The 119,154-nt window shown below is 38.2% G+C and overlaps 2 protein-coding genes across 9 annotated transcripts; both read left to right on the plus strand.

The window, feature by feature from the left end:
- The first annotated feature begins 22,850 nt into the window (after positions 1-22,850).
- Positions 22,851-104,045, plus strand: LOC107814475 (mitogen-activated protein kinase 9-like). Of its 8 annotated transcripts, none has more exons than XM_075247020.1 (13): positions 22,983-23,119; positions 24,037-24,190; positions 24,511-24,572; positions 25,543-25,951; positions 26,045-26,172; positions 26,457-26,516; positions 27,330-27,479; positions 27,561-27,716; positions 27,806-27,943; positions 28,034-28,107; positions 98,472-98,573; positions 103,129-103,372; positions 103,726-104,045. In XM_075247020.1, the coding sequence occupies exons 3-13, from the start codon at positions 24,570-24,572 to the stop codon at positions 103,795-103,797; spliced, it is 1,536 nt and encodes a 511-aa protein (XP_075103121.1). In that variant the 5' UTR covers positions 22,983-23,119; positions 24,037-24,190; positions 24,511-24,569; the 3' UTR covers positions 103,798-104,045.
- Positions 94,319-98,453, plus strand: LOC107774619 (mitogen-activated protein kinase 15-like). Its single transcript, XM_075248172.1, is given in 6 exon segments — positions 94,319-94,384; positions 95,340-95,748; positions 95,842-95,969; positions 96,167-96,226; positions 96,722-96,776; positions 96,779-98,453. Coding segments are annotated over 6 exon segments (1,038 nt in total). The 5' UTR covers positions 94,319-94,381; the 3' UTR covers positions 97,162-98,453.
- Positions 104,046-119,154: the final 15,109 nt, after the last annotated feature.

Raw genomic sequence — 119,154 nt, forward strand, 5'->3', positions numbered from 1 at the left:
TTGCCAGACTCCAGATCGAGCGACCAATCAAGATCGAGATCGGGAACAAGATCGAGCTCGAAGACTCAGAGACCGATCGAGATCGAGACCAAGACCAAGATCGAGCTCTAAGACTCAAAAATCGATCAAGATCGAGATCATCCGAGATCGAGGTCGGCTGGGATCAAGATCGAGCCAAGGGCCGCATTTGGGGAGAGAATATCGGCAAAAATCAAGGAAAAGCTAATTAGTTAATCTATCATGGAATCCCCACTATGTATTTTTAAATTATACCCAAAATAGGATTTCCCCACTATATTAAGAGTGGTTATCATTTGTAAGAGACACATTGATTGATACACACATTCATTCTGATATATACAGAAAATAGAGCAAATACTATCCTTTCTCGACTTTTGGTATTTAGTCATATTGTTTCTTCTACCAATCGTTCTTCACTCAAATTGGAGGTGATTAAACTTGAAGGCTTAGGCTAACTAGTTCATTCGGTTTGCATTCATCTCTTTTATAACTAATTTCAATGCACATTTATTTATCTTTCCCAATTTGTACCAATTTATACCACGTATTCTTAGAACTGCGTATAAATTCAACTCTATCCGTTTTTCGGGTAAACTGTTTGGCGCCCACTATAGGGCTAAGGATAATAGTGGTTATTTGATACAAATCTTTGTAATAACGCACTATTTTACACTTGCTCTTGGAAGTGTCTTTGATTTCAGGCTAAAATGACGAACTCTCAGTTAATGGCCCTACCTATAGACAACGAATCTGGCCATCAAGATGAGAATAACAACGTGACGCCCGGGGATGAAAGGCCACCCGTTGAACCCATTGGAACTTGGGTCGTAGATCTAATTGACGATAATTCGCACGTGGCCATCTAAACAAACCAACATTTCGACCCCGAAAACAGTATTCATGGTGGAACTCGATTTGCAGTTCGAAATACCCAAAATGTTGGACAAGACGGGGTAGTCTGCATATGATTTTCGAAATTTTGCAAGATCAACAGGTAGCGATAGCTCAGTTGTAGAGCCAAACCTAGGCACCAAGCAGGCCAGAGCTCGGTCCACCCCGAGAAGTCACCCATATAACGGGGCCAGCTATGGTAAGGTCAAAATTATAAAGATGCTCGAGGAACTCACAAAACAGATAGATTCAGGAGAAAAGAGGATTGAAGCAAATGACAAGAAAATAGAAACTTATAACTCCAGGGTTGATCAGATCCTGGGAGAATCACCAATATTGAAGGGTTTGGATTCCAAACAATTCGTACAAAAGACTTTTCCCCCGAGCGCAGCTCCCAAACCGATCCCCAAGAAGTTCTGCATGCTCGAGATCCCTAAATACAATGGGACGACTGATCCCAACGAGCATGTTACCTCATACACATATGCTACGAGATCGAATCCGTATTATTGAAGAACTTCGGGGAAACCCTGTCAAAGGGAGCAATGACATGGTATCATAATTTACCACCTAACTCTATCGATTCTTTTGCAATGCTTGTAGATTCTTTTTTAAAAGCACACGCCGGAGCCATAAAGGTCGAGACCAGGAAGTCGGACCTTTTCAAGGTAAGGCAAAATGATAACGAGACGCTAAGAGAGTTCGTATCACGCTTCCAAATGGAACGAATGGATCTACCACCGGTCACGGATGATTGGGCCATTCAGGCTTTCACCCAAGGATTAAACGAACGAAGCTTAATGGCTTCACAGCAGTTGAAGCAGAACATGATTGAGTACTCGACTGTTACCTAGGCCGATGTACATAATCGATATCAATCGAAGATTAGGGTCAAAGACGACAAGTTGGGAGCCCCTTCTGGGTCCGTTATGAAAATGGACATCAACCGAGAACCAAGGCCGAACAGGGACCGATACAAGCCATATAATAGAGATCGTAGGGGCAGCGAATCACGACGCAACTCCGTACGAGGTGAAAGGAGAAGTGATCTAGGCCAAGGGTCTCGAGGGCTGATGAACAAGAACAGTTTTGATAGGCATACCGGGCCTAAGGAAGCACCGCGATTATCAAAGTATAACTTCAATATTGATGCATCTCCCATCGTATTGGCTATCAGACACATCAAAGATAATAAATGGCCTCAGCCTCTGCAGACCGATCCAACCCAGATAAATCCTAATCAAATGTGCAAGTATCATGGTACCCATGGCCACCGAACAGAAAATTGCAGGCAGTTGAGAGAAGAGGTAGCCCGATTGTTCAATGAAGGACACCTTAGAGAATTTGTAAGTGATCGTGCAGAGAATCACTTCAAAAACAGGGAGCTCAATAGACAAAACGAACAAGAAGAGCAGCAACACATTATTCACATGATTATCAGAGGGATCGATTTTCCCCAAGGGCTAGTATTTAAACGCACTAAAGTGTCAATTATAAGGGAAAAGCGATCTCGGGCTCATGATTACATACCAAAAGGAACCTTGTCCTTTAATGATGAAGACGCAGAAGGAATCATCCAGCCCCATAACGATGCACTGGTAATATTTGTCCTTATGAATAAAACTCAAGTTAAGCGTGTGGTAATTGATCCAGCTAGTTCGGCCAACATCATTCGAATGAGGGTCATAGAGCAACTTGGTCTACAGGACCAGGTCGTGCCCGTAACCCTGGTACTAAATGGATTCAACATGGCATGTGAAAATTAGCGCTTGCTTTAAAAGCGCCTCTAGGAAACTAAAACCATATTTTTAGTATCATCCGATATGTGTTGTAACAACTTATCATCTTCGAAATATTTTACACAAACCCGAGCTCTCGGGTCGATTTGCCAAATGGACCATAGAAATTAGTGGGTACGATGTTAAGTATCTACCCCGAACCGCCATCAAATCTCAAATCTTAGCGGGCTTCGTGGTTGACTTTACGCCAGCCTTCGTACTCGAGATTGAAAAAGAACTACTAATAAAATTAGCTACATCTTCGGGAGTCTGGACCCTCTTTACGTACGGCGCATCGAACGCGAAGGGGTTCGGACTAGGCATCGTACTAAAATCACCCACAGGTAATATAGTTAGACAGTCTATCAGAACTACTAAATTAACTAACAATGAGGCCGAGTATGGTGCCATGATTGCATGTTTCGAACTAGCTAGAATATTGGGAGCAAAGGTCATAGAGGCTAAGTGTGATTCCCTCCTCGTGGTAAACCAAGTTAACGGGACTTTTGAAGCCCAAGAATACCAAATGAAGAGGTACTTGGATAAACTACAAGCGACTCTACATCAATTTAAGGAATGAGCCTTGCAGCATGTACCTCGAGAACAGAACAACGAGGCCGGCTCTCTCGCAAACTTAGGTTCATTGGTCGAAGACAACAAAATCAACTCGGGGACTGTCGCACAACTCATGAGATCGGTAATCGAAGAAGGTCATGCCGAGATAAACTCCACAAGTTTAACCTAGGACTGGAGAAACAAATACATAGAGTACTTAAAGAACGACAAGCTTCCATCAGATCTAAAGAAGTCGAGAGCTCTGCGCATAAAGGCAGCACGATTCACATTATCCGAAGACGGAATGCTGTTTAGAAGGATGTTCGATGGAGCATTGGCAATATGTTTGGGACCGGAAGACACCGACTACATCCTACGGGAAATTCACAAGGGCACTTGTGGAAATCATTCCGGTGCTGATTTGCTGGTCCACAAAGTGATCAGAGCAGGGTATTATTGGACTGATATGGGCAAGGATGCAAGGGAGTTCATTCGAAAATGCGACAAATGCCAAAGGCATGCGCCCATGATTCACAAACCCAGGGAACTACTCCACTCGGTCCTATCCCCACGGCCCTTCATGAAATGAGGAATGGACATCGTTGGCCCTCTTCCATCGGCCCCAGGTAAGGTTCAGTTTATTTTATTTATGATCGATTATTTCTCTAAATGGGTTGAAGCACAAGCCTTTGAGGATCTCAAGATCAAAAGAATCCTATCAACATATTATCAGCTCAGCGGGAACGGACAAGCCGAATCGACCAACAAAACCATCATCCAAAATTTAAAGAAAAGACTAACCGACACAAAAGAAAAATGGAGAGAAATATTGCCCGAGGTCCTATGGGCATATCGTACAATATCGAAATCCAGTACCGGAGCCACAACGTTCTCATTGGTTTATGGCGCCGAAGCTCTAATCCCGATCGAGATCGGAGAACCTAGCATCAGGTTTCGATATAAAACAGATGAGTCGAACAATGAGACCATGAATACGAGCCTAGAATTATTGGACGAAATACGTGAAGCCGCTCTCGTCCGATTGGCGACCCAAAAACACAGAATCGAAAGGTACTATAATCGAAGAACCAATCTTCGACATTTTAACATCGGGGACTTGGTACTGAGAAAAGTCACCCTCAACACCCGAAATCCGAATGAAGGGAAACTGGGTCCGAACTAGGAAAGACCGTATCGGGTTCTCGTAATCGTTGGAAAAGGATCTTACAAGCTCGGCATGATAAACGACAAACAACTACCAAGCAATTGGAACGTATCACACCTAAAACGATACTACTGCTAAGGTATGGCACCACCCATTTTTATTTAAATTTCAAAACTAACACTTGCAGGTGTTCGGCGAGAAACAACGATGGATTCTTCAACACGAAGCCCTTACGTCTGAAAGCACGCATTGCACTCTTTTTCCCTTAGACCAGTTTTGTTCCAAATGGATTTTCCGGTAAGGTTTTTAATGAGGAAACCATTGATCGTGCTAACTTAGAACAATTCAGCAGTATCCGAGGCTTCTTTACAATCAACCCTGAATACTGGGGGTATTTCCCTCGAAATATCAACTTCGATGCGAGGAAGTTTCTTCATGGCCATAAGGTCTCGATAGAAAAAATTTGTAAGGGCCTAAAAATTAAACGAACCATGCCCGTGTAGTTTACTCGAGCCTTGACACAAAACATGTACGCATGTATAATGATTTATAAAGAGAAGTAGTCTTCTTTACCAATATCTCGTACCTTGGAAAAGCTTTTCTACTTTGTATTCTCAATCTATTATGTAAACAGGCTTAAGGGCCGACCATGACCAGAGTTCGAATGATTACCCCCACAATCAGGGACTGTCGCCCGAAAAATAAACGAGTCTGAATTATATAGACTCCGAGATCATAAGACCTTTTAGGCAACCTTCGATTTTATAGGCCACAACCACTCCACTCGGGGATTGACATTTCGAGCAAGCTCGAAGTAAAAAGGGAAAATAAGCCCAGGAGGCAAATCCCGAACTAAAGAGGCTACAACCAAAATAACACGGATCGAAGACGTTCGAATTCCGTAATGAAACAGGCCTTCGAAATCTTTCATAAACCAGTTAAAAAGGCTGCCCCCGGTAAAATCATAAAAGGCTCTGATAATATCAAGCCTCAAAAACTCTAATGAGTACAAAACTATTCGAACTCTCGAACAATTCCCTATTTTATGCTAAGGCATTACAAGTTTGCAAATAAAAGCCGAAAAGGGGACAAAGCCATAAAAAATCTTTCTATAAAAGCCTAAATGATGTTTTTGCTTTGAGTTCGAGGGATCATCCTCGCTCAACTAGAAAACCTAAAGGTTACCTTACTTCAAGTTCGAGCAAGCACTCACTCAATCGCAAAGACCTAAAGGCTACACTAGTTCGGTTTCAATCAAAATGGTCTGAACCTCGAACCTTAAAATATAACTTCATAATTTTATACGGCAAAAAGGAAGAAAGTTTTATATATGTGTCAAAAATCATTTACAAGGGCAGCATGGCCCGATCAAATTTCTCTACAAAAATACCAAAACGGTCTTGAAAGAAACACAAAAAATACTAAAGGACTGAGTCCTCTTCGGGAGCAACATCTTCGCCCTCGAGGCCTCCTTCGTTTTCAGATCCGCTCATACTCCCAGTATCATCATCATCAGGAAAGGCCAACACTCTGGCTTCAGCTTCAAGCTCCTTAGCATTCTTGATTTTGGCTGTAAGATCGAAGACACGAGCATGTATCTTCTCTAGAGTCTCCTTCCGAGTCTGGCATTTAACATGCTCGGCAACCCAGTTTGCTCGAGCCTAAGCAGCCTCAGCAACCTCTTTTGCTTGAATCTGAGCAGCTTCAGCGTTGGACTGGTAGACGGCCACCATTGCATCAGCATTAGCCGTGGCTATCTCGACCTCCGATTTGGCCGTTGCAAGTTCTGTGGCCAGTCTTTCTCGATCAGAAGTTGCTGAGCACAACCGAGACTGGAACTCCTCGATTTTCTCAGCTTGCACCAAGGCCTTCTCTTTCAAACTTCGGAGTTGGGTCTCAACCGAGGCCAGTTGAGCTCAGGCGGCCTCCTTTTCTGAGGCAAGGTGGTCTATGTTCTTTTTCCACTCCTCGACCTCAATTTTCATTGCGTCCACTTCAACGCGAAGCTGCCTGATAACATCAAGCTTTTGCTGGACCTGTGAGATCGAACTGTTAGCCATCTCTCCCGAGTCAGTGTCATTAACTTCAAAGATTCTTTTTACCTGCTCAGACAAATCAGCTTGTTCTTTCTGAGCTACTTCTAGCTCAGCCCGAAGTCCTTTTGCTTCTCCTTCTCTCTGCTCACTGAGAAGCTTGAAGGCATCTATCTCCTCAGTAAGCCCTCAGATTTCGGCTTCGTACAGGCTCAGCTCCCCTCGGGATCGGAGAAATTCCTCGTGATGAAGCACATATGTCTACAAAAATAGAAAGAAGAAACTATACAAGGAAAGAAAAATACAAGTATGAAAATTGACAAAGAGAAAATGAACTTATTCGATTCGGGGCCTATTGAGGTTCGTTGAAAAGACAACAAACTCCCACCTCGCTCGAGCTCTTCTTCGGAGCTTCCAAGTCACTCAGACCGGTTATATCTTCTACCCCCAACAAAATAACCACGGAAAGGATCTTCCTCTCCATAGGCTCCCTCCCTATGACAAGTCTTCATGGCATGAGCATCACGTATCATCAACTGAGAAAATGAAAAAAATGAGGGGAATCCCCGATCTCTATTGCCCCAATTAGGTTTTTTGGGACCCCGCCTCTGTCTTAACGAGCCCCAAGCTCAGTTTCTGCATAGGCATCCACCACCTCTTCGATTGTCCCTTTCCCCCGAGGTAAAGTATCTTCGATTCTCCTCGGCCCGGGAACTTGGGCCGGAGTCTCCTCCTCGACCTCATCGAATCTGGACGGAGAAGTATCAGTCCCCACTAGACCCAAAGTTTTAAGAATATCGGTGCCAGCTCGTGCACCGGCCACCAGCCCAGAACCACCTTCTTTTTATTCATCTTCTTCATCCCTTAGCCTTTGGACTGACTCCATAGTCAGTGGGATTATGATCCCCTTGGGTTTACGGGCCGCTCTCTTCCTGGGTTTTTGACCCTCGGAGTTCGAGGCCCTCTTTCTCTTAATCACCATCGCCAGTTTCGAAATAGGTGGTAAAGCTTATTTGTCAACGTATAAGGGCCTCATAGCCGCATACTTTTTGAGACCTACAAAAGGAGAAAATAAATAAGCTCATACTTGAACATATGCAAATCAGTAAGCCAAGAATAATGCTTACCATGAGTACGAACCTCCCACCGGCCCTTTGACAAATCGCGCTACGTGCGCTCGGCATATGTTGATGTCGAAAGCAGGCTCCTAACCCAGTTCTCGAGGTGGTGAACCGTGCCCGACATCCAAGCAATGACTGCATTGAGAAAAACACTGATAAGAAAATATGAAGAAATAAAAATAACAAAAACTAAAAACGGGATCATACTTACGCTTCAGCCGGGATTAGGTCCGAGGTCTTCACCTGAACAAACTGGCCCATCCAACCCTGATCTTTGTCTTCATCTATACTCGAGGTGAACGCCTTGGTATCCCGGCGTTGAAGCTTTATCACCCACCTCGGTAGAGTCGAGGGCTATATAATCTTATGAGGTGGTCGAGGGTGAAGGGAAGCCCGTCGATTTTTCTCACAAAGAAACGAAGCAATATCACGATCCTTTAGAAAGAAGGGTGAATTTGGCCGAGGGTCACCTAGTATTTCTTGCAAATATCGATGATGACCGGATCGAGGGGCCCAGCATAAAAGGATAAGTGTAAACACTCAGGTACCCTTCCACGTGGGTAGTGATCGCTTCATCCGGTGCCGGTATCACAACCTCTTTGTTTTCCCAATTGCAATCCTTCTTCACCAGATCAAGAAGACTTTTGGCTATCGAGCATATATATCTCGATACCAGCTTGCATCGACCAACAATTGATGAGGGATTCTCGACCTTAAAATCGGAATCAATAACACCACCCTCCCCGGGAATAAGTTCTTCAAGGCGTGGCTCTTCACCACTGGTTTCTCGCTAGCCGATCGAGACGAGAAAGCAACCTTTTTATGTGGAACGATTTTAGATATTTTTCCCATTTAGTTTTTGAGAATAAAGGAGAATGAAGATTGAAGTATTTGGTCTTTTAAGAAGAACAAGCAAAGAAATTTGAAAACCTGGAAATATGGAGCTTTGGAGAAGGAAAAAAACTATGAAGATAGGAATGAGAAAGATTTGAAAGTTTGGAATGATAAAAAAAGGAGCTATTTATTGGTTTCACGACGATGGTTCAAAATTGGTAGTGGCCGACCATCGATTGACGCGCATTTAATGCCTTGGTAACTGGACCGATGAGACGTTTGTCGCATACATCACAATCGGGCTCATCGCTGACATCATCATCCACCAAGTCCGACTTCGGTAATTCATATTGTTTCTTATCATCTTTGTTCCAAGGAACGAGGGGACTATCTGTATACGGTCAAAATTGAATTTTTCATTCGTATATCTAATCGAGATTGGAACGTGGTGGTACGATGATTATCATTATGATATCGAGCCATGGTGAGAAGTATATGTTCCCAAGCTCGAGATCGATCGACCGATCAAGATCGAGATCGGGAACAAGATCGAGCTCGAAGACTCAGAGACCGATCGAGTTGATTTTGACATTACTAGGAGGCTGTAAATAATGGCACATCAACAACATCTTCCCTTTTCTTTTCTATGGTAAAAATCTTTTTAAATTTAAAATTATGTAATAAAGGTATATGTTTACCCGAAAAACGGATAGAGTTGAATTTATACGCAGTTCTAAGGATACGTGGTATAAATTGGTACAAATTAGAATATGTATTAAAATTAGTTATAAAAGAGATAAATGCAAACCGAATGAACTAGTTAGCCTAAGCCTTCAAGTTTAATCACCTCCAAATTGAGTGAAGAACGATTGGTAAAAGAAAAAATATGACTAAATACCAAAAGCCGAAAAAGAATAATATTTTCTCTATTTTCTATATATATATATATATATCAGAATGAATGTGTGTATCAATCAATGTGTCTCTTACAAATGATAACCACTCTTAATATAGTGAGGGGATCTTATTTTGGGTATAATTTAAAGATACATAGTGGGTATCCCATGATAGATTAATTAATTAGCTTTTCCTTGATTTCCACCGAGATTCTGTCCCCAAATGCGGCTATAACGACTTTTTTGTCCCTTGGCTCGATCTTGATCCTGGCCGACCTCGATCTAGGAAGATCTCGATCTGATCGGTTTCTGATTCTTAGAGATCGATCTTGGTCCTGGTCTCGATCTCGATCTCGTTCTCGATTGGTCTCTGAGTCTTCGAGCTCGATCTTGTTCCCAATCTCGATCTTGATCGGTCGCTCAATCTCGAGCCTGTCAATATATACTTCTCACCATGTCTCGATATCATAATGATAATCCTCGGACCACCATGTTCCAATCTGGATTAGATATACGAAGGGAAAATTCGATTTTGACCATATACATATAGTCCCCTCGTTCCTTGGAAATAAGATAACGAGAAACGATACGAATTACCGAAGTCGAACTTGGTGGATGATGCTGTCAGCGACAAGCCCAATTGTGACGTATGCGACAAACGTCCAATCGGTCCAGTTACCAAGGCATTTAATGTGCGTCAGTCGATGGTCGGCCACTACCAGTTTTGAACCTTCGTCGTGAAACCAATAAATAGCTCCTTTCTTCATCATTCCAAACTTTCAAATCTTTCTCATTCCTATCTTCATAGTTTTTTGCCTTCTCCAAAGCTCCCTATTTCCAGGTTTTAAAATTTCTTTGCTTGTTTTTCTTTAAATACCAAATACTTCAATCTCCATTCTCCTTTATTCTCATAAAATAAATGTCAAAAATATCCAAAACCGTTCCGCAGAAAGAGGTTGCTTCCTCGTCTCGGCCGATCGGCGAAAAACCAGTGGTGGAGCCATGCCTTGAAGAACTTATTCTCGGTGTGTGTGTTATTGATTCCGATTTTAAGGTTGACAAACCCTCATCAGTTGTTGGTGGATGCGAGCCGGTATCGAGATATATATGCTTGATACCCAAAAGTCTTCTTGATCTAGTGAGGAAGGATTACAATTGGGAAAACAAAGAGGTTGTGATATCGGCACCGGAAAAAGCGATCACTACCCACTTGGAAGGGTACATGAGTGTTTACACTTATACTTTAACGCTGGGCCCCCTCGATCTGGTCATCGTCAATTTTTGCAAGAAATATCAGGTGACCCTCAACCAAATTCACCGTTCTTTCTGGAGGATCGTGATACTACTCCATTTCTTTGTGAGCAAAATCAACAGGCTTCCCTTCACCCTCTACCACCTCGTAAGATTATATAGCCCTCGACTCTACCGAGGTAGGTGATAAAGCTTCAACGCCGGGCTACCAAAGCGTTCACCTCGAGTATAGGTCAAGACAAAGATCGGGGTTGGATTGGCTGGTTTGTTCGGGAGAAGACCTCGGACCTAATCCCGACTGAGAGTATGCCATTCCCTGAGAAATACAATATGAAGCGTAAGTATGATCCCGTTTTTAGTTTTTGTTGTTTTTACTTCTTCATCTTTTCTTATCAGTATTTTTCTTGATCCCGCTGTAGCTTGGATGTCGGGCGCGGTTCCCCACCTCGAGAACTGGGTCAGGAGCCTGGTTTCGACATCAACATGCACCGAGCGCGTGTGGCATGATTTGTCAAAGGGACGGTGGTAGGCTCATACTCATAGTAATCCTTCTTCTTGGCTTATCGATTTGCCTATAGTTCAAGTATGAGTTTATTTATTTTCTCCTTTTGTAGGTCTTGGAAAGGATGCGGCTATAAGATCCTTGTCCGGTGACGAAGAAGCTTTACCGCCTATCTCGAAATCGGCGATGGTGATTAAGAGAAAGAGGGCCTCGAACTCCGAGGGTCAAAAACCCAGGAAGAGAGTGGCCTGTAAACCCAAGGGGATCATGATCCCATTGACTATGGACTCAGTCCAAAGACTAAGGGATGAAAAAGAAGAAAACAAAAAAGGTGGTTCTGGGCTGGTGGCCCGTGCATGAGTTGGCATCGATATTCACAAAACTTCGGGTCCGATGGGGACTGATACTGCTCCATCCAGGCTCGATGAGGTCGAGGAGGAGACTCCGACCCAAGTTCCCGGGCCGAGGAGAATCAAAGATGTTTTACATCGGGGCGAAGGGACCGTCGAATAGGCGGTGGATGCCTATGTAGAAACCGAGACTGAGGCTCTTCAAGACGGTGGCGGTGTCCCAAAAAACCTAATTGGGGCAATAGAGATCGGGAAAACCCATTTGGGACAAAACCAGTCTAAGGGGAAAAAGTGCAACGCGTGCTTTCAGACCTAAGGGCTTCGTGTTGAAGAATCCATCGATGTTTCTGGTCGAATACCTGCAAGGGTTAGTTTTGAAATATAAATAAAAATGGGTGGTGCCATACCTTAGAAGTAGTATTGTTTTAGGTGCGATACATTCCAATTACTTGGTAGTTGTTTGCCGTTTATCATGCCGAGCTTGTAGGATCCTTTTCCGATGATTTCGAGAACCTGATATGGTCTTTCCTAGTTCGGGCACAGTTTCCCTTTATTCGGATTTCGGGTGTTGAGGGTGAATTTTCTCAGTACCAAGTCCACGATGTTAAAATATTGAAGATTGGTTCTTCGATTGTAGTACCTTTCAATTCGCTATTTTTGGGCCACCAATCGGACGAGAGCGGCTTCGCATCTTTCGTCCAACATTTCTAGGCTCGTATTCATGGTCTCGTTATTTGACTCCTCTATTGCATATCGAAACCTGATGATAGGTTCTCCGACCTCGACCGAGATCAGAGCTTCGACGCCATAAACCAAAGTTAACGGTGTTGCTCCGGTACTGAATTTTGATATTGTACGCTATGCCCATAGGACCTCGGGCAGTATTTCTCTCCATTTTCCTTTGGCATCGGTTAGTATTTTCTTTAAATTTTGGATGACGGTTTTGTTGTTCGATTCGGCTTGTACGTTCCCGCTGGGATGATAAGGTGTTGATAGGATTCTTTTGATCTTGTGATCCTCGAGAAAATTAGTTACCTTGCTGCCGATGAATTATTTTCCATGATCACATACGATATCTGAGGGCATCCCGAATCGACAAATGATGTGGTCCCAAATGAAGTCTATGACTTCCTTTTTTCTGACTTTCTAGAAGGCCTGTGCTTCAACCCATTTAGATAAATAATCAGTCATAAACAAAATAAACTGAACCTTACTTGGGCCCTATGGAAGAGGGCCAACGATGTCCATTCCCCATTTCATGAAGGGCCATGGGGATAGGACCGAGAGGAGTAGTTCCCCGGGTTGGTGAATCATGGGAGCATGCCTTTGGCATTTGTCGCATTTTCGAACGAACTCCCTTGCATCCTTGCCCATATCGGTCCAATAATACCCTTCTCTGATCACTTTGTGGACCAATGAATCGGCACCAGAATGATTTCTACAAGTGCCCTTATGAATTTCCCGTAGGATGTAGTTGGTTTCTCCCAATCCCAAACATATTGCCAATGGTCCATCGAACATCCTTCTAAACAGCGTTCCGTTTTCGGATAATGTGAACCGTGCTGCCTTTGTGCGCAGAGCTCTCGACTCATTTGGATCTGATGGAAGCTTTCCGTTCTTTAAGTACTCTATATATTTGTTTTTCCAGTCCCAAGTTAAACTTGTTGAGTTTATCTCGACATGACCTTCTTCGATTACCGATCTCATGAGTTGTATGACAGTCCCCGAGTTAATTTCGTTATCTTCGACCGATGAACCTAAGTTTGTGAAAGCGTCGGCCTCGCTGTTTTGTTCTCGAGGTACATGCTGCAAGGCCCACTCCTTAAATCGATGTAGAGTTGCTTGTAGTTTATCCAAGCACCTCTATATTCGGTCTTCTCTGACTTCAAAAGTCTCGTTAACTTAGTTTACCACGAGGAGGGAATCACACTTAGCCTCTCTGACCTTCGCTCCCAAGCTTCTATCTAGTTCGAGATCTGCAATCAAGGCCTCATACTTGGTCTCATTGTTAGTTAATTTAGTAGTTCTGATAGACTGTCTAACTATATTACATGTGGGTGATTTTAGTACGATGCCTAGTACGGACCCCTTCGCGTTCGAAGCGCCATCCGTAAAGAGGGTCCAGACTCCCGAAGATGTACCTAATTTTATTAATATTTCTTTTTCCATATTGGGTACAAAGGCCGGCGTAAAGTCAGCCACGAAGTCCGCTAAGATTTGATATTTGATGGCGGTTCGGGGTAAATACTTTACATCGTACCCAATGATTTCTTTGGCCCATTTGGCCAATCGATCCGAAAGCTCGGGTTTGTGTAAAATATTTCAAAGAGGATAAGTTGTTACAACACATATCAGATGACATTGAAAATATGGTTTTAGTTTTCTAGAGGCGCTTTTAAAGCAAGCGCTAATTTTTCTAAGTGTGGATATTTAGTTTCGGCCTTACCTAAGGTCCGACTGACATAATAAATAGGGAATTGCGTACCTTGTTCTTCTCGGACCAGGACTCCACTTACTTCTATCTCCGAGACAACTAAGTACAGATAAAGCTATTCGTTCTCTTTCGGGATATGAAGCCACGGCAGGCTCGATAAATACCGCTTTAGTTCCTCCAAGGCCTGCTGGCATTCCGGAGTACATGCAAAGTTACTCTTCTTCTTAAGTAGTGAGAAAAATCAGTGGCTCCTATCTGAGGATCTCGAAATGAATCGCCCTAGGGAGGCTATCCGTCTCGTTACCCTCTGCACGACCTTTACATTATCCACTACCGTGATATCCTCTATATCTTTGATTTTATCGGGGTTGATCTCGATTCCCCGATTGGACACTATGAAACCAAGAAACTTGCCCGAGCCAACCTCGAATGCATATCTTTCGGGGTTGAGATTCATATTGTACTTCTTCAGTATATCGAAAGTTTCCTGCAAATGCTTTAAATGGTCCTTTGCTTGCAGAGACTTAACTAACATGTCATCAATATAAACTTGCATTGATTTTCCTATTTGTTCTTCGAACATTTGGTTTACTAAGCGTTGATAAGTTATACCAACATATTTTAGACCGAAAGGCATTACGTTATAACAATATGTACCATACTTAGTGATAAACGAGGTCTTTTCCTGATCCTCCGGGTTCATCTATATCTGATTGTACCCTAAGTAGGCATTGAGAAAACTGAGAGTCTCGTGGCCAGCCGTGGCATCTATCATGCGATCGATATTAGGCAAAGGAAAATAATCCTTGGGGCATGCTTTATTTAGGTCTTTATAATCTATGTACATTCTAAGTTTGTTTCCTTTTTTATGGACTACCACCAGGTTTTCTAACTATTCGGGGTATTTTACTTCTCGAATGGATCCTATTTTGAGAAGTTTGGTTACCTCGTCCTTGATAAAGGCATATTTGACTTCGGACTGGGGCCTTCTTTTTTGCTTCACCAGATTGAATTTCGGATCTAAGCTTAGTCTATGGGTGGTGATTCCCGGTGTTATCCCTGTCATATCAATATGGGACCAAGAAAAACAGTCCATGTTAGCTATAAGAAATTGAATAAGCTTTTTTCTGAGCTCGAGACTTAACCCCGTGCCCAGGTATACCTTTTGTTCGGGCTGATGTTTAATTAATGTGATTTGTTTCAGTTCTTCGACCGTTGACTTGGTAGCGTCGGAATCATCGGGGACCACAAAAGATCGAGGGATCCCATTATCATCATCTTCGTCAGTCTTCCGCTTCTCTATTTGGGTCGAGGCCGACGTTTGTGATTGCTATTTGGTATCCTCTTTTTCCTTCGATTTTGATCCCTTTGTCGATGAGAGTGATGATATCAGAATCACCTCATCGACGACAAACATTTCCTTTGCGGATGGATGCTCTCCGTAGATTGTTTTGATTCCCTCTGGTGTTGGGAATTTTAGAACCTGGTGAAGGGTCGAGGGTACCGCTTTCATGTTGTGGATCCACGGACTCCCGAACAGGGCGTTATAACTCATGTCGCCCTCGATCACGTGGAACTTCATTTCTTGGATGGTCCCGAACACGTTAATTGGCAGAATTATCTCGCCCTTAGTAGTTTCACATGCCATATTGAATCTGTTTAGTACCAGGGTTGCAGGCCCGACCTGGTCCTGTAGACCGAGTTGCTCTATGACCCTTATTCGAATGATGTTGGCCAAACTACCTGGATCAATTAACACACGCTTAACTTGAGTTTTATTTATAAGGACAGATATTACCAGTGCATCGTTATGAGGCTGCATGATTCCTTCTGCGTCTTCATCATTAAAGGACAAGGTTCCTTTTGGTATGTAATCCTGAACCCGAGATCGCTTTTCCCTTATAATCGACACCTTAGTATGTTTAAACACTGTCCCTTGGGGAACATCGATCCCTCTAATAATTATGTGAATGATGTGTTGCATCTCTTCTTGCTCGTTTTGTCTATTGAGCTCCATGTTTTTGAAGTGATTCGTGGACCGATCACTTAAAAATTCTCGAAGGTGTCCTTCATTGAACAACCAGGCTACATCTTCTCTCAACTGCCTGCAATCTTCCATTCTGTTGCTATGGGTACCATGATACTTGCACATTTGATTGGTATTTCTCTAGGCTGGATCGGTCTGCAGAGGCCGAGGCCATTTAGTATCTTTGTTGCGTCCGATAGCCAATACGATGGCGGATGCATCAATGTTGAAGTTATACTCTAATAATCGCAGTGCTTCCTTAGGCCTGGTATGCCTGTCAAAACCATTCTTGTTCATCAGCCCTCGAGACCCTTGGCCTCGATCATTTCTCCTTTCACCTCGTACGAAGTTGTGTCCTGGTTTGTTGCCCCTACAATCTCCATTATACGACCTATATCGATACATGTTTCTGCCTCGGTTCTCGGTCGATGACCCTTTTCATAACGGACCCAGAAGGGATTCCCAACTGGTCATCTTCGACCCTAATCTTCGATTGATATCGATTATGTACATCGGCCCAGGTAACAACCGGGTACTCAATCAAGTTCTGCTTCAACTGCTGTGAAGACATTGAGCTTCGTTCGTTTAGTCCTTGGGTGAAAGCCTGAACGGCCCAATCGTCCGTGACTGGTGGTATATCCATTTGTTCCATTTGAAAATGTGATACGAACTCTCTTAGCATCTCGTTATCGTTTTGCCTTACCTTGAAAAGGTCCGACTTCCTGGTCTCGACCTTTATGGCTCCGGCGTGTGATTTTACAAAAGAATCTGCAAGCATTGCAAAAGAATCGACAGAGTTAGGTGGTAAATTATGATACCAATCATTGCTCCCTTTGACAAGGTTTCCCCCAATTTCTTCAATAATACGGATTCGATCTCGTCGTCCTCTAGATTGTTCCCTTTAATGGCACATGTGTATGAGGTGATATGCTCGTTGGGATATGTCGTCCCATTGTATTTAGGGATTTCGGGCATCCGGAACTTCTTGAGGATCGATTTGGGAGCTACGCTCGGGAGGAAAGGTTTTTGTACGAATGTTTTGGAATCCAAACACTTCAATATTGGTGGTGCACCCGGGATCTGATCAACCCTGGAGTTATAAGTTTCTACCTTTTTATCTTTTGCTTCAATTCTCTTTTCTCCTGACTCTATCCATTTTTGTCAGTTCCTCGAGCATCTTTATAATTTCGGGGTTAGTCCCCGATTTTTGTTCATTTGACCTTACCACAGCTGGCCCCATTTGTGGGTGACTTCTCGGGGTGGACCGAGCTCTAGCCTGCTTGGTGCCTGGGTTTGGCTCTGCAACTGAGCTATCGCTACTTGTTGAGCTTGCAACATTTCGAAAATCTTACGTAGACTGACCCTGTCTTGTCCAACATTTTGGGTATTTCGAATTGCAGATCGAGTTCCACCATGAATGCTGTTTTCGGGGTCGGAATGTTGGTTTGCTTCGATGGACACATGCGAATTAACATCAATTGGATCTACGCCCCGTGTTCCAATGGGTTCAACGGGTCTCCTTTCATCCCCAGGCGTCACGTTGTTATTCTCATCTCGATGGCCAGATTCGTTGTCCATAGGTAGGGCCATTAACTGAGAGTTCGGCATTTTAGTCTGAAATCAAAGACACTTCCAAGAGCAAGTGTAAAATATTGTGTTATTACAGAGATTTTTATCAAATAATCACTATTATCCTTAGCCCCACAGTGGGCGCCAAACTGTTTACCCGAAAAATAGATAGAGTTGAATTTATACGTAGTTCTAAGGATACGTGGTATAAATTGGGAAAGATAAATAAATGTGTATTGAAATTAGTTATAAAAGAGATGAATGCAAACCGAATGAACTAGTTAGCCTAAGCCTACAAGTTTGATCACCTCCAAATTGAGTGAAGAACGATTGGTAGAAGAAACAATATGACTAAATACCAAAAGTCGAAAAAGGATAGTATTTGCTCTATTTTCTGTATATATCAAAATGAATGTGTGTATCAATCAATGTGTCTCTTACAAATGATAACCACTCTTAATATAGTGGGGGAATCCTATTTTGGGTATAATTTAAAAATACATAGTGGGGATTCCATGATAGATTAATTAATTAGCTTTTCCTTGATTTTCACCGAGATTCTCTCCCAAAATGCGGCTATAACGACATTTTTGTCCCTTCGCTCGATCTTGATCTCGACCGACCTCGATCTCGACCGACCTCGATCTCGATCTTGATCGGTTACTGAGTCTTAGAGCTCGATCTTGGTCCTGTTCTTGATCTCGCTCTCGATCGGTCTCTGAGTCTTCGAGCTCGATCTTGTTCCCGATCTCGATCTTGATCGGTCGCTCGATCTCGAGCCTGGCAACATATACTTCTCACCATGTATCGATATCATAATGATAATCCTCGGACCACCACGCTCCAATCTCGATTAGATATACGAAGGGCAAATTCGATTTTGACCGTATACAACTATATTTATACTTAATTGAGTTTATTTTATGTTCAGGTAGGTACTTTGGAGATGAAATTGGAAGCAAAATAAATATTTTAAAGTGTATTTTCTACACTACAATAATTAGCTCATGAGTATCTAATGATTAAAAAATTATGGCATAATGATGAGATGAAACAAAACAAAAATAAGGAAAGAAAGGTGAAAGATAAAATAAATAAAGTGTGGATTGATTACCTGGACGAGCAAAACGTGAAGCAGCACATTGAATCAAATGTTGGAAAGCAAGGGTTAGCGGCAAACTTACTGTTTTTGCGCCAGGGCCAGCGCCTCGGGCTGGCCTGGACCCTGCGTGATAGGGACTTGTCCTATTTCGTCCGGGCTTGATTATTTCGGTCCTACACATCCACAATTTGTATAAAAGGGATCCTAAACCTATTTTGGAGAGAGAATGCTTTTGAGAGTAACTTTTGATAAGGGGAGAGCATAGAGCCACCGTGGAGATCGGGTTTCATCTTTTCTTCCACCAAATTTTGTAATTTTTATATTTCTTTGTATGATCTATTGTTTTGCTACCATGTCAATGTGGAGCTAAACTTCATGTTCTAGGGTTGTGGTTCTTTCATGACTATTGTTATTTGGATATTGATTTTGCTTTCTTGATTTATCATATTGGTTTATTTATTCAATCTTGCGCTTAATTATTTAATTGCTTGATCACCAATTGAATACTATCTACAAATCTAGAGTTGAAACCGAGAGTGAGAATTCTAGATTGCACATAGGATTGAGTAGAGCAAATTCTTGACCCTGGGCATCGGAGAACGGATTTGCGGTTAGAATAGACATATACCTAATTATCTTGCTTGGTTGATGTACATGAATTATAAATGCGTTTTTGTCGGTTCTAATTCCATAGACATATAGGCGTTAGGTTAGCTTGAATAGGCGAGTAAGAACTCGACAGATTCTTTATTTTAATTAGTTAGAATCAAATGCTTCTCGGGTTTAATTCTTGTTTAGATAATTGGGATAACTTAATTTAGTTAATAGTTGATAACAAGTTATCGTGGGTTCGACACTCTATCTTATCACTTTATTACTTGACGACCGTGTATACTTGCGTGTGCGTTTGATCGCAACAACTTGTCAAAACAAATAGTATCAAAGACAAGGGTGGAGATAGCGTTTATAGTGGTGGTTCGGCCGACCCCAATAATGTGTTTGTCTTAAAAAAATTATTTGATATGTTCAGTTATTAATTTAAAAATCAATAACTTAAAAGAGATAAAATTTCAAACTCTAAACCTTCAAATTATAACTCCGCAAATTATTCAAACGTAGTTGTCAAAAAACAAATACGATTAAAAATCCAAAAAGGTCTGAATATTGGAGGGCCCTTACGTTTCTCCACATCTTATAGCCAGAAAAAAAAAATGCAAGTAATAATTAATTAACCATATATCCATGGCTGCCATCACTTTGGACTTTTTCTCTACTCTCCACAATTCAGGGAGCTGAAAGAAGCCAATCCTAGCTAGATTGGAACTTGACAGATCTAGCTATCCTAAAAATTAGTCAGTCCTTTTTTCCAATTGCGCAAAAAGCAAATAAAATCAGTAATTCTCTTTTATATTTTTTTTGTAATTTGACACTTAAAATCACTTTTTAAAAAACTTGATCAAACAAAAATTATTGTTCAAAAGTGCTTTTCAAATTGATTAGTCAAAACACAAACTGCTTTTCTCCAAAAGTAATTTTTAAAAAAATACTTCTCAAAATAAACTGATTTTTTCAGCTTGACCAAAAAGACTATTAGTCGGCTGTATAGTATCTCTTCATCTCTCACGACTTAAATCAAATTTAGTTTATTGTGTTCTTTTTCTTGTGACAATCAATCCCAGTGTACTTTTATTTTTCTTCTTCAAAAGGGTTTGTACACTATCGTAAACAATGATTATTGTCATATTAAATACATTATCGGTCTAAGTTTTAATAGAATCCCTATTTACCTGATTAGGTATTTGTATGTTAATTGTAGGGATAAATATGAAATTTGAGAAACCACTAAAGAAAATAGATAGATATATTTTATAAGGACGATCTCACCTGGATTGCGAGATGCATAATTTATTGATATATTGATTGCATTTGTTCTATTTCATCCATCCTTTTTTTTTTAGATCTATCTTGAACTTTTTGGAACCAAAAAACTTATTGAATAATATATTATGATAAATGAATGAAACGTAACCTAGCTCTTTACATTAATCATATGCAGTTTATAGTTGACCTTTAGTACATATAATATAATGTAACCTGAGGAGAAAATTTGCAAATAAAAGAAATAAGCGTTAAGGAATGTCTTAGCCGATAACGTTCAAATCAACAAGTCAAGATCAATATAAAATGTGGCTGTCAAAACCAACAATCTAAGAAAATAATCTAATAGCCTGTATGGCCAGCTTTTTCAAGATTAAAAGCATTTTTTTGTCCTTCAAATTTTTTAAAGTTGAAGTGTTTAAAAGAAAAAAAGTATCTTTGAGCATAAACAGATTTGGAGAAGTAGAAAAAAATAGTATCCCAAAATTTTTTTTTCTAAAAAGCACTTTTGAAAAAAATAATTTGAAGCACTTTTTAAAAGTTTGGTCAAACAGTAATTGATGCTCAAAAGCTTTCAAATTAATTAGCCAAAAACAAACCGAGGAGATAAATCACTTTTACTGATATTAAAATTTTGGTCAAACAGGCTATGTTGGTGGCACCTCACGTTTTCTCGCATATTAATAGTAATATTAACTAAAGCCAGAAAAATTGCAACTATTAACGGAATACATGGAGGTTGGCCAGACTTTTATTACTTTTTGATTAAAATTCATTTTTATAATCATCATTAGAGTTTGAGGTCAATCCTTTCCAGCAATGAATCTAAACCAAACAGGAGAACACGTCTTTTGTGGTTGGCTTAACGAATAACCAACAGTTGTTTGATTACTATATAGCTAATTAATTTTTATTCAACTATATAATATATTATCTAATCCATTGATAAGAGCTTGAAATGACGTGTTTCCACAATTTATAAGCTTGGACTGACGTGTTACAATAAAAGTTTGCAATTCGGACATTATAATTATAATTATAAGTATCAGTATTATTATTATTAGTAAAGGAGTATATACTTAGCTTATGAAATTTGAATTGTGAAATTCAACGTGATGAAAGTTGTAGAATTCAACAAGCAAATTTTCAACTAAAAATGTCGTCCTTGGCCGTACAAAAAACAAATCAGGGGACAACTTCGTGTCACTACTTTCAGGTGGGTGCGTAGAGCTTGGTTAATTAAATGTTCAACTTGATGATGCTTATTCATATAATTATTTATCTTTAAAAAAAAAAAATCTGCAAATTTGACTAATGTCAAAACTCAAAAGTCAAATCTGTAAAAACCAAGATTAAGTGAATGCATGCTTGATTGACCGTATTCTTTTGCCTAAGGGTCAGGTTAGCTAACCGGTTTAATCATACGTCAAATGAGTTTCTCGTTCATAATGTCCATAATTAAAGGTTTCGAATGCGAGGGTAAGTGCACAAACCACGAAGTGATATTTAGAGATTAGTCTGTACTTATTTTGTTTTAAAATTTTGAACTAAAAATCTTAACTTCAACACAATTCATGATATTATTATCCCGAAAAATAAACTTGAAACTGAAATTCAGAACACACCGGCTAATTCTTATATAATAGCCCTTCAGAATAGCTACCTTATATCATTTCTACGAATTCGGGTTCTAAAAATTAAAGACATTTTAATATAAAATACTTTATCCCTGGATAGATATATTCAATGCGAGTTCCAGTTAGTCGAACCACTAGCTTTTGAATATCCTCTCTATTTGGGTTTAGAGACTGGGTCCAAAGGTTGCTTCTAGCTTATCTGCTCATTGGTAAGTTGTTCAAATTGGCAATAGGTGGCTCAATCTTCTAGCTAGGATATATATTCAACTTTTAGTTCCAGTAGGTTCGACGTAACATGATCATACATTTAACTAAAGTTTGGATATAAATTTGGCGAAGACTTAATTTTTTATTTTAAAGTTATCTTGAAAATTAATTTTTAAAAGTTTAAGTTCTATTTAGACATATATTTTATTTGAAAAAAAGCTAATATTGTGTGTGTGAAAGAAATTTACCCGAAAACTGCCCAAAACCGGATTTGGGAACTTGAAAAATAATTTTAATTTTTTTAAAAAAATTGATCATATTCCACAAATAAACAATATTTAAAAAATAAATTGAGAAAAAATTACCCAAATCTATGACCAAACAAATAACTTAATGTATTCCACATGAATTCATATATCATTGTGTTATTATTTTTTATTACAACATACATATTTAGAAATTATATAAAAATTAATTTCCTTTTGTAGCTCAAAATATTAACAACAAAGTGCTTTAAAACATTTTTAAAAAAAAAGAAGTGATGTTTTAGATTGGTGAAACACCACAATGTGCTTCCGTATTACTGATAAGTTGACAATTACTGTAATACTGTCCAAATCAAATGAATATGTCAAACCAAAATCTACACTCCAATTGCTGCAGCAACCGACCAAGAAAAGTCAGAAAAAATGGAGTAAATTTGATCTATTTTACCCGAAAACATGGCATCCGAAAGAATAGGTAAAATGTTGTAATTCCCTTGGCTCTCATTACTTTTGCCACCTTTTCTTTGCTCTACTCTTACATATAAGTAAAGCTCTTTGCTGCTGAACTCATTCTCACAGCAAAGCTAGCCTCAGCTTGAAAAGGTCACTTCTTTCATATTCTCTCTAAATATTTCTCTCTTTCTCTGTATGTGTATTTGTACTTTTAGTTTCTGTGGCGGTGCAGACAAACTGACTCAAATAAAAAAGAGATAAGGCTCACTATTCAATGTTGGGAAATGGGTGAACTTGCTTATGCATTCAATTCGCAGACATACGTAGAGGCGGACCCAAAATTTTAATGGACGGACACCACTATTCTATTCAGCCAGTACCCTAAAGGCTTTTAGTATTCAGGGTGTCAAGTGTATTTAAATTAATCATTTTCAAGATAATATACTTAAAAACGTACAAGATTTCTATCGAAGTTTATGGGTTCCGCTGAAACACATAGGTTACACATAGGTCCGCCTCTGCACAAATATATTGATAGTGTCGCAATTTAAAGTCGGGTTCAGGATTTTAACTTGGCAGGTTCGACCTTTATGTTTTCGCCACTAGACATAAATTCAATTTATTCAACTAGTGGTTCAGTAGTGGTTTTTTTCAAATACATATCTATAATGCCGTGTAAAAGATACTAGTTTCAGTTGAACCCGTTAATTAGATAGGAAGAATTTGTCTAGTGGTAGTGCATGAACCTTAGGTTCCAAAGTTGTTAGTGCAACACTTAGACCACCACCCTCTATAGAGGCAATCTTCATTTTTGTAATTTAGTTTCAACGATGCATTGGATTCTACTCTATTTGCTTATTTATTTATTTGATGATGATGCCTTATTCTTGGCCATTTCGTAGCTTTGTTTCTTATCTTGAAACGCTTTGTTCTGAAATATTTTATTCATGTAAAGCCGTTTGTGGAAGATTGTGATATGGACAAAAGGCTGACATATCTAATTTTTGGCTCTTTTTTATTTGGATTTTTATATAGTAGTTTAATATGAACTGATATAAATATAGCAGAATTCAACTGGGGTTGCTTTTACCTGGTCATTTCTTTAGACGTGTACCTTTCATGGAGGTATAACTATAAAAGACTCCAAGAAAGTGTGGAGAGGAGGAGCCCTTTATTATCTAAGAGCTGTTTTCCCTTTGTCTTCACTGACCCTTTTCAGAGGTAGTAATTTCTTCCAATAATTCTGTTATATAGACTACTTGTTCTGTTCTTGAATGCATTTGAGTGAAATGTAAATATTCCTATGGTTTAATCTAACAAATAGGATGCGGTTTTATGTTGTGTTGATTGCGTGAGTTCACATGATCTAAATATGCCAGGGATTAGCTGGTTGAGTGTTCAAATTTTGGATCTTGGTATTTGGTTGTTAAAAAGATTACAAAGTTAGATGATAGAGATTTGTGTTCTTTTTGCAATGCTGTGGATTTTGAGGCTGTCTGCATTAAGTTGTCTTTTGTTTCTAACTTTTTGACACATTGTAGGTTTTGGATTGTGATTTAAACAGCCTGCATCTTAGATAGAAGTCTAAATTCTAAAAAAGATGGTAACTTTTCTTTTTTCTTTTCATTTTTTTTTGGTTGAGATATTTGAGATTTTGAATTGGAAGCTTGCTTTTCAATCTGGCTATTCATATTATCTTTCTTCCGAGCCCTGCTGGCTATTTCCGTATTTATTTGCTGTACTTGGCAAGAATATGTGCCATTAACCCTACTGCTAACCATCATTTTAGCAAAGACAATGTGAAACCAGTATCTGACGTTCAAATTTTCCAGGTTCTGTTTAATAGTGATATAATATGTGAAAGTTTTAGAGATTACTTCTCTGCATTCACTTTTGTAGACTGGCTGATTACTAATGAGTGAACTTTTTAAGGAAATGCGTCAGAAATGAAAAGTGGCACAAAAATTTGAAATTCACAGTATTCCAACCCCAAATTAGAATGATCCCAAATTTGAAATAATTCAGTCACTCTGATCGTCAAGTTTATTCACATGTGATGCGTTTTCTCTTATAGTTGGTCACCTGCACTCTAGTTGTGTCAGTTTCAGCTGCTGCTTTATGATTGCTCCTTTTTGTTTCTTAATAGTATTTTCTCATCTGTCTTACTATGAATGGTTGTATCAATTTCCATCATTAAGCTCCTGTCCTTAGTCCCATGACTACCTTATAACTCTGAAGCAAAAGCTGATTTACTTGAGTCAATATTATCTAGAGTGGTCCATCAGGTTTGCATCTGATTCGGTATCGTAGATGATTGTCAAATCCTCTTCCTATCCTTTTTCTGACACTTAAAGAGGATTATTCTCCAATTTCTTGAACACCTTCCACAAAATCAGTAATATTGGAAGATAATGTTTAGTGGAGATTCTTGATACTTTTTCAAATTTTGTGGTGATGATGGGGAGAGAAAAGATTTTAACTCTTTATTTATGTATAACATTGTACGCATCTTTCTTAGATTTTGCCTGTACGTTTAAAAAAAACAGTTCTGATAGTGTCTTTTAATTTCTCAGGCAATGCCTTTCAGGGAATTCTTCACTGAATATGGTGAAGCACATCAATATGAAATCCAAGAGGTTGTTGGCAAGGGGAGCTATGGTGTTGTTGCAGCAGCAGTTGATACTCATACAGGAGAGAAGGTAGCGATAAAGAAGATCGATAATGTTCTTGAGCATGTCTCTGAAGCCACCCGCATCCTTAGAGAAATAAAGCTCCTCCGGTTGCTTCGGCATCCAGATATTGTAGAAATAAAGCATATTCTGTTACCTCCATGTCCGAGAGAATTCAAGGATATATATGTTGTTTTCGAGTTGATGGAGTGTGACCTTCAGCATGTAATTAAGGCCAATGACAGTCTCACTCCTGAACATTATCAATTCTTTTTGTATCAGCTTCTTCGAGGTCTAAAGTTTATGCACACAGGTGGCGGTTCCTCATTGAACACATTCTAGTATTTTAGTTAGATTTCTCTTTTACATCTTTTATGACCTTTTTCCTCGTTTATTGATTCAACAGCAAACGTGTTTCATCGAGATTTAAAGCCAAAGAATATTCTAGCAAATGCAGATTGCAAGCTGAAAATTTGTGATTTTGGGCTTGCTCGGGCATCATTTGGAGAAACCCCGTCAGCTATTTTCTGGACGGTATGAAGCATTTCTCTACTTTAAAGTTTCTTGATCTATCTTAACCATAACAGCGGAGTCAAAAGGTCTCAATGCTATCATTAAATTGTCAAGTTATTACACCTGTGATGACAAGACCCTGATTCTGTTATGCTTTCAAGAACCTCATACTTCTCTTTTCTCTTCACAAAATTTTCGTAGTCTCTCTCTGTCTCTCTCTCTCTATATATATATCTATATATATATCACAACACAATTTTTGCTTTTATTCCAAGGAAAATTCTTAACTCCTTTGCTCTTTACAGGACTATGTGGCAACTCGTTGGTACCGCGCTCCAGAACTTTGCGGTTCTTTTTACTCAAAAGTAAGTATGACATTTATAGGTAACTTAAATGCTTATATAGTTTGTTTCTTATCCAGTACACTTCTCAAATGACTTTTTCATGTTAATAGTAGATATCTGTCTTCATGTGTTACTTAGCATGCGGAGTTTGACCGGGTCAATATTCTATTTTGTGATTCAGCGGTGGCACTTTAATTTCTTCAAGTTTTCTTATTCACTCTTATCTTGTTATTAGGAGGGAAAAAGAGCTGAACAGGAGCACTTTTGGGGCCTTGGTTGACATTTTTCACAAATTTTACGAACGGAAACTCTTATTTTTTGTGTGCTCTTTCCTTATCTGAATTCGGTTCTTTGCAATCTTCATCTCTGAGTGGTGTAATCATATGATAAATTGATTCTCGGTAGGTGATGACTGAAATCCTGCAAGTGAGGAGTTCTACCCTGAAGATGAGCCTATTCTTATCTCACATTTACCCAATGGTTTTTCTTAAATAATCCATAAGTATTTCATTAGAGTACCAAGTTGGCGTGGGAAAATGTACCAAATGAATGAGTCGCTTAGCAAAAGTCATCTATCAAATTTGTCCAACTATCTATATAATAAGAGCAAATCTCTTTCCAAATGAAACGAGTGAATATAAAAAGTTTCTTTTCATTCTTTCTGCATCCTTCTCACTATTGGATAATCTCATGCCTTAAGTTGCAGTGCTGCAATATTAAATTTTACTTTGGTGGGAAAAAAATTGTGTAAATCATTGGTCACTTATACTTACTTTATTATACTGTGATGTCTCATAATTTGGTATCAATTCTAAAACAAACTACTTATTGCAGTACACCCCAGCAGTTGATATCTGGAGTATAGGATGTATATTTGCAGAAATGCTTACAAAAAAACCATTATTTCCTGGGAAGAATGTGGTCCACCAATTGGATCTGATTACCGATTTGCTTGGTTCACCATCCACTGAAGCCATTTCAAGGGTTTGTCCTTCCCTTTCCTCAGTCAAAGTTAATAAACTAGTGATGTATAATGAATCTGATCTGTTTTCACGATATATGCAGATTAAAAATGACAAAGCAAGGAGATATTTAAGCAGCATGAAGAATAAATCCCCCATTCCTCTCTCTCAAAAATTCCCAGATATAGACCCACTAGCTCTAAGATTACTTGAGCGTTTGATTGCATTTGACCCCAAAGATCGCCCTTCTGCTGAAGAGGTAGGACTTAGTAGATTGTTGGACACTCATTGGAGCCTATGATGCAAGTTTTTATTTCTCTCATATTGTCCTATGTTAATCCCCTCTAGGCACTAGCACATCCATATTTCCTTGGTTTAGCAAACAAGGAGCACGAACCATCAGCTCGGCCTATTTCAAAATTTGAATTCGACTTTGAAAGAAAAAAACTGGCAAAAGAGGATATTAGAGAGCTCATCTACAGGGAGGTATGAGTTGGCAACCCATCTTATCTTTTCTTGACCTTCTTTTGTGCCTCCTCCTCCATCGTACTACAACATTGATTTTGCCCGTCACAGATTTTGGAGTACCACCCTCAGATGCTGCAGGAGTATCTTCATGGCACTGACAATACCAGCTTTTTGTATCCAAGGTACTGCCAACACTTCTCCTTATTTGTCCGTAGTCGTTGGTGGCTATGACCGAGAACTAGTTCTTTATAACGATTTAACTCATTGGTATGATCTTGTGAAATTGTCCATGTCTGCTTTTTGTTCACCTGCAAACAACAAACTAATTCCTTTGTTTTAGCACATATGTCTTAGTTATCATGCATTCAAAATAAAAATTTTCATCCATGTAATGCAATTGAAATTAGTACCATCGATACTGAATATAATTCAGTCCATGTGTTAACCTTTCATTTTGTTGAGTAACTATGTGGTACAAATACTTATGGCGTATTGAACCTACGTTTTGTGCATGTCTTATAAATTAATTGTTAGTATGTCATGCAGTAAATAATCAGATCTTCATCATGGTTCTACGGATGTAAAATTAGTGATGAGGCAGGCTAACTTGAGAAATCCTGCCTGCTTTTCTGACATAAGATGATATTGGCGTGACTTCACTAGCAATATTTAAGTCCTAAGGTATTCCATATGAGGAATAGGATAGATACATTAGTGAACATTAGACATTATTTCTGACGGACAAGTTTAAAAGTTCTTACCATTCAACTAAACAATATTGCTGTTGCACAGAAATAAACAGTGGATGGTCATGTAGCTATTAGCTTAAGAAATTGTGTTGAGAAGTGATCCTTTTCCCTATAGAACCAGTGGATTGCTTGTGGTTGCAACTATGGCCAGGGCTCATGCATGAAGCAGTGTTCTGTGTGCTCCATCTGGGTCAAAATGAGCTTCGAGAATAATTCCAAATTCTATCCCTAGTATTGACACATAAGCATCTTCTATCGGGCAGATTCAGTTACCATGCTTTGCTATGATCATTATCAAAAAGAATCTGCATTAAGTTGTATAACTATGTCTTAGCTTTTTATTCTGATAATGATGTCATTGAAGTAGTTATGCATTTTACTTGTTAGTCTGAAATATATAAGCTACACAATGCGCAACACTATGTGACTTTAATAACTATCCTATAATCTTACAAGTAATCATTTTGACTCAATCATCACATTCCTGATATGGGAGGATATATTATTTAGTTTTCTTTTCCTTTTTTTCCCGGAAGAGCTTCACCATTGAACCTGTTTAGGTTGACCAGAGAATTTCTAGTTTAGATGAATTTTAGGGACGACTAAGCAATTTTGTTCTGTCTGGATCAATATCATGATCCAACTTTTTCAACCCATAACAAGAACATAGGTAGGCTAATTATATCTTGAGTCTTCTATTATACTGCCCTTTACTTGGTCCGATTTGATAACGCTTAAATAAGTCTAAAGAAGCTTAAGTGACTCAATATACTTACCTTCAGAATCAGAATGATGGTAGCGTTTGCTTTGCTTTCGCCATTTTACTGAAGAGAGGTTCTCTAATAATTCTCATGATCTTTACTTCTGAAGTCTTCCCTGTTTCTGCTGCATGTATTTAGCATATTTTTTATGCTGTGCTAACATGATGTTCGATGTGCATATATATAGTGGGGTCGATTGCTTTAAGGAACAATTTGACCTACTTGAGGGGCACTATGACAAAGGTGGAAAAAATGTTCTCCATCCAAGGCGATATGCCTCCTTGCCTAGGTTAGTTGACCCTGATATTAAGGATTTCATACTTAAGAGCTTATTAGTAGTGTCTGATAAAGTGTGCTTACTCAAATAGCCTCATTAAATTTTTTCTACAGAGAGCGGGTCTATGTTTCAATAGACGAGGAAACTGATCACGATAGTGAATTTGAAAGGCATGTTGAAGCAACTGTTGCTCATAGATGCCTTCCAAGCCCCCCAAAGTCACACGAGCTTAACAAAGCTGACACTAGTAATGAAAATGTAGAGCTTAGTACAACAAGCAACACTGCACACTGCTTGCTAAGAAGTGCTAGCATTAGCTTTTCCAAGTGTGTTGGGGCAATTTGGGAGGACAGTGAGGTAAATTCCTTCTCATATATAGCATGTTAATCTTGCGGAAACAACAGACTCATAAAAAAAAGCACTTCTCTAGATATGGAATAAGGAAACTCAGTTTATCACATGGTTTCTATGTATTTGTCTATATGAATCATTCTCAAACACAACATGATAAAACGCTCTTCCTCTGCCCTTGTTGTTCCCTTCTTCTCCTTTATTGGGCAGGATGAGCAAATAAAATACATTAATCGACGAATGTATTGTTGGTTTGATATTTGTCACTAATTCTTAGCCGATAAACTGCAATTAGATGATTGATGGTGAGCATGATAATGGTGCTCTATAATTTACTGTATTACCTGCACTTCCCCTCAGGATACAACTTTCAAACGGTATGATAATGGGATTAGTAGATCGTCCAAGGAGCCAGCAGCATTGTTTGCTTGACTTCTTATTCTGGATGGATGAGCTGGTGCTAGATAGATTTCTGGTAAGTGACACTTGCTAGAATGTAACTGTAGGTGTTCTATTATTCAATGTATTAGAAACAATCGACAGTTTGGCTATCAAGATCAGCCCATTTCTTCTGTATGACGTTCTAGGCGTCGTCCTTTAGCCCTCTGCTAGTTTTATATGCTTTGACAGCATCTTCAAATGCCTGAGCAACTGTTATTGATGTATATATAGTCCACTCCATTTTATTTTCCGAAAAATTGTAGTTGTTCTTTGTCTTCTCTTTTTCTTAGAGAGAGGTGAAGTTGTGTAAGTCTTGCATCCTCTATGCAGAACTTGGCACCTATTATTCAAGATTTTAATTTTTCATGATTTTACATGAAGATTTGGATTTGAGCAAGTGTCTTTTTCTTTTTTGAGATTCATTGCTTACTTCTATCTTTCCTTTGCAAATGTCTCAATAATGCTCCTTACTACAGTAGAGAAATTTCTATTGCAAATTAAAGAACCTTAAACATCACAGGCAGAGGCGGACCCAGAATCTTTACGCGACGGGGCACAATATTCTGCTCAACCATCACATGTAGTGCCCCCTAAAGGCTTTTAATGTTTAGGATGCCAAGTGCTTTAAATTTACCATTGTATATACATATACAAGATTTCTGCCGAAGCTTATGGGGTCCGGTGACCTTTCACTATAACACATAGGTCCGCCTCTGATTACCAGATTCTAACACTTAAAAACTTGAGTCTCGTTAAAAGAGATAACTGTCAGCTTTGCGAACTGCATTAATTTTGCGTACTCGCGGATTTGCCTTTGCAGATATGTTTTCTTCCTTTGATATTTGGCATTTGAGGTAAGGATAGTCTACGACCATATAAAGAAATGTAACAACTTATTTAGTTAACTAATGTGAGATATTCTATCATTTGTGAAAGCTTTGAACACGTCTTGCATTGTTTATATTATGTTAGGTACACGTATATGAGGTGTCTTAGGTCAATTGAATTTAAACTTTAGCATATTATTTTTAATTAGGGCGAACCTTTTAATGATCAAACAACATATAATTATAGTTAACATCTTAAAAGATGCTAGCTTAAATAGTAATAGCTACCCGATTGAACAAAGGATTTTCAGTACTATGCATTTTATGCATTTCAATGTGCTAAATACCAAAGAGAAATCAATAATTTTAGTTGTACAATTTCTACCTGACTACACCCCCAAGATGAAAATGCATATAGTAAACCAATTTGCGTGTATTAGCCAAAAAAAAAAAAAAAAAAAAAAATTTGCGTACAATTTTTTTAAATAGTGAACTATGTGATGTTCAATAAAATATAGCCATCTTCAAATTGCACAATATTGTGGTTCGATCATCACATGCATTATCTGAGAAAAAGGAATCCAAATTATGATAAATCTTTATTTTTTTCGATCAACTTTAAAATGCGAGATACATACTAACTCTTTTAAACCACTCTTTAATTGTGTTAAAACTATTAATTACTAACCGACTCTAGAAACTATGCTAGCGACAGAACTGGAGTACCAATACTTATTTAGTCTCTTTACAAATCAGAATTATTTTCCACAGTTTGGAAAAAAAAGAACATAGTAAAGGTTGATCAGAAACGGGAAAAGAAAAGGTCAATTAGAATATACCATAAGTTGAGGGGCTGATGTGTACCGAATATAAGTTTGTAACTGAATCTGTTAGGTAGTTAGCTGTGTTAGTGGTAGTATAAATAGTTGGTTTAGATATTTTTGTAATTAAGCTCACACAATGTACATCCTGTCTCTCGATAACGGAATCTCTCTTCCTCTACATTCTTTCTAGTCAAACCATAGTTCATTTGCTTTTTTATTTTTATTTTTATTATGTTGTAAATTAGATAGAAAACTTGCGGAAGAGTAATAATGGGGAGAAATTCAAAAATAGACGGATTAAGTGGTAATTGAAAAATAATCACAATTTAGAAAATAATTAAAAATTAGCCACTTTTCATGTAAAAATAAATCTGAACGAAAATGCTGTTCAAAATCCGGAAAATATTCCAGCATAATATACTGGAGTTCCAGTATAATATACTGGTCTAACATAATATGCTGGAAGTTCATACACAAGTACTCCAATCTCCAGTATATGCTGGAACTTTCCGTGTGTTGGAGTTCCAGCATAATATGCTGGAAGTTCATACACATGTGCACCAATCTCCAGTATATTATGTTGGAACTTTTCGTGTTGTAGCAAAATAGTGACTATTTTTCAATGACTTTGCAAACGCTGACTATTTTTCAATTACCAGTGCAAAAACTGGCTAACCGGTCCTATTTTCACGTAATAATGCTAATAGAAAAATGAACCCAAACCGTTAAGGTACAAGTGGGAGGTGATCCCCTTCTGTTGAAGTTTTTTGGGATCTATCATCTATACTAGCCATTTGGATTCAACATTTACTTTTCTTAGTCATTATATATAAATTATGAATTGATTGTACACGATTATACATATATTATACATGAATTATACATATGTTATACATCCGTCCGTTATTTTTAATTTAAGCGATTAATTGCGGCTATTTGAGTTAATTTTCTATTTTTTAAAACATCTCCTCATTCAAGGCTTGAAGAACAAAGTCAAGCCCAATATGAAATGAACGAAATGTCCGTGCTTTTAACTGAGTGAAGTACACAAATAGCCCTTAAAGTAAATGGTCTTAAAAATTTTTCCCGCTTATCCCATGGATAAAATTTCAAGTTTAATAAGTGTTTCCCCTTGCTTGCCCCATGGACAACACTTTTAAGTTTTTACCTTGAAATTCTGCACATGGGGCAAGTGAGGGTCAAAAGTTAAAAACTACCCCAAAAAGGGTCATATTTCTGTGATTTTTTGTTTTTACGCAGCCCCATCTAGACCCTATTGGGCCTAATTAACAACAACAAATCCAGTATAATCCCACATAGTAGGGCCTGTGGAGGATAGTGTGTATGCAACCTTACTTTGTGGAGATAGAGAGACTGTTTCCACTAGACACATGTTGGGCTTAATTAATGTTTAATAAAGCGTAGAAATGACACCAAGTAGCCACTTTACAGGACTGAATATAAAAATTAGCCGGTGCGTCCTGGATTTTAATTTTTCATTTCAAATTTTCAGGACAAAATTCTAAATTGTCATGAAATTAAGATTTTTAGTTTAAAAATTCAAGACGAAATAAATACGGGCTAATCTCTAAATAGCATCTATAAGAATGACTATATGTGCATTTGCCCCTAATAAAGCAACCACAATTCTGAATTTGGGCTTCAGCCCACCAATTCTAGCCATATAACCCTGCTTCATAGATTACACAACACATGGGAGTGGGACATTTTAGGGGTTTTGGCATGGTATAACAAGATACCCATGTAATTGACAGAAAATAGTCTTAGTTATAGATATTGGCATCAAATAGCCAATAAATATATATCACAATAATAATATGCATATCACAATTTTTGTTTTTCTTCTTTGTCTATATCAACATGTATATTAAAATTTTATTTTCATTCTTTGTATATAAATAATATTATTCTTTGTATATCGATAATATAAAATTATATATATAATTATTGCTGCCTTTATATCAATGTATATCACAATAAAAATATTGTATTATTTGTATATCACAGTGTATAGCACATCAGACATGTGTATACCAAAATAGATATCATAAGTTTATTTTTCTTCTTTGTGTATATCAAAAATTAATTTTCTTTGTATACCAAAATATTATTTAATCTCGCAATTATATTTATTATTTTTATATTTTAGAACTTGCTTAAACATGCTATATCAAAAACAAATCTCTTTCTGATCAATAATTAATAATTATATTATTTGTATATCACAGTGTATAACATAATAATAATGTGTATATCAAAATAAATTATTAAAATTTTATTTTCCTATTAAAATTTTATTTTCCTTCTTTGTATAACACATTTCAGATTGAAAACTCAAGTTCAAGACGACTCCACATGTGTATCCCCTATTATAACTCGTGTATATCTCTATGTACATCAGTGGTATCTCATGTATATTATGTGTGTCTGTGTATATCCATGAAAATTTGGGTTATATATACGATATACAATGTGATATACACGGGCGTCCAAAAAGGAATTGTGTTGTATACACGATATACAAACTGATATACACAGGCATCCTTAAATACTTGTGTGAGATATACACTGATGTACACGATATACAACGTGATATACACATGTCGCAGTTAAATTTTTAGGTCTGATTTCTTTACCTGAAAACCAGTCTAAATCACTTATAATCTTGCTCAAATTTTGTATATAGCCTTGTTTAGGCATTTTCAACCAATTTCAATCACACCCACTCATTCAATCCAAACAAAAAAAGGAAGAGAGAAGAAAAACGAAGTTGAAATATATTTTTTCTCTTAGTTTTTGCTAATCTTGCTCAAATTTTGTATATAGCCTCATTTAGAAATTTTTAACTAATTTCAATCACACCCACTCATTCAATCCAACCAAAAAAAGAAGAGAGAAGAAAAACAAAGTTGAAATATATTTTTTCTCTCTTAGTTTTTGCTTCTGATTTTTTCTGATGTGAGATCAACCTTACTTTTTCATCCCACTGATTTTTTTTGCATAATTTGCAAGAATTTTGCTAAACTATGAGAGAAAAGAGAAGAGATAGAAGAAGAAATACAAGGAGAGAAAATGGATGGGAAGCCAAAATAAGCGTGTAATTTTTTTTTGAGAGAGAATATAAAAGAAAGTAATTTTTTTTAAAGATTTGGCTATATAATGCCAATTGTTTAGGGCTATCTTTGCCAAACCTAATATAAGGCTAAAAAATTGTCAAATTCTGTTATGTTTTGTTATAGGATGCCAATGTCAATTAGTCCATCAAACGTGAATGGTCATGATTTTTGCAGTCGTGTGGATTTTCTCTTCATATACATTTTAATATACTAGTCTTAAGGTACGCGCTTTGCGCGTGTATTTATATCATTGAATATATACTTTAAAAAATGAATATAAATATTATTAACTAATAGCTTGACTTATAAAATTAAAATTAAAGAAAAATGCAAGTTCTTGAAAATGATGACGGGTGATCCCATTTTGTTAGTTCAATAAAGGAAGGAATCTTGTCAATAGAAATCCTCATATACCTTATGATTTCTAAGAATTTCAATGGGAGTATCTTACGAAAATTATTGTTATTTCTATAACCTAATACTGAAAACAAACAAACAACATAAAATACTTTTATTAACGAAGATAACTCAAATAATTTGTGTCACACTTCCTTTTTTTTCGAGGGATAGAGAATTTTTTTAATTAAAGTAACATTATTCGAAATGAGATTGTTTATTTAATTCAGAGTCGTCCCTTGGAATAATTTATGGTGTCCCAAATCACCGGATTATCTTAAAATCTAAAATCGAGGAAATTGACTCTTATTTATGGTCTGTGAACACAGAAGACCGGATAAGAAATTCTGTTAACCCGGGAGAAAGTTTGAGGCACTCCCAAATTCCGTGGTTTTAGCACGGTCGCTTAACTGTTAATAATTGGCCTAATTATCTAATTTAATACATATTTGAAACTTTCAGCCGAAAAAAAACTAGACCGCGACCAAAAACCTCCAAACAGCAACCTCGACCTCGAACCGGAACTTATTTGGTGCAGTGAACCAGGGTCGTGATGGCTTCAGATCTACTGTCAACTCCACTTTGAATTCAAATCTCTCGAAAAGCAGCGAACAAGGGAATTAAGGGAGATCGAAGTGAGCTTAATGGACAAAATTTGTTGTTAGAGCCAATTAGCCAAAAGTGTGGCTGAAAACTATGCAGAAGCGAGAGCAAGGGAAGCTAAAGATTGGATGTCACTCTATTTCCAAGCAATTTACGAGTATTGGTACTAAACCCTTCAAGATTTATATCATTGCATACTTCAATCCAATTTTTGGAAGATGGAAATATACCCACATACATAAAGACCCTTCGTTTTTGACTCTTTTCCTTCCCCTCTGTTTGTGCTCGTCCCCCTTTTGTTAGGTGGTCCGGCTGATCTCTTTCTCTTAGGAGATTCAAGGTGGTGTGTCAGCTGATTTTGGTGAAGAAGGGGTGGGGTGCTGCCCTTCTAGAGTCTTAGAGATTAGGGATTTCGTGTGTTATATTGGGGTTTATATTTGGGGCGTTGGCATTAATAGTGGCCGTTGGATTGAAATGGATGAATGGCCAAAATTGAATTACTAAGGGAGATGGGTCAGATGGGTAAGAAAAAGGTTTGGGTTAAAAGGAATAGGGAAGAATGAATCTTTGTCTTGCTGGGCCATCAAAATCCGAAAATGAGTTCTCAATTGGCCCAAATTCAATTCTTACTCGTTGAACAAAAATAAAAATAAAAATACTAATACTACCAAAATATACTAATTAATACAAAACTATTTTTTGGTATTTTTAAATAATAATAAAAATAATATCTTTCTAAAAATAACTAATACCTGAATTAAACAGAAAAAAATGAAGCTATTTTTTGTGTTTTTAATTTCATATCTTAAAACTAAAATTGCAGATAAAAATATCTATAAACTCAAATAAATATTAAAAATACTACGAATACTAACGATAATTCTAATGTGCGGGTCAAAAATTACGTGCTTACAGCTGTCCATCTTTGCTTGGAAACACGAAGTGTTTTTTTGAGCAAAGAATCGAATAAGCAACGTAATTGACTTCTAACCCGACACTTATTCAAAAGAAAAGAAAAATGGACAAAAGATTGTGACCGGGCCCTGGTATCTGAGCTGCCTACATATCCTTGGCTATAAAGGAATCATGCCACGTGTAGTTCATAGTAGAGTGATGGAATAATGAGTTTGAGAGTCGAGTGAGGTTCCGTCACGGCTCCGGTCCGTGGTCCTGTTATTACATCAAGATCAAAATCTAAAGGAACTAAACAAGTCTATCAGCTATGAGTGCCAAGATTCCTATCTATAAGTCTTCCGAAGCTTGATCTTGAGTCTTGAATGGTTCTTCATGCAGATTTTTGATTTGAACCTTGATGCTTGCTAGTTGCAGGTGCTAGTCCATTCTTCTACAGCTTTTTCTGATCAAAACGGGAATTGCAATGCTCGCGACTTCAGTCATGTCTTAAGCAGTTTACATCTTTTCATCCGCTTTTGCATTTTGGATTCCTTCTTTTTCTTTCTTTTCTTTCTAGATTGTGACTTCTTCTTTTGGTCATCTCGAACCCTATGACTCGAGGTAAAACCTGCCCAGACACCAAAACAAACAAACGAACGAATTTTTTCTGCCCCAATTTGCACTAGAAAAATTTCGTGAGTTATTGTAACAAAATTCTAAACTACTTATTTATTGAAAGTAATAAAAGGTCGGGAATGGTGAACCCCCAAAAGATCATGATGATTTTTTTTTGTTTTTTTATTTTATTTTTTTGGATGGTGTTTCTTTATTGTCAAAAAGATGTCTCAACTAAGGATTGGTGCACCTTATGTTGGGAAAATGTGGCCAGGGAAGGGTATACCCTATATTGACAAAGATATCAGGGAGTGATGTACCATGCATTTAAGATCAAATCAACTAGGGAGTGGATACCCTATATTGGAAAGGAGACTAGGGAGTAGAGACCCTATGTCTACAATAAAATTAACTAGGGAGTGGAGACCCTATGTTGGAAAAGAGACTAGGGAGTGGTGACCCTATGTCTAAAATAAAAATTAACTAGGGAGTGGAGACCCTATGTTGAAAAAGGAGATTAGGGAATTGTGTACCTTATGCTAAAACGAACCCAGAAGGATTTTTTGTTAGAGAAAAATCAATTTTATTTTTTTTGTTGAGAAAATCATTCTTTTAAACAAATTGCCCCAACGCTTATTTTCTAAGGGCATGAACAAATGACCTTTTTTTTTAAAAAAAAAATCTAGACTTTTTAAAAAAAAATTATCCTAGGAGAAAATTCATCAGACTAGGTCTTTCACTATTTCATCCTTATTATTTTAAGTTTCTATTATTACTAATTTGATTCTTAATTCTAATTTTAACTAATTTTGTTCACCGCTAATACTCTTTTTATGGAGATAAAATTTATGTATCCTAAGATTTTTGTTAACTTGAAAACTAATTTACTTATATGATGAATTAAAAAATACTTAAATTGAATTCTTTCGATAATTAGTAATTCAAAGACTTAATTATTTGTTTTTAATATTGTTTTTTATTCATTCAAGTTCTTCATATAGTAGCTCATTCATAGTTTTAAATATTTAATTATAGCTATTAATTTTATCCAATAAAAAATTTGCATTTTTGAAGAGTAAAAAATTAATCTAATATTGCACATTTAGATTTTTGAGTTGATAGATCTTTTATATTATTAAATATCTTTTTAGTAATTTATCTTTTTATTGATCAGTGTACTTTTCAAATACTATACAAAAACAATATTTAGAAAGCTAGAATTTAATTATAATTAAAATTTCAAAAGTAGATATAACGTGTATTCTCATTGAATAACATGAGAAATTAGAAAATAAAATCCACTCAAATTCATTTACTTCTCTAGTGTTATACCGTTAGCTTTGATTAGGTTTTCATGCTTAGTCCTAATGAAACATACATAAAATAATGTTCTAGAATATTATCTATAATTACAAATTTGCTTAAAGTGGCGGTAGTGAATGATGTGAGAGTAAGGTCATGTCCTCGGGTGGGGCTGGGGGTGTGGTCCAGGGGTGGGAAGGGGGGGGGAGGGGGTAAGGAAGCCTCTAAGTTGAGAGTTGGATCTTGGAACATTGGGACGTTGACGGGGAAGTCTATAGAGTTAGTTAATATTCTTCTTCAGAAGAAGATCAACATAGCGTGTGTTCAGGAGACTAGATGAAAGGGTACTAGGGCACGAGATGTAGACGGGTTTAAACTATGGTACTCAGGAAGCACTGGGGGTAAGAGTGGGGTAGGTATTTTAGTTGACAGGGACCTCAGAGAGCTCGTGGTCGAGGTTAGTAGGGTAAATGATAGGTTAATGAGTATTAAGCTTGTAGTTGGTGGGTTTACTGTAAACGTGATTAGTGCATACGCTCCTCAGGTAGGTTTGGACCAGGAGGTCAAGAAGCGATTCTGGGAGGATTTGGACGGGATGGTACGTAGTATCCAGCACACAGAGAAGCTGTTCATTGACGGAGATTTCAATGGCCATATTGGGGCTAGTGCTAGGGGTTATGATGATGTGCATGGCGGGTTCGGTTTTGGGGATAGGAATGAGGAAGGTAATTCACTGTTGGATTTTGCTAGAGCTTTTGATTTGGTTATAGCTAACTCGAGTTTTACAAAGAGGGAAGAGCACCTGGTCACTTTCCGGAATTCAATGGGCAAGACTCAGATTGATTATCTTCTCGGCAGGAAATGCAATAAAGGTCTGTGCACTGATTGCAAGGTCATCCCAAGTGAGTACCTCACGACTCTACATAGGCTCCTAGTTATGGATCTGGAGATCAAGAGGAGTAGGAAGAAGAGGGCGGTGTACAAGCAACCTAAGATCAAGTGGGGTAACTTGACCAAGGACAAAGCTCAGGAGTTAGGGGAGAAGTTGCTGGCTATGAAGGCCTGGATGAGTAGGGGGGACGCATCTAGTATGTGGTTCATGATTGCGAATTGCATTAGGGTTGCTGCTAGAGAGGTCTTAGGAGTCACGAAGGGCTCTCCCAGGAGTCATAGAGGAGACTGGTGGTGGAATGGAGAGGTCCAAGGTAAAGTGAAAACTAAGAAAGCTGCTTATTTGAAGCTAGTAGAGAGTGCAAATGAGGAGGAAAAGAGGTCTTATCGGGAGTGTTACAGAAAGGCAAAGAAAGAGGCAAAGTTAGCAGTTACGACGGCTAAAAATGCGGCGTTTGCTCGTTTGTACGAGGAGCTCGGGGGCAAAGGCGGGGACAAGAAGTTGTACCGGTTTGCCAAGGTGAGGGAGAGAAAGGCCCGTGACTTAGACTAAGTCAAGTGCATCAAGGATGAGGATGGCAAAGTATTGATGGATGAGGCACTTATTAGGAGAAGATGGCAGACATACTTCCATAAACTGTTGAATGAGGAGGGGGGTAAATGCATTGTGCTGGGTGAGTTGGAGCACTCCGAGAGCTGGCAGGATATTGGGTACTGTAGGCAGATTACGGTAGAGGAGGTGGAAGGGGCGATGCGTAAGATGTGCAGGGGCAGACCGACGGGGTCAGACGAAATCCCGGTGGAATTCTGGAAGAGCGCGGGGCAAGCAAGTTTAGAGTGGCTCACTGGGCTGTTTAATGTTATTTTTAAGACGAAGAAGATGCCCGAAGAATGGAGGTGGAGCACGATGGTTCCACTTTACAAGAACAAGGGTGATATCCAAAATTATAACAATTATAGGGGTATCAAGCTGTTGAGTCACACTATGAAGGTTTGGGAGAGGGTGGTGGAGGCCAGGGTGAGGAGGTGTGTGTCTATTTCCGAGAATCAGTTTGGATTCATGCCGGGGCGTTCGACTACAGAAGCGATTCATCTGGTTAGGAGATTAGTGGAGCAGTATAGGGAGAGGAAGAAGGACTTGCATATGGTATTTATTGACCATGAGAAAGCGTACGATAAAGTCCTGAGGGAGGTCTTGTGGAGGTGTTTGGAGGCTAGTGGCATTCCGGTAGCATACATTTGGGTGATTAAGGATATGTATGATGATGCTAAGACTCGGGTGAGGACTGTGGGTGGGGACTCAGAACATTTTCCTGTGGTGATGGGGTTGCACCAAGGATCGGCTCTTAGCCCGTTTTTATTTGCCTTAGCGATGGATGTACTGTCGCGACACCTCCAAGAGGAGGTGCCTTGGTGCATGCTATTTACCGATGATATAGTGTTGATTGACAAGACGCGAAACGGAGTTAACGCGAGGTTGGAGGTTTGGAGACAGACCTTGGAGTCTAAAGGTTTCAAATTGAGTAGAACCAAAACAGAATACTTGGAGTGCAAATTCTGTGACGGGACCCATGAAGCAGACGTAGAGGTAAAGCTTGATGCTCAAGTTATCCCCAAGATAGCGAGTTTTAAGTATCTCGGGTCTATTATCCAAGGTAACAGGGAGATTGACGAAGATGTCACACATCGTATCGAAGCGGGATGGATGAAGTGGAGGCTCGCTTCCGATATTTTATGTGATAAGAACATGTCGCTAAGACTTAAGGGCAAGTTTTATAGAGTGGTCGTTCGACCGGTTATGCTGTATGGAGCTGAGTGTTGGCCAGTCAAGAACACCCACGTCCAGAAGATGAAAGTAGCAGAGATGAGGATGTTGAGATGGATGTGTGGACGTACCAGGAGAGATAAGATTAAGAATAAAGTTATTCGAGACAGAGTGGGAGTAGCCTCCGTGGAGGACAAGATGCGGGAGTAGAGGTTGAGATGGTTCAGACATGTTAAGAGAAGAAGCATTGATGCCCCTGTTAGGAGGTGTGAGAGATTGGCCATAGCGAGTTTGAGAAGAGGTCGAGGTAGGCCTAAGAAGTACCGGGGAGAGGTGATTAGACAGGACATGGCGCTGCTTCAGCTTACTGAGGACATGACCCTTGATAGGAGGGTGTGGAGGTCGAGGATTAAGGTAGAAGGTTAGTGGGTAGTTTTTAGTTGCTCACTGATAGTCTTAGTAGCACGCTTGTCCCTTCATATTCTTAGATTTTTATTACGTTATGTAGTTTTGTTCGCCTCAGGTATTGTATCTCTTGTTGCTAGTATTTGGTACTACTTATCCTTTATATCTTCCTTTTTCTTTTCTCTTCTCCATTTCTTCCTTTCTTGTTATCCACTTCTTCTTATTACCCTTCCTGATCCGAGGGTCTATTGAAAACAACCTCTTTACCTTTTAGGTAGGGGTAAGGTCTGCGTACAGACTATCCTCCCCAGACCCCACCTGGTGGGAACATACTTGGTTTGTTGTTGTTGTTGTTGTACAAATTTGCTTAAACATTTTTTGCACTAATTGTAATTAAAGAATATTAATTGTTTGAGCTTTTTTTTTCTTACTTTGGTAAAAATAAATATAGATAGAAAAATTATTGGAAAGTACTTTGAATATTTTTATACTAAAATTAGGACATAAAAATGATACTTTTCATTGGCCAACAACAATCTACTACCTATTCTAAGCCGAGGAAATGTTTTGTTTAGTTTTTTTCATGCTTATAGCATACGTTAGGCCTCATCACATAGAAGTTTAAACAAGGAATATTTAATATATATAATTTTAGTTGATTTGGAACTCCTAAATATTAGGGAAATAATGCACACAATTTAGTTGATTTAGAATTCCTAAATATTTGCAAAATAATAAAAATACTATTTTGTCTAATGTGAAATCTAATCTTAAAGGGTAAAAAATGCGAATAACATTTCGCTAAGAACCTTCGTGCTTTTAATATAGTACTAGTATCTATGAACGTGCTTTGCACGTTATTCTTAGACAATCATCACAAACAACGATATTATGTAATATTATTTGTAATTCCATTAAATGTATTTTATGAGGTACAAAAATGTTATTAGATCACATCCACTTAATACCTCTTTAAACGTGATGTCTTGGTATATTTCTTTATTCTTCTTACCCATTTGGAAAAATATGTCATGACAAATAATTTAACATTAGGATTGATCGATCATATAATTTATTGAATGTCATTATAAATATAAATATATTGAAAATATTTACTAAATATAATTTTAAAACTACCCGTCATTTTTTGGCTTGAGAAGTTAAGTTTTGACGAGAAAGGCACGTGTGATAACTTATTGGTCCATCAAGTTCCACATAAATTATAAAGGAAAAGAATTATACTCATCAAAGATGAGATCTCATAATTTTCCGTTCTCATTATAAATGATTATATAACAACGATCTAGTTGCTCGTACTATTCCTCTCATCTTCTCTTAGTTAGGTACCAAGAACACAACTTTATATTTAATTTTTTTATATGTGTATCGCTATTTTATTATAATGGTAGCAACTGAGATTTTTTTTTTAATTTAGTTTCTTTTATATGAGTGATTCACATAATTAAAAATCAAGTGTAATTATATTGAGAGATTAATGAATTTAAATCCCACATAAATTGGGAAAGAATAACTGGACGAAGCATATTGTCATCCAAGAAGAAGGCTATTGTACGAAGCATTTGTTGTCCAAGAAAAAGTAGACAAAAAACTCTCGATAGAAAGAGAGAATTTTTACTTTTTTTTATTTCTTGGTGTTTTCTTTTGGTTTGTATATTGTATTGTGTAAAATATCAGAGAGGAGGGTAAAATATTGTATTGTTGGTGCGAGAGGATGAATCCATAATCAATTAGGATAGGAGTATTTCACCTTCACACTTTTTCCTTTTTGCTCTGTATGTGCAATTTAAATCGGAAAAGAATTTCAGCGTTAGGTGATTTACAATTATATCCTTAAATTAAACATATATTTAAGGTTATAAAAGTCAATCAATGTTCGGGGATATTTTAGTCGTTCGACATTTAGCTTAAAGATTTGCTTTTATATATATATATATATATATATATATATATATATATATATATATATATATATATATATATATATAAACATTTTAGAATTCCCAGCATGAATGATCCTGGTAACAATATCCGTTCTTTCTACGTCGGCCTTGCATCATCTTGACACATGCCAAGATTTGACTTGCCCACATGGTGAGCTCATTTTTCACCAATTCAAAAGGTCCAAGAATTGTAATTATAATTTTATTAAAGATGAAATGTTTTAACGAAGGGTAAAAAGTCAATACTGTTTTATGAAATTGAAAACCAAGACGTATTGATTAATAATTAGATTTTCATGTGTCAATGATCTAACTGAACAAATGAATAGTCAATAACGAATTTCAACAAGAATGGCAGTCTCTCTAACAAACAGTGTCCTAAATCAAGTAGGTAATGTATAAAAACTAAGCATGTACATATATAACTGCTCCTAGTTATCAGTATCAAATTAGGATTACTTCTTTTTTTCTTTGGGGATCAGATCGTGGGATTTGCAGATGGGCTCTTTGTAATGACTCAACTGATCATTTTAACTTTTAGAACCTCGTTCCTTAAAATAAAACTTTACGTATGTGCTTTTAATGATTTATGACTTACGGGGATGGTTGGTTCGGGATTTGAAAGTGTTTGGGTTGAAACCGGAACACTTGGTTCCTTAAGTTGGCCTTAAAGTGCTAAGTTTGACTTCGGTCAACATTTTGAGAAAACGACCCCGGAATAGAATTTTGACGATTCCAACAGCTCCGTATGGAAGTCTATAGTTAAATTAGGCTTGAAATAGCTAAAATAAGAATTTAAGTTTAGAAGTTTGACCGGGGAGTAGACTTTTTGATATCAGAGTCGGAATTCAGTTCTGAAAATTTTCATTATGTCATTTATGACTTGTGTGCAAAATTTAAGGTCAATCGGACTTGATTTGATAGGTTTCGGTATCGAATGAAGAAGTTGGAAATTTTAAGTTTTATTAAACTTGAATTGGAGGATGATTCGTGGTTTTAGGGTTGTTTGATGTGATTTGAGGTTTCAACTAAGTTCGTATGATGTTTTAGGACTTGTTGGTATAATTAGTCGAAGTCCCGAGGGGCTCGGGTGAGTTTCGGATGACTAACGGATCACTTTTGGCCTTTGGAACACTGCTGATAACTGCTGGTATTTTCTTCTGGTATCCTTATACGCGATTGCATAAGTTGGTCTACGATCGCGTAGAGTAATTTAGGCAGAGGTGGATTTGTTCTACGCGATCGCGTGAATGGGGTTACGATCGCGTAGGGTTAATTTGGGCAGTTGGGAATTTGTTCACTGCGATCGCGTGGACACATCCGCGATCATGTAGGATTAGCCAGTGTGTGTATCGCGATCGCATGTCATTGTTTGCGATCGTATAGGGAAAATTTGAGAGGAAGCTGGGCCACGCGTTTGTGCTACGCGATCGCGTGAAGAGGGATGCGATCGCGTAGAGTCAGAACCTGGTGCATCACGATCGCGTGGGACTTGATGCGATCCCGTAGGGTTAATGTTTGGGCAGAAAAATTTGTGCTACGCGATCGCGCGAGGAAGTTCGCGATCGCGTAGAAGAAATCACTGGGCAGAGAGTTTAAGTTCTGAAAATGGGATTTCGTCCCATTTTTCATTTCTAACGATTTGGAGCTTGGATTTGGGCGATGTTTGGGAGATTTTCAGAGAAAACAATGGGGTAAGTGTTCTTAACTCAATATTGGTTAAATTACCCGAATCCATCACTATTTTTATCATTTAATTGGTGAATTGAATTGGAAAAGTTTGAAAACCCTCTTGGATAGATTTGAGGATTTAAGGACTGAATTGTTATCGGAATTTAGTGATTTTGGTATGGGTAGACTCGTGGTTGAGTGAGTGTTCATATTTTGTAACGTTCGCCAGATTCCGAGACGTGGGTCCCATAGATAAAATTTTAATTAATTTCGGAATTTTTATTGAAAATGTAGTATTTTCTTATAGAATTGATTCCTATAATTTTTAGTGATAGTATCGAAATTATTTTTGGCTAGATTCGAGCCAGACAGAGTTGGATAATCATGGAAAAGGCCTTCTAGTAGATTAGATTGGAGCAAGACGAGGTAAGTCTCTTGTCTAATCTTGTGAGGGGGAAATTACCTCATAGGTGATTAAAATTAAATAATTGTTGCTAATTGTGGGGGCTACGTATGCACGAGGTGACGAGAGTCCGTGCGTAGCTACTATTAATGCTAAAGTCCGGGTAGTTTAGGACTCAAAGCATGAATTACTAGTGTAAATTATATTCTATATTTAATTAATATTATTTGATATATACATATATTGTGAATTGCTAGATAAAAATATTAAAGGATGAAAATCTCATATACTTGATTTTTCTGTTTAAATTAATTAATTATTAAGAGAAATTTGTTCTTCCTCCTGAATTTATTTTATAATAAACATACTCTCATTCCCGGAGGTACATAAGAAAAATGTCCTCCTTTCCAGTGGAGGGGGCCGAACGCCTCGGCAGGATAGATGCATCTATGGATCGTGCCGCACGTCCCTCGGCAGTGTACACGACACTCTGGATCGGGCCGTACGTCCTCGGCAGAAATCGTGCTTAATAATAATAATTACACGATACTTTAATAGTTATTTCAGCTTGCGAAACTAATTGATAAATTGGAGAATCTTTGAAATTTAATGAATTATTATTTATGCTTGTTAAGGAATTAATTGTTATTCCAGTAAATGAGATTAATTGATAAATTGAAAATTATTTGAATTGAAGAAATTTAATTAATATATTGAGAATTGTTGCATTTGAAGGAATTTGATTATTTCTACTGGTTAAATAAATTATTGTAAATTCTGTGAATCATGCTGATTTAGATATTCTAATTGTATTTCAGTTATTATTATTGACCCATAGTGAGTATCAAAGTCGGCCATCTCGTCTCTACCACTTTGAGATTAGGCTTGATACTTACTGGGTACACGTTGTTTACGTACTCATACTACACTTGCTGCACTTTTTGTGCAGGACCTGAGGCAAGTACTAGTGGGGGTCCTATCGTCTTACACCCACGCTATCCAGGGGTATAGTGGTGAGCTGCCTTTCTGAGCCGTTCTGCAGCTACTAGTGTCTCTCCTTGTATTTTTCGTTCTGTCTATTTTATTTAAGACAGTATTTGAGGTTTTGTATAATCTACTAGATGCTCATACACTTGTGACACCAGGTCTTGGCACACACATTGGTAGAATTTGGGCTTTATTATTTCTCTTGGTTTTAAATTTTGTCAATGAATATTTAATTATTAAGTTGGCTTGCCTAGCCGTAGTGTTGGGCGCCATCACGACCTATAGGTGAAATTGGGTCGTGACAACATGGTATCAGAGCATTAGGTTCACGTAGGTCTCACAAGTTATGAGCAGACCTAATGGAGTCTTGCGGATCGATACGAAGACGTCTGTACTTATCTTCGAGAGGCTATAGGGTGTTAGAAAAACTACCTTTCTTCATATTCCATCGTGCAATTAATGTAGTACTAAATATCCTTCTCTTATTCTCTCACAGATGGTGAGAACGCGCTTGAATGAGGTTCCGGACCAGGGAAGAACTACTCCCCCAGTTGCTAGAGGCCGAGGCCGAGGCCGAGGTCGAGGGAGGGCTCCAGCCCGTGGTAGAGGGCGAAGACGTCCCAGGACTGTTCCAGTTATACCGCCAGTGGGTCCAGGAGAGAACCCCATTGTTGAGGAACAGGATGAGGTTACTGTGGCAGAGCCAGCTCCGGTGGATTTCATATCTGCACCGGAATTTCAGGATGTCATGGGTCGTATGCTACGGTTCTTGGACAATATGACTCAGGCCCGTTTATTTCCGGCAGACCCAACCACATCTCAGGCGGGCGAAGGAGCACAGACCCCTACCGCGTAGGCTCATGGACATGCATCTGCTGTATATCAGACCCAGGGTGCACTACCCGCGGGTGGAGCCCAACCAGTGGCAGTAGCTACACCTGAGCCCAGGCCAGCTGTAGCCGCCGATCCTCAGAAATTATTGGATAGATGGACTAGACTATATCCTCCTGTCTTTGGGGGTGAGCGACATGAGGATCCACAGGACTTCATTGATCATTGCAGGGACAGACTGCACAACATGAGGATATTAGAGTCTCATGGGGTAGACTTTGCTACTTTTCAGCTAGAGGGCAGGGCCCGTAGATGGTGGCAGTCTTATGTTCTTAGCAGACCAGCAGTTTCTCCTCCCATGACTTGGGACAGGTTCACCCGTATCTTCCTGGACAAGTATATTCCACCCTCCCAGAGGGAAGAGTTTCGGTTTCAGTTTGAAGTGCTCCAGTAGGGTCAGATGTCAGTGACCGATTATGAGGCGAGGTTCTCTAAATTATGTCACCATGCACTTATGATACTCTCTACTGAGGCGGAGAGAGTGCAGAGGTTTGTAGCTAGTTTACATACTGGCATTCAGGCCACTATGGATCGAGAGGTTGAGATGGGTACTTCTTATGAGCTAGTTGTGGAGATAGCCCGGAAGATTGAGGGTGTTCGTCAGCGGAGCCGAGAGCAGATTATGAGAGATAAGCGGTTCAGGTATTCTGGAGAGTTCAGAGGTGCTCCGTCTGGGGGCAGAGGTCAGTTCGTGAGGGGGCAGTCCAGCTGACCCCCATATCCAGTACCACCACCTCCTCGATATGCTCCAATGCGACCTTATCTCAATGCTATACCAGAGAGTTCTTACCGCCCACCAGCTATTCAGGGTCCTCCCAGTGGGTATTCAGTTCCCCAGGGCCAGACACTTAGTCAGCAACCCATCGCACCGAAGAGTTGTTACGAGTGCGGGGATCCCAGTCACATGCAGAGATTTTGCCCCAGGCTTCGGGGTAGACCAGTACAGCAGGGTCAGCAGCCTATGCTTACCAGACCAGTTGCTCCACCAGTAGTCCGACCACCAAGAGGTGGAGGACAGGTGGGTAGGGGTCGTCCTAGAGGTGGAGGTCAGCCAAGCGGAGGCCAGCCAGTTGGCGCTCCAGCTCGGTTCTATGCTTTTCTGGCTAGACCAGATGCAGAGGCCTCAGATGCTGTGATTACATGTATTATTTCTATTTGCGGCAAGGATGCCTCAGTATTATTTGATCCAGGATCCACGTATTCATATGTGTCATCTCTATTTGCTCCATTCCTTGGTGTTTCTCATGTGTCTTTGAGTACTCCTGTTTATGTGTCTACTCCTGTAGGCGATACTGATATTGTGAACCGGATCTACCAGTCTTGTATTATTACATTATATGGTTATGAAACTAGAGCAGATCTCCTATTGCTCGAGATGACTGATTTTAAAATTATTCTGGGTATGGACTGGTTATCTCCATATCATGCTATTCTAGATTGTCATGCCAAAATTGTTACCTTGGCTATTCCATCTTTGCCTAGGCTGGAGTGGAAGGGTTCATCGGTTAGTTCATTTAATCGGGTTATTTCTTTTATAAAGGCTCAACACATGGTTGAGAAGGGTTGTTTGGCTTATCTAGCCTATGTTCGGGATACTACTGCAGAGACTCCAGCTATTGATTCAGTGCCAGTAGTTCGGGATTTCTCCGATGTATTTCCTTCAGATCTTCCAGGTATGCCACCTGATCGGGATATTGATTTCTGTATTGACTTGGCTCCAGATACTCAGCCTATATCTATCCCACCGTATCGCATGGCTCCGAAAGAATTAAAAGAATTGAAAGAGGAGTTACTAGCCAAAGGGTTCGTCAGACCGAGTGTATCGCCTTGGGGTGCACCGATATTATTTGTGAAGAAGAAGGATGGCATAATGCGAATGTGTATTGATTATCGCCAATTGAATAAAGTTACTATTATGAACAAGTACCCGTTGCTGCGTATCGATGACTTATTTGACCAGTTGTAGGGTGCTAGGGTGTTCTCTAAGATCGACTTGAGGTCAGGGTATCATCAGTTGAAGATTCGAGATTCGGATGTTCCGAAAACTGCTTTCTGTACTAGATATGGTTATTATGAGTTTCTGGTAATGTCTTTCGGTTTAACTAATACCCCGACAACATTTATGGATTTGATGAACAGGGTATTCAGGCCATATATTGATTCATTTGTCATTGTCTTCATTGATGGCATTTTGATCTACTCGCGCAGTAAGGAGGAGCATGAGCAGCATATGAGAGTAGTGCTTCAGACATTGCAGGAACAAAAGTTATACGCTAAGTTCTCTAAATGTGAGTTTTGGCTAGAGTCTGTAGCATTTTTGGGACATATTGTATCGGGCGAAGGTATTAAGGTTGATCCCAAAAAGATTGAGGCAGTTCAAAATTGGCACCATCCCACTTCGGCGACTGAGATCAGGAGTTTTCTAGGTTTAGCAGGTTATTATCGTCGGTTTGTAGAAGGTTTTTCATCTATTGCAGCACCTTTGACCAAATTAACCCAGAAGGGTGTTCAGTTCCGGTGGTCCGATAATTGTGAGGCAAGCTTTCAGAAGCTCAAGATAGCATTGACTACAACACCAGTGTTAGTGTTACCTTCCGATTCAGGAATGTAGATAGTGTATTACGATGCTTCACGCGTTGGTTTGGGTTGTGTCTTGATGCAGGAAGGGCAAGTTATTGCATATGCTTCACGTCAATTGAAGCCCCACGAAAAGAATTATCCGGTACATGATTTGGAGTTAGCTACGATTGTTCACGCTCTTAAGATTTGGAGGCATTATCTTTATGGGGTGTCTTGTGAAGTTTACACTGATCATCATAGTTTGCAGCATTTGTTCAAGCAGAGGGACCTAAATCTGAGACAGCGCAGATGGCTTGAGTTACTAAAAAATTATGATATTACTATTCTATATCATCCGGGCAAAGTAAATGTGGTCGCAGACGCCTTGAGTAAGAAGGCGGAGAGTATGGGTAGTTTGACTTTCATTTCAGCAGAGGAGAGGCCATTAGCTTTAGATATTCAATCCTTGGCTAACCGACTTATAAGGTTGGACATTTCAGAGCCCAGCTGAGTTCTTGCATGTGTTGTAGCTCAGTCTTCACTATTTGAGCAGATCAAGGCTCGTCAGTATGACGATCCACACTTAATGGTTCTTCGAGGAACGGTACTATGGGGTGGTGCCAAGGAAGTTACTATTGGAGCGGATGGTGTTCTGCGACTCCAGAATCGTCTATGTGTTCCTTATGTGGATGGACTGAGGAAAAAGATCCTAGAGGAAGCACACAGTTCTCGGTATTCTATTCATCCAGGTGCTACGAAGATGTATCGTGACCTGAGACAGCATTATTGGTGGCGACGAATGAAAAAGGACATAGTTGAGTATGTAGCTAGGTGTCTAAACTGCCAGCAAGTTAAATATGAGCACCAGAGGCCAGGTGGCCTACTTCAGCAGATAACTATACCAGAATGGAAATGGGAATGCATCACTATGGACTTTGTAGTTGGGTTGCCGCAGACCTTGCGAAAGTTTGATGCAGTTTGGGTCATTGTTGACAGGTTGACCAAATCGGCACATTTTATTCCTGTTGTGACTACGTATACTTCAGAGAGGTTGGCCCAGATTTATATTCAGGAGATAGTTCGGTTGCACGGTGTGCCAATTTCCATCATATCAGATAGAGGCCCTCAGTTTACTTCACATTTCTGGAGAGCAGTATAGAGTGAGTTGGGGACTCATGTAGAGCTCATCACAACCTTTCATCCGCAGACCGACGGGCAGTCAGAGCGGACAATTCAGATTTTGGAGGATATGCTCAGGGCATGTGTGATTGACTTTGGAGGTCAGTGGGATCGTTTCCTGCCTTTAGACGAGTTTGCTTATAATAACAGTTACCAATCCAGCATCGAGATGGCTCCATTTGAGGCCTTATATGGTCGTCGATGCCGTTCACCTATCGGATGGTTTGAGCCCGGTGAGGCTAAGTTATATGGTACCAATTTGGTAAAGAATGCTTTGAAAAATGTGAAGTTGATTCAGGAGCGACTTCGTACAGCACAGTCCAGACAGAAGAGTTACGCGGATCAGAAAGCGCGTGATTTATCCTTTATGGTAAGTGAAAAAGTTCTCTTGAAGGTTTCGCCGATGAAGGGAATTATGAGATTCGGGAAGAAGGGCAAGTTGAGCCCAAGGTTTATAGGCCCCTTTGAGGTGTTGAGACGAGTTGGGGAGGTTGCTTATGGGCCTGCATTACCTCCCAATTTATCGGGAGTTCATCCAGTTTTCCATGTATCTATGCTCCGGATGTATCATGCTGACCTATCACATGTGTTGGACTTCAGCACAGTTCAGCTAGATAAGAGTTTGGGTTATGAAGAATAGCCATTTGCCATTGTTGATAAACAAGTTCGCCAGTTGAGGTCCAAGAGGATTTCTGCAGTAAAGGTCCAGTGGAGGGGCCAACCAGTCGAGGAAGTGACTTGAGAGGCCGAGGAGGACATGCTGAGCAAATATCCACACTTATTTAGCACTCCAGGTATTATTCTAAACCCGTTCGAGGACGAACGTTTGTTTAAGAGGTGGAGAATGTAATGATCCAACTGGTTATTTTAACTTTTAGAACCCCGTTCCCTAAAATAAAACTTCCCGTATGTGTTTTTAATGATTTATGACTTGCGGGGATGGTTGGTTCGGGATTTGGAAGTGTTTGGGTTGAAACCGGAACACTTGGTTCCTTAAGTTGGCCTTAAAGTATTAAGTATGACTTCGATCAACATTTTGAGAAAACGACCCCGGAATAGAATTTTGACGATTCCAACAGCTCCGTATGGTGATTTTGGATTTAGGAGCGTGTTCGGAATTTTATTTGGAAGTCCGTAGTTAAATTAGGCTTGAAATGGATAAAATAGGAATTTAAGTTTAGAAGTTTGACCGGGGAGTTGACTTTTTGATATCGGAGTCGGAATCCAGTTCTGAAAATTTTCATAGCTCCGTTATGTCATTTATGACTTGTGTGCAAAATTTGAGGTCAATCGGACTTGATTTGATAGGTTTCGGTGCCAAATGAAGAAGTTGGAAATTTTAAGTTTCATTAAGCTTGAATTGGAGGATGATTCGTGGTTTTAGCGTTGTTTGATGTGATTTGAGGTTTCGACTAAGTTCGTATGATATTTTAGGACTTGTTGGTATAATTGATCGAGGTCCCGAGGGGCTCGGGTGAGTTTCGGATGACTAACAGATCACTTTTGGCCTTTGGAACACTGCTGATAACTGCTGGTATTTTCTTCTGGTATCCTTATACGCGATCGCGTAAGTTGGTCTGCGATCGCATAGAGTAATTTAGGCAGAGGTGTATTTGTTCTACGTGATCACGTGAATGGTGTTGCGATCGCGTATGGTTAATTTGGGCAGCTGGGAATTTGTTCACTGCGATCGCATGGACACGTCTGCGATCGCGTAGGATTGGCCAGTGTGTGTATCATGATCGCGTGTCATTGTTTACGATCGCATAGGGAAAATTTGAGAGGAAACTGGGCCACGCGTTTGTGCTACGCGATCGCGTGAAGAGGAATGCGATCGCGTAGAGTCAGAACCTGGTGCATCGCGATCGCGTGAGACTTGATGCAATCGCGTAGGGTTAATGTTTGGGCAGAAATATTTGTGATCGCGCGAGGAAGTTCGCGATCGCGTAGAAGAAATCACTGGGCAGAGAGTTTAAGTTCTGAAAATGAGACCATTTTTAACGATTTGGAGCTCGAATTTAGGTGATTTTTGGGATATTTTCAGAGAAAATAACGGGGTAAGTGTTCTTAACTCAATATTGGTTAAATTACCCGAATCCATCACTATTCTTATCATTTAATTAGTGAATTGAATTGGAAAAGTTTGAAAACCCTCTTGGATAGATTTGAGGATTTGAGGGCCGAATTGTTATCGGAATTTAGTGATTTTGGTATGGGTAGACTCGTGATTGAGTGAGTGTTCATATTTCATAACTTTTGCCGAATTCCGAGATGTGGGTCCCACGGACGAAGTTTTAATTAATTTCGGAATTTTTATTAAAAATGTAGTATTTTCTTATAGAATTAATTCCTATTATTTTTAGTGATTGTATCGAAATTAGTTTTGGCTAGATTCGAGCCAGACAGAGTTGGATAATCGTGAAAAAAGCCTTCTAGTGGATTAAATTGGAGCAAGACGAGGTAAGTCTCTTGTCTAATCTTGTGAGGGAGAAATTACCTCATAGGTGATTAAAATTAAATAATTGTTGCTAATTATGGGGGCTACGTACGCACGAGGTGACGAGAGTCCGTACGTAGCTACTATTAATGCTAAAGTCTGGGTAGTTTAGGACTCAAAGCATGAATTACTTGTGTAAATTGTATTCTTTGTTTAATTAATATTATTTGATATATACATATATTGTGAATTGTTAGATAAAAATATTAAAGGATGAAAATCTCATATACTTGATTTTTCTGTTTAAATTAATTAATTATTAAGAGAAATTTGTTCTTCCTCCTGAATTTATCTTATAATAAACTTACTCTCATTCCCGGAGGTACATAAGAAAAATGTCCTCCTTTCCAGTGGAGCGGGCCGAACGCCTCGGCATGATAGATGCATCTATGGATCGCGCCGCACGTCCCTTGGCAGTGTACACGACACTCTGGATCGGGCCGTGCGTCCTCGGCAGAAATCGTGCTTAATAATAATAATTACACGATACTTTAATAGTTATTTCAGCTTGCGAAGCTAATTGATAAATTGGATAATCTTTAAAATTTAATGAATTATTATTCCTGCTTATTAAGGAATTAATTGTTATTCCAGTAAATGAGATTAATTGATAAATTAAAAATTATTTGAATTGAAGAAATTTAATTAATATATTGAGAATTGTTGCATTTGAAGGAATTTGATTATTTCTGCTGGTTAAATAAATTGTCGTAAATTTTGTGAATCATGTTGATTTAGATATTCTAATTGTATTTTAGTTATTATTATTGACCCATAGTGAGTGTCAAAGTCGGCCATTTCGTCTCTACCACTTCGAGATTAGGCTTGATATTTACTGGGTACACGTTGTTTACGTACTCATACTACACTCGCTGCACTTTTTGTGCAGGACCTGAGGCAAATACTAGTGGGGGTCCTATCGTCTTACACCCATGCTATCCAGGGGTATAGTGGTGAGCTGCCTTTCTGAGCCGTTCTGCAGCTACTAGTGTCTCTCCTTGTATTTTTCGTTCTGTCTATTTTATTTAAGACAGTATTTGAGGTTTTGTATAATCTACTAGATGCTCATACACTTATGACACCAGGTCTTGGCACACATATTGGTAGAATTTGGGCTTTATTATTTCTCTTGGTTTTAAATTTTGTCAATGAATATTTAATTTATTAAGTTGGCTTGTCTAGCCGTAGTGTTGGGCGCCATCACGACCTATAGGTGAAATTGGGTCGTGACACTCTTGATAGTCCCAAAGGAACCATAACCAAACTTTATTAGAATATAGACACGTGATATACCCTTACAACTTGTTTGGATGATTGTTACCATTGTATCATATTGTATTGTTTTTTCAAAATAATATTTGTTTTGATTGTTTAGTTAAAATTAGTTGTATTATATTGTTAAATCCATTGTTCCGGAACAATGTAAAATCCCATTTTTTGAAATAACCGATTTGGTGTGGTGTGATCGTTTCCTATTTTTCTTTCTAATTATGCCCTAACTTATTACTTTATAATTCTATTTTACACTTTACCTTTTTTTATTTGAAATAATAGCAAAGTCTATTTTTTATATAATTCTATAATAGAATTCTACGTGAAGTCTAATAACCTATATAAATTCTCAAAGACAACATCCCAAATATAACCTACTTTGATTTGTAATTTCAATTTTAATTACTTTATCTCCAATTAGCTTTATGATATTGGTTGTTTTCAAGTGTGCAAAGTGTTATTTATCTTTGTTCTGCCAACTCCTTGGTTCGTTTCTTTATCAACATTGTTAATTTTTTTTCTTCAGGTTTTTGCTATTGTTTTCAAGTTACAGGTACTTCTTTTCTTTATTTTTTATCACTTACTATATGTTTAGTTCTCCTATTGTATTACAACTAAATCTAGTTGTTTGAGTAGTTAACCTCCTATTACGCTGAAATTATGTATGATTATTTTGGCGATTCTTATTTGTATAACATAAGTACTTGATGATCAGTATTGTTTGCTAATGTGATTTACCAAATAATATATACCCAAATATATATAACTAAGTAATTTAATTACTCTTTCATAGGGTACAATGTTATTAAATAGCACTGCGAGAAAAGTTATAAACTATTGAAATTTATAAACAAAAATTCTTAACATTGGATTCCCAGTTAATTAGTTAACAAAAAATATAATCCCAAAATATAGCTAACATTGTAATTCTTGATAAATTAAATATTTAAAATAATTGGGGGTATTTTAGTAAGCTTATAAGTTACAGTACAGTACGATACAGTCAAACCAAACAACAAAATATTATTTAACAATAATAAATAATACAGTCTATCCAAACATTGTATTTATAAAACGATACGATACAATACAATACAATACAATACAATATGATACATTATAAAACGAAGGGTAACAATGATCCAAACAGAGTGTTAGACTGTTAGGGAAAGGATAATTAAATTTGAGATGAGTTTATCCCCCGTCTCCATGGGAGGGTGGGATAACTAATCTCGAGATAATTAATCTTGGGATAACTTGTTTCCCAACCAAACGAACCTTAGGGAGTCAGGGTACAGGTTCTGTCAGTAGTAAACTCACTCTTAATTAAGTCCTCTCTTTGTGGCAAGAAGACGTTTCCATAGAAATCATGGAGATCAATGCTTGCTCATGAGCATGTCACGCCATCAGATGTTGAAGCCCCTTGGTTTTTGCAACTCAAAGATTGTGAATATAATGATCAAATAGTATTCAACTTCTATAGCTTGTCCAATGGCCCTTTTTACTCCTTTAAGCTAAGCTACCTAATCATATATTGGACAACTACCCTAAAGATGCATACTGTTGTGCCACTTCTAACGGTTGGTTGGTTCTTATAGTTGGACCTAACCATAACCGGGAAATGTTTCTTTTCGACCCTATTTCAGAAATCGATGTGAAACTTCCTTCATTGACAATAATATTCCCAACCTTCCTATATTTTGAGCATGATTATTAATTATATCTCATTGATGGTCCTTTCGGTTCAAGTATTTTCAGTCTCAGATGATCTGACCAGAAACCTCATAGTAGCTGCGATATTTTTGGACGAGGTGAATAATAGAGAAATTTTAGGATTATGTAATAATTGTGACGTTGGAGTCGCAGAAGAAGAGAGACCGTGAAAATTATTTTCGGCGGATGAAAGAATTTTTCAATACGGAAGCTTGTTATTTCACAATAGTATGCTGTACGCTTTGATTTCAAGTCAGGATGACGACGACTTTGATTTCGACAAGTGAATTGGTGATGAAATCAACCACTTTGTCGTTCATTGTGAGGTGAAGTTGAAATTAATCAATATAGTAAAATACAAGTACACCGCTCATCATATTGAGGCTTGTGATAGTGAGGTTGAAATTGCTCATTCTGGTCTAAAATATGTTTATTTGGTTAAGTCTATATATTACGGGAGAGCTGCTTATAATTTGGAACAAGACAGTGAAGATGAAGATGATTATGATCTCAAAATTTATCGTACTAGTAAATTAACAATCGAGTAATATGAAGTTATCTACAAAACAAGTAGAGAGTTTGAATCCGTCACTAGTTTGGGCGATCAAGCAGTATTTGTGTCACCAAATAGCAATTCCTTCTCAATTCCTGCAAGAAGTGGCAATGAATGCCAAGCAAATTGCGTCTATTTTACCATGGATGTGCTTGAAAGCTCAATGGATAGTTGAGAAGAGATTTTTGGAGTATTAATTCTCGCGTATTTGAGATAGGTATCTTGTCTAAGCTTGGCTTGAGGGTATTTTCCTGCAGGCTATGATATTTGTTATATGTTGGGGCTGACGCATATGCGAGGTGACGTGTGCATATATGCGCACCATGATTATTCATGATCTAGGTAGATTCTAAGCTATTGTACGCCTTGTTTTTCTATCATGTTTTCTTTGACACTGTGTTTTCTACACTTGTTGACTACGTGAGCTATTATTCATGCTAGAAATTATGTCTGGGCTATTGCCTATCTGTTGGAGCTATGAGAGGGCTATTTTTTCTAAATTGAGCTATTTGCCTTAGCCGTAATCATATTTTTTTAGTCATGATATTATATCTGTGTGTTATATCTCTATCTATATGCACTCTTTATATGTTATCTTAGATGATGATAGTGCTTGTATGTGTGACATTGGTTTGAGCTGAGTTGTATTAGTTCTTTTCCTTGTTATTTCCCTACTGACTATTTATTCAAGTTTTTATATGTATGTTTAATATAACTGAGACTTCTTACCCTATGAATAAATATTTAATTAAAAGGAAAATAGTAAGAAAAAGCCAATTGTGCATTTACATTATGGTTCGTTTGGTTAGATGAACACACTAAGTTGCTAGTATATCGATGATGGATTAAGGGTAACACAGATGGTGCTTCAAAGTAAAATTAGGAGTCCAAACAAATGTATATATGCCGGCATATATGCAATTCTCTTGGCCGTGCAATCCAAAAGGGGTTGGGAAGATTATCTTTGAAACAGATTCTAGATTTGCTATGTAAGTACTAAATAGAGTGAAAGAAAAATTAAGAACACACGATTTCTCATGATTAATCACAATATCTGTTTCACTACTCCTTAATATATATATTTATATGCTTCATACACGAACTACATTGTAAAGAACATATTCTATGATGCTCCAACGATGTTTGGTTGTTATGGTGGAGAGAAGAGAGTTATCGCTGTGTTCTGCTAATGTAAATCTTTTTATAATTTTGGAGAGATACAACTTTTCAGGAAGAGCCTTAATAATAGCATCTCTGCGCCTTTAATTTACTAGTTTTATGGTACGCGCTTTGTGCGTGTACCCATGTCAGTGAAATATACAACTTTTTAACTTTTTAAGAAATCGTATAAATATTATTAAATAACATATTTGCATTAAAAAATATATATATATATAAGTTCTTAAAAATTATGAATACTTATCATATTTAGCTAGCTAGTAATATGACTCTTTGTGATTGTATTTTCGCCAATTATCTAAATTATCTGATTGTCTTCTTTAATTCTCTCTCGTCAATCTCTCTTTCTCTTCTATATATTTGTTTTTGTTGTAGAATGTCGTTTTAAAATGTTATACTTAAAAAGTCAATGAAAAGTAAATATTATTTGAGTACAAAATTAAAAGAGTTCAAATATAATATCGAATAAATTATATTCATGTTATGATAGAAAATTATGTCCATGTTATATTATTTAAATAAGAAGGTAAAATCTCTATTGTGTTTTAAATCCTAAATATCTAAACTTCCAACATATTAAAAAAAGAAGAAGGATTCAAAGGGTAAAAGTTGATGAATGTTTTAATTTTGAGTCTTTGTATTTAACTATTACAAATCACTTTTATTTTCATTTGCAAAGCAGGGATTAGGTAAAATAGGGACTGGTATTGTGATGACCCAAAATGTCATCTTTAAATTTATAAGTAATTCTGTGTTCAGAATCATTAAAAAGCACCATTTATCATTCCTCGACTTACGTGCGCAGTCCGTATAATTTTTCGGAAAGTTTTTATGTGAAAAAATGGATTAAAATGGGAAATAGAGCTTTAAAACTCAACTAAGTTGACTTTGGTCAATATTTTGAGCAAACGAACCCAGATCAGTATTTTAAAAATTCTGGTAGGTCCGTATCGTGATTTGGGACTTGGGCGTATTCCCGGAATCGAATTCCGAGGTCCCTAGCTCGAGATATGGAATTTTGATAAAAAATTAAAAGCTTGAAAGCTTAATGATTTCTAAAAAATTACTGATGTTGGATTTATTGACCTCGGGTCCCTATTTTGGTTCCGGTGCCCGGTATAGGTCCCCTATAATATTTATGACTTGTCTGCCGAATTTGGTGAGAATCGGAGTTGATTTGACGTGATTCAGACGTCCGATTGTAAAAATATAAGTTTTAAAGTTTTCTTGAAAACTTCCTTTGATTTAGTGTCCGATTCGTAGTTCTAGGTGTTATTTTGGCGATTCAATCGCACGAGCAAGTTTGTATGATATTTTAGGACTTGTGTGCATATTTGGTTTGGAGTCCCGAGGGCTTGGGTGAGTTTCGGATAGGCTACGGGATAATTCAGACTTAGAAAATCTGGTTTTCTGCAGACTTCAGGCTTCTGGTGTGTTCTTCTTCGCGAAGGTACTCTCGCGAACGCGAAGAGCAAATTGGGCTGGCACGTTTTGTGCTTCGCATTCGCGACATAGTGACCGCGTTCGCAAAGGTTTGAGGTTCAAAGCTTCGCCTTCGCGATAGAAGCCTCGTGTTCGCGAAGGAAAAGAGACTGGCTAGGAAAAATTAGCCTTCGCGTTCGCGAATGGCATCTCGCGTTCGCGAAGGCCAAGCCAAGTATTCATCCCGTTCGCGAGGTAACCCACGCGTTCGCGAAGAGTAAAATCTGATAACACATAATTGTGCTTCGCGAACGCGATACACTGACCGCGTTCGCGAAGGGTAAAAATCCCAGAAACAGAACTTAAGTTCTGAAAATGGGGATTCGACCCATTTTCAATTCTTTCCCATTTTTGGGCTCGGGTAAGGTGATTTTTGGGCGATTTTCACGGAAAAACATTGGGGTAAGTGTTCCTTATCCTATATTGATTATATTTCATGATTGCATACTCATTTATACCATGAATCCGTGAATTTATGGAAGAAAAATCAGATTTTTATAAAATCTTCTAAAAACGAAAATTTAAGATTTGAAGGTCCATTTGATATCGGAATTGGACAAATTTGGTATGGTTGAACTCGTATCGGAATGAGTGTTTGGATTTCGCGAGTTTTTCCGGGATTTGAGATGTGGGTCCCACTGCCAAATATTTTAATAAATTTCGGATTTTTATCCGAAAAATTTGTAAATTCATATGGAATTAATTCCTATGATTAGTATTGAATATATTGAATTGTTTGTGAATAGATTTGAAGCTTTCGGAGGCAAATTTAAAAGAAAAAGCTATGGTTGAATAATTGATTGAAAATTGCAAAGCGAGGTAAGTGTCGGGGTAAACCTTGACTTGAGGGAATATAACCCTTAAATTTTTTGTTATGTGAATTGCATGTAAACGACGTATAGGCGAGGTGACGAGTGTACGTCGTCAAATTAATTGTTTGCCTGCTTACTTGAAAAATCACAAATTAATTTTAATCATAAATTAATTATTATAATAATTATTTCTCTCTTATTCTTTGCAAATATAAATTCTTGAATTCCTGCATTAAATATTACATGCTATTTGAATTATGTGCCTTAATTGTTATTTGACATTTAGCATAATAAATATTAAACTGCCTATTTGCTCCCTGATTTTCCTAATAATTTGCTATTTATCATTGTTTGCTTCATAATTAAACCATAATTACTGTATGCTTGTTGTCTTGTAATTTTATATTAATTGTTACATTTATTGGGAAAATTTCTTCTATAAGAATTGGTAAATGAAAATGTTGGAGGAGCGGGTTGCACGCCGCAACATGATTAATTATAATGAATATATTGGAGGATCGGGTTGCACGCCGCAACAGACTTATTAAAAGTCTATATTGGAGGATCGGGTTGCACGCCGCAACAGACTTATTAAAAGTCTATATTTGAGGATCGGGTTGCACACCGCAACAGACTTATTAAAAGTCAATATTTGAGGATCGGGTTGCACGCCGCAACAGACTTGTTAAAAAGTTAATATTGGAGGATCGGGTTGCACGCCGCAACAGACTTGTTAAAAAGTTAATATTGGAGGATCGGGTTGCACGTCGCAACAGAACTGAATGTGCATATATTGTGAGAGCGGGTTGCACGCTGTAACAGAATTAAATGTGAATATATTGTGAGAGCGGGTTGCACGCTGCAGCAGAATTGGTTGAAATAATAATGGATTATGACTGCTGGGTTGGTTTCAATTATTATAAATGAGTTATCTGATTTATTTATATTATTTGTTGTTATTATCAATATTGCATACAAGTTAATGTAAGTGAACCGCCTTAGTCTCGTCACTACTTCGTCGAGGTTAGGCTCAACACTTACCAGTACATGGGGTCGGTTGTACTGATACTACACTCTGCACTTCTTGTGCAGATTTTGGAGTTGGTCCCAGCGGCGTACCATAGACTTGTTCGGATTTCATCTATCAGAGGAGACTTGAGGTATAACTGCATGGCGTTCGCAGTTCTGAAGTCCCCGTCTATTGTACTTTAGCTGTGTATTTATTTCGAGACAACTTTATTTTATTCAAACTTTTATTTGTATTTATTCTAGAAGCTCGTGCACTTGTGACACCAATTCTGGGATGGTATTTAGACACCGTTGTTTGATAGATTATTTTACTATATTTCAAACTTTGCTTCTGCATTTGTTTCCTTGTTATTAATACATTTAAAAATTGTTTTAAAATGGTTAATATTATTCTAACGTTGGCTTGCCTAGCAAGTGAAATGTTAGGCGCCATCACGGTCCGAAGGTGGGAATTTCGGGTCGTGACAGTTGATATCAAAGCCCTAGGTTACATAGGTCTCACGAGTCACGAGCAAACTTAGTAGAGTCTGGAGGATCGGTACGGAGACATCTGTGCTTATCTTCCATAAGCTATGAAATTTAGGAACAAGTTTCACTTCTATTCTACTCTGTCTTGCGATTTATTTCTATCATTGACGATTGAACTCTTTTATTCTTGTCCTTTCGCAAATGGCGAGAACACGCACTACGTCTACAACTGGACAGGAGCCAGAGCCCCCAGTGACAACTATGATTAGGGGCAAAGGCCGAGGCCGAAGTCGCGCCAGAGGCCGAGGTAGAAGCAGAGCTAGAGCTCAGTCCAGAGCTCGAATATCTGCACCTGTTGTAGAACTTTAGGTGGATCTTCAGGAGGAGGTTGCAGGTCAAAATGTACCAATTGGACCAGTTCAGGTCCCGAAAGGTTCATAGCCACTCCAGCAGCCCCGTCAGTTGGGGTAGTTCAGCCAGTTGTTGCGGCACAGACCAGTGATAGGCTGCCATGTCTTTGAGGCCTTATTGAGACTGGATAAGTTTACCAAGCTCTTTCCAGTTCACTTCAGTGGTACACCTTCCGAGGACCCATAGGTATCTAGAATGCTGCCATGAGGTGCTGCGGGACATGGGTATAGTTGAGACCAATGGGGTTGATTTTGTTGTATTTCAGATGACGGGTTCCGCCAGGAAGTGGTGGAGGGATTATACATTGACTAGACCAGTTGGATCGCCTGCACTTACCTGGGAGCAGTTCTCTCAGCTATTTCTGGAGAAGTTCCTTCCTATCACACTGAGGGAGGATTACCGAAAGCAATTTGAGCATCTACAGCAGGGCAGTGTGACTGCTACTCAGTATGAGTCCCGTTTAGTGGATTTGGCCCGTCATGCTCTCCTTTTACTACCTACTGAGGGAGAGAGACTGAGGAGGTTTATGGAGGGACTCACTCATCCTATCAAACTTAAGATGGCTAAGGAGACCGGGAGTGATATTTATTTTCAGGCAACTGCTAATGTCGCGAGAAAGATCGAGATGGTTCTTGCACAGGAGAGAGGACAGAGGTCTGATAAGAGGCCTCGTCTGGAGGTAGGGGTACTTATGCCAGGGGTCAGTTACCTAGAGGTGGAGGTCAGACCGTTAGAGGTGGAGGACAAGCGGGTAGAAGGCGTCCTAGAGGTGGAGACCCAGTCGTTGTTATATTTGTTTTATGGTATGGTGGAGGTCGTTACATCAGATGATGTCGTTATGGGTACGACCTCAATTTAAAATATAGGAATAATTTCTTTAACTTGATTCGATTCTGAGTGTCAAGACGAGTCCTCCTATTGTGCTCCACGTATGTGAAAGCTTCATAATTCTATAATCTACTTATGTGTTTACTCCTGTTGGGAGATTCTATGGAGATAACTATGCCTATCATTCCATGTTGGTCACTAATAAGAGCTGTGAGGCTAAATGTGGCTTTCTGTTACTCATTTCGGTAAGTTTTGATGTGATTTACGGATAATTAATTACAAATTATGAATTATATGCCCTATCGGTGTGGGGTTCATTTTTTGTTGTGATTTTGTGTAACCGAAATTATTTAAAAGGAGAAAAATAAAAAATTTCAATTGGCACGATATGCATATGACTTGTGATTCAGAACTGAGGACGAGATCCTCCCCCTTTTTTTTAAAGAAAATAAATTGATATGTTTAAACCGGGCTACGAGCTGCGGTGGAAGTTATATAAGGACGAGATCCTTGTGATAAAAATTCTTGTGTTTAAGCTCTCTCTTGTGAAATTAAATTTGTACTATAGTACTAATAGGGAGTCATGCCTGTTAGGCTTATTTGAGAATTCTTGTATGAAATTCTCTGTGTACATTTGCCAAAATTCGTATTTGTAATTATTGAATTTTAACCTACGAAGTAGGTGCTCGCCCAGGTGGCGTTAAATGTTACTCGTTAATTCGGGTAAATAATTATGAGGTCTTCATGCCTCACATCTTGTTATCAGTATTGTGAAGGTTTGCAATGAGATTTTTTTTAACATGAGGTTAATTTGCAGTTCGGTAATTGATCATGAATAACTATTAAGAACAAATATCCGTTGCCAAGAATTGATGACTTATTTGATCAGCTTCAGGGTGCTAAGGTATTTTCGAAGATTGATTTGAGATATGGTTACCATCAGTTGAAGATTAGGGCATCTGATGTCCCTAAGACAACTTTTCGGACTCGGTATGGGCATTACGAGTTCCTAGTGATGTCATTTGGGTTGACAAATGCTCCAGCAATATTTATGGATTTGATGAATCGGATGTTCAAGCCTTATTTGGATTCTTTTGTGGTTGTATTCATTGATGATATCTTGATTTACTCCAGCAGTCGGGAGTAGCATGAGCAGCATCTTCGAAGTGTGCTTCACACCTTGAAGAATAATCAGTTATATGCCAAATTTTCAAAATGCGAGTTTTGGTTAGACTCAGTTGCCTTTTTGGGACATGTTGTATCGGCAGAAGGCATAAAGGTGGATCCTAAGAAGATTGAGGCTATTCAAAATTGGCCTAGACCTACTTCGGTTACAGAGATCCGGAGTTTCCTAAGTTTGACAGGTTATTATCGTCGGTTCGTGGAAGGATTTTCATCTATAGAAAGCACCTTGACGAGACTAACCCAGAAGGGTGTTCCATTCAGATGGTCAGACGAGTGTGAGTCGAGATTTCAGAAGCTCAAGACCGCTTTGACTACGGCGCCTGTATTGGTATTACCCACCGGTTCAGGATCATATACGGTATATTGTGACGTATCTCACATTGGGATTGGTGCAGTATTAATGCAAGATGGCAAGGTAATTGCATATGTGTCGCGACAGTTGAAAGTTCACGAGAAGAATTATCCTGTTCATGACTTAGAATTGGCAGCTATTGTTCATGCGCTGAAGATTTGGAGGCATTACCTCTACGGTGTCTCGTGTGAGGTATTTACTGATCATCGTAGCCTTCCGTATCTGTTCAAACAAAAAGATCTTAATTTGAGGCAGAGAAGATGGTTGGAGTTGTTGAAAGACTATGATATTACCATTTTGTATCACCCCGGAAAGGCCAATATGGTGGCCGATGCTTTGAGTAGAAAGGATGTGACTATAGGCAGTCTTGCGTATATTCCGGTTGGTGAGAGACCATTAGCTGCAAATGTCCAGACTTTGGCTAATCAGTTCATGAGGTTAGATGTTTTAGAATCCAGCCGGGTTCTAGCTTGCACAGTCGCTCGGTCTTCTTTATATGAGCGCATCAGAGAGAGGCAGTATGATGATCCTCATTTACTTATCCTTAAGGACACGGTGTGGCACGGTGATGCCAAAGAGGTTGCTGTAGGGGAAGATGGTGTTCTGCGAATGCATGGCCGTATTTATGTGCCTAATGTGGATGGGCTTCGTGAATTAATTCTTGAAGAGGCACACAGTTCCAGGTATTCTATTCATCCAGGTACCGCAAAAATGTATCAAGATTTGCGGCAACATTATTGGTGGAGGAGAATGAAAATGGATATAGTTGCACATGTAGCTCGGTGTCTGAATTGTCAGCAAGTTAAGTACGAGCATCAGAGACCTGGTGGTTTGTTTCAGAAGTTAGAAATTCCTGAGTGGAAGTGGGAGCGTATCACAATGGATTTGTTGTTGGGCTCCCACGGACTCAGAGAAAATTTGACGCAGTTTGGGTCATTGTGGACAGGGTGACCAAGTCAGCCCATTTTATTCCAGTGACAGTTACCTATTCTTCAGAGAGGTTAGCTGAAATTTACATTCGTGAGATTGTCCGCCTTCACGGTGTGCCCGTGTCTATTATTTCAGATCGAGGTACGCATTTTACCTCACATTTTTGGAGGGCTGTACAACGTGAGTTAGGCACACGGGTGGAGTTGAGTACAACATTTCATCCACAGATAGACGGACAGTCAGAGCGCACTATTCAGATATTGGAAGATATGCTTCGCGCTTGTGTTATAGACTTTGGAGGTTCTTGGGATCATTTCTTACGACTTGCGGAGTTTGCTTATAATAATAGCTACCATTAGAGCATTCATATGGCGCCATATGAGGCATTATACCGAAGGCGATGCCGATCACCAGTTGGTTGGTTTGAACCGGGAGAGGCTCGGTTGTTGGGTACCGATTTGGTACAGGATGCCTCGGATAAGGTCAAGATTATTCAGGATCGACTTCGCACAGCTCAGTCTAGGCAAAAGAGTTATGCCAGTCGTAAAGTTCGTGATATTGCATTCATGGTTGGAGAACGAATATTGCTCCGGGTTTAACCTATGAAAGGTGTAATGAGGTTCGGAAAGAAGGGCAAGTTGAGCCCTAGGTATATTGGACCCTTTGAAATTCTTGAAAGGGTGGGTGAAGTAGCCTACAGGCTTGCATTACCACCTAGTTTATCAGCGGTTCATCCGGTGTTCCATGTGTTTATGCTCCAGAAATATCATGGTGATCCATCCCATGTGTTAGATTTTAACTCAGTCCAATTGGACAAAGATTTGACTTATGAGGAGGAGCCGGTGGCTATTCTAGCCCGGCAGGTCCGACAGTTGAGGTCAAAGAATTATCCTTCAATTCGGGTGCAATGGAGAGGTCAGCCGGTAGAGGCATCTACCTGGGAGTCCAAGTCGTACATGCAGAGTAAATATCCACACCTTTTCTCCAGCTCAGGTACTTTTTCTAACTCCGTTCGAGGACGAACGTTTGTTTTAGAGGTGGAGAATGTGATGACCCAAAATGTCATCTTTAAATTTAATAAGTAATTCTGTGTTCAGAGACCTTGAAAAGCACCATTTATCATTTCTCGACTTGCGTGCGCAGTCCGTACAATTTTCCGAAAATTTTTTATATGAAAAAATAGATTAAAATGGGAAATAGAGCTTTAAAACTCAACTAAGTTGACTTTGGTCAATATTTTGAGCAAACAAACCCGGATTAGTGTTTTGAAAATTCCGGTAGATCCGTATCATGATTTGGGACTTGGGCGTATTCCTTAAATCGAATTCCGAGGTCCCTAGCTCGAGATATGGAATTTTGTTAAAAAATTAAAAGCTTGAAAGCTTAATGATTTCTAAGAAATTACTGATGTTGGATTTATTGACCTCGGGTCCCTATTTTGGTTCCGGAGCCCGGTATAGGTCCCCTATAATATTTATGACTTGTCTGTCGAATTTGGTGAGAATCAGAGTTGATTTGATGTGATTCAGACGTCCGGTTGTAAAAATATAAGTTTTAAAGTTTTCTTGAAAACTTCCTTTGATTTGGTGTCCGATTCGTAGTTCTAGGTGTTATTTTGGCGATTCGATCACGCGAGCAAGTTCGTATGATATTTTAGAACTTGTTGCATATTTGGTTTGGAGCCCCAAGGGCTCGGGTGAGTTTCGGATAGGCTACAGGATGATTCGGACTTAGGAAATCTGGTTTTCTGCAGACTTCAGGCTTCTGGTGAGTTCTTCTTCACGTTCGCGAAGGTACTCTCGCGAACGCGAAGAGCAAATTGGGCTAGCACATTTTGTGCTTCGCGTTCGCGATATAGTGACCGCGTTCGCGAAGGCTTGAGGTTCAAAGCTTCGCCTTCGCGATAGAAGCCTCACGTTCGTGAAGGGAAAGAGACTGGCAAGGAAAAATTAGCCTTCGCGTTCGCGAATGGCATCTCGCGTTCGCGAAAGCCAAGCCAGGTATTCATCCCGTTCGCGAGGTAGCCCTCGCGTTCGCGAAGAGTAAAATCTGACAACACATAATTGTGCTTCGCGAACGCGATGCACTTACCGCGTTCGCGAAGGGTAAAAATCCCAGAAACAGAACTTAAGTTCTGAAAATGGGGTTTCGACCCATTTTCAATTCTTTCCCATTTTTGGGCTCGGGTAAGGCGATTTTTGGGCGATTTTCACGGAAAAATATTGGAGTAAGTATTCCTTATCCTATATTAATTATATTTCATGATTTCATACTCATTTATATCATGAATCCGTGAATTTATGGAAGAAAAATTAGATTTTTTCAAAAACGAAAATTTAAGATTTGAAGGTCCATTTGATATCGGAATTGGACAAATTTAGTATGGTTGAACTCGTATCGGAACGGGTGTTCGGATTTTACGAGTTTTTTGGGATTTGATATGGGGGTCCCACTGCCAAATATTTTAATGAATTTCGGATTTTTATCCGGAAAATTTATAAATTCATATGGAATTAATTCCTATGATTAGTATTGAATATATTGAATTATTTGTGAATAGATTTGAAGCTTTCGGAGGCAAATTTAAAAGGAAAAGCTGTGGTTGAATAATTGATTGGAAATTACAAAGCGAGAAAAGTATCGGGGTTAACCTTGACTTGAGGGAATAGAACTCTTAAATTGTTTGTTATGTGAATTGCATGCAAACGACGTATAGGCGAAGTGACAAGTGTTTATACGTCGTCAAATTAATTGTTTGCCTACTTACTTGAAAAATTACAAATTATTTTTAATCATAAATTAATTATTATAATAATTATTTCTCTCTTATTCTTTGCAAATATAAATTCTTGAATTCCTGCATTAATTGTTACATGCTATTTGAATTATGTGCCTTAATTATTATATGACATTTCGCATAATAAATATTAAACTGCCTATTTGCTCCCCGATTTCCCTAATAATTTGCTATTTGTCATTATTTGCTTCATAATTAAACTATAATTACTGTATGCTTGTTGTCTTGTAATTTTATATTAATTATTACATTTATTGGGAAAATTTCTTCTATAAGAATTGGTAAATGAAAATGTTGGAGGAGCGGGTTGCACGCCGCAACATGATTAATTATAATGAATATATTGGAGGATTGGGTTGCACGCCGTAACAGACTTATTAAAAGTCTATATTGGAGGATCGGGTTGCACGCCACAACAGACTTATTAAAAGTCTATATTGGAGGATCGAGTTGCACGCCGCAACAGACTTATTAAAAGTCAATATTGGAGGATCGGGTTGCACGCCGCAACAGACTTGTTAAAAAGTTAATATTGGAGGATCGGGTTGCATGCCGCTACAGACTTGATTAAAATGAATATGTTGGAGGAGCGGGTTGCACGCCGCAACAGAACTGAATGTGAATATATGCTGAGAGCGGGTTGCACGCTGCAACAGAATTGAATGTGAATATATTGTGAGAGCGGGTTGCACGCTGCAACAGAATTGGTTGAAATAATAATGGATTATGACTGATGGGTTGGTTTCAATTATTATAAATGAGTTACCTGATTTATTTATATTATTTGTTGTTATTATCAATATTGCGTACAGGTTAATGTAAGTGAACCGCCTTAGTCTCGTCACTACTTCGTCGAGGTTAGGCTCAGCACTTACCAATACATGGGGTCGGTTGTAGTGATACTACACTCTGCGCTTCTTGTGCAGATTTTGGAGTTGGTCCCAGCGGCGTACCATAGACTTGCTCGGATTTTAGCTATCAGAGGACACTTGAGGTATAACTGCATGGCGTTCACAGTTCTGAAGTCCCCGTCTATTGTACTTTAGCTGTGTGTTTATTTTCAGACTGCTTTATTTTATTCAGACCTTTATTTGTATTTATTCTAGAAACTCGTGCATTTGTGACACCAATTCTGGGATGGTATTTAGACACCGTTGTTTGATAGATTATTTCACTATATTTCAAACTTTGCTTCCATATTTGTTTCCTTGTTATTAATACATTTAAAAATTATTTTAAAATGGTTAATATTATTCTAACGTTGGCTTGCCTAGCAAGTAAAATGTTAGGCGCCATCACGGTCCGAAGGTGGGAATTTCGGGTCGTGACAGGTACGGGGCAAGACACACATGAAATGCTCTTGGACTTATGTGTGGGCTCCTATTTTGTGAAGCTTACGCCTCAAGCGCTCGACATATGCTTGATATGTGTCTTGACGCTTTATACACGAGCTCGTCCCACAATTCGTGTGCTGCTTTGTGTAATTAGCTTTGTAGATCATAAAAAATTCACTAACAATCTTTTGACTTGTCAAAAGCTCTCTTAATTAATTACATATCAGAAATTAAAAACACTAATATTACATCATGAAAGTGAATTTGATAAAACCTCTCATCCAAAAATATTTCATGTTATAATTTTTGTTAGGCCGATATTATTGCATTCTTTATAATTTTTTCAACAAATCTTCAATTTTATTTTATTTCGTTTGAAATAATTTTATCATATTTGTAGGTGACGAAACTTATTACTTAATATTTAGTGTTTGGTGAATAACAACTTTTAAATATTTATATCCATTAATTTTCTTTTAGTAATGATTAGAGTTATGAATTATGTTTTAATTTATTAATAGCTTATTGGAAGCATATAATGATAAATTGTATTATGTAGTTGTGAACTATTCCTTGAAAATTATATTTGTAAATATTTTATTAACCTGAAAAGGGACTTTTTTTGTAATTAAATTGTAAATATTTTATTAACCTGAAAAGGGACTTTTTTTTTGTAATTAAATAATTTCATTAATCACGTCTTTTTATGTAAAAAAAGGGACTCTAAATCTAAAAGAAGTGCAATGTGTTTAGAAACTTTCCAAATGTGAATTTGCAATGTTTCAGTCTTTTACTTTTTTTTTTCTTTTCTATTTTCCTCTTTTAAATTTTCGTTTTCTTTTAACCTAAGTGGCTTAGAATTCTTATTAATGTGAATGTGCAGTGTTTTTCCTTAAGCTTTTAAACCTAAAAACCGTATTATGATGTGTCATTATTTTGTTTTTAAACAAATATGGTATATCACATAGTTAAAATAAGGAAAAATTTTATATAGAAAATTTAGTTGATTTAGAAGTCCTAAATATTAGAAAATAACTAAAAGTCCTAAATATTAGAAAAATAATTATATAACTATTGTCCTAAATATTAGAGAAATAATTAAATGACTTTTTTGCCCAATATGAAATCAATTTTTAAAGGGTAAAAAAGGCGAATGACATTTCACTAAAGGCTTTCGTGCTTTTAATATAATATAGATAGATATAGATAGATAGATTAATATGGCCCCTAAACTAACTTCTTGTAATCCTAATTATATTACTTGGTTATTTAATACTCTCAACCCCCTAATTAATCTCACATGATGGAGGCCATGAGAACGACGTGCTGCCATATGGCTCGAAAAAGAAATTTGAGCAATTTTTATTTTATTTTTTATACATATTTGGCTCAAAAAAGATACACAATTAGACTAAATAGTCATATATTGCAAAAAATTATAATAATAAAAATATATAGTTGAAACTCCAATTATTTTGCTAAAACCATTTGATTGGTTAAAAAAAAAGGAACTCCAACTACGTTTCCTACAAATTTGGCCGGAAAAAGAAAAAATATAGAGTTGTAAATAGTAATTGCTTCTAAAAAATCCATAATTAGAATAAATAAACTATTGTATATGAATATGTGACAATTAATGATTGAAAAGAGAATCTCATTTGAAAGTCGATTTTTTGAAAATTTCACTCCCATCTGATCGTACTTATATTCAAATGTTGTGCTTTGTAATATATAGATATTTTGATTTTGTATGATATTATGTGGCCTTATTCATTTCTATGGAATTTTCAAAAAGAAAAATATTGAGAAGAAAAAGCAAAAAAATAAATTAAAGATTTTAAATGATTTAACAATCTGTGACTAAGTCGAAAATGAAAAACATATAAGGTAAAAAAGAAAATTCGAAGCTAGTTTAAAAACCCTAATCCAACGCTTGGGAATCTTTCTATAACTGCTCCTAGTTATTATCAAATTAGGATTCCTTTTTTTTATTAGGTTTTCCCACCCGTGTGGGGTTTTTCACTATTCATGCTTATAAATACGTACATATAATATTTGTCTCTCTCTCTTTTTCAGCCAATACCTATGGCTCTTTCGAGCAGCATGTGGCAAGAAGACGTCCCCATAGAAATAATGGAGAAGATAGTAAAGAAAACAATAAGCATAGGTAACTACATACGCATGTCTGCCGTTTGCAAGTCATGGAGATCAATGTTTGCTCATGAGCATGTAAAACCATCAGATGTCGAAGCCCCTTGGCTTTTGCAACTCAAAGATTGTGAATATAATGATCATATAGGATTCAACTTTTATAGCTTGTCCGATGGCCGTTTTTACTCTTTTAAGCTACCTAATCATATTCTGAACAAATATCCTAAAGTAGCTCAAGGACCTGCATATTGTTTTTCTACTTCTAACGGTTGGTTGGTTCTTATAGTTGGACCTAATCATAACCCGGACATGTTTCTTTTCGATCCTATTTCAGAAATCGATGTCAACCTTCCTTCATTGACAACAGTCCCAACCTTATTATTTCAGCCTGATTATATAATTACCCCATCTTTGGTCCTTTCGGTTCAAGTATTTTCAGTCTCAGATGATCTAACCAAAAATCTCATAGTGGCTGCGATTTTTTGGGACGAGGTGAATAATCGTGAAATTTTGGGATTCTGTAATTGTGACATTGGAGTCGCGGAAGAAGAGAGATTGTGGAAAATATTTGCGGAAGAAAGAAATATTAGATACCAAAGCCTGTTATTTCATGCTGGTAAGTTGTACACTTTGATTTTAAATCTGGATAACGAGTTTAAATACAATAAGAGTATTGTTGACTAGATCAACCATGTCGTCGTTCTCAAGGCTGATTATTGTGAGTTGAAGTTGTGTTATATTCAGGCTTGTGATAATGAGGTTGATATTACTCATTCAAGCCTGAAATATATATATTTGGCTAAGTCAATCACGGGAGAGCTGCTTATAGTTTGGGACTGGACAGATCCAAACTATGAAGATGAAGATGAAGATGAAGATGAAGATGACGATAATATCATTATCTATCCTACTGGTAAATTGACAATCCAACGATATGAAGATATGTGCAAGACAAGTAAAAAGTTTGAATATGTCACTAATTTGGGCGATCAAGCAGTATTTGTGTCACCAAATAGCAATTCCTTCTCAATTCCTGCAACAAGTGGCAATGAATGCCAAGAAAATTGCGTCTATTTTACCATGGATGCGATCAATACTCTAGGCAAAAAATCTCAAATCATTAATCGTCAATCAGGTATTTATTGTATGTAAGAGGAAAGGATCAGACGACCTTTCCCATATCCACCTATTTGGTTTCAACCACGACTTCGCAATTAAATTGGCACTCTTCGGTTCGTGGTGCAATATTAATTAGGATGGAACTTTTGGATATTGGCATATATAGAGACAATTCGTAACTGTGACTAATTGTGAGTTACTTAGTATTGATTCCATGTTATATACTCTTTGTTATTCAAGCTTTGGATGTTCAAATAAGCTTGCATGTGGTCTCCTTAACTTGTCTTGGACAATATAACATATCAAAAAACATACTATGTAACTACGGCTTTACTTCAAAAGATTGTCTTATCAAAAACTGAATTGATCTTTTTTTTTTTTTCTGAACTTGATTGCTATATATGTACCTCAGTTAACAAATTTAACTTCTTAGTCAAGGGGAATTGGTCCTAATAAGAAACAGGTTGTGTAATCTAGACGAAACTTTTTAGTGCTTGTCCTCATCGATTATGGCTTGATCAGTCATATGTTTTGACATGAAAGGGAAAGATTCTACTTCATTTGGTAAATTCTGGAATACAACTGTTAGCTTACAAATTCACTGCTAGCAAATACGCATAGATGTCATGATCACAATGCAAGCTGGCTGGTTACGTTGTTGTAATTAATGACATGGGATTTTTTACCTAAAGTTCTCATCTGAAAATGTACCTCGCATCTTCCAAATGATATATTAAGTTCCCACTAAATCCCAATGCCAATTGTCACAAAATTGTCAATAGAATCATCATTCCAATTGAAGGAAATGCATAGCGCATCAAGCCAATGATTAAGCTGTCTATCCAACGATCGAGATTACCATAAATTTATTCAACTATAAATCCAGAATTCAGTAAATTTTAAGGAATGTATGTTCAAATTCCCTGAAGGAACTTTTCTTGCATCTGATCTATATTAGAACTATTCTCGGATTTGATGAAAAAGTATAAAATAATAGATGATGAAATTTTAATAAAAAGGTAGAGTTTGTATTTTTGCTAGAGAGAGAGTCTTCTCAAAATATGTTCTTATCAAATGAATATTACATACCTTTTCCCCTTATCCCTTTTTCTATTTATACAAGTCATATTCCTAACAATCCTAACAGTACAGATCAAGGGAATATCCAAGGGAATATTCTCTTTAATATCTTATTTTAAATAGTGACAGTTGCAGCTGTTGACGCAACAGCCGACCTAGGCCGTGGTCAGCTCCTCGATCACGAACCTTGGTGCTTCCTAACTGACCTCGGCCAATCCCTTCCTCGATGTTGCGTTATTCCAATTTTTATCGTTTCTCGTGCCTCTGTCATTTCGATTCCTGAGTTGGGTAACGGCGGTTGGCTTTCTCAATTCCGATGCTTGAATTCTTATAAATAGGGATATGAAACCATTTGTTTTATCCTTTGCTCTCTAGAGATTGAAGCTCTGCCTTCTTCTTCCTTCTTCATTCTGAGTTCTTGCCTTCTTGACCCTGCTACTGTATTTCTGCTCCTCCTGTACTTACAACACCCTTTCTAAAAAACCAAAAATAGTCAATATATCTTCTAGTTCCGGGGGGAGGGGCGTACCTGACCCTGTCCCATTGGTTGTGCGCATGCCTCCTCATGACGATGAGGTTGCCATTGTTGCTGAAGATGAGAGCTTTCCTACGGTGGAGGAAATAATCTTCCGTAATGAGAAGGTTAGATCCGATTTTTCAAAGGTGCCTACGGACGACCCTGAGATCTCAGAGTTGTTGATGAAGGAGGTTGACCTTGCTGAATTTAGGGAAAAGTTCAAAATTTAGGGACTTTTCTTTTTGAAATCATTCGATCGAACCTGATGTAGGTTGCCTGTGTATCATGTGAGAATATGAATCGGATCTTCCGTAGTTCGGAAAAATCGAGAATAAAGTAAATAACCTAACTCTTTTTTTTAGGATTTTGAATTTGTTTTTTGATTTTTTTTTTAACTTTCGAAAGAAAGACTTAAAAAGAAGAAAGAAAATATTTTTGGATTTAGATTTATTTGTTTGTTTGTTTTTTGAGATTTTTTGAAAAGAATGACTTCTAAAGAAGAAAGAAAGTATATTTCTTTTTTGAATTTCGCTTCTTTTTTTTTGGGGGGGGGGGGGTGGATTTCGAAAGAAAAACTAATAAAGAAAAAAGGAAATATTTTTGGATTTTTGAACTTTTGTTTTGAATTTATGAAAGAAATATTTCTAAAGAAAAAGAAAATATTTTTGAATCTTGAATTTTCTTTTCAATTTTCGAAAGAAGAATGAAAATATTTTTGGATTTTTTTATTTTGACTTTTTTTTTTATTTTTCGAAAGTTTTGAAAGAAAGACTTCTAAAGAAGAAAGAAAATATTATTTGTATTTTTGAATTTTGTTTTTTCAGTTTTTGGGAAAAAGACTTCTAAAAAAAGGTAGAAATATTTTTTTGGATTTTGATTTGATTTTCTTTTCGGATGAAAAACTTCTAAAATGAAAGAAAATATTTTTGGTTTTAAATTTTGTTTAATTTGCGATTTTCTAAAGAAAGACTTCTAAAGAAGGAATTAAAGGAATTTTTTTTTTTTTTGAAATTTTGAAAATTGTTGGGGTCTCAAAGAAAGACTTTTCTAAAGAACGAAGTAAAGGAAAATATTTTTGAATTTTTGAAAATTGGGGGACGAAACCGATGAGGTTTGCCTACGTATCTTACATCCGGTGAGAATCAGACCCGCGTAGTTCGGTCAATTTGGCGGAACAGAGAAAGCATGTTTTTTTTTTTAAATATTGGCTTATTTTCTCTCCTTTTTTTTCAAAAATTTGGCAGAGTTTCAAGGCATTTTCGAATATCGGGGTTTTCAGAATCGGGTGAATTTTCTATCCTACCTCTCTTGATTTTTCTGTTGTTTTTATTTTCTTAACCGGTCAACAAAATAGCTGAAACAAATAAATGCACATGTAGCAGGTAAGATGCCCCAGGATGGTCTTTTGTTTCGTGTACACCTGTCCTAGACGAACCCAACCCCTGTGTTAAATCCCCTAAGTCAAATGTACGTGATGCAAACAAGCGCTCCTACTAGGGATCCGGCATGAGGTTTTGTTATTCTAGGTTTAAACCTGGGGATGTGTTCTAGACATTGCTTACCCAAGCGGACAACTTGAGCCGAGATGGGAGCGACGTAACGGGAGCACGAAAGTCTACTCGTCCTAGTGGCTGATCCATCCTCGTTTTATTTGGTACGACCTCTAACAAAAAAGCGGGCCACGCGTACGTGTGCACCATATTTTTAGAAGACTCGGAAGGGAGGCGTAAGAAGACAGTTTAATACAGTTCAAATACTATTAAAGCGGTAATGAGTGGCAATTAGCACATTAGGCTCACAAACACAGTAATTTCAACATACAATAAAGCCAAGTACAGATTAAATTACAAGCTCGAATTCTGAACCCTGAACCAGATATTCTGGGTTCTTTCCCCAGCAGAGTCGCCAGAGCGATCATACCTCCTTTTTTGATATGATATATAGTTGTTATTGATATGATACCAATGGCTCTTTCGAGCAGCATGTGGCAAGAAGACGTCCCCATAGAAATAATGGAGAAGATAGTAAAGAAAACAATAAGCATAGGTAACTACATACGCATGTCTGCCGTTTGCAAGTCATGGAGATCAATGTTTGCTCATGAGCATGTAAAACCATCAGATGTCGAAGCCCCTTGGCTTTTGCAACTCAAAGATTGTGAATATAATGATCATATAGGATTCAACTTTTATAGCTTGTCCGATGGCCGTTTTTACTCTTTTAAGCTACCTAATCATATTCTGAACAAATACCCTAAAGTAGCTCAAGGACCTGCATATTGTTTTTCTACTTCTAACGGTTGGTTGGTTCTTATAGTTGGACCTAATCATAACCCGGACATGTTTCTTTTCGATCCTATTTCAGAAATCGATGTCAACCTTCCTTCATTGACAACAGTCCCAACCTTATTATTTCAGCCTGATTATATAATTACCCCATCTTTGGTCCTTTCGGTTCAAGTATTTTCAGTCTCAGATGATCTGACCAAAAATCTCATAGTGGCTGCCATTTTTCGGGATGAGGTGAATAATCGTGAAATTTTAGGATTCTGTAATTGTGACATTGGAGTCGCGGAAGAAGAGAGATCGTGGAAAATATTTGCGGATGAAAGAAATATTAGATACCAAAGCCTGTTATTTCATGCTGGTAAGTTGTACGCTTTGATTTTAAATCTGGATAACGAGTTTGAATCCGACAAGAGAATTGTTGACGAGATCAACCATGTCATCGTTCTCAAGCCTGATTATTGTGAGATGAAGTTTTATCATATTCAGGCTTGTGATAATGAGGTTGATATTACTCATTCAAGCCTGAAATATATATATTTGGCTAAGTCAATCACGGGAGAGCTGCTTATAGTTTGGGACTGGACAGATCCAAACTATGAAGATGAAGATGAAGATGAAGATGAAGATGAAGATGAAGATGAAGATGACAATGACGATGATGATGATAATGACGACGATGACGATGATGATGATAATGATGATGATGATAATGATGATGATAATGAAGATGAAGATGACGATGACGATGACGATGAAGATAATATCAATATCTATCCTACTAGTAAATTGACAATCCAACGATGTGAAGATATGTACAAGACAAGTAAAAAGTTTGAACCTGTCACTAGTTTGGGCGATCAAGCAATATTTGTGTCACCAAATAGCAATTCCTTCTCAATTCCTGCAAGAAGTGGCAATGATTGCCAAGAAAATTGCGTCTATTTTACCATGGGTGCGCTCAATACTCTTGACAAAAAATCTCTATTCCTTAATCGTAAATCAGGTATTTATTGTATGCAAGAGGGAAGGATCAGACGACCTTTCCCATATCCACCTATTTGGTTTCAACCACGACTTCGCAATTAAATTGGCACTCTTCAGGTCGTGGTATAATTAGGATGGAACTTTTGAATATTATTCTTAACATGGCATATATAGAGACAATTCGTAACTGTGACTTGTGAGTTACTTAGTATTGATTCCATGTTATATACTCTTTGTTATTCAAGCTTTGGATGTTAAAATAAGCTTGCATATGGTCTCCTTAATTAACTTGTCTTGGACAATATAACATATCAGAAAACACACATGTAACTACGGCTTTACTTCAAACGTTTCAGAAGATTGTCTTATCAAAAACTGAATTGATATTTTTTGTCTTTTTTCTGAACTTGATTGCTATATATGTACCTCAGTTAACAAATTTAACTTCTTAGTCAAGGGAAATTGGTCCTAAGAAACAGGTTCTGTAATCTAGATGAAACTTTTTAGTGCTTATAAAAGGGATATAGTTCATAGTTTAGGTAGGAAACTTTTTTCTTCTTCTCTCTTCTCTCTCCTGCATGTGCACGTTAGTGGTGAGTGGTAACATACGCCATCGCCGGAATTCCTAGAAGGGGGAATCTAAGGACAACGATCAAGGAGGCAATAACGGAATTGACGGAACGAATTACTAAGGACGGGAATGATAGGTTTAAGTTTAAGTTTTAATGATGACAATATTATCTTATTATATATTTGTAGGACTAACAAAAAGGAAAGAATGGAGATGCTCAGCAAGATGCGATTGCTACATGATTCGAAATAGCAAATAATGGTCAATCAGGACTCAGATTGCCATTCATGGATACTCTAATCAAGAAGCTCACTAGCAATTATTATGTGTCCAGAATTAAGCTCACTCCAGGCAGTTCAAAGGCATCAACGCTGATCCAAGCTATCAAAAAAAGGGGAAGCTGCAATTCACATAAAAAAAAAGAAAAGATAAAAGACATGCAAGACAAGTTGAGTAGGAAACACATAATAGTGGGAGACACTTTGAAGTGGTGCTTCTTGTCATCAAGCACTATTTGGATTAATTAAAATCCACTAAATAAAGACCGTCTGACATACGCCAATCTTCAAGGAAAATATGAAGCATCTCGGTATAGAACAGTGCACTCCATAGTTTAAATAACTTCCAGCCCATCTCTCTTTGTATGGAACAGAGCACTCCGTGAAGAAATCAGAGACACTCCGCTCGAATACAACACTCGGCTCTTTGAAAGAATGAGAGATACCTTGCTGGATTAAAATACATACACACAACAATGCTTGCATATAAGTGACTGGAAAACTCAAGCAGCAAGTGAGCAACTATACACATTGTATTCTAAGTTTGTCTACTTCTTAGTTCAAACAGTGGAATCTTTAGTTATCAGTGTCTCAAAAGATAAAAAGATCTAGAACACAAAAGAGAGTTGTGTCAATTACTCAGAACTCAAAGTGTGATACTGTTTGTTGGTGGTGAACGCGTTACATCTGTGTTGTAACATTTTCAAAGATCTTAAGGGAACCCTTGTGACCCAAGGGAAACTGGATGTAAGTACCACAACGGTACCGAACCAGTATAAATCGCTGTGTGTTATTTACTCTTCTTCATTGCTTACTTTTATTCTATATTGTGATTAGTTAACTAATACTTGTGTTAGTCGACTAATTTGAAATAGTCAATAATTCATCCCCCCTCTTGTACGTTCAATTGGTATCAGAGCCAGGCTCACAATCTTGCCTAACCGCTAGTGAGGAAAAGATAATGGGATCCAATACTATTGTTGGTGCTCTCTTTCAAGAAGGGTCCTCTCAGGTTCGACCCCCTTACTTCAACGGTTAGCATTTCTCTCACTGAAAAGTTCGCATGGAAACGTATACTATGTCATATGACATCAAAGTATGGCGTGTGATAAAAAAGGGAAATCTTCTTATTCCTCCCACGAAGAATGCAGACGGTCAAGTCATCGTATCTATTGATCCTCTTGACTTGGATGATTATACTGATGAACAAGTTGCTGTCATCACTGTTAATGCAAAAGCAAAAAATCTACTGTACAGTGCTATCAGTGGAGAAGAATATGAAAATATATCAAGTTGCGAAACTGCAAAAGAAATGTGGGACAAACTGGAAGTCACTTACGAAGGAACCACCAAAGTGAAAGAGACTAGGATAAACCTCTTGGTTCGGGACTATGAATTATTTCAGATGAAGGATAGTGAATCTGTAGAAGAAATGTTTTTCAGGTTCGGCAAAATACTTGGAGACCTCAAATCATTTGGAAGACCTATTAAAAGTGGCGAACATGTGAGAAAGATCCTCAGAAGCCTACCTACAATTTGGTAGGCAAAGGTCATTGCATTGGAATGTCAAGATCTGGACAAAATTTCTTATGATAAGCTCAGAGGTGATCTAATTGCTTTTGAGAAAACTCATCTTGACAGCCAAATTCAAGAGAAGAAGAAAAGTGTTGCTTTCAAGGCAACTATGGCTAAACCAGAAAATGAAGAAGAAGAAGAAGAAGAAGAAGAAGAAGAAGAAGAAGAAGAAGAAGAAGAAGAAGAAGAAGAAGAAGAAGAAGAAGAAGAAGAAGAAGGAGAACAAGATGAAAACATTGTAATTCTCTCTCAAGTCGTAACCAGCATGATGAGAAGAAATAGAAATAACAGAAGAGGGAAGTCCAACTTCAGGAAAGGAAGGATGAGAAATGAAGCTGATAAAAATGATGGAATGTGTTACGAATATGGAAAGTTTGGTCACATTCAAGCTGACTGTCCGGAATTAAAGAAGAAGATTAGCAGAAACATACAAAAGAAGAAAGCATTCGGGGCATGGAGTGATGAGGAAGAATCTGATCATGAGGAAATTGCTAACATATGTTTCATGTCTCTAAGTGACAATGAAGATTCTGGAGAACTTGGACTAATGGCAGACAACAACGATGAGGAAGATGACTCAAGAGAACCTCGTTCAATGTCAGATGAAGGAACTAGTGAGGTACGTACTCCTTTATGCCCTAATTGTTATGAACTTCAAGAATTTGTTGATATTGCTCTTGCAGACATAGAAAGAGTAGTAAATGAGCTCAGAAGAACCAAGAGAGAAAAAGAGAGAGAGAAGAAAGACTGGGCCTTAAAACTAGAAGTGTGCAAAATTGAGCGCGATATGCTTCATGATGAAGTTAGTGAACTTAAGCTTCAATTGAATGGCTTGCAAAAGACCACGAGTCTCAGTCCAGTCAAGTCAAATCAGACTGCTCATCACAAGAAGAAAATTTCTTGTTCTATTTATGGTAAAAATGGCCATAGTACTAACAATTACAGGAACAAAATTAGAGCTGAAAGTAGTACTGGTAACTCTAATAGCTCATCCTGCTCCTATTGTGGTAAAAGAGGTCACATCTCAAATCATTGCAGGTTCAAAAATAACAGAAGATGGGTCTGGAGACCAAAATCTTCAAATCAAACTAACACTCAGCAGTCTAACCATTCAGGACCCAAGCAAGCTTGGGTACTTAAAAATGAGTAATAGTTTTTGCAGGAACGCCACAAGAATCGAAAAGGAAAATGGTATCTCGACAGCGCGTGTTCCAGACATATGACGGGTGACAAACAACTGTTCAAATCAGTCATCAAGCTAGATGGAGGAACATTTACTTTTGGTGACAAATCCAAAGGAAATGTTATTGGTGTTGGAAAAGTTCCTTTAAGCTCAACATGTGATGTAGATGAAGTCTACCTAGTTGATGAACTTGTCTATAATCTTCTGAGCATCAGTCAACTATGTGACAACGATTATGAGGTTCGTTTTAAGAAATATGGCTGGTTTATAAAAGACGAATCGGGTAATATCATTCACTCACGTAATACAGACAAAAATGTATACACTATCAAGAACTTAGAAAACTTTGGGGATCAAATATGTCTTACATCCATGGTTGAAGATCCCTGGGTTTGGCATAGAAAACTTGGCCATGCAAGCATGCATACTATTCAAAAGCTGTCTAAACATGATCTTGTTATTGGACTCCCAAAACTAGATTTTTTGAAAGATCATATCTGTGATGCATGTCAACTAGGAAAACAAACTCGCTCATCTTTCAAAGTCAAAAATGTTGTTTCTACCTCTAAACCTCTTCAATTGCTGCATATGGATTTATTTGGTCCTACTAGAACTGCTAGTATAGGAGGTAAGAAATATATTTTTGTTATTGTAGATGATTTTTCTAGATTTACCTGGGTTATGTTTCTTAGTCATAAAGATGATGCTCTAAAGAATTTTAAAGTTTTCTGTAAGAAGGTTCAACGAGAAAAATGATACTGCATCTCTTCTATCAGAAGTGATCATGGATGAGAGTTTGAAAGAAGAGCTTTTGAAAATTTCTGCAACGATCAAGGAATCTCTCACAACTTCTCTTCACCAAGATCACCACAGCAAAATGGAGTAGTAGAGCGTAAAAACAGAACCTTGCGGGATATGGCAAGAACCATGATCGTGGAAAACTCTCTACCTTATCATTTTTGGGCAGAAGCTGTGAGTACAACATGTCACATCATCAACAGATGTTTGATTTGACCAATTCTCAAAAAGACTCCTTATGAACTGTGGAATGGTAAGAAACCAAATATCAGCTATTTCCACCCCTTTGGATTAAATGTTTCATCCATAATAATGGGAAGGATAATCTTGGTTAGTTTGATCCAAGGAGTGATGAAGGTGTATTTCTTGGTTACTCTCCTTCAAGTAGATCTTACAAAGTTTATAATAAGAGAACCTTATGTATTGAAGAATATATTCATGTTGTTTTTGTTGATACTAACCATCGCCCAAGGAATGAACATATTCCTAAAGATGAGAAAATTTCTTGTGCTCCTAAGTCAGTTATTATAGGTAAGGATCATCAAAATGAGTTAGTTAATCAACAAACTCAATCAACTGAAGTACCTCCAGAAGATCTTGACCTACTCCAGCCAGATCAGTCGACTACCGAAGAAAGGGTAACTCCAGTAAATACTCCAAATGAATGGAAGAGTGAACCATGATATCCTTACAAATTCATTATAGAAGATCCACAAGAGGGAATAACTACAAGGAAATCTCAAAAGAACAAATCTCATGTAGCTTTCATTTCTCAAATTGAGCCCAAGAAAGTGAATGAAGCTCTAAAGGATTCTCATTGGATTAGTGCTATGAAACAAGAATTAGATCAGCTTGAAAGAAATAAAGTGTGGAAATTAGTTCCAAAGCCTCAAAACTCTTCTATTGTTGGAACTAAGTGGGTCTTCAGAAACAAATTGAATAAATTAGGTCAATTTGTTCGAAATAAAGCAAGACTAGTGGCTCAAGGTTATTCTCAACAGGAAGGAATCGATTATGATGAAACCTTTGCGCCTGTGTAAAGACTTGAATCCATTCGAATACTATTCACCTTCGCTGCTCATAAAGGATTCAAGTTATATCTCTGAAGAAGTATGCGTGAAGCAACCAACTGGCTTTGCAAATGCCACCTTTCCAAATCATGTATACAAGCTGACTAAAGCCTTGTACGGTCTCAAACAAGCTCCTCGAGCATGGTATGAAAGGTTAAGTTCTTTCCTTCAAAATAAAAGTTTCAAACGAGGTAATATCGATACAACACTTTTCATTAAGCAATCCAGTTAAGGTAATCTTATTACTCAAATTTATGTAGATGATATTATTTTTGGCAGCCTTAACTCTGTTCTTTGTGAAGAATTTGCTCTTTCCATGAAAAGAGAATTTGAAATGAGCATGATGGGAGAACTGACCTTCTTTCTTGGGCTTCAAATCAAGCAGTCCCCTAAAGGGAATTTCATCTGCCAAACCAAGTATACCAAGGAGATTATCAAAAAGTTTGGGATAGAAGATGCTAAGGCTATTGGTACTCCAATGAGTTCAACTACCATGCTAGATGAAGATAGCAATGGAAAACAAGTTGATAAAACCATGTATAGAAGGATGATTGGATCTCTACTATATCTAACTGCTAGTCGACCAAATATCATGTTCAGTGAGACAAGATTGATAGGAAAATTACAAGTGGGACATGTCAATTGTTAGGAAATGCATTAGTATCTTGGCACAGCAAGAAACAAAATTGTGTTGCACTATCAACGACTAAGGCAGAATACCTAGCCGTTGGAAGCTGTTGTACACAAGTTCTATGGATTATGCACCAACTTCTTGATTATGATTTATCTCTTACATCCACTCCTATCCTTTGTGACAATACTAGTGCTATCTGTTTATCAAAGAATTTTGTGCATCATTCTAGAGCAAAACATATAGAAATTAAGCATCATTTTATCTATGATCATGTAGCAAAAGGTGACATTGTTTTAGAGTTTATTAGTACTGATTCTCAACTTGCTGATATTTTTATAAAACCTCTTTTGGAAGAAAGATTTTGCCTTCTCCGAAAAACATTGGCATTATGCCAAATCTGTAAATCAAATATTTCCTTGAAGTGTTTAAAATATTTTACCCTATGATAGAATATTTTATTTTCTTACTTATATGTGATCTAATTACTTTTCTGTGTAAGCGTAATTTTTGCAAGTACTGCCGACCAGTCACTGCTAAACCATCATTTCCGTTTGAACTTGGCCTTTCCATTAACCAAGGAGTCTCTTCGCTCTTCCCAAAATTCTCAATAAAAACCTTCCATCTCCAATACTTCTCTCATTCTCTACCAAACAACCCTTCACACCATGGCCAAAAGAAATCCATCCACTGCAACTAGACGCAATCGAAGGTTTCAAAAACTACCTAACACTGAAGAGCCTGTGGATGTGGAGTCGTCCATTGACTCAGATTTTCTCAGAACAGACAATGAAAGCAGCGAATCATATGAAAATCCTCCAATTAGCCAGAAAAAGGCCGGCAAGAGACCCATGGAGCAAATCCCCAAAAAGGCTGCATGCAAGAAGGGTAAAGTGGAATGCTTGGAATTTGGTCCTGAGGACAAGCTAATCTTCTACGGCCCTAGTGAAAAGGAAAGGTTTGAATCATACAAGTCAAAATCCATGGCTTATGGACGCTCTGTAAGTCTCTCTTTTATGAAAAGTCTTCATTGTGATGTGACTGCAATTATCGATTTTCAGGACCTTTCCCCTCTCTTTGACACTATTGGGAACTCTGTGTATGAAGAACCTGTTAGAATATTTTATGCAAATTTTTTTGTAAATGATAAAGATGATTTGGAATCTATGGTCTTAGGGACTAGAATCGTTTTGGACTCGTACCAATTTGAAAAGATCTTTTCCGCCAAGTTTAGTGGGTATGATGTGTTTGTCCAAAATTCTTGGCCCAAAGATTTTGAAGTGTCTTCTGATGAAGCAAAACATTTTATGTCCAATAACCCCCTAACATTGGCCCTAAAAATATTAAGTTTGAACACCGTGTCTTGGCCCACATGATTGCCACTACTCTCCTACCCAGATCTGGGTCCCTTAGCTCTTTGTCCATTAGAGATATCTTTGTCATCTATTGTCTGGTTAATAATAAACGTCTTGATTGGTTTGTGTGGATTCATCATTATATGCTTGAGAGTATCAGGGACATATCCTCATCTGCTGCATGTCTTCCCTATGGTCTTCTCATCTGTCATATTCTAGAAGTTATGAAAGTAGACTTGGCACCCTTTACACCCAAGTACATCACCAGTACTTATGATATTACAACTTTTTCAATGATGGGGTACACTATAGGTGATGATGGATGGGTTAGGCGAGCCAAGGTTGAAAGTGCTCCAATGCCAGTTGAAGTCCAAAATGATCAACCAGCTTCTCAGTCGACTGCCTCTCAGAATCTTTAACAAATTCAACATTACCTTGATGGAGTCAAGCTACTTCTTGTTGAGATGAAAGAACAGGTAGATAAAATTAGGGAGGTCACCAAGGAGACAGGTACATATGTGGCCAAGCTCAGGATGGACATAGGAGCCACACAGAGACAAGGAACCAGGGCTTTCAATTCTATGAGTGAAAAGATGGACAAACTCGTCAAGGACGTTGAAAATTCCTATGATTCCTTCTGCACCAAAGTGATCAACACCCTCAAATACTTCCTGAGAAGAAGTTAATGCATCTTACCATGATGTTATGCCAAACAATTTCTTTTGCTTATGCTTATTTTGGGTCTGTACTAACTAAGCCTCTACTGAAGGCACTACTTCTGCCGCTCTAACAACCTTATTAGTATGTACATTTTATCCTATATTATTCTGTGTGCTTTTCTTTCCTTTTTGATTGATGTCAAAGGGGGAGAAAAGATGTGAGTAAACACCAGCAGGAGGACCTACAATTACAGTTATTCAGGAGAAGATGGAAACAACATAATCTCAGGGGGAGCAACACAACTCAGGGGGAGCAGCATCTTCAAATGGAAGTATCTTAAATTACTGTTTACTCCTTCTTGATTGTCATCATCAAAAAAAGGGAGATTGATAGGTTTAAGTTTAAGTTTCAATGATGATATTATTATTTTATGTTATATTTGCAGGACTAATAAAAAGGAAAGAATGGAGATGCTCAGCAAGAAGCGATTGCTACAGGATTCGAAATAGCAAATAATGGTCAATCAGGACTCAGATTGCCATTCATGGATACTCTAATCAAGAAGCTCGCCAACAATTATTATGTGTCCTGAATTAAGCTCATTCCAGGCAGTTCAAAGGCATCAACGCTGATCCAAGCTATCAAAAAAAGGGGAAGCTGCAATTCACATCAAACAAAAAAAAAGAAAGGATAGAAGACATGGGAGACAAGTTGAGCGGGAAACACATTATAGTGGGAGACACTTGGAAGTGGTGCTTCTTCTCATCAAGAACTCTTTGGATTAATTAAAATCCACTAAATAAAGACCGTCTGACATACGCCCATCTTCAAGGAAAATATGAATCATCTCGGTATGGAACAGTGCACTCCATAGTTTAAATAACTCACAACCTATCTCTCTCTGTATGGAATAGAGCACTCCAAGAGAACTCCATGAAGAAATCAGAGACACTCCGCTCGAATACAACACTCGACTCTTTGAAAGAATCAGAGATACCTTGCTGGATTAAAATACATACACATAACAATGCTTGCATATAAGTGACTGGAAAACTCAAGCAGCAAGTGCGCAACTACACACATTGTATTCTAAGTCTGTCTACTTCTTAGTTCAAACACTGGAATCTTTAGTTATGAGTGTCTCAAAAGATAGAAAGATCTAGAATACAAAAGAGAGTTGTGTCAATTACTCAGAACTCAAAGTGTGATACTGTTCGTTGGTGGTGAACGTGTTAAAACCATCTGTGTTGTAATATTTTCAAAGATCTTAAGGGAACCCTTGTGACCCAAGGGAAACTGGATGTAAGTACCACAACGGTACCGAACCAGTATAAACTGCTGTGTGTTATTTACTTTTCTTCACTGCTTACTTTCATTCTGCATTGTGATTAGTCAACTAATACTTGTGTTAGCCGACTAATTTGAAATAGTCAACAATGCACCCCCCCTGTACGTTTATGGAATCTAGGGTTGGGATCTGAAAAAATGCGATCAATTACGAAAATTCTGAGCAAAACATCGGGACCGGATAAGACTATCAGAGAAATCGACACGCCAATAAATCGGTCGGTATTACGGGAGAAGAATGTAAACGTAATGCCGAAAATTCCACAACAGATGGCAAGGACTATACCTAGGTCGGAGGGGAAAAACCTGCAAACTATTGTTCTAGGGTTGGAGAATTCAACTGCTCCAAACACTGGAACACGTCGGGGCAGTGCAAATGCTATAATTCAAGGAAGTGAAGTGATTGAAGCAAAAACTAACTAATATGAGCCTACTATGGTGGAATAACAGATGGAGAAGGCAAACAATGGGAAGGAGAATAAGAACTGGGCAAACCTGTTTGAAGGGAATAAAATGGTTGCTAAAGGTATGAATCTCACTTTTATTGCTCCTCAAATTCGCAATGGTGTCAAAATTGTGCAATTGGAAAAGGAAGAGGTGGATAGAGAGACAGAGAAATGGCGTAATGCTGTGATATTGTATGTAATTGGGGAAACACCTACAATTGGGGCCGTTGAACAATTCATTGCATCACATTGGAGCTTCACAGTCAAACCTAAAGTTTACTTGCACAATGAAGGCTACTTCATTGTCAAATTCACATGCAAGGAAGACCGGAATGAGGTCCTGTTCTTAGGGCCATACACAATCAATAACAAACCTATAATACCCAAAGCTTGGACTCCGAATTTCCATTTTGATGAGGAGGTATTGAAAATCATACCCTTATGGATTAAACTTTCAAATTTACTGTAACACCCCGGAAAAATTCTAAGTGTTTTAAGACCATTAAGAAGATTGACGGGTGTTAATTATATCAATTCGGGTATGAACAAGATTGATAATTTGACTGATATCAGTTGATCATGATAATATATGTATTAGCTGCATTAAGAATATTTTATGGTCTAAGAAGAGCCCTAGGGCTAAGTCAAGTTGAAAATTATATGATGGGAAAAAGTTTCTAGTGAGTTCGCACAAGATCTAACTTTAAACGAGCATATCTCTTGGGATATGAAGAGTTATATGGTGTATAACATATCAAATCAAATCCCTTTGAGTCTAGTGTCCAACGCATCACACCGTTCTTCATTTGGATAAGTATACAGAACGTTATGGCCATTTTACCGGACCTGCCTCAGGTGCGCGGCTGGATGTGTGGCCACTTGCCCAGGTACGCAGACGCACACGTAAGAGCCCATTAAATAATCCCAAGGACGGGTAGAGAGAGGGGATAAGTCATTTCTTTATTACTGGGGCTTTCTCTGCGTCACCCATCCGGCCAAGGCTTCCAATGCTCACCTAAGGTGAGTTTTTAAGTGTGTTTTTATGATGATTTCACTTCTCAATCACTAGTTACAATAAGGTTTTGATTGGATTCCATAGGATTTCTTAAAAATCTCAAGAACACCCCAAAAGTTATCTTTCAAGATTTGGTCTATAATATGTATGACTACTACCTCTAACCAATTCATGGTGATTATTTATGTACGAAATATGTGTTAGGACTTATGGGATGGTGATTGGAAGCAATAAGTTCCCAACCTAGGTGTGTTGGTATTGTAGAGATTGTAAAATGAATTAGTTGATAAGATTTGTGGGTTGAGAGTGAATTGTTGGGCATGCATGTGCTAAGGGGAGTTGTGGATAACCTACAGATGATTGTGAGATCAATCATTTTTGTGGAAGGTGATCTTTAGGTGAAGAAATTCCATTGAAGGGGATTGTAGAAAAATATGCACATTAGATGTTTGATAAAATGTCTAAATGACCTAAAGTATAGAAATCTTGCTAATGTTGGCGCAATTGCGTTGCATTGTTGTAGAATGAAATTTGTTTAGTGTGGTGGACCATCGTAGTATTATGAAGGGGCGAATTTCAGATTTGAGCTGTCCGGGGGTGGCTTCACTCACGAAGATCATTTAAAGTATCGGTTTAGTTTTGTTGAGGTAAGCATCTTGCCTAACCTTGAGTGGAGGAATTACCCCTTAAGCATTGAGTTGTATGTGCCATTTGTGTAATGTGAAAACCGTGTACGCGAGGTGACGAGTACGTACATGGTTTATATGTGCAATTATTATTGGTTAAAATTTGTAGACGCCCTTATGTATTAAATTGGATAATTGTTGAAACTTAGTAAATTCTTGAATTGTCATGCCCCATTCCTTGATTGTCAAATTTGTATTTATATGATAATTTGGTATTATTGTCACTTGCATTTTTATGTGAGTTCCGTGTGTGGTTGATTTGATAATTTTCTTGGAATTAAATTCATTATGGAATTCTTATCTGCAAATAATTATTAAATAAGCTTAAAAAGAGACGTTAATATATTTATCAAAATTTTGGATTAAAGAAGGTGTTGTCCTATGCTGAGTTACTTTTGCATCTTTGTTGTTATTTTGAGGTTTTATATACGTTGTGCGGATCCTTGGGCTATTTGTTGAGAAATTTATTGATTTTGCTATATCTTTGGAATTGGTTATGGTCATTGGGAAAATTGTGATATGAATTGTTGTATTGTGTTGTCGCTTAAACACTCCCCTTGATGTTATTTATGCTTCCTACCTTATTTGTTAATGATATACATGTGCTTGGTAAGGAAAAGTGTAAAGCACGAAGGGTGATGCTGTGCCGTTTGGTTTATATTATCATGTGAGGGAGAGTGTAAAGCACGAAGGGTGATGCCGTTCCATTTGATTTATATTATCATGTGAGGGAGAGGGTAAAGCACGAAGGGTGATGTCGTGTCATTGAGAGTGTAAAGCACAAAGGGTGATGACGTACCATTGAGAGTGTAAAGCACGAAGGGTGATGTCGTTCCATGGAGAGTGTAAAGCAAGAAGGGTGATGTCGTGCCATTGAGAGTGTAAAAGCACGAAGGGTAATGCCGTGCCATTTCATTTATATTATCAGGCGAGGATGAGAGTAAAAGCACAAAGGGTGATGCCGTGCCATTATTTTTATATTATTATATGTTCATGGCACGAAGGGTGTTTCCGTGCTGGCGAGGATAAGAGACATACATTATATTGTGATATATTTTCGTTGTGTATTTATTTAGGCCTTTATCTTGAGATGTTATTGTGCACCTAGGTTTTCTATGTGACTTGTAGTCGTTGTTGCTTACTGTGTGCCTCCCACTTTATTTCTTTTATTGTTATTGACTTTTCTCTCACCTAGTTGGTATTGTTATATGTGTGCACAGTGAGAAAGAGATAAATGCACGAAGGGTGTTACCGTGCCAATTGATTTGATCTACATATATACATTGGGTGAGAATGAGACAAGTGCAAGAAGGTATTGTCGTGCCATTTGATGTGATATATTGAATAAATTTCTCAATATATCTTGAAGATTATTATTTGAAAAGCATATAGGCGAAAGATTTATATTTGAAGGACTTGATTAATTGGTTGTACTTGTATTCGTTATTTGTTGAGCAATATTAATGGTGTTCTTGTTGGCCTGCTGTGTATATCACTGGTTGATTAGTGTTGCCATCATTGTTATTTGTTTCCATTTATTTTTGTATACTATATTGCACAGGTTATTAGACTAGTGAGTGTCTTGAATGTACCCCGTCACTACTCCACTGAGATTAGTTTTGATACTTATTGAATACCGACTGTGGTGTACTCATACTACACTTCTACACATTTTTATGTAGAGCCAGGTATTGGAGATATTGAACTCGGGCAAAGTTAGAGTGTGATCGTAAGGATTCAAGGTAGAGCTCAGTCCCTTGGAGTCTTTCCATTGTATGGTACTGTTAATTATTAATCATACAGTATTGAGTATTATATCCTTGAGATAATTTCATATATCTAGTTAGAGTTAGTGACTCAATATTACCAGTCTTAGGAGGTCGTTTATGAATATTTTCGCTGCTGGTTTTGACACCTGTATTGAATTTAATTTTTTTTTTGGCTTGAATTGTAATTATAATTGGCTTACTTAGTCTTAGGGACAAAGTGCCATCACGACGCTTGTGGTGGGATTTTGGGTCGTGACAAGTTGGTATCAGAGCTCTAGAATCATAGGTTCTACGAGTCACGAATGAGTTTAGTAGAGTTTTGCAGATTGGTACAGAGACGTTTGTACTTATCTTTGAGAGGCTATAGAACTGTTATGAAATTTTCATTTCTTTCATTCATGTCGTGTGGAATTTGTTGATTTTGGAATTTGAGCCCTTGTATCTCTATTCTCTCACAATTGGTGAGGACACGTGCTACCGGGTCAACTGAGCAAACACCCGTGCATACTGCTAGAGCCGCAAGAGGCTGGGGCCGAGGTAGAAGCCGAGGAAGGGCATGTGTCGCAGCTAGAGCACCTGTCAAAGTAACAATTGAGGGGCCGCCAGTAGCTCCGGTTGGGGGACATGTACCGGAAGCACCTGTTGTTACCCCCGGACTTCAGAGACTTTAGCACATTTTTTGAACATGTTTGGTACATTAACTCAGGCATGATTGATCTCTGTTGCACCAAATATTTCACAGATTGGGGGAGGAGCTCAGACTCCTACCGCCCGTACTCCAGAGCAGCATGTCTATATTGGTCAGGTTCTGGGTGGTGTCGGTATAACCTGTTTTTCCGGTTCAGCCTGAGTTCAGGCAAGGGACATTAGAAGAAAAATAGAAGATACTAGAGAGATTTAAGAGGTATAGTCCACCCACTTTTAGTGGCACATCTACTGAGGATGCTCAAGGATTTCTAGAAAAGTGTCATCGTATTCTCCGCACCATGGGTATTGTGGAAGTGAGTGGAGTTGGCTTTACTATATTTCAATTGTCAGGAGTAGCATATTGATGGTGAAAGACTTATGAAGAGGGTAGACCAGCCGATGCAACACCACCAATTTGGTCATAATTTTCGAAGATGTTTTTGAAAGAGTTTATTCCCCAGACTCTCCGGGATACGTGACACACAGAGTTTGAACGGTTGAGCCAGGGCACCCGGGTGTCAGAATATGCTATCAGATTCAGTGAGATAGCCCACCATGTACCTATCTTGATTCCTACGGTTAGAGAGCAAGTCCGCGGATTCATTGAAGGGCTCGATTATGATTTAAAAATGTGTATGGATCGAGAATTGCACACTCATATTCCATTTCATCAAGTAGTAGAGATTTCCAAGTTATTAGAACGTGTTTGAAGTGAGAAAAAAGATTCTAAGGAGGTCAAAAGGTCTCATAACTCTGAAGGATTTAGTGGATTCTACTCTGCAGCTATGACTTATCATGGCGGAGGCTCGGGCGGGCGGGCGGCCAGCCCAGTCCGCAATTCCGAATACTCATAGTGCTTAAGTTAATACTTTTAGTGCACCACCAGCACGAGGCTCTTACAGTGGTTATTCCAGTTATCCGGTAGAGAATCAGTATTAGCAGTCGCGCCCGCAGATGGGTTGTTATGAGTGTGGTGATCTAAGAGGAGGAGCCCTTTATTATATAAGAGTTGTTTTCCCTTTGCCTTCACTGACCCTTTTGAGAGGTAGTAGTTTCATTCACCATCCTTTTCTTACTCTTACTACACTATTAGATTATTGCAGTTGAATCAATCAATGTTTGCTTTCTTGGATTATTGATCTAGTTTCTTCCAGTAATTTTGTTATAGAGAGTACTTGTTCTTTTCTTGAATTCATTTGAGTGAAATGTAAAACTTTCTATGGTTTAATCCAAAAAATAGGATGTGATTTTATGTTGTGTTGATTGTGTGAGTTCACATGATCTAAATATGGCCAGGGATTAGCTGGTTAAGATTCAAATTTGGATCTTGGTATTTGGTTGTTAAAAAAGTTACAAAGTTAGATGATAGAGATTTCTGTTCCTTTTGCAATGCTGTGGATTTTGAGGCTGTCTGAACTAAGTCGTCTTTTGTTTCTAACTTTTTGATACATTGTAGGTTTTGGATTGTGATTTAAACAGCCTGCATCTTAGATAGAAGTCTAAATTCTAAAAAAGATGGTAACTTTTCTTTTTTCTTTTCATTTTTTTTGGTTGAGATATTTGAGCTTTTGAATTGGAAGCTTGCTTTTCAATCTGGCTATTCATATTATCTTTCTTCTGAGCCCTGTTGGCTATTTCCTTATTTATTTGCTGTACTTGGCAAGAATATGTGCCATTAACCTTACTGCTAACCATCATTTTAGCAAAGGCAATGTGAAACCAGTATCTGACGTTCAAAATTTTCAGGTTCTGTTTAATAGTGATATAATATGTGAAAGTTTTAGAGATTATTTCTATGCATTCACGTTTGTAGACTGGCTGATTACTAATGAGTGAACTTCTTAAGGAAATGCTTCAGAAATGAAAAGTGGCACAAAAAATTGAAGTTCACAGTATTCCAACCCCAAATTTGAAATAATTCAGTCACTCTGATCATCAAGTTTATTCACATGTGATGCGTTTTCTCTTATAGTTGGTCACCTGCACTCTAGTTGTGTCAGTTTCAACTGCTGCTTTATGATTGCTCCTTTTTGTTTCTTAATAGTATTTTCTCATCTCTGTCTAACTATGAATGGTTGTATAAATTTCCATCATTAAGCTCCTGTCCTTTAATCCCATGACTACCTTATAACTCTGAAGCAAAAGCTGATTTACTTGAGTCAATATTATCTAGAGTGGTTCTTCAGGTTTGCATCTGATTCGGTATCGTAGATGATTGTCAAATCCTCTTCCTATCCTTTTTATGACACTTAAAGAGGATTATTCCCCAATTTCTTGAAAATCTTCCACAAAATCAGTATTATTGGAAGATAATGTTTAGTGGAGATTCTTGATACTTTTCAAATTTTGTGGTAATGATAGGGAGAGAAAAGATTTTAACTCTTTATTTATGTATTACATTGTACGCGTCTTCTTAGATTTTGCCCGTACGTTTAAAAAAAACCAATTCTGATAGTGTCTTTTAATTTCGCAGGCAATGCCTTTCAGGGAATTCTTCACTGAATATGGTGAAGCACATCAATATGAAATCCAAGAGGTTGTTGGCAAGGGGAGCTACAGTGTTGTTGCAACAACAGTTGATACTCATACAGGAAAGAAGGTAGCGATAAAGAAGATTGATAATGTTCTTGAGCATGTCTCTAAAGCCACCCGCATCCTTAGAGAAATAAAGCTCCTCTGGTTGCTTCGGCATCCAGATATTGTAGAAATAAAGCATATTCTATTACCTGCATGTCCGAGAGAATTCAAGGATATATATGTTGTTTTCGAGTTGATGGAGTGTGACCTTCAGCAAGTAATTAAGGCCAATGGCAGTCTCACTCCTGAACATTATCAATTCTTTTTGTATCATCTTCTTCGAGGTCTAAAGTTTATGCACACAGGTGGTGGTTCCTCATTGAACACATTCTAGTATTTTAGTTAGATTTCTCTTTTACATCTTTTATGACCTTTTTCCTCGTTTATTGATTCAACAACAAACATGTTTCATCGAGATTTAAAGCCAAAGAATATTCTAGCAAATGCAGATTGCAAGCTGAAAATTTGTGATTTTGGGCTTGCTCGGGCATCATTTGGAGATACCCCATCAGCTATTTTCTGGACGGTATGAAGCATTTCTCTACTTTATGCTGCCATTAAATTGTCAAGTTATTACACCTTTGATGACAAGACCCTGATTCTTTTATGCTTTCAAGAACCTCATACTTCTCTTTTATCTTCACAAAATTTTCGTAGTCTATATCTCAACATGATTTTTTCTTTTATTCCAAAGAAAACTCTCAACTCCTTTGCTCTTTACAGGACTATGTGGCAACTCGTTGGTACCGCGCTGCAGAAATTTGTGGTTCATTTTACTCAAAAGTAAGTATGACATTTATAGGTAACTCAAATGCTTATATAGTTTGTTTCTTATCCAGTACACTTCTCAAATGACTTTTTCATGTTAATAGTAGATATCTGTCTTCATGTGGTGAAACATTTGTACTTAGCATGCGGAATTTGCCCTACCAATATTCTATTATGTGATTCAGCGATGGCACTTTAATTTCTTCATGTTTTCTTATTCACTCTTATCTTGTTATAAGGAGGGGAAAAGAGCTGAACATGAGCCCTTTTGGGGCCATGGTTGACATTTTTCACAAATTTTACGAACCAAAGCTCTTATTTTTATTGTTCTCTTTCCTTATCTGAATTCTGCTCTTTGCAATCTTCATGCCTTAAGTTTCTGTGCTGCAATATTAAATTTTACTTTGCTGGGAAAGAACTTGTGTAAATCATTGCACACTTATATTTTCTTTATTATACTGTGATCGCTCATAATTTGGTATCAATTCTAATACAAACTACTCATTGCAGTACACCCCAGCAGTTGATATCTGGAGTATAGGATGTATATTTGCATAAATGCTTACAAAAAACCATTGTTTCCTGGGAAGAATATGGTCCACCAATTGGATCTGATTACCGATTTACTTGGTTCACCATCCACTGAAGCCATTTCAAGGGTTTGTCCTTCCCTTTCCTCAGTCGAAGTTAATAAACGAGTGATGTATAATGAATACCAAATGAATCTGATCCGTTTTCTCCGATATATGCAGATTAAAAATGACAAAGCAAGGAGATATTTAAGTAGCATGAAGAATAAAGCCCCTATTCCTCTCTCTAAAAAATTTCCAGATATAGACCCACTGGCTCTAAGATTACTTGAGCGTTTGATTGCATTTGACCCCAAAGATCACCCTTCTGCTGAAGAGGTAGGACTTAGTAGGTTGTTAGACACTCATTGGAGCCTATGATGCAAGTTTTTATCTCTCTCATGTTGTCCTGTGTTAATCCCCTCAAGGCATTGGCACATCCATATTTCCGTGGTTTAGCAAACAAGGAGCACGAACCATCTACTCGGCTTATTTCAAAATTCGGCAAAATTTTAATTCGACTTTGAAAGAAGAAAACTGGCAAAAGAGGATATTAGAGAGCTCATCTACAGGGAGGTATGAGTTGTAAACCAATCTGATCTTTCATTTTACCTTCTTTTGTGCCTCCTCCTCCATCGTACTACAACATTGATTTTGCCCTTCACAAATTTTGGAGTACCACCCTCAGATGCTGCAGGAGTATCTTCATGGCTAGAGGCGGATCCAGGATTTGAAGTTTATGGGTTCCTGTCGCTATATCTGATTAATATACCATATTAACTGGGTTCACAATTAGATATTTAGTAAATATTTTAATAAAAATACAGGGTCTATGCTTACAGAAGTGATCCTTTTCCCTATAGAACCAGTGGATTGCTTGTGGTTGCCACTATGGCCAGGGCTCATGCATGAAGCAGTGTTCTCTCCATCTGGGTCAAAATGAGCTTCGAGAATAATTCCAAATTCTATCCCTCATATTGACACATAAGCATCTTCTATCGGGAGTTCGCAGATTCAGTTACCATGCTTGCTATGATCATTATCAAATAGATTCTGCATTAAGTTGTATAACTATGTCCTAACTTTTCATTCTGATAATGATGTCATTGAAGTAGTTATGCATTTTACTTGTTAGTCTGGAATATATAAGTTACACAATGCGCAAGACTATTTGACTTTAATAACTATCCTATAATCTTACAAGTAATCAATTTGACTCAATCATCACATTCCTGATATGAGAGGATATATTATTTGGTTTTCTTTTCCTTTTTTTTCCCGGAAGAGCTTCACCATTGAACCTGTTTAGGTTGACCAGAGAATTGCTAGTTTAGATGAATTTTAGGGACGGCTAAGCAATTTTGTTATGTCTGGATCAATATCATGATCTAACTTTTTCAACCCATAACAAGAAACAAGGTATGCTAATTATATCTTGAGTTTTCTATTATACTGCTCTTTACTTGGTCTGACTTGATAATGCTTAAATAAGTCTATGGAAGCTTAAGTGACACAATATACTTACCTTCAGAAATGATGGTAGCTTTTGTTTTGCTTTCGCCATTTTACTGAAGGGAGGCTCTCTAATAATTCTCATGATCTTTACTTCTGAAGTCTTCCTTGTTTGTGCTGCATGTTTAGCTATATTGTTTATGCAATGCTAACATGAAGTTCGATGTTTATATATATAGTGGGGTCGACTGCTTTAAGGAACAATTTGACTTACTTGAGGGGCATTATGGCAAAGATGGAAAAAATGTTCTCCATCCAAGGCGATATGCCTCCTTGCCTAGGTTAGTTGACCCTGATATTAAGGATTTCATACTTCAAAGCTTATTAATAGTTCTGATAAAAAACAATTCAAGCTTTCTGAAAGACATCCGCCGCACTATCCATCCAGCGCACGTTAGAGTGCATGTGCTAACGTACGCCAACTGCCATGGGGAGGGGACGGCCGAAGAGAATTGCAACCACGAGCCAAATAACTGATTACACAACGTGCAATCCAATTCTGAGGAATGAGAGCAATATGGTTAGAGATCAAGCGGAAGCTCCAATGGAACAGTGTCTGCCATTGTCAACCACAAACGAAGGTATGAAAATTCCACCGGATAAGGGCAATCATAGTGGTAAAGTAGTTGTTGATGGTCCGATGATACATGCAAGCCCTAATGTAAGCAAAAATGTGACAATTGGTAAGGGTGTTGTACCAATTATTGGTGAACTGGGGGAAAAAGGGACTACAGCAAAGATAACTCAACCTCAAATGAATTTGCCTCCTGTAGAGGCTGATAAAGGGCAAAAACAGTGGGCAAATCTATTCGTAGGATCGAATTTTACAACAAAAGGTGTGGATCTGAGTTTTATTGCACCAACTATCAAAAATAATGAGGTGATTATGAAACTCTGCAAGGAAGAAATTGAGAAGGAGACTCAGAAGTGGAAGCAAGCATTAATTCTATATGTTGTTAGAGGAAGTCCAATAATAGGTGCCATGGAAAGGTACATTGCTTCAGTATGGAACTTTGTAGCAAAGCCTAAGGTGTATTTTCACAATGATGGATATTTTGTGGTTCGTTTCAATTCTATTGTAGATAGGGATGAAGTGTTGTATTCAACACCTCACATGTTGAATAACAAGCCTATCATTGTCAAAATGTGGTCTGCTGATTTTGATTTCAATAAAGAGGTGCTTCAAACTATACCAGTGTGGGTCAAATATCCTAATTTGCCTTTGAATTGCTGGGAAAATAGGTCACTATATTAGATAAGAAGTGGTTTGGAAATCCCTCTATATGCTGATGCTTGTACTACTCAAGTTGATAGGATCTCCTATGCAAAAGTACTGGTGGAAATGGATGTTACTAAAGAGTTGCCTAGGTCCATCAAGGCGACTGATCCAAATGGGAGGGAGTTTATTCAGAAAATAGCATATGATTGGGTCCTTGAGTTCTGTACTAAATGTATACAAGTTGGCCACAAATGCAGAGTAGATGAGCAGCTAGGACCAAAACTGAAGGCTAAGAATGCAAAGCAGAAACAGAATGGCAACCTAAACTTGTACCCAAAGTGTAGGAAACTGTTGTTAAGGAGCAATCGAAGTTGATATAGCCTAATATTGAAGGAAATGCTAACACTAGTACATTGGTTGCTAGTGTTGGTATAGGAGCACTGAAAGGAAATGAAGAACAAGTGTGGCAGACTGTTATAGGAAAGTCAACAGCTAGAAGTAGAGAGAGGCAACCAGTTGATGTAGTCAATGTGCTTAATGGTTTTAATCTTCTCACAGAGTCTAAACTGCAGCTAGTAATGCCAAGACAAATGGAGGAAGGAACAAGTAGACGGCAAGGTAATAATGGGCAGGAAGGGACTATGCAACCCCTTTTCATACCTGTATGAAGCTAGTAACTTGGAACATAAGGGGCTTAAATAAAGCCCCTAGACAAAATGAGGTGAAGTAGTTCATTCGAAGTAATAAAGTACATATGATTGCATTATTAGAGCATAAAATAAAAGAACAGAAGGCTATGTAAATTATAAGGAAAATTACACCTTGATGGGCATGCTTAGACAACTATGAATATAGTAGTATAGGAAGAATATGTTGCTATGGGATTCAAGTGAAATAGACTGCATAGAGTTGTGTAGAACTTCTCAAATTATACACACTTCCGCTTATGTTAGGAGATTGGATATGAGGTTCACTTTTACATCTGTATATGGATTACATAGTTTGGAAGATAGAAGAAGTCTGTTGGGTGAACTGACAAGATTACACTCTATACAATAAGGGACATGGTTGATAATGGGGGATTATAATGCCATTAGATCAGGGGAAGATAAACCAATTGGTAATCCTGTGCAAGAACTGGAGGTTAGAGACTTCAATGAGTTTATTGAAAGCACAGGATTGACAGAAATGAAAACTAGTGGAAGGAGCTTTACATGGACAAATGGACACACTTATAGAAAGATTGATAGAGCTTTGATTAATGCTGAATAGATGCTGGCCATGCCGTACTTAGAGGTATAGATTATGGATCCACGTTGTTCTGACCTTTCCCCACTGAGTATAACACTGGAGGAGGATAAATATTGTAGTCCTAAACCATTCAAATTTCTAAATAATCTAGCTGAACATGATGAGTTTATAAAGATAGTAAGTGAAGCATGGGAGAGGCCACAGGAACAAAACAATATGAGGAATGTCTGGCAGAAACTAAAAAGAGTGAAGCAGGCTATGAAGGTGTTAAACAATAATGAGTATAATGTTGTTGGTGATCGGATCAAGGTACGTAGGCAAAGACTAATTGCTTTGCAAGAACAAATGAAGGATCCTGGTCAATCTGAGGTCCTAGTAGCTGATGAAAAAGAAATGAAAGTACAGTTGGAGAAATGGTTAGGGGTAGAGGAAAGTATTATGAGGCAGAAGTCAAGAGTAAAATGGTTAAAGCTAGGTGATGCCAATACAACATATTTCTTTGCAAATATGAAAAACATATGCAGTCAAAACAAGATCAGAAGATTAATAAAGTGTAATGGGGATACAGTGCAAACAAGGCAGGGAATTGAGGAGGAAGTGACAGGGTTCTACCAACAACTATTAGGTTACTCAGCAAATGAGTTGCCTGCTATTAATCCAGTTGTCATGAGAGATGGTCCTATGGTGAATAGAGTGCAAAACTTGCAACTGATAGCAGAGGTATCAAAGGAAGAGATATATCATGCTCTAAAAGGCATAAGTGACAACAAATCCCCTGGGTGTGATGGTTTCAATGTTTTATTCTTCAAGAAAGCTTGGCCTGTAGTAGGAGACATAATGAACATAGTGCAACTGAGCTTTGCTGATGACTTATTATTTTTCTGTCGAGGTGATGCTATATCTGTTCAGCTACTGTTTCAGTGTTTTAAGAAGTTTTCAAAGGCATCAGGGTTAGTGGCAAATGCTGATAACAGCTCCATATTTTTTGGTGGAGTGCATGATGACAAGCAACAGGAGATTTTACAAGTTCTAGGCTTTGTGGAAGGAACATTACCAGTTAGGTACTTGGGAGTGCCTCTTAGCTATAAGAGATTATCATTGGTGCAATGCGAGCCTCTACTTGAAAAGATGCTAGGGAGAATTCAATCTTGGACATCAAAGTTCCTGTCCTATACAGGAAGAATTCAGCTAATTAAGAGTGTGCTATTCTCGATCCAAGTGTTCTGGTCTCAGGTGTTTTTGCTGCCAAAGAAACTGATTCAACTCATTGAAAGAGTGTGTCGAACATTTCTATGGACTGGGGGTGTGGAAGTATCAAAGAAAGCTTTATTGTCATGGGATAGTTTGTGTAAGCCTAAAGCAGCAGGTGACTTAAATTTGCTTGATATAGAGGCATGGAATAAGGCAGCTATATGCAAACTTCTATGGAATCTATGCAAGAAAAAAAATAAGATGTGGGTGCAATGAATACATGTGTACTACAAGAAACAGAATTCACTGTGGAGCATTGAGCCAAAGCAAGCTTCTTGGATGGTACAGAAGATTCTGAAAGCCAAACAATATTTTGAGGAAGTTGGTTATACAGAGGAGGATGTAGAGGGAATAAGAAGCTTCTCCATTAAGACTATGTATGTGAAGATTCGAGGTAAATTTGCTAGAGTGCCATGGAGGAAACTGGTATACAACAATGCTGGATTGCCAAAATGGATCTTTACAGTATGCCTAGCTGCACATCGAAGTCTGCTGACTAAAGACAGATTGAGGGGATGGGGTTATGTGGAAGATGCAACCTATTCATTATGTAACAATGAGGAGGAAACCATTGATCACTTGTTCTTTAGCTGTCCTTATTCTTCAAGAGTATGGATAGAAATGCTATGATGGCAAGGGATTCATAGGCAAGCAATGACATGGACTAATGAAATTGAGTGGGCATTAAGATACTATAAGCGTAGGAGCACAATAGTTGAGCTGTATAAACTCATTCTGGCAGGTAGTCTGTACTATATATGGCAAGAGAGGAATGACCGAATTTTCAAAGGTGAACAACGATCAGAAGCAGTGCTAAGGAAAGTAATAACACAAGATGTGCATGGTCGAGGAGCTAGTAAACAGCGACTACAACGAAGATTGATGAAACTTAACTACTATCCTAATGTACAGTTAGATGACATTTCTAGTAGTTTAGTAGTTAGAACTGAGGACAGTGAATTGAATGGCTAAAATCTGGGGCTTATGTCCAGATTAAGCTTGATCATAGCTTGTAAATATTACTGGTAAATGAAAGTTTCTTAATTACCAAAAAAAAAAAAATAGTTCTGATAAAGTGTGCTTACTCAAATAGCCTCATTAAATATTTTCTACAGAGAGCGGGTCTATGTTTCAATAGACGAGGAAACTGATCACGATGGTGAATTTGAAAGGCACGTTGAAGCAACTGTTGCTCATAGATGCCTTCCAAGCCCCCCAAAGTCACATGAGGTCAACAAAGCTGACGCTAGCAATGAAAATGTAGAGCTTAGTACAACAAGCAACACTGCACGCTGCTTGTTGAGAAGTGCTAGCATTAGCTTTTCTAAGTGTGTTGGGGAAATTTGGGAGGACAGTGAGGTAAACTCCTTCTCATATATAGCATGTTAATCACGCAGAAACAACAAACTCACAAAAATAGCACTTCTCTAGATATGGAATAAGGAAACTCAGTTTATCATATGGTTTCTATGTATTTGTATATATGAATCATTCTCAAATACAACATGATAAAATGCTCTTCCTCTGCCCTTCTTGTTCCCTTCTTCTCCTTCATTGGGCAGGATGAGCAAATAAAATACATTAATCGACGAATGTATTGTTGGTTTGATATTTGTCACCAAGTCTTAGCCGATAAACTGCAATTAGATGATTGATGGTGAGCATGATAATGGTGCTCCATAATTTACCGTATTACCTGCACTTCCCCTCAGGATACAACTTTCAAACGGTATGATAATGGGATTAGTAGATCGTCCAAGGAGCCAACAACATTGTTTGCTTGACTTCTTATTCTGGATGGATGATATGGTGCTAGATAGATGTCTGGTAAGTGACACTTGCTAGAATGTAACTGTAGGTGTTCTATTATTCAATGTATTAGAAACAATCGACAGTTTGGCTATCAAGATCAGCCCATTTCTTCTGTATGACGTTCAAGGCGTCCTCCCTGTAGCCCTCTGCTAGTTTTATTTGCTTTGATAGCATCTTCAAATGTCTGAGCAACTGTTATTGATGTATATATAGTCCACTCCATTTTATTTTCCAAACAATTGTAGTTATTCTTTGTCATCTCTTTGTCAAGATTTTAATTTTTTTCTTTTTTGAGATTCATTGCTTACTTCTATCTTTCCTTTGTAAATGTTTCAATAATGCTCCTTACTACAGTAGAGAAATTTCTATTACAAATTAAAGAACTTTAAACATCACAGGTAGAGGCGGACCCAGAATCTTTACACGATGAGGGTACAATATTCTGCTCAACCATCACAGGCAGTGCCCCATAAAGGCTTTAAATGTTCAGGGTACCAAGCGTTTTAAATTTACCATTTTTAAGGTATATATATACAAGATTTGTGCCGAAACTTACGGCGTCCGGCGATCCCTCACTATAACACCTAGGTCCGCCTATGAACACTTAAAAACTTGAGTCTCGGTAAAAGAGATAATTGTCAACTTTGCGAACAGTTGTAGTTTTGCATACTCACGGATTTGCCTTTGTATATATGTTTTCTTCCTTTGACATTTGAGATAAGGATAGTCTACGACCATATAAAGAAATAACAACTCATTTAGTCAACTAATATGAGATATTCTAACATTTGTGAAAGCTTTGAACACGTCTTGCATTGTATATATTGTGTTAGGTACACGTATAAGTTAATATTTAATGAGGTGTCTTAGGTCTATTGAATTTAAGCTTTTAATTTTGGCCAACATTTTAATGATAACAAACAATATACAATTATTGTTAACATCTTAAAAGATGCCAGCTTAAATAATTATAATAGCTATTGTATACGGTCAAAATAGATTTCGGTTTTTCTACGTTCGATCGAGATTGAGTGGCAATAAACTCCGTAGACGGTATAAACGAGCCTCGAGTCCGAAGGCTGCTCGAGGAGTCGGCTCGAAAATCTTGTCGAGCCCGAGGCATTACTTCGAGGTCGGAAGTGCATCACGTCCACCCCGAAGGTCGAAATCAAGCCAAGACCGAAGGGCCGACCCAATGACGGGTTCGAGCCAGTATTAAGTTCGAGCTAGTATCGAGCTCACAGACAAGAGTCGTTACAACCGTACCAAGAGAGAGAATCTTGGCAGGAATCGAGGAAGAGATAAATAATCATGGGTTCTCCACTGTATGCTTTATTTTATTATTTTCGTTATAAATAATGTAATTACCCTCTATTATAAAAAGGGGGATCCTTGTAAACACGGGAGAAATGGGATAAATTAAAGAACAACAGACCCTTTCTTACAGACAAAGATTTCCCCTTGTGCCTGACTTACTTCGTCCTATCCATTTTTTCTGTTCATCATTCTCATTCTCATAGTCAAAATACTTGTATTGTTATCTTTGTATCAAAGGATATTACGTATCTTTAGAACCATACATAAATTTAGCATTATCCGATTTTTCGGGTAAACAGTTTGGCGCCCACCGTGGGGCTAAGGATAACGGTGATTTTTTGATATAAACCTATCGTACGCACCAGCTTACAACTTCAAATCAGAAATAGCTTTACCTATCGACAACGAAGCCGGCCTTCAAGATGAAACCAACAACTTGACACCCGGGGCCGGAAGGCCCTTCGATAGTGGCACTGAGGCTCGAATCAAAGCACCCGAAATTCGAGCCGAAGTACCATTGGATGTCAATTCACAAATAACTCTATAAGCGCATTAGCGTTCCGAACCGGAAAGAAGCATTCAAGGCGGTACTCGATCCATAGCCCGAGACACCCATAACGTAGGGGAAATCAGGGTCAGCTTCCGTATGATCTTTGAGATGCGACGAGCCCAACAAATAGTGATAGCTCAGTTATAGAGCCAAACTCACATACAGAGCAGGCCAGATTCGAATCCGCTTCAAGAAATCACCCTAGAACGGAGCCCGCCGTAGTAAAATCAAACGAGCAAGAATCGGGGACCGCTCCTGAAATTACAAAATTGCTCGAGGAACTCACAAAACGAGTCGAAGCCAACAACAAAAGAGTGGAAACATACAATACCAGGGTCGATCATATCCCGGGGGCTCCACCAATGATAAAAGGGCTTGATTCGAAAAAATTTATACAAAAGCCTTTTCCCTCGAGTGCGGCCCCCAAGCCGATCCCCAAGAAATTTCTTATGCCCGAAATTCCCAAATATAACGGTAAGACCGGTCCTAATGATCATGTCACCTGTTACACATGTGCCATCAAGGCTAACGACTTAGAGGACGATGAGATCGAATCCGTGTTGTTGAAAACGTTCGGGGAGACCCACTCGAAGGGAGCAATGATCTGGTATCACAATTTACCACCAAATTCCATCGATTCTTTTTTCCACGTTAGCAAATTCGTTCGTAAAGGCACATGCTGGTGCCATAAAGGTTGCAACAAGGAAATTAGACCTCTTCAAAGTAAAGTAAAGAGGTAATGAAATGCTGAGGAAATTCGTATCCCGATTTCAAATGGAACGCATGGAATTGCCACCGGTCACGGAAAATTGGGCCGTACAAGCTTTCACCCAAGAGTTGAACGAACTATGTTCGACAGCATCACGTCGGCTGAAACAAAATTTGATCGAGTATCCAGCAATAACTTGGGCAGATATACACAACCGATATCAATCGAAAATTAGGTACGAGGATGATTAGTTGGGAGCTTCGTATGGACCTACGCATCAGAGCAGGACAACTACTAAAAACCAAAGGGAGATCGACAGAGAACAAAGGTCGAACAGAGATCGATACCAACCGTACGTCGCATATCGGATGAACAACGGTTCGGTACGCAATACAGTTCGGAACAATCGAAGGATTGATCGAGGGAAAAATTCTCGAGGACTTATGAGCAAGAGAGGATTTGATAAATATTCCGATCCTATAGAAGCACCTCAATTATCAGAGTATAACTTCAGCGTTGATGCACCTGCCATCATGTCGGCTATCGGACGCATCAAAGACACGAAATGGCCTCGACCCATGCAGACCGATCCAGCCCAAAGGAATCCCAATCAAATGTGCGAATATCATGGCACCCATGGCCACAGAACGGATGATTGTAGGCAATTAAGAGAGGAAGTAGCCCGCTTATTTAACAAAGGGCCCCTTCGGAAATTTCTGAGTGATAGGGCGAAGAATCATTTTAAAAATAGGGATTTCATCAAGCAAAACGAGCAAGATGAACCACAACACGTCATTCACATGATCATCGGTGGTGTCGATACCCCTCAGGGACCGGCGCTTAAACGCGCTAAAACATTTATTGTGAGGGAAAAGCGATATCGGACTCAAGATTACGCACCCATAGGGACTTTGTCCTTCGACGATGAAAATGCAGAAGAAGTCATCCAACCTCATAACGACGCACTGGTAATATCTGTACTCGTGAATAAAACTAAGATTAAGCATGTGTTAATCGACCTAAGTAGCTCGGCCAACATCATCAGATTGAAGGTCGTGGAACAGCTCGGTCTGCAGGACCAGATCGTACCTGCGACTTTGGTTCTAAACGGATTCAATATGGCATGTAAAACCACCAAAGGCGAGATAATCCTACAAATAAACGTGGCTAGAACCATCCAGGAAACAAAGTTTCACGTGATCGAAGGCGATATGAGATACAACGCCCTTTTTGGAAGTCCATGGATCCACAACATGAGAGCTGTGCCTTCGACCCTACACCAGGTCCTCAAATTTACAACATCGAGAGGTGTCAAGATAGTGTATGGAGAACAACCGGCCGCAAAAGAAATGTTCACCGTCGAGGAAGCGAAATCAACATCCTCGCCTTCGCCGATGAAGGGATCGGGCTCAGAAGGAGAACGGAACACCAAATAGCAATCACAGATGTCGGTTTCGACCCAGCCAGATAACCAGAAGATCGAAGAAGATGATGGTCAGAGGATCCCTCAATCCTTCATGATCCCCGATGATTTCGACGCCACCAAATCAACAATTGAGGAACTGGAGCAAATCATACTAATCGAACATTAGCCCGAACGAAAGGTATACCTAGGGACGGGGTTGAGCCCCGAACTCAGGAAAAAACTTGTTCGATTTCTTATCGATAACATTGATTGTTTTTCCTGGTCCCATTTAGATATAACAGGGATCCCACCGGACATAACGATGCATCGGTTAAGCTTGGAACCTAGGTTCAGACCGGTGAAGCAAAGAAGAAGACCACAGTCCGAGGAAAAGCATGCATTCATAAAGGATGAGGTAACCAAACTTCTCAAGATAGGGTCCATTCGGGAGGTGAAATATCCCGAATGGTTAGCCAATGTAGTTGTAGTGCCTAAAAGGGGAGCAAACTTAGAATGTGTGTGGACTATAAGGATTTGAACAAAGCATGCCCTAAAAATTCCTTTCCACTCCCAATATCGATCGCATGATCGATGCCACGGCTGGCCACGAGATCCTCACTTTTCTCGATGCCTTTTCCGGGTATAATAAAATCCAGATGAACCCGGAAGACCAGGAAAAGACTTCGTTTGTCACCAAATATGGAACATATTATTATAATGTGATGCCCTTCGGACTAAAAAATATGGGGGCTACTTACCAACGCCTAGTAAATAAAATGTTCGAAGAACAAATAGATAAATCAATGGAAGTTTATATTGATGACATGCTAGTCAAATCCCTACGCGTAGAGGACCATTTAACCCATTTGCAGGAAACATTCGAGATTTTGAGGAAATACTTCGCTTGTACTTGGCAATATCGAAAGTCGCCGTAAGCATTGTCCTAGTTCGAGAAGAGCAAGGTACGCAATTTCCCGTTTATTATATAAGTCGAACCTTAGGAGAAGCAGAAACCAGGTATCCACACCTAGAAAAATTGGCGCTTGCACAGATAAGCGCCTCTAGAAAGTTAAGATCGTACTTCAATGTCACCCCATATGCGTATTAAGCACCTACCCACTTCGTAATATTTTGCACAAGCCCGAACTATCAGGCCAATTGGCCAAATGGGCCGTCGAACTCAGTGGGTACGATATCGAATATAAACCCCGTACGGCCATCAAGTCTCAAATTTTAGCAGACTTCGTGGCCGATTTCACGCCAACCCTCGTACTCGAAGTCGAAAAAGAACTCCTGTTGAAATCGGGTATATCATCGGGGGTATGGACCCTTTTTACGGATGGAGCCTCGAACGTAAAAGGGCCCGGACTAGGCATAGTTTTGAAATCGCCCATGGGTAACACTATTAGGCAATCTATTAAAACTACCAAGTTGACTAATAACGAGGCCGATTATGAATCCATGATTGTAGGTCTCGAGCTAGCTAGAAACTTGGGAGCAGAAGTCATCGAAGCCAATTGTGACTCTTTGCTGGTGGTGAGTCAAGTAAACAAAACCTTCAAAGTCCGAGAAGGTAGAATGCAAAGGTATTTAGACAAACTGCTTGTCACTTTGCACCATTTCAAACAATGGACTATACAGCATGTTCCACAAGAATGGAATAATGAGGCCGATGCGCTTGCGAATTTGGGATCATCGGTCGAGGTAGATGACTTGAGCTCGGGGACTGTCGTTCAACTTTCGGGATCGGTAAACAAAGACGGTCACGCCGAGGTAAATTCTACAAGCTTAACCTGGGATTGGAGAAACAAGTATATTGAATACTTAAAGAGCGGAAAACTCACATAGGACCCTAAAGATTCCAGGGCCCTACAGACTAGAGCAGCTCGATTCATGTTGGCTTCCGACGGAACGCTATATCGAAGGACATTCGATGGGCCATTGGCAGTATGCTTGGGCCCAAGAGATACCGATTACGTCATACGGGAAGTGCACGAGGGAACTTGTGGGAATCACTCCGGTGTCGATACATTAGTTCGAAAAATAATCAGAGCATGGTATTATTGGATCAATATGGACAAAGATACGAAGGAATTCGTTCGAAAATGCGACAAATGTCAAAGGTTTGCACCAATGATCCATCAACCCGGAAAACAACTTTACTCAGTCTTATCCCCATGGCCGTTCATGAAATGGGGAATGGATATCGTCGGCCCTCTGCCATCGACCCCAGGTAAAGCCAAATTCATTTTATTTATGACTGACTATTTTTCTAAATGGCTTGAAGTGGATGCGTTCGAGAAAATAAGAGAGAAATAAGTTATAGACTTTATTTGGAATCACATCGTATGTCGATTTGGGATACCCGCCGAAATAGTATGCGATAATGGGAAACAATTCGTTGGCAGCAAAGTAACAAAATTCTTCGAAGATCACAAAATAAGAAGGATACTATCAACGCCATACCATCCAAGTGGGAACGGACAGGCCGAATCAACTAAAAACACTATCATTCAAAACCTAAAGAAGAGGTTGAACGACGCTAAAGGAAAATGGAGGGAAATCCTACCCGAAGTCCTTTCGGCATATCGAACAACATCGAAATCCAGTACGGGGGCGACCCCATTCTTCTTAGTATATGGGTCCGAAGTGTTGATACCAGTCGAAGTCGGTGAACCCAGTACCAGATTTCGATTAATGATGGAAGAATCAAATAACGAGGCTATGAATACCAGCCTCGAATTATCGGACGAAAGACGAGAAGCTGCTCTCGTCCAATTGGCCGCCCAAAAGCAGCGAATCGAAAGATATTATAATCGAAGACCCAAGCTCTGCCATTTCAAACCCGGGGACTTAGTGTTAAGAAAAGTCACCATCAATACCCAAAATCCAAACGAAGGAAAACTAGGACCAAATTGGGAAGGACCATATCAGGTGCTCGAGAACGTCGGAAAGGGATCGTACAGGCTCGGCATTATAAACGTCAAACAGTTATCAAGCAGTTGGAATGTATCACATCTAAAACGGTACTACTGCTAAGGTACGACCTTTCCATATCCATTTACATTTCGAAACTGACCCCTGTAGTAGTCCGAACAAGAGCTAAGATGGATCTTCCGCTTGAAAGCACGCATAGCACTTTTTTTCCCTTAGAACGGTTTTATCCCAAATGGGATTTTCGGCAAGGTTTTTAATGAGGCAACCATTGATCGTGTTGCACTTAAAACAATATCTGAGGCCTCTTTTCAATCGACCTCGAATACTGGGGGCAGTAGGCCCTCAAATACATCGAGTTCAGATGCAAGAAAGTTATTTCGTAACAACAGGGTTCCCATAGGAAAATTTGTAAGAGACAAATGGTCGAAACGAACCATGCTCATGTAGGTTGGCCCGAACCCAGGCACAAAACGTGAACACATGTATAATGACTTGCAAAGAAAGTCCTCCCTCTTTACCAACGTCCAAGAAAATTCCTCTATTTTTGAGATTTATTGCACAATCAGAATCAAGAACAAATTCGACGACTAATAAGCCTACGGGCTACTTTGATTTCGAGTTCGAGCAAGCACTCACTCGACCATTACGCCTACGAGCTACATTACTTTGAGTACGAAATATTCACTCGACTAATAAGCCTACGGGCTACTTTGATTTCGAGTTCGAGCAAGCACTCACTCGACCATTACACCTACGGGCTATATTACTTCGAGTTTGAAACATTCACTTGACTAATAAGCCTACGGGCTACTTTGATTTCGAGTTCGAGCAAGCACTCACTCGACTATTACGCCTACGGGCTACGTTACTTCGAGTTCAAAACATTCACTCGACTAATAAGCCCACGGGCTACTTTGATTTCGAGTTCGAGCAACCACTCACTCGACCATTACGCCTACGGGCTACGTTACTTCGAGTTCGAAACATTCACTTGACTAATAAGCCCACAGGCTACTTTGATTTCGAGTTCGAGCAAGCACTCACTCGACCATTACGCCTACGGGCTACATTACTTCGAGTTCGAAACATTCACTCGACTAATAAGCCTACGGGCTACATTACTTCGAGTTCGAAACATTCACTCGACTAATAAGCATATGGGCTACTTTGATTTTGAGTTCGAGCAAGCACTCACTCGACCATTACGCCTACGGGCTACATTACTTCGAGTTTGAGACATTCACTCGACTAATAAGCCTATGGGCTACTTTGATTTCGAGTTTGAGCAAGCACTCACTCGACCATTACGCCTACGGGCTACGTTACTTCGAGTTTGAAACATTCACTCGACTAATAAACCCTCGGGCTACTTTGATTTCGAGTTCGAGCAAGCACGCACTCGACCATTACGCCTACGGGCTACATTACTTCGAGTTCGAAATATTCACTCGACTAATAAGCCTACGGGCTACTTTGATTTCGAGTTCGAGCAAGAACTCACTCGACCATTACTCCTATGGGCTACATTACTTTAAACCAGAAATGTTCGCTCAACCATTATGCCTACGGGCTATATTACGTCGAGTTCGAACCATTCACTTGACGGCTAGTAAGCCTATAAACTGCTTTCATTTTAAGATTGAGTGAGCACTCACTCGACCATTACGCCTAAGGGCTATATTACTTCAAGTTTGAATCATTGACTCAACTAGCAACCCTAAGGGATACATCACTTCAAGTCTGAAAAAACAATCGATCGATCATAGAGACTACAAAGTCAAAATTTGATTAAAGTCTTTACAAAAACAAGCCGACCAAGTTGTATATATACAAAATTGTCTATATGATTGATTGGCTTGATATATACAGAATTGTCTACATGATATACAAAAAAATTAATTAAAGAACTAAGCTTCCTGATCATCCTCAGGGGTGTTCGCTTCTCTGTCGGGCTCTTCCCCGTCCTCGGATCTACTCTTGCTACCGTCATCATCATCATCATCAGAAGCCAAGGCTTCAGCTTCAGTTTCGAGCTCTTTAGCCTTTTTTATCTCTTCAGAAAGATCAAAACCTCGAGCGTGTATCTCCTCGAGGGTCTCCCTCCGAGACCTACATTTAGCAAGTTCGTCAACACAATGAGCTCGAGTGTCAGCAGTATCTGCCGCCTCCTGTGCCTCCATTTGAGCAGCCTCAGCATTGGTCCGATACACAGCAATGGACTTATCCGCCATAACTTTCGACGACTCAACCTCCGCCTTAGCCTCAGCAAGACGTGTTTCAAGCTCCTCGATCCTCTTTGCCTGAGCCGACCCATTTTGCTTGACGCTTCGAAGCTGAACATCGGCCGATAGTAATTTGGTCAAAATGGTTTCCTTTTCCGCAGCCAGGCGGTCGATAGTCTCTTTCCACCGATTACATTCGGCTTTGATTTGATCGACTTCTTCCCGAAGTAACCCGATATTTTCAACCTTTTGTTGCAGCTGAGACAACGAAGGGTTAACTTCCACAGTTGAGTCAGACCCATACTTTAACAGAACGAGGCTCACCTGCTTATCGAGTTCGGCCCCTTCTGCTTGGAGGTCCTTTATAGCCCCGTCCTTTTGGCTGCAAAGAAGCCGCAGGCATCTCTCTCACCTGAGACCTTCAGAAGCTCGGCCTCACACTGACTGAGATCGACTCAAAACCTACTAATGGCCTGCACAGTAGAAAAAAAACAGAAGTCAAGTATGGAAAAGAACAAAGAAACCAAGTGTAGAAAAATCATTACCCGAGTAATAAAACGTTGGGCCTCCTCTAGTAGAAGAGAAGCGTCACCAATATCGGAAGCATCATCGACTCCAGTAAAGAAATCCCAAAAAGGGTCCCCTACACTAGAGCCTCCGCCCATATCGGGGATCTTCAATTCTCGAGCTTCCTTTAACGCCTCCTCGGAAAATGTTGGAAGGGAAGGCGAATGACCCACTGTCATAACTCCGAGCAAATCACTCGGGGTGCTCCGATCGAGACTCGGGATTTTAGGACCGACCCCAACCGGTACAGCCGTCATCGGCTTGGGAGCTCCAGCAACCTCGACAGCTTTCGCAGATCGGATCACCAAATCCGAGGCGTTATCTTTTTCTTTTTCTTCTTCTTCTTCTTATTATTCTTCTTCTCTCAGTCATTGGACTGAGTCAATCGGAAGGGCAATTGCCTTCCTCCTCACCCTTCGAGTTTTGGGCTTGGGGTCCTCTGATAGAGAGGCAGCTCTTCACTTCTTATCTTTCCCCGGTTTTGGGACCAGGGACTTGGTTTCTTCTTCACCGCTCGAAGGCCTCAAAGCGACATCCTTGGATACACCTGCATGAAAGGAAATCAATAACAAATAGAACACAAAGAATACTTTGAAGAAAACGAGAAGCAAAACCTTACCATGGTTCTTGGCCTCCCATCTACCTTTAGCTAAATCACGCCAAGCGCGTTCAGCATAAGATGAAGTCGAGGCTAACTTCTGAACCAAGTCCTCGAGGTCAGGTACCGCTTGTGGCATCCAAGGGGCAGCTAAATATCGAAGAAAGACATTAGAAAAAATCGGGAAAAAGCATGAAAAACAAACAAAAAACACTTACGGTCGAAATTCCATTCCTCGGGGAACGGCATCTTCTCTTCCGGAATAAGGTCTCGGGTCCTCACCCGAATATAACGACCCATCCAACCCTGATCCTTGTCTTTGTCGATGCTCGATATCAAAGCCTTTGATGCCCGACGATGCAGTCTGATTAGTCCTCGAAAGATTTGAGGCCGATATAATCGTATGAGGTGATTCAGAGAAAAATCCAGCCCCCCGGCTTTCATAGAGAAGAAGCGAAGCAAGATCACTATACGCCATAAAGAGGGATGAATTTGACCGAGGGTGACCTGATATCTTTTGCAGAAATTAATGATCACCGGGTCGACGGGTCCCAACGTGAAGGGATAAGTGTAAACACTTAAAAACTCCTCCACATGAGTGATGACATTCACTTAGGAAGATGGGATCTTCAACACAACCTCGGGACCCCAGTTGCAGTCTTTTCTGACGGCCTCGAGATGACCCTCTGTTATAGAGTACATGTACATCGACACGTGCTCGCATCGACTTGAAATGGATGAAGGATTCTCAACCTTAAAATCGATCTTCAGAGTGCACGGGCCGGGAACATAGTAATAGGTGGACGGCTCCGCCGGCGCCTTGTCGCCGGACGACCGTGAAGAAGAAGCTTTCTCCTTCTGAGGTACAATTTTCGAAGTTTTGACCATTGATATAAGAAGAAAGACAAAGGAAAATGAAAAATTGATGACACCAAAACTCTGGTGTAGGTGGCTCTAAGGCAACGTAACAGAGGGAAAAGATAAGAGAATTTGGAAGAAGCGAAGGCGTAAAAGTGGTAAAAGTTAGATGGAAGGGTTATTTATAGGCTCGCATCACGCCGATTCAATATCAGAGATGGCCGACCATCATCTGACAAGCATTAAATACCTTGAAAGACTAAATCGATGGGACAACTATCATATACGTCATAACCGATCCCTGGTAAAACGTCAGCTTGTTGTCCGATCGAACCGTCGAAGATCATGTCGATTCTCACCATATCCTTTATGAGAATCGAGGGGACTATCTGTATACGGTCAAAATAGATTTCGATTTTTCTACGTTCGATCGAGATCGAGTGGCAAGAAACCGGAGTAGGATTTTGGCAATAAACTCTGAAGACGGTATAAATGAGCCTCGAGTCCGAAGGCTACTCGAGGAGTCGGCTCGATAATCTTGTCGAGCCCGAGGCATTACTTCGAGGTCGGAAGTGCATCACGCCCACCCCGAAGGTCGAACTCAAGCCAAGACCGAAGGGCCGACCCAGTGACAGGTTCGAGCTAGTATCGAGTTCGAGCCACTATCGAGCTCACAGATAAGAGCCGTTACAATCGCACAAAGAGAGAGAATCTTGGCAGGAATCGAGGAAGAGACAAATCATCATGGGTTCTCCACTATTTACTTTATTTTATTATTTTTGTTATAAATAATGTAATGACCATCTATTATAAAATGAGGGATCCTTGTAAACACATGAGAAATGGGATAGATTAAAGAACAACAGACCCTTTCTTACAGACAAAGATTTCCCCTTGTGTCTGACTTACTTCGTCCTATCCATTTTTTCTGTTCATCATTCTCATTCTCATAGTCAAAATACTTATATTGTTATCTTTGTATCAAAGGATAGTACGTATCTTTAGAACCATACATAAATTTAGCATTATCCGATTATTCGGGTAAACAGCTACCTGATTAAACAACGGATTTTCAGTACTATGCATTTCATTGTGCTAAATATTAACGAGAAATCAATAATCTTAATTGTACAGTTTCTAACCAATTACACTCCCAATATGAAAATGCATATAGTAAACCAATTTGCGTACAATTTCTTTTATAGTGAACTATGTGATGTGCAATAGAATGTAGCCATCTTCAAATTGCACAAATGTTGTGGGATCAATCATCACATGCATTATCCGAGAAAAGGGAAACAAATAATGGCAAATCATTATTTTTTCAGTCAACTTTGAAATGCGAGATACATACTAACTATTTTAAACCACTAACTCTTTTCTTCGAAAAATTTTAAATTCATGTTCAAGTGAAAATTTAAAATTTTATGGCCAAATACTGATTTTGAAAAAAAGTGAAAAGATTCTTAGTCTCTTTACAAATCAGAATTATTTTCCACAGTTTGGAAAAGAAAGAACATAGTAAAGGTTGATCAGAAACGGGAAAAGAAAAGATCAATTAGAATATACCATAAGCTGAGGGGCTTATGTGTACCGAATATAAGTTTGTAACTGATCGAATCTGTTAAGTAGTTAGCTGTGTTAGTGGTAGTTAGCTGCATGTCTAAATAGCTGGTTTAGATATTTTTGTAAGTAAGCTCACACAATGTACATTCTGTCTCTCGATAACGGAATCTCTCTTCCTCTACATTCTTTCTAGTCAAACCGTAGTTCTTTTACTTTTTTATTTTTATTTTTATTATGTTGTAAATTAGATAGAAAACTAGCGGAGGAGTTTTTTTAAAAAAAAATAGAATTTCCCAGATATTCTGGGGTGTTTTATTTATTTCCAAAAGATAGGAGGAGGATGTGAGCCTTACCTCCGAGGATTACAACACAGTGATATATTATTATATTATATATATTATTATAAAAGCATGAATACAATGTCGATTTTATAAAAATAACCTTATAATATTAAGCATAATAACTCATAATAAAAGGACATAACCGAAATTCTAGATATTAGCCTTATAATCCTATTAGTTTTAGAACATAATACTACACGTTAGGAATCCTACATGATTACATTTAGGAATCCTATTAGTATAATTACTTTCCGGCTGTCTAATTCATATAAAATTTAACAAGTAAATATATTTAGTCATGTAATCCTATTACTTTTAGGATATACTTCTTAAAAATTCCTATTACTAATTTAATTTGAAAACGTATTATAATGTCCTATTACTAATTTAATTTGAGAATGTATTATATTGTCCAAATCCATTTAGAAAAAGGAGAGCCTATATTATTATAAAAGTATAAATACAATATTAATATACCAGAATAGCCCAAAAATATTAAACGGGAGAACTCATAAGGAAAGAGCATAACTGCAATAACTTATTTTTTGCATTACAATACCTTCTATGCTAATTTTTAATATTTAATATTTAAAATTAATAAAATTTGTCTATTAAATTCTTATTAAAAATATGTAGGAAGGTTTACTAAAATCAATTTCATCAGAATCCTCTGTATTGACAATACGTTACTACTCCATAATGTCCAACACACAAAAAAAAGGTAATATTAAATAGACCGCATAAAGAGTTGACATTGAAAAAAAAAAGATACGCCCACGATAATATATTTTTATATTATATTTGAACTATTTTCCTACTCAAATAATATTTTCTTATCAACTTTTCGTGTAATATTTAAAAATACCCAATTATTAAACTACAATTAAGAAAATATTTAAGAATATAAATGTGTGAGAAAGAGAGAAAAAAATGGTTGGTAAGAGTCAATACCACTAATGATTCTACATACATAAAGATCTAAAAGTGAAATATCATATCAATCTTTTACTCTTTGAAAATAAAATTTATGGTGGATAAAATTATAATTAAGGCTAAATATTCAAAACAAGAGATGAACTAATATTAAGATCTAAATCAACATAGAATAAATTATTTTTTATGATAAAATTAAATAATTAAATCTTTTAATTAATTATTTAGCAAGAGAATCCAATTCAATTATTTTTTTAAATTCATCACATGAATAAAATTCTTATTCAAGTTAAAAAAAATCTTAGGGTACATAAACTTATTCCATAAAAAGAGCGTTAGAACATAAAGTAAAAATGTTAATATATCATTAAGAATCAAAATGCTATACAAGTGTCTGAGGAAGTACAATCAAAGCTAAATATTAAACAAGAATAAGCTTCCAAGACTATATTATAAAGTGTTGACTCTGCTATAACGGGATTATTCTTTGTAGATGCATCCGGCGGAATCGAAATAATATTTCTATGTCATGCATTACTTGCAAATATCATATCAAGAAGCATGACATTGTTAGCAATAATAGCAAGTGGTGTATCAACAACGATTTTATTGTAAGACCACCCATTTTAGATTTGATATACCTCTTCAAACAACTTAAATAACCATCACAAATATATTGAAGCAGAGCAATAGTGCTAAATTTATAAGGAAAGCAAATTTGATAATATGGGATGAAGCACTTATGGCTAAGTGGCAAACGGAATTCTAGAGATATATTGGATATTAATGAACCGTTTGGTAAAAACTTAATGATTTGGGAGGTAATTTATGTCAAGTACTACCAGTAGTTCCAAAATCGACAAAAGCAAAGACTGTAAAAGGCAGCTTACTAAAGTTATACTTCTGGCCTCAAATGAAAAAGATTCAACTGACAAGAAATATAAAGTAAGAGCAAATCCAGTAGTCTGTGTCTTCTTGCTTTGTGTCAGAAACGAATAAGAGCATCCAATAAAAGATAATTTGGTTCTTCCTGAACACTTGGTTATCAATCCCAATGGTAATAGTAGTGCATTTAATAAGAGAAATATTTCTATTATTAGATTAAAACGCAATTTGTGCAAATCACATGATAGAATTAAAAAGACATCTTAGCTAGCAGAAATGAATATGTTGATCAACTAAATAAAAGGTTGATTGCAATTTTTTTAGTAAGAACAAAATGTTTTCCTATTTTTGACTCGGCAGAAAATGATACCAATAATTACTACCAAGAAGAATATTTAAATACTTTAATACCAAATGGCCTTCTATCATACATGTTTGTTG

This window comes from Nicotiana tabacum, chromosome 24 (assembly GCF_000715075.1).
Source record: "Nicotiana tabacum cultivar K326 chromosome 24, ASM71507v2, whole genome shotgun sequence".
NCBI classification, from domain to species: domain Eukaryota; kingdom Viridiplantae; phylum Streptophyta; class Magnoliopsida; order Solanales; family Solanaceae; genus Nicotiana; species Nicotiana tabacum.

What these genes read in the sequence shown, in the direction of transcription:
- LOC107814475 (XM_075247019.1), top strand. An exon ending in GCGGTTCTTTTTACTCAAAA is followed by an intron (nt 26,517 to 27,329) that starts GTAAGTATGACA and finishes TACTTATTGCAG; the next exon opens with TACACCCCAGCAGTTGATAT. An exon ending in ATCGCCCTTCTGCTGAAGAG is followed by an intron (nt 27,717 to 27,805) that starts GTAGGACTTAGT and finishes AATCCCCTCTAG; the next exon opens with GCACTAGCACATCCATATTT.